Source organism: Agelaius phoeniceus, chromosome 10 (genome assembly GCF_051311805.1).
Source record: "Agelaius phoeniceus isolate bAgePho1 chromosome 10, bAgePho1.hap1, whole genome shotgun sequence".
Lineage (NCBI taxonomy): Eukaryota > Metazoa > Chordata > Aves > Passeriformes > Icteridae > Agelaius > Agelaius phoeniceus.
The window spans coordinates 14,126,007-14,247,902 of NC_135274.1; the positions used below are offsets into that span (position 1 = coordinate 14,126,007).

A 121,896-nucleotide genomic window follows, 5' to 3' on the forward strand; every position below is an offset into this window, starting at 1 on the left:
GTACTTTGTAGTCTGCATCGTCCATCTTTAATTCAGAGACGCATCTATACTCCTGGGAGCGCCGCCTTTGATCTCTTTGATTTTTACACCAGATCTGTTATGGACTAAAATTCCTAGGTTTTCCATAGAAACATCTCCATTCCTTCGGGATATTGATGTTTTCTTCTTCCTAGGGGTTATGATATGGTAAATCAGATTCAGAAAAGCATGGACAATGCCAGCATTCATGGGTCGGGGGGCGGGGGTGGGGGGGCGGGAGCCTCTCTCTTCTCCCAATGAATCAAAATATTGTTTATTCTGTTGCTCTTTAAGCCCAGTCACTTCAGCTGCCTTTCAGTGCCTTCAACTCTGGAAGAGGGGCAGCAGCAGCAGCAGCAGCAGGTTGCGTTGCCATGGGGACCCTACTGTATGGCAGCAGCGCCAGCCCCAAAGACAATGCCTCGCAAAGGGGCTTGAAAAGTGAGGTTTCTCCCTTTGCCACGCAGCCACTTCCGATGGAGCAAGCATTCTCCTTTCGGGACCCTCGTCTTGTCACTAGAACAATGTCTATCTTCGCCTGCCAATTTTTTTTCTCTATCCTGCCTTTGATCTATAAAAAATCAAAAGAACAAAGTCAGGGGAGAATAGGGGGCTTTTTTTTTGTTGTTGTTGTTGTTGCTGATGCACAGAACAGGCTTTTATAATTTGGGGCTACTTTTGTGCCTGAGAATTTGAGGGGCAGGGAAGGAGGGTCGTTCATTGGTGTGTTGGGCTCTCTCCAGTCCTGACGACCCTGGGCATGGCGTGTGCCAAGGGCCCCCCTCCCTGTCCCCTCCTCCTCCTCCCCAAAGCAGCCAGGAGCAAGCACGGGTGCTGCCCAACCTGAGTTGGGCCTGAGACTCTCCTGCAGGCTGGGGCCTTCCCACCTGCTGGGCCCAGGACACCACTGGGTGACAATGACCCTTGCGTAGGGCCCAGAGAAGGTCACCCAGGTCTACTAATTAATGCTGATGGTAATAACAGATGTGTACAGTGAAAAGCATGCCCATCACACTGTAGCTCAACAAATGATGCAAAATGATGCTGTTTCCCAAGTAATGGTTTTGTGTTAATGTTAAAGGCATGAATTGTGAGACTAACACCCTTCTCTAAAAAAATCAGACAATTCTGGGCTGTGTGAGGCCATGAGATGCTGAAATGTTGAAAAAAACCAGGAGTGTCCATGCAAATACACCAGTGTGCATTTGACTTCTTTGTAAGCAACAGCAGTCATTGTCACATGTGTAGGACAGGCTATAAATAATCCTAGATGAAAAACTGGGGCTACTTTTGGTTCTTTCCAGGAGAACAAGTGTCTCAGTTCACATGTGACTCCATGCATGTAACCCTCCTGGAATTAACCCTCATGATTTGAACTCCTTGCCTTGCTCCAAACAGCGGGAAGTGTTGGTTTCTCCAAAAGGATTGCATTACAGCTACTTCCTTTTCATTAAAATGCCAGCAGAGGAAATAACAGAAGTGACTGGTCTGTGCTGTATCGGTTTCACTGGCTTTGGTGCCCTGGCTGAAACGTGTTCCTGCACGATTCGCTGATTAACTCCGCCACAGGCTGGTTTCCTACTCTGAATGAATCAGTTTCTGGGCAAGAGGATATGGGAGATTGGGAAGAGAGAGGGAGTTAGAGGAAGGTTTATTGTGAAACTCAGACGTCCTTGGTCAGAGCTTGTTCTCTCTCTGGCTACCTTTCCTTAGCTATTTTTGAAAGTAAATCCCCACCTTCCAAATGCCTAGTTGAAGTCAATTAATTTAGAGAAGGGCATCAGGCCCCTTGTCTGGGTTTATGCTGCTGGGAAGCATTTGCTGTGGACTGCAAATGGAGGCAGATACACCCCTCACTGGAGGGCTGAAAGCAGGGACTGGGACTTGGATGGCTTCCCAGGGCTCAGGGGCCTCACTTCAGCATTTTTGTCAGACAGACATGAAACAGGGTGACACAGCCTTTTTCCAGCAGGGCAGAGTCATGGGTGGGCTCATGGGTGTTAGAGCATTGGATGTCCCAGCAATCTGCTGTGGCAATTTCAAGTCTGGCTGTAGATCACAGCTGGAATGTTCTGGGTGCATCATCCAATACATGGAGAGCCAAGTCTCCACTGCTGCATCTCCCTGGCATCACCTAACCTTTACCAGCTATTGCCTACAGCCTGCGTTGGACATTTGAACCCAGATCCCACACCAAAGTGCTCCTCTCAGTGCCCAAGAGTTGCCCCTTTACCATCTGGAGCATCCCCATTCCTCCAAGTCTGTGCTCAGAAACCACAGAAGTGAGTCTGTCCTAAAAATGATCCCTGAGCTGGTGGGTTTGGGTGGCCCTGGGGGGATTGGGGACACACTCAGACCCTCCACTTGCAGGCAGTACCTGAGTCTTACAGAGAAGGGATGGGAGAGGGCTGGGTTTCACCCCTCTAGAAGATAACCACTGGAAGAAGATGTGATAGGCCTGGGGCTCAAGATCAATTCCCCTTCCCTCCTCCTCCTGTCCCACACACCCACCCCAGGGAATCGACTTCCCACCCTATCTGGTCACATTCTCTTCCCAAGATTAATTGTTGGGTCAGGGTGGATTCACCATTGTGTCAGCCTGCAAGTGCCTTTCTCCTTTATCTTCTTTTTTTTTTTTTTTTTTTTTTTTTATGAGTGCTTTAGTCAAACTTCAGGCCCCCCTCTTTTCTCTCCTCCCCCATCTTTTAGGGCAGGGGGCTGCTACCCTGATCCGACCTTGTGAGCTGAGATGCATCAGCCATGCCTTTTAACCATACAATTATGCACACTCCCTAAATGTTGCTTTAATAACAGATTTTTTTTAAAAAGCCGCAGCGGGTCGGCATTTAGGAAAGCAGCGAGATGCCTGGAGCAGCTCCCTCTCCCCCTCAAACTCACAGACACGTTTGGGACGGTTTGCGGTGGGTGGTGAAGGCGCACCCACCCCGAGTTGGGTGACACCATCTCCGCGGGAAGCCCCGGCTCCCTCCGGGCTGCAGCGGCCCTGGAAGGCGCGGGAGGGAGGGATACAAGGGGGTGGCTTGAGAAAACAGCAGCCGGACCGTGGGATTGGGATCCACCGAGAGCCACGCACGGTCCCGAGGAGACTCGAGGGCGCGGGGAGGCGGCGTCTCCGCGCTGACTTCAGCGCTGTGGACGGGAGCGGGGCGCTCGGCTGGGGCCGAAGGCATCGCCCTCCGCGGCCGGCAGAGCCGCAGAGCCCGGCGGGGAGCGGGGCAGCGCTGCCGTGCCAGCCCCAGCCCCAGCCCCAGCCCCAGCCCCGCACCGGCCCCTCCGCCCCGCCACCGGCACACGCGCGGCGGGGACACCGCGGGGACACCGCGGCCGGGCGGGGAGAGCCCCCCGGAGCCCCCGGCCCCGCCGCCCTTGGGGCGCTCCCCGGCCCCGCCGCTCCCGTCCCGCGGGAAATCCCCATCCTGCTCTCGCTACCGTGTGAAACTGCAGAGCCTGCCACTCATTTTCCTTCCAGAGCCGCCCTGTAAGGGGTGCTGGGAAGGAGACCCAGACACCTTCATATCTCAATTTTTCTTCTTTGGACAGGAAATGTGTGTGGAGGGGGAGGTCGAGATCGTAAATTTCATTGATTACTTGCAGACTGTACAGAGTATATTCAAGCTTTCATGACAGCTTCTGGAGACATAACGACTGGACAATATTGCCCGAGCACTACAAACTCTCTTTAACAATCACAAAGAAATCAGCAGGTAATTATAGGCTCGATTGTATACATAATAGGCATCGGAAATCGGAGAATAACTGTAGGCAGCGATTCTGAACCAGAAGAAGAACAGTCGCGCTTCAAACTCTCATACAATAGCTACTCATTGTGCTGGGTGTCTTATTCTAATTACAGATACCTGCGCAGCATAGCAAATATAGAAGAGAGGCACTTCCTTGATCTTCCTGCCAGCAAAACTCATCCTTTAGAAATTAAAGATATAAAGGCAAAGCAAGCCATGTGGGCATTCCTGAAACAGGCGATGATGCTGAGCTGTGCCCTTTGCTCTGGAAGAGCGCATTACTGTGCAAAAGGAGCAGAATTTCTGACCGGAATCGGACTGCTGGCAAAAAAAAAAAAAAAAAACCAACAACACAAAAAATAAAAAGCCCTCAAACTTTTCTAGAGGTGCCTAGAGAATTACCTTTTCCACAGAAAAAGCTAATAAATATAAAAAGCACACGACCAAAATTAGCTGAAAACAACAATCAGTTCGGGAACACATCAAGCCCTTATTTAAAATGGAGGTTATAACATTCGAAAATATTTTTTCTTGACACTAGGAATAAATTAGACACGTTTGCTTTTCTATACCTAAAAGAATAAAAATATTTAATTCTGATTTATAATGATTGTTCCCTTTTTCAAAGGTGGTTTTGTTTTGAAGTCATTATTGACAGTGCCTGCGCAGAATAATCTGTCTCTCCTTTAACCGATGATTTCTCCTTCCTAAGGACTCTAAATCCCAGCAAAATCAAGGAGAGCACCCCTAAACCCTCTGTAAACCCTGCCGGTGTCGATGGCCATTTCACTGGAGTGTTTCCCCATGCCCGTTTCTCTCAGGTGAAGTTTCCCAACGAGTTCCCTGGCTGCGAGCCGAGGCGGTGCCCGGCGTGCGCGGCCGCGCGTGGGTGAAGCCGCGCCCCGCCCGTCCCCGCGGCTCTGATCCCGGCTCTGCCTGGCACAAACGAGCCCCGGCGCTCTCCGCACAACTTCGCTTTGAATATCATCTGGCCTGAAAGTTCACTTCGGTTGTTTTGCCTCTAGGGGTACGTGCTATGTTATTCTAGGTCACTCGTGACTTACAAGCTTAAGGAAACATGTGTCCACATCAAAACCCAGCCACACAGAGGCAAACCATCCGAGGTATCATTTCAGCCCGTGGGGAAGGCTGTTTCCAGCGGGTCAGGCTCGGCTCTGTCAGGAGGCAGAGCGGAGCGATGCGAGGGTGCCGAGGGCGCTGCGCACCCCGGGGCGGCGGGGGGGCTCGGCGGGCTCTGACCTTTGCCGTCCGCCTGAGTGCGGCGGAGCGCGGGGGCGCAGGGCTGGGCACGCCCCCCACGCGTGTCCGTGGGACGGGAAACGCGCTCATCGGGGAGCAACCAGCCTCCAATGAAATTAGATTTGGATTCCTTTCAATTGCAAATATCTTATTTGTGAAGTCCGATTGCTATTTTTTCTAAACGTCATTTCCCGCATAGTTGTAAACGAGATAATATAATTGTCGATTTAAAAATTTCCAACGATTTATAGAAATAAATTCTCTGTCTAACTGGCAACGAGTAATAGCTAAATTTCTCACTCGGTGTCATTCAATCCCGCTTCTGCAACAACTGTTTTGGCTGAGCTAGCTTGCTGGTTTCAGCCTATCTGCTTGGCTTTAAAGCCAAGTTAACGTTAGATCTGAAGAAAGATGTTCGTATAAACATGAATCAATTTTTCAAAAATGCTCCTGACTTAATAGTGACGTGAAAATAAAACACAGAGAGAGAGAAGGGGAGGAAGTGCTGTTTCCCAAAATTGATAGACAGTAAAGAATTGGTCATCAAAAAAAAAAAAAGTCTCCAGATGAAGACAGTAAAGGTAAATCAAAGCAGAGCAACTGTTTGCAATATCATTTTTACTTTTCCTGTTGGGCTGCACAATATTTTACTGACTGGAAGTACTATCAAGATGTGCAGGTATCCGCTTACATCAGAAACTGCATTTGGTATAAATATTCTCTTCCAGAGAACCGCTTTATCACGTTTCCAAATAATAAAGTATCCTTTGAAACAAAAGCCGCACATCAGGTGTCATTCTATTCATGAATGATGCGCTGCCTCATAAATACGACGGGTGACTGTATTTATGAAAGGTGACTGTATTTATGAAAGGTGACTGTTTTCTGCTCCGTGCCCCTCTCCGCCTCCCGTCCCGTCCCGTTCTCTGCCGCCTCTGTGGCGGAGCGCGGAGCCCCGGCCGCCGCCCTGCCCGTCCGGCTCCTGCCCGGCTCCCGGCTCCGCCGAGCCTTCCTGCAGGCTTCGGGGCGATGCCTTGCACTCAGCGATCAAATTCACGCACCAAACACCTCCGCCAAGGGACAACTTTTGTTTGTTCCCCTAAAGTTTTGTCATGTTTGCCCAATTTCAGCAAGAGAGGCTTGTGAGAAGAGGGATAGATCAGATTTACACCAGGCTAACCTGCCTGCCTCCATCCTGTGTCACCTGGGAATTTCTCAGGTGCGCGGTTGCACCTCTGCCCTCACATGTGCCATCAGCGGTGTCGGGACAGTGCCTGGGCTCAGGGGATGTGTGCCATGGTACGTTTGCCATAGCCGGTCCCAAACCCCAGCTGCTAGGGCAGCTCGACAAAGCCACGCTGTGAATTGGGCAGATTAAGAATCTGTTGATCGCCTTGGCCACAAGTTCTCTTTTCTGACCTTATATCCCTGTACAGCCGATCCTTTGGTTTGGTCTGGTTTGGGCTTTTTTAAGCCGACTCTTATTTTACGTGCTAAATAGTCGGCTCTTTAACCAGCAACTAGCAATCATCAGGCATTAATTTATACGGCTTTTACAAATACCTAAGCTATTTAAAATGCTGAACTGGGTTGTGTGTGGCAGGGAACATCTATCTATTGAATAGGCAGTGTCACACGGTAGCATGCTCTCTTGTCAAGGGTGATTGTGTTTTAGGCAAACATTTGAGCAAACATAAAGGCAAAGGTCAAGTACTGTTCAGTTGCAGTGTGTGCTAATTCACCTAGCTAACCAATGGGGCAAAAGTTGCATTTTCTGCGAGCACCGCAGACCAAACCTCTGCGAAGGGCATTATTAGCTGTGAGCCGGCTGTGATCGTTTCCAGACAGCTCCCGGGTGGAAGGGCTGGAAGCTCGGAGGGTGCCCGGGGTGCAGCTACTGCACCATCACCTCCCGTTGCTAACAAGTGCCTTCCAATAAGCTGGTGGTTTTTGTACTGTTCTGACCTCATCCTTTTTTTTTTTTCCCTTCCTTTTTTTCTTTCCTCTTTCCCTTGCTATTTATTTCTTTCCTGGTATTTGCTTCCTCTCCCTCCCCATCCCCCGGACAAACGAAGACGGGCTGTCCATCGCCAGCCGGCTCGGGGCACCGAGCAGCTCCGGAGGAATTGGGCGAGCAGAGACCGGTGGCAGGGAAGTGCAGTTTGGCTCCTCATTGAAAGTGCGTGGGGAGGAGGGGGAGGAGGCACCGAGTTATTTTATTATCCTCATTCCTCCCCACGTCGTCGCAATTTTAAAAAAGCCATGTTTTGAATAGGAAAGGCTGGAATTTGTTTCTGAGGGTGATCTACCTGCCGATTTTTCCAAGCAAACCTTATTATTTCTCATAGGAATTTTTTTTCCTGCTATCTATCAAAAAAAAAAAAAATCAAAGGACTGGGTCGTGTTTGTCACACTCACAAGCTTAGAAGTGTCTCTCTCTCCCTCTGTCTCTCTCTCTCTTTTAAGGAAAAAAAAAAAAAGAAAAAAGAAAAAAAAATGATGACCCATTCCTTCCTTCTCGGTTCAGCCTGGAGGGCTCGCACTTTGAATCAATAGTCATTTTATTTGAACCAATGGCTGTGCTTCCACCCAGGCTGTACGTACAGTACTTTTCATAATAAACAGGGAGTTCACAGTTGTGGTCTTAAGGCACTCAGGTCTGGGGGATGCACGTGCAAAATAAATAAATAAATACATAAATAAATAAATAACATGGCAGTGGGATGAAAAATAAATCAACCAAAAAAAGAAAACCCTAACAAACTGCCAAATAAAAATTATTATTTGGAACCCAGGCGAACGCTCATGAAATTGTTACTTGTTGCCTTGTGGCACAGAGGCACTCGCCTCCCAGTCCCGCACCGTGGGGTCTGGCTCTGCCTTGCTCTGCTGCTGGGAGAAGCAGGAGGATTTTTTTTCTTTTTTGACAAAACTCCAGGAAGAACATCAACAACATTAGAGACGTGATTCTGAGCGCAAAACTGGTTTATGGCTAAAATGACATTAAAATCACGAGGGCATATTTTCTTTGCGACGCAAACTTTAAACACAAGCATACACTCATGAGAAAACGTCAAAAATAATAATAAACTTACCCCCGCCTGCCAAACCATCACAATTTGTGGGACTCTTCTTTAGTGCTGCAGACAACTTGACCCTTCAAGCCCTGCATTAAACACGGTGGATACAGTGAAACAGGAATCAAATTGAGAAAAAAAATTGTTTTGTCATGTAATTCTAAATAGTTTAATCTTCAACTGTCTCGGATTTCTTTACAACTCACTGGCTACGGTCCTATAAACACCACCTGGGCAGTTTCACAAGCTTTAAAGTTTTGTGCGAGTGTGTGTGCGTGTGTGTGTGTGTGTGTGTGTGTGCGCGCGTGTGTGCAGTAACTTGTTTAAAAGGCATCGTTACCATTCAGAGGTATAAAAGTATTGCCCTGATCTTTGGCGTGATGGGATTTGGGTTTTGGATTTGGAAGGGGTTTTTTTACATGCACCTCTCATTTTACTTAACTTTTTAAAGATGGGAAAAGCTGGAAGCTTTAGTTTTCGAGAGACTTTTCTCGTTATTCATCTGTTTGGTCGCCTTAGCTGCACAAAAGCGTATCAGCTGCGTTATGAAAAATGGCCTAAGCCCAGAGAATGTCACAGTGGTCGACTTATTATTTTAGCCCTTCTTAAAAAAAAAAAAAAAAAAAAAAAAAACCTCAGGGAAAGTTTGCTTTTGATGAATTCAATAAAAGCGGCACTGCAACGGAAGAGATTTTAAGCTAAAATCATACAGCATGGGGGCAAAAGCTTAAATCAGCCAGATGGCCAAAGGTAGACAGAGTCTGCCCGCTTTAAACCAATCCACCGAAGTTACAGTCCTCCAGACTTTTAGCTTCTTATTGTGTTTATCGTGCTTTGTCCCACTTCCCCCGCCCCCCTTAAAAGTGTCTCAACAAATAAATAAACAAAACTAAACTTTTGCAATTCATATGTCACGAACAGTTTTTCTTTCTTCCTCAACTCAGGATTTTTCTCTCTCTCTTTTTTTCTTTAACTTTTTAAAATTTTTCTTAGTTTAAAAAAAGACGCGGCATTCATAGCCCCTGGGCAAGGTGTTACTTTTTAATTTAGCAGCACCTCATGTCTCGTCTCCAGGGAGGGCTTCCCGGCTGTAGCCAGAAAGGACAAGTCTAAGGGACTGCAGGGATTGCAGCTGAAGGCTGTGCTGTGAATCAGCTCCTGTCCCTCTTCTGAGTAATAAATAGATCTAAATAATACCTGCTATTAATAATTATAACAAAAATAAATACCACAAGCTAGAGACTATGTGGGGCAGGGGGTTGAATTCGGTGTGGACTTTGTTTATTGTTAGGAAACACTCATAAACAGCCCTGAAACCACTAGCAAACTCCAATGTCCTCTGTCGTAAGAAGCTTTGCAATTCCTGTGGTCCCCATGGCACTCGAGACTGCCATTGACTTCCAGAAGTTGTCCTGGCTTCAAGCGAGGGCAGAGATGTGGCACCTCATCCTGAGTCCGAGGCTGTGCCCGCCTGCTTTAGTGACAGCACAGAGTTTCTGCTGCCGCTGGACCGAAGGAGATATTCTGGCTGTGCAGAGGTGCCAATAATCTGCAGGGGCAGTGCGGACTGAAAGCTCCCTGCCAGCCCTGCCCGTCCTGCCCGGGCTCCTCTCGCCTCTCGCCCCTTCCTCCACAATTCTCCCATGCAGCAGAACAAGTGGGAGGGGAGGCTGCGGCCGCCCGCGAGTGCCCAGCGCCGAGCTGTGTCCCTGTCCCACCTCTGTGCCTGGCAGCGGCACCGGGGCCCGGCCGGGCAGGCGGCGGGCGGAGAGGCCGGGCCGGCGCATCCCGGTGCCCGCAGCGCCCGTGCCCCGGGCAGCCGCCGCCCCTCGCGCAGGCAGCGCGGCCACCGGAGCGCGGGGCCCCAGGGCGGCGGCTGCCCCCGAGGCGAGGGAGCGGCCGAGCCCACGCGTGGAGGCGGCCGGTGCTGCCAGCCACCAAAGGGGACAGAAGGTCCTGCCTGCGGCAGGTGCTGCCAGCCACCAAAGGGGACAGAAGGTCCTGCCTGTGGTCCAGTCTGCGGGCAGTGCCCGGGAGCCGAGGGATGTCCCCGAGAGCCGTCTGTTTCCCCAGGACAGTGGTGATTTGAGCTCTTGATATTTGGCTTAATTTGGAAACGATTAAACGAAATAGGAGGAGAATAACCGTGCGCTCAGCTAAAAGCCAGCTACGGAGTGCAGGAAAGAGCGTGGTTTTTCTGTGTCTGAGTGGGCGAGTAGCGCACCGGACCCTGTCCCCTTTCAAAGAGCGAATTTACTGCGGAGTTTCCCAACCACCTGCGGGAATGGCTCCCTGACAGGCGCTGCCGGGGTGAAGGCGGCACCAGTCACGACAGCAGAAACCAGTTTGCAGTCGTTTCCCCGCTGGCGCAGCGGTTTACGAGAAGCGCTGAGATGCTGGCAGGAAAAACTTGGGGAGAAGCAGCTCCCCCACTCGTGTGTGGGCAGCTGAGGAGCCCTGGGCACCGCGGTGTGGGCGGACACCTCTGTCCCGCTTGGCAAGCCCTGGCCTTCGGCAGCCCCCGCCGCTGCCCTGCCCGGGGGTCTGACTCGTGTTCTGCCTCCACCTGCGGCTGCGCTTAGCGGGTCACCTCGACGTGGGCAAAAGAGACGTCTGGGGGAATCCTGATGATTTTCTAGACGGCTTTTTCCCGAAACGCTTGAGAAATCCGTTAAATCAAAGACCTCGAGAGGCTGGAAATCGCCCCTTGCATCCCCAAAGAACGCAAGCTGGGGAAATTTGAAGAGGCTTCATCCCAGTGGGAATGACAGCGCACCATAGAAGGGTGTTTAGAAAATTTGGAGGAAGTAGTTAAATCGGTGGACCAAAGAAGTTTTGGTTTTGATTTAGGAATATTTGGTTGTCCGTAAAATAATATCGATTCTGAGCGGTTTTACAGGAAAGGGGATAAATCAGAGGATAAATGGGTGCCACCCAGTATCACGCTGCCAGAAGCGTACCTGCCCCTGCTTACACAAATGATCTGGACAAAGAAAACCGCTGCCCCTCAGAGCTGCCCCCTTGGCCCTTCCTCCCCAGCTCTTCCCTCCGCGTGGGACAGGTCCCACCGCCTCCCCCAGCTGTGAAGCCTGTGCAGGGCGCTTGTTTATCCCGGGGATAGGTGATGCTGAGAGCGCTACCGGCGCTGCCTTCACCCGCCGGCTGCCTCGAGGGCCGATGCGGGGGATCCCCGCAGTTTGGAGCGGGTGAGGGGGCAGGCTGTCCTGGGGCGGGGGCCTGAGCACTGCCGGCTGGGCTGGCCGTCCCCACTCTGGCCACTGCCTGACTGGACACTGCCGACACGTTGTGACCCAACGGGCTCCATCGGGATCCGGGCCCGCCGGGTCGGCTCTGCCGCGCTCCGGGCACGGTGGGCCGGGAGCCAGCCCAGGGTCGCCTCCTCGGACGCAGCCTCGCCGCTTCCCTGTAGGAATACGGACATGTGGTCATGTTTACGGTGTGCAGGATATTGGACGGGCTGGTGTGTCCTCCCGGCTGTAGGCTGCCCGTGAAACGCGGGTGTTCAATCCCCGCCCCGCTGCGTTACAGCTCCTCTGCTCTGCGAGGAAACTCGCTCTGGCTCTGAGGCCCCTTGCTCTGGTCTTCACACCTTCTGAGGACCGATCCTGGAGCTCCCAACCAACCCAACCTTCCCTGAAGTAAAGAAGAATAAGGGGGTTTTCGGTTTTGGTCCTCCGAGCGCTTTCTCAAGTCAGGAATCAGCCAAGGAACGGAGAACGCGGAAGTCGTTCCCTCCGGCTGCCCACCGCCTGCTAAGGACGGGCTTGGGGACAGAGGCGTCCCCGGCAGCCCTCGCAGCTCTCGAAGGCTGTGCCTTGTTTCAATGTTTACTTGCCGTACTGCAAATGTCACCAGAATGCAACTTTAGTGCTTTGTGGTTAATATTTTTCGCCCGAGGTCTATCACTGGCATTAATTGTCCCAATAAATTGAGATATAGTGTGCATAATGCAATGTAACAATATGGTTATATTCCACGTGTATGACTTAATTAAGCTATTTGCAGCCTGATGCTGCAAGTCAACGGGTGTGCAAGTGGATTAACAATGTACTGTTCTCGTATCCTCAGGATGGTGCATAATTACTTTACTGGTGGTACATATCAATTTTTGATGATTGCAGAACACATGCTCACTTTACCAACAAGCGCTTTAATAACTCTCCGTTGTGTTTTTCAAAAGCGTTGTTTGGAAATATTTGGAAGCCTCGACAAATAATGTTCGAGGTTCGTGGCGCGAGGTTCAGACCCGACCTCTGATGGAGCTCAGGGGTTGTGAGGCAGTGCCCAGCCTCTCTGGTCCCGGGGCCGGGAGCAGCGCGGGGCCGGGGCCGGGGCCGGGGCCGGGCCGGCCGTCGAGGCGCTCGCCAGGTCCCCGGGGACGGGGGCGTGCGGAGAGGCGGGGGCAGCGTGCCCCAACACATGCTCCTGACATTTGCCAGCGGAGTAATGAAATTAGGAAACTCGATTACAGGGCGGCGGCGAGGCTGGGTAGCCCCGGGTCTTTGTTCCCGTGAAGATGGCGCCAGGCTCTGGCCGGCGGGATTTGGCGTGTGCCTCTCCACGCAAAGGTGGAGGAGGATGAGTGCCGACCTTTCTGGGCGCAATTTAATTTCTGCAGCCTAACCGGGCTGGGGGGGCAGGTACCACCCATGAGAGCGAGGTCCCTGCACCACGCCGAGCCGGGCCAGGCTGCCCGCCCGGCCGGCCCAGCGCTCCGCGGCGCCAGGCGCTGCCCTCGGGAGCACAGGGAGAGAACAAACCCCGCGCTGGGAGCCGCCGCACGGCGCTGGCACGCTCGGGAGCCCGACAGGGCTGGGTGGCCTCGAGGGGCCGGGCTGGGTGCGCCTGTCTGCGGGCTGGGCTCGGGCTCCGGCGTAACCAAAGGCAGATGGGTTCCTTGGCTTGGGAGGGCGTTCAGCAGCTCCCGGCCGCCGGGGCTGGCCGCAGAGCGGGCTGCCAGCCCGGCCGGGGTGGCGAGCGGCCCGAGGTGCCGGGCGAGGACAGCAGCGAGCGGCCTGTGCCAGCCCCGGGCCCTGCTCCGCGCCCCGCTCCGCGCCCAGGCGCGGTGTCGCTGCTGCTCCAGAGGAAGAAGACGATTTGTTCTTGTACCTGAAGCAGGTGATGTTTATGCAGAGACATCTGAATGACAGCAGGAGTGAAGGACAAATCTAATAAAGCCTAATAAACCGTGAGAGTCTAAATGTCATTAAACTTACAAAGATGAGAATCCAAATCACCAAAAAGGTAAATGTCTTCATTAGCCTGATCTCTGAAGACTGTCGAACATTTCATTAATTTATAATTTATGATTGTTTGACAAATATTGAAAAGTATGTAAATATGAGGGGGATAATGTCTTTTCTGCGGGAGATAAGGAAATGACCCAAACTGTACGTGCCTGCTAGATTACACACGAGGTTCCATCTATCTGTTATCAAACTGTGCTTTCCCTTTATACAACATATTGTGCAACTGACAAGTGAAATAGTGCAGATAAACCAATGGTTTAAAACGTAATAAAGACAACAGCCATTTGCATTTTTTACATTTTATTACAAAGGTAATTTACTATGACACATTTCTGAATGTAATTTATGAAAACATTTTAAGGCAATTATATAATGTATACAGCACTCGGAGACACAGAAAGTCAGATAAATAATAATCTTATGGATCTTCAGAGACTTTCTATAACGCTGAAAATATAGACTTCTGCAGGAACAGCAGTAAAACATAAAATCATAGAAATAAAATGCAGAATGATGTAATAAAGAGGAAATGGGTGTACTTCGAACTGGAATTGCAGCATTAGATATTCAAGGAAACAATTTCATCTATTCCAAAGAACTAGATCATCTCAGACTATTATTTTTTTTCCTTCCTCTGCATTGTGAGATGGGTTTCTAAGAGAAAAGAGGATTTCTGAGCGAAACGTGTTGCCCCCCAGTCCTCTTTGGCGGACCAAAAAATGGACGTTCCAGTGGGGACCCCGGGGAGGCAGGGAACGGCCTCCCTTTGCTCTCCTGTGACAAAGGCGAATTGCGAGTTTATTACCACTCGTCTTCTCGGAGAGAGAGAGGGAGAGAGAGGGCAGCAGGCGCAGTTCGGCGTGGGCAGAGGAGGCTGCACGGGGCCGGGGGTGCGGGCAGGCCCGGGCAGTGCCGGCCGCTGCCCGCCCCCTCCGCATCCCACCGGCTGCACCCAGGGAAGGTTTCCACGGTCCTCCCGCTTCTCTGCACAGCGCACACTTTTCTCATGCCCCACTGAAGTCCACGGCGAGGTGGCCACTGTTTTGGTGGGCGAGGGGCACAGGGTGGCCGCCCGAAGGGGGTCCTGAGCCGCCCGCGCCCCCGGCTCTCCGCGGCTGGCACAGGAGCGCTTCGGTGCTCACCGAGAGGGCAGGGAGATGCCCAGAAGATGAGAGGACAGCATCCCCCCATAAATGTCTCCATGTACCTCCAAGGTATTTGCACTCGGAGGGTCAGCAGCCCATCGCGTGCAAGCGCCTTGATTTGGGTTTTGTGTTTGAGCGTTTTTTTTCCCAAAACCGCCCAGTAGAAAATAAGCCACGGGGCAGAGTTTTCTAAAAGCCCCGCATTTCCCAGAATGGGCTCTGTGTCTTTGTCTTTACATAAAACAGTGCCCGTTGGCCAAATGTGCCTGTAACGAGCTTGTAAAACAAACCAGAAATCTCAGCTCGTCCTCGAGACTAAAACCAAGTCGCTTTATTCCCAAATCTTGCAAATATGCTAGGAGTCTTAGAAGTGGGACTAAAAAGCCTCCTGGCAGAGCTGGTTACCTGCTGTGAGCCTCACTGCCACAGACCCTTTCACCAGATATATTAAATCTCTTACCCTAAGAAAACAGGCACTTGTCACAATTGAAACCCGACGTATCGGGGCAGCAGGATGTAAGAGTTTAGGGAACTCTGTGTTTTCCCTGGAGGCCCTCCCCAGAGGATGTCCTACCACACCTCTGCTAGAGGCCTGCAGGGTCTGCCCGACATTTCCAAGGGCCACGTCCAGAGAGTGTTCCAGAGAAATGGCCCTCGACGTCCTCCCCGTGCACAGCCAGCACCTCGCCCCTGGGCTGGTGCTTAGCTGTGTATGGAGTGAAAGAGGTTTCGAGGAGATGGCAGGTGACTTCTCCCCCAGAACCTCGTTGGTCAGGCTCCCCCTCTCCATCGGTCCCGGCTGTCTCCCCCGATGGCAGGTGCCAGTGCCTGCCCCAAGCTGGGCCGCGCTGCCCGGCCCTGGGAGTCGCTCCCACGGCCCAGCAGCAGCCAGGGCAGGGGGGCCGCCAGCTCTGCTCTCCCCGCCCTTCGGCAGCACGCTGCCATTCTTTCCCATCTCTGAAGTATGTGTTTTATTACAAATTGTTTCATTTGATGAACAACATTCCCACCGCCCTGAGCAGAGTCTAAGTGGAAAAAGGTTTGCTTGGCATTGCGAAAGAGTTTCAATGATAATCGTTTAAAAAAATAAAGAGTCAACTACGCACACACACGAATATCTAGATATCGCCCGACGTGCTCAGCTGGCTTCTACGGACCTGGGCTGCAAGGTTTTTCCACCCAAACTAGCCCTCCTCTCTTTTTTTTTCTGATGGAGACAAGGAGCAAGAGGTCTCCTGTCCCACCATCTCACGTCTAGGGCAGGTCCTCCCTGTCCAGTCCTCACACGGCTCTTTCTGACCATCTTGGATAAAGACTGGCAATTGTTCAAAACTGGCAAAATATCTCGTGTAGTTTAAGTTCAATACGTGCCAGGCGACGGAAAGACACTGGCAACCGGTTTTTGTTTGGTTTTGGCTCTTTTTTTTTCTTGCTTTTTTTTTTTTTTTTTTTAAGGGCGTAAATGATTTCTTACAACACTCGCAGGCTTGTAACTTACAACGAAAGGAGGTGAAAAGGCAGAGACGGCCGGAGGCTGGGCTGGGAGAAGCCCACCGATCCCTGAGTCATAAAAGAGTACAATGAAAGGGCTTTATTGTCTCTCGTTAAGCAGTTCATAAGTGACCCCGTTTATTTCTGAATAGCCATGTTTTGATGACTTATAGTATATGCAAAAACAAACTTTCCCGCGGTGTTTTTTTTCTCCGTCATGCTTTTCTTTTCAAACAGCCAGATGATTTTAAAAAGAAAAACACCCAGAAATGATAAATCGCGTCGCATAGCTAATGGCTGGAGGGCGCGTTTACCAATTCATAATCATTTATTCTTGGTGATGTATGACCCTTACTCTTAAATCTCAAAAGCTTCTATTTGAAGGTGTAAATAGCTTTTTCCCCCCTTGCAGTAAACCTTACTGCATTAGCAGTGATTGATCTCCTGTACAATTCGTCCCAGAGTGCTATTTTAGAGGGGGAACACTGGCTTTTGGAGATTAACTGGGGAGTCTGTTACATATTAATGAACCTAGGAGATATACTAACGTTTTGGTAATTTAGTTATTTGTGTCTATAGCTTTCGCCGTTATTTTCTCTTAGACCCCCGCGGTTGTTATACATCGAATTAAAAAGTGGTCCTTCAGCATCATTTTTTCAGTGGCAACTAAATGCCATTTAATGTGAAAAACAAATGTTGACTTGTCTCTTGAAGGAAGTGTGTTTCTTGGCAAGACATCAAAGTGTTTTAAACTGTATTAGAAGGGTTTGTTAGTTTTCTTAGCCGGAGCCTACGGTAATGTAAGGAAAGAGCCTCTCGGTGGAAGCACCCGTCGGAGGGGGGAGCGGGCGCTGCGCAGCGCTGCGCATAGGTGCACGCTCGAGAGGCGGCTTTAGCTGCAGCAGGAATGCACAGGCACCTCTTCGCCGGGATTACAGCCTTGATTAACGTGCTAATGAATAGGGATGTTAAAGAGTCGTCCGGAAACCCGTCTGTGAGAAGGAGGAGTGAGAAACTCCTAGGCTGGGCTTAGCCTGCAGAGAGAGCAACTTCACTAAAATGCCATTAACCTACTGCTCCTTAGCAGACACTCGGGCAAAACACCTTGGAGATGTCTGAGAAAGGGCTGAGGTGGAAGCAGGGGGTGGAATCCCTGCTGGGCTCTCGCCCCTGCCCCCGCAGCTGATGCGGGGCTGCGGAGCGGCCAGGGCAGCCTGGAGCCACCGGGCCGGGCACGGCGCGCTGGGCGCCGGGGCAGCCGCTGCCCCACTCCTCGGTGGAAAAATAGTGCCGGGGAGATGGCAGGGTGGGGGAAAAAGGAGCCCAGCAGTTTTTTTTCAGCGGTTCCGCTCCCTATTAACTTTGACATCTTTCTCGGATTTATAAATTAGAGTTCATTATCCTCGAAGGTCGTCAAAGTAGGCATCTCAGCTAAGAATTAATGCGTGCAAACCCGCTCGCTACAGCTGGCTTCGCCTTGAGCTGTCTGGTGGGCTCAGGAAGTTGGCGGAGGCTTCAGTCACTCCAGTGGTCAGAGATAGCGGTCCCTTCTGCCCTCTTGCTTGCCATTTATCGCCGGTAGAAGGTTGAAACGCAGCTGCCCACCATCCTGGAGCGAGCAGCAAGCAGATCGCCAAGGCAAATGGACCTGCCCTTGTTTTTGAAGGAAACAAACATGTTTCTCCCCCCGCGTCCTGTCCCAAAGTTAAACGTTTGTTTAGGACAAACTCGAGAAGCAACAGTCTTTGCGAGAACTTTGTTTTCCCCTTCTCGTTGTGAATAACAAAGTGGTCATAGGCTACTCGGCCAGTTGGCGAGGAGAGAACTTTTGTTTTCTGGGGCGATTTATGTTCTTTATAAATATGTGGTTTGGAAAATAAAAAGAGACTTGAAAACGTTGTTACAATGAAAAAGGACAAATTAGAAGACATTTTCTGTGATCAAAGGAGGAAGAGAAAGCGAGTAGGGGTATTCAAAAAGCTTGACTTATTCACACAACTCCTTTGGAGCCCAGGGGCAACAAGCGTGTCTTACATTGAAAAGGCGGCTCTATTCAGAGTGCAGGTGCGAAGTGGTGTGGCACATTCTGCCACATTATGTAAAGGTTGTTGGAGATTAGTGTTCAGACTTAATAACTAAAGCGCTTGATTTACATTGGAAAAAAGCCCCCTCATCCGTGAAAGCAAAATAATTTAACGCGTGATCATTTCGAGTGCTGCTGATATCCTAATACTTGCATTGTTCTCGGCCAAGTACTAGAGGAGCGCGGATTGATGCTTTTGGGAACCTATCATTTACAGCCACTGAACTCTGCTCAGAACTGGAGGTCTCGAGGGGAGATAAAAGAGGGGCACAAGAGAAAAGTTTCGCATTAGGGAAAAAAAGGGGGGGGGGAGGAAAAAAAAAAAAAAAAAAGAGAGAGAACAATATAAACGTGACAGTTCTCCTCCTCCCTGCAGAGGACTCCGTGCCTCCTGTCCAGTGCCAGGGCGAAACAGCGTCCAGGTCTACGGAGGCAAAAATTGGGCTCAGGTCTCAGGCTCTTCCCTACTCCGCCTTCCCCCGTCGGAGCAGAATTACTTACCTTACTAATTATTCATATTTATGTAAATGTCATTAGTTAATGTAACTTTCTATAAAAAGATAATCAGGCGAGATCGGAGCATAGGTATTACCTTAAGTGCATTGGCTCTGGTTGTTTCATTCATATGTTAATACACGTGATGCAGTCGTGCCAGGCGTAGGGAGGGTGGAGAGGAGGGGAGAGGAGGAAGGCAAGGGAAAGAAATTAAATAATAATAACAAAGCCCCACAAAGGCTTTAAGTTTGCATCGCGGGACCAGGGAACACGATGCCTTCTGATGCGCTGAACAAAGGGGGACCCCGCGCCGTTCCAACCGCGGCGGCTGTCCGGGCATTCCGGCAACTTTGGGTGGCTTTTTTGTTTGTTTGTGTCCCCTCCTCTCCTGAAGGAGAATTTTATGCTTCAAACCGTTTCGATCTACCCAAATCCTCGTGCCAAGCCGAATGCCTCGATTCCCGAACGACCCGAATTAAAGTATCTTTGTACGGGACACGCACCAATTAAAATTGCAATACCTTTTTGCATCTCTCTCTTTAGTGTAAGCATTTTAGGGCCATTTCCATAAATTCTCTGCGAGAATAAAGGCTATAATGGGAACAAGGTGAGAAAGCTGTTAACCATTGTTTCAGCAAGAAAAGGTCGTAAGTCAGGCAATTGGTGTCTGACCTGTCAGGATAAGGTATAAAGGCTTTATTCATGCAGTCGCTCACGATTTTCTCAGCTCTCACAAAAGTGTTTTTATGATTCTGTTTTCTTACCTCGTTCCTTAATTAAAAAGCTGAATGATTAGAATAGCACCTGCATAATGTCTGAACGACGCCTGCATACTAATTCGCGAGTCTTTACATCTAGTAATTATAACATAAAATCAGAGATTGAATAAAACAGAAGGATTTTGCCCCTAAAGCCCTGCTAATCCTCTTTTAAAAGAGTCTGCTGAAATAATTCAGAACAGTTTCCGGAAGTTGGATTACCGACTCTTTTTTGACTATTTACAATGAAATGATATTTCACACTTAAAGGACTCTCTGTATTTCTACAACAGGTTTTTTAAGGTGGCCTGTTTTCTAGACAATAACAATCCAGTGATTCCTTTCTTTTCCTACCCGTTTTTTCCCCCTCTTCCTCCCAGCAAGATCTTCATCTTTATCAAGTATATGCGAGGATTAATCTGTCCTCAGGTAGGGATAACAAAACCTCCCCCCTTGAAACCTCCCTTTGACTCCCCACTCCGGGACTCCCCGTGACGATGGAAGAGGGAGGGCAGCCCGCTTGTGCCCAAGTTCAGACCTGATTCCCTGATTCCCGGCCGCTCGCGGCAGCAGGGGATGGAGCAGGGAGCTCGCATTGCTTCACCGATGCCCCCACCCAGGGCAGAGGATAATTTAAGCCAGCAGACACTAGTCAAAAGTTGAAGACTAATTTTTGTGTGTGTGTGTGTGTGTGTCTTCCCGAAACAGCTGGGGGGATGAGGGGGAGTGGTGGTGTCCGCGCTTTTGTCTGATGTGCAGGGCGTGCTGTAGCAGGTACCCTCGGGCCAGCAGCGAGGCAGGGGAGGCAGGAGGGAGCTGCTGGCGGCGGGCAGCGCCGTCCCGGGGCCGCCCCCAGCCCGGGCGGGCGGCGCAGCCCCGCAGGGCTCAGCCCGGCTCCCGCTGCCGGGGGCTCAGCCCGGACCCCCGGGGTGGCTTCCCCGGCCCAGGCAACCCGCAATGACCCGGAGAAGGGTTTTGCGGCGGTAATAGAGCCGATCCTCTGGGTAACATTGACTAGGGGGTAAGAAAAAAAATCTGCCGATCTGTTAGAGCGTCCTATTTATTTTAGGAAAAAGGTTTCCTTGTAGACTGGGGAGCTCCAGCCCGGCCATGAGGTTGGCTGCCTCATGACGAAGAAAACGAAGTTGGTGCACGGATTTTGAAACGCAGGAGCTGCCGCCCGCACCCTTTGCAGCTCCCCGGGGTCTCGGCGCCTGATCCAAAGGAGCCAGAGTGGTCCTGGCGTCGGAGCGGGGTGGATCCAAGTGAAGAAGTTGAGACTGAAGTCAGCCTCACGGGAAGTTGCAGAGGTTTCTCTGAGACGTTACCGTCATTAAGAGCACCTTAGTCTGTTGTGCCATTTCTTTTTAACTGTTAAAGAGTTGCTTTTGCGGTGACTTTTGTTCTTCCCCCTCCTTCTCCTGAATAGTGTAATCCTGCAAAAAACTAAATCATCTATCAGAAAATGGAGTCAACGTGACATTCAGCATTAAAAATCTAGGGGCTTTAACTAAAAGCTTCAATTGCTATCCTGGCCCCATTATAACCGAGGGAACGACATACTCTGTTGGAAACTCAGAGATGTTACATATCGCTTTAGCGGGCGCTGCCCTTGTTTGTTTATTGTAGCTTACTTTCATTTACATCCCAGGAATATTATTTCACCAGGCGACACACGAAAAGACAAAGGGTGTAAATAAACTAACATATGGCCCAGAGGTTTTAGAGGAGCTGGAGCCGCTTAGTAAGTCATGTGGGTGATACTGGGAATCCGTCTTCTGTCCTTCCCCCGCTCCCTCATAACCTCCTTCTCCCTGCGTATTCCTTCTACCTTCTCACGATAAGTCACGTTTGTGTCACAACCGGCTTTGGGGCTCCAGATGGTTTTTCCTTTGGACTGCAAAAATATGGGCAGCGCAGGGACAGGGAGGGATGGATGCAGGTCCTGTGCCCGTGCCTCTACATGCGGCCGGAGCAAACCCGTTGACATAACAAATGTGTGAGGGGATGTGTGTACACACGCACACAGCCCCGGACACGGTCGGTCCCGGCCGGGGGGGCCCGGGCCCGGGAAGGGGCGGCGGACAGAGCCGGGCCGTGCCGGGCTGCGCGGCCCCTTGGAGCAGGCGGCTGGCGAGGCACCGAGCAGGGTCGAGCAAACTGGCGCCCATGGAGACACTTGACAACCTTTTTCTGTTGTTGTTGTTGTTTCCAATTGTAACCGGTTTCAGGATTTCTCTCCCAAAAAGCGTAACCGGAGCGGAGCCCCGCTCCGTCCGGGTGGTGCAGGGTGTTTAACCGCACGCTGCCACCTCCTTCCCCTCCGCTTCTCCCGGTAAGGTGGCGGAAACGGGTCTCGGTTACTGATTCATATTTCTAATCTTCCTTTCCTGAACATACAATGTCCTATTGTTAAATGAATGGTCTTTAATTAATGCACTTGCACAATGCAGGGCCTTGCATGGGGATCGATGATAGGAAGCAACAGGGGATGGTTCCCTCCAAAATGGTTTGTCAGCATTGAGAAAGAAAAGGCAATGTCTATAAAAGGGCCACTAATAATGCCCACACGTCTCTCACCATGTTGTCTGAGGGGACATTCCTTCCCTTGTTGACAGTCAAGTGTAATAAGTACATGTCTTCGCTCAATCATTATAGACCATAGAATTGTATTCTTTAATTAGCATGTACTGTTAGCCCTCCTTTCCTTTATGGGCCAGTTTTTGTCTTTTACAGACCAGCAAAAATGTTTTCCTTCATTTCTTTTTCTTGAATTCTATTATTTCTTAAATTATTTTCTTTCTTTCTCTCTCTCCCTTCATGTAGTCAAATGTATTCTCTATTGACAATATTCCTGGCAGCTAGAGCCAACTTTTTGTCATCTCTGTGTGTTAGGCAACTTCTTTCAAGTTTTCCTTTTCTAAAAGCAACCAAGGCAGCGCATGCGCAAGGCGCCGGCCGGTTCGGGCCGCGGTGTGTCCGAGGCTGCTGCGTCCCTGCAAACAGCAAAGCCGGCGTTTGTCCTGCCAAGGGAGCTCCGAGCAGGTTCGGGAGCTGCGGAACCCCGGAACGTGTTAACATCCATCAGGGGAATGCGCAAGGCAAAGAAGGCTTACTTTACTTTCAGATTACTGTAGCTGTCGAAAGAATTCCCTCTCTTGAAAAAGAAATAAAATGCACTAAATCCGCCTAGGAACCTTATAAAAGGGTTTTATTTCGCTGTGACTGGGACCCATTCTGGAGGGGGTGTGTGGAAATTCTTCAAAAGAACAGTTGCATCCTGCGAAACAACAGCCCTTCGGGCAGGAGGAAGCAGCAGCCTCTCGGAGTGGCCCCCGCTGAAAACTCACGCCAATCCCCCGAGTGCTGGTGCCCAAGATCCCCGTGTTAGTGTCCCCAGTGTCGCACAGTGCCCGTGAGGAGCCAGAGTGCCACTGCGGAGGTAACCGGGACACGCACCCACCCCCCAGAGGGACAGGGCTGCACCTGGGTGCCACCGGCTCTGTTCCCGCACCCTGCACCTTGGCCAATGCTTAAAGTACAATTGGTTTGAAGTCTGCGATCTGAAAAATGTTGTCGCAGAAATGAAGCCAAAGAAGGGGTTTGTTTTGTTCTGTTCTTTTAATGGAAATGCCAACCTAAAACGATTAACATTAAAAAAGGTTAAAGACCAACAAAAAACCACTCATTAATACTTGATTGTACACCACATTAATAGTACACAGGTTTGGGCAATTTTTTTCAAGTAATATAAAAACCAACAGAAAGAGAAGGTTGATTACACCGTGTTTTAGGAATGGCTCGGTATCATCAGTACAAACACATAATTTAAAAGTGCACATTTGCAAAAATAACCATAGAAATGAAATGCTTATAAATATTTATTGTAAAAAAAATCCAAGTATTAAAAATAAATAGTATGTTCAAGCACACAACAAAACATTCCTTCATTGCCAAACATGTGATAAAGAAAAATAAGGAATATAAGAAGTCTGGAAAAAGATACAGTATACCAACATTGTAAATGTTTTTCTGCAAGCTACATTTTTCAGAGGCTTCTTCTCTGTACAGTTCACAAAGAATGTGCTAGATTTTCTCATAAATATGACAAGACCAAAAAATAATAACAAGAATAATAGTAATACCCTCTCCACTCTAATTTGAATCTGTCTTTACTCAGAAAAGGTCCCATTAAATTAATGATTTGGCTTAGAATGGCAGGATTTGGCTCAGATAATTCTTTAACAACTAAAACAGAAGTACACTGATGAGTTACGGCTTCAAGGAATTCATATTCCGAACAGGGCACTGCATGATATCCAATGAGAAACTACTAAATAAAACCTGATCAGGGAATCATTTCAGTACAACACCATTATGTTTATAAAATGAAGATACAAAAGGGATGCAGTTTGACTATCCTTACACGTACAGACAATAAAACATGAGAGCATATGGAAGCCATCACTTTGAATGCGTTAACAACTTCGATACATTGCAGTATATACATGCGTGATAGGTATTCGGACTGTTAAATGATCAAAGAATTTACTCTGTGTCTACGCTCTTGCTCTCAGTCTACTGGAGAGAAAACATTTGTTGGTCACAAAGTGGTGTTAATGAAACCCAACGTTTCTGCCTTCGCCCAAGAATCGCATTCCGTGCAGAGTGTATGTAGGAATAATTTATTAGAAGGAAAAGTTTGGAGGATGAAATGCAAAAACAATGGACATAATTTCAACTTTCGAACTGTAAGGTCATACAGACATCCATGGACATCTGTACACAGTCAGAGTTTCACACAGACACAGCCACATATATCCAGATGTATGTCTATACACAGGATTCGATAGTTTGGTATTTTCTGCACCCTCTGGGCCCCTAAAGTTATCTTTAAAAGTTTGATTTTATCTCTTTAGAAACGGTTTAAAGCTAACGGGCAGGGTGAGTTTGACAGAGAGGAGAACAAATCGCTGACAAAGAACCTTTTACGTTTCATCAGCGTTGTTAGGACGACGAGCAGGAATTTCTCAGATAATAACTCCCACTTCAAAGATTTCTCAGCTCAATAGAAATTGGACCATCCTTTTTATTCAACCACAAGGGCTGGCACTAAAGACGACTCAACTGTTTGAATTTTTTTTCCCCGTGTTTATTTTTCCCCTATTCACTAGGGTACTTGGATAAAATAAACAACAAGACAATTACTGGAACATGGACTTCTAACTTTCCCGGGCCCATGGCCCAGCGCCCATGGCCCCGGCCATGCGGGTGTCAAGTTCCCCCGCACCACGGAGCCTCCTCTCGCTGCCACGCAGCCACAGCAGGACCGGGAGAGTGAGAAGGGGGTACGGCCGTCTCCCCCCGGAGCTCACCCCGCTTTCCAGCTCCTGGGGGACTTGCATCGGGACACCTATTCCCTGAGACAGAGGCAGCCCAAGGAGGGGGATCTTCCAGTCCCCATCCTATCTTCCTCTGCCACGTTTGGTGGGGAGGAAGGGAAGCAATCCTCAGGCTTTGTGGCCAGTTTTTGCTGCTAGAAGCTGGTCAGAAAGGCTGGGGACAGCGGGCAGGAGCTCCCACCGGGCTTGGGGGGCTGGCAGTCCCTTACTTTGGGGAGAAGGAGACCGGGGCTACGGCGTCGGAACGGAGCTCGCCTCGAGGGGAGGGCGAAGCCCAGCAAAACCCAGCTCCGCCGAAGTGCATTAGGTGGAGGAAGTCTATCTCTAGCGGGGAGCAGATTGAGTGTATTAAGCTAGCATGAAACCAAAGGTCAGTGCAAATGTATCTTAATAGACTGTCTCAAATGGAGTGTGCCTCCTTTGAAGGCCGCTTGCTATTGCTCTCCTCATTACCATAGCGATCCTAACGTGGCATGCTGATGCACCATAAAACTCACACTTTCAACCCCAAAATCAGGCCCTTTGAACAACCCGAGCTTGATTAGACCTTTCTCCTTTTCTTTCCCCCCTTAAAAACCATTTCCTTGCCTTTAGAAACTCGCCCTCAAATCCCAAATGCATTCTCTGATCCTGGCAGAAAGCAGAAACAAAAGTGAGCTGAGGCGACGGTTCAAGCGGGCCTTTTCTTCCTGACAGTCTTATCCATTTTTATTATGGTCTGGAACAAGTGCCCTGTTCGCGTGGGTTTTGTTTACCGGAAATTAAATGAAAATGATTTAGTTCGCGTCAAACAAAAATATATACTTGTATACACAAGAAAAAGGGCCTGTTAGACGTAAATATTATGTCCTTAATGAAAAGACTGGACGGGCTCCAGACTTCGCCTTTCACTATTTAAGTATGACTTGCCTATTGCCATAGAAATCCTAACTTACCATGAAGATTCACCGTTGTGAAGAAATACTTCTTTGTGCGAGCTTGCTTTGATGTCTAAGGCATAAGATTCAGGCTTTCAGCTGCTTCTGTCTAGATTACCTTGAGAGCAACGGGGTAGACATCTGTAACAAGCAAATGAAAAATTAAAGGTGATTAGCCTGCACATCCAAATACTTCTGTAAATAGAGAAATAAAGAAATAAACAGATCTCAGGACATGATGGAAACATCCTCCCTACCCGCATTTGGCTTCTGCACTTCTCGATTTCCATGACACAAGTTTTGGGGGCTGGAGAGGGGCACAACTCTCCCCTGTTTAGATTCCTCTTTCACACACTGCTCTCACCTAGCTGATTCCCTAAGTGTATTCCCGTTAGCGACATGCTGTTGTCACTATCCATGATGTTTAAACACAAAAGTTGTGGAGTTTGGGCGAATGAAGAAAGGAACGCCGACTTGGTGCCTTGGGGGAAAAATACGGGTGTATAAGTAAGGAAAGCCCTGGCATTGGGGCGTTTTTAGTCACTGGCCAGTTATTTATTTTCCTGTCGTTTTTATATTTCTCGGTATCAACATGCACGTGTATATGTGCGTGTGTGTACAGTTGTACACTCGCAGTAACCCCAGTCACCTGGGTGCGGAGGTGATCTGTCAAACACCAGAGCATGCGGTTACAGCAGCCTTCTGTCTGCTCTCCGCAAGCCATAGAAACCCTTTCCAGCAGCCTATGCTATTTATTTGCCTATACTATCTGGTATTCTTAAACATAATTAAAGTAATTAAAACGGCACCATTCGGTAGTTTCAAGCTACCCCAGCGGAGAGGTTTGTTTATTTATTTTGGGGGTTGTTTATTTTTTTACCCCCCCCTCCCTTCTTTCTCTGAACCGGTGCAATGAACCCTGTAGGTTTGAGACTCTGGGGCAGCATGGAGATGCTGGAGGCGCGTTGTGGGAGCGGTTCACGTCTCCTCGGGGCTGTTGGCAGGGCAGGGCCGCGGAGCAGCGGCCCCCGGTCCCCGCGCTGCCGGGGGCTGCCCGGCCCCCGCCCTGGCAGTGACGTCAGAGAACGGGCTCCCCCCAGCCCCCCCAGAACCGCCCCCCCGGGAGCTCCAGCGCCCACGGTTCAACAGGAGCCGCGCTCTGGGTGGGGACGGGCATGTTTAGGTATTAGAAGTCATTACCAGTGGGAGCTAAAATGGACAGTCAATCATCGCACCCCCCTGGGCCTTCCTTTATTAGCGACTACTGGGTGGGGGGAGGAAATATATATATATGTATTTAGATACAGAAAGAGGGAAAAGTAAGGAGATTCTTTACAGAAACGTCAATCGAACGGGTTAATTAATCAAAAAATTTAATGGATCCATTTTGTACAAATTGGTAACAAATAATAGTTTATATATATATATATATATATTTCTTAAAAAACCACACTCTCACAGAAAATCGTGGGCGAACAGAACAGTGCAGCACACAATACTGTTGACAAGAGAAAATCTGTACAGAGAAAATCTGTATGAAACCACTGAAGGGAAGGGGAAAGGAAAACGGGAAGAGGAAGGGGAAGGGAAAGGGAAAGGAAGGAAAGGGGAAAGGACAGGGATAAGGAAAGGGAATGCAAATCAGTTGGCATGTAAACAGACGGGAGCAAGGCGGTCAGAGTGGGGGTGTGTGGCACGGCGGGAGGAGGCGGCAGCGCCGCGGCCGAGGCGAGCGCAGCCCTCCCGTGTGCGCGGTGCCGGGGGCGCGGGCAGGGCCCACCCGCACGCTCCGCAGCCTCTCTCCCTCCGCCAAGCGCCTCTCGCTGCCGCTCCCGCTCGCCTTCCCCGCGCCCGGCGCGGCGCTCCCCGTGCCGGCCGGGCCGTACCGGGGCCGTACCGGGGCCGTACCGGGCCGGGCCGCCCGCCGCCGCTCCCGGCGCGCCCTAGCAGCGGGGCCGGGGCTCGGCGGGCAGGCGCGGCGGCGGGGAGGCCCCGGGGGGCCCGGGGGGGCCGCGGGGCCCCGCGCCTTGACACACGTACCATTCGCTCAGGTTGGCGGCGGGCTGCGCGGGCGCGGAGGGCTCAGCGTGGGAGCAGGAGGCGGGGGGCTCCCGGCCGGAGTCCGAGGAGGGGGACACCAAGGAGGGCGTGGAGGACTCGTAGCCGGAGCTGGGAGGAGGGGATTTGCAGTGCACTTTCATGTGTTTTCTCAGGGAGCTGGGGTGGGTGTAGGACTTGTCGCAGCCTCTCACTTTGCAGTTGTAGGGCTTGTCGCTGGTGTGGACATGCGAGTGCTTCTTCCTGTCGCTGCTGTTGGCGAAGCGCCTGTCACAGCCCTCGAATTCACATTTGAACGGCTTCTCCCCTGCAGGAGGCAATGGGCGAGCACAGCCATTAGCGGCGGCGGCGGGGCCGGGAGCAGCGCATCCCTCACCCCCACAGCCTCCCCGGACCCCTCTCTCCGGCCCTGCCACGGCTCCTCTCCCCGCGGAATCTCCTCTCACTAGCTCTGCCCTTCCCCGCGGGCCCCGCCGAGCATCCCCCGGCGCCGCGCTCCGTGCCCACCCGGATGCGTGGCCGGCTCCGCAGGCGGAGCGCCCTGCCCAGCCAGTTTCTCCTCTTTCCCCTGGCCTGTGTGTGTATCATCCTAAGGGTTTGTGCACAAGACAAAGCTCCGAAATAAGGAAAACTTAGAGGAGAACTGCTCGTTCCGAGCAAACTTGTGCTGTCCCCGCAGACTCCGAAGTCCTGCAGAAAGAGCGGTCAGTGATTTATCCCTTCGAAGGCTTTAACGTTAAATACATTTCTCACAGTCCCCCAGGCACGTGGAAATATTTTCCATAACCTGGCTAGATCATATTTCATCCACTTCATACTTGCACTGATTACAATGCCATGGAAGATCCACATCCCCTTCCTTTCCCCGCTCCCCAGTTTGCTGATAACATGTGCTAAAGTACGAAATATTTCAGAAAGACATTGATTGTGCGGGAAAAATGATAAAGTTTCAGCAGAAGGATGACTAGGCCAGCGCACGGCACTGTCAGGAGTGTAAGGATTCCCTTTCCATTTCAACCTACACAGCCACTGAAGGAATTGCAACCGGGATTAAATTGTCTGATCATATAATAACTGGTGTTATGCATAATAGAAATACAATCGTATTGCTGGAGTCGTGTGAAAATGTAACCTCGAATCATGTGGACTTGCCATGGTAGACGATATACAGGAGGTTTTCAAGGAAACACGCCACAGCCAGATGCAGGATGAAATGCTGGCGGCATTATTGTTCCTGACAATAGCAAACTGCAAAAATCCTGCTTGCCAAGGGGTACCCAGGTCCTGTACCGACCGATTATGAAAATATCTTCCTCATCCGTCAAAAGTCAAAAAGTATCAGGGCGGAGAGGACTCCACAAAAATACACGGCCTAACCTTAACGTGAAGCGCAAACAAAGCAACTGTGTTCACCATCATGGCGTATGTAGCTGAAAGGACTTCCAATATTTGGTTTTGTGTGTTTGCTTTGGTTTGGTTTTTTAAATTTCTTGGGTTGTACGTTCGTGGTTGTCGTTTTTATTTTTTTCCCTCCCAATTCGTCATGATTAAATTTAGGAGAGACTCAGTCTACATCGGGCTCGGCTGCGAGCAGAGGAAAATAAAGGAAGGCATTCCAAATATTTCACATGAATGCACTTTATGCAAGGTGGGTGGGAAAGGCTCATGGCTCCGCGTTTAAAGTATGCCCTTTCCGCACTGTAATGGTCAATGAGGAGCACTGACATCCTGCACCGCTAGCATTTGCACGGAGGATGGGTAAATATCTGGTGTTGGAGGGAAGGGAGGGAAGAGGTTAAAAATAAGGTCTCTCACAAAACGATGCGGATTCTGTAACCAAATACTGTCGACATACAGCGGTGCATATGCATAGACACACGCCCGCCTATAATCTAATTAGAGTTCCACGTAAGGAAATAATTTGACCTTCAGCATCTAAGTTGAGACAACAAATCAAGGATATTAGTGTAGTACAAGCAAGCAGTAAGTTAGGAGACCCCAGGGAAAGCCATCCTCATAAGCACTCTGCTTGTGCAAAGTGAGTTCCATTCAGGTAAAAGCGGGCTGCGCCGCACTGCGCTTTGCCGAGTTGAAAAATGTTCAACTTCGCTTAACCCCCTGAAAGAGCCACTGAAAGGTCCGTCCGTGCAGCCGGGTTTCAAGTGGGAAGAGGGCAGCATTTTCTCAGCTGCCCGGGTTGCATTCCCTGAACGCCTCAATAAAGAGGAGCCATCCGAGCCATTTGCAAGTATTCCTTTCGCGAGAGCAGGTTTTCTTTCGCGGAAATCCCGGCCCGGCAGGGAGAGGACACTGCACAGGTCCCGGCTGCCGCAGCCCGGGCACGGAGCCGCAGCCACGCACAAAGTTCCGCGGGCGATGGAGACTCTACCGCCATTTTACCCCCACACTTGTAGCTGGGCAAAAGTGTTCAGTGAAACTCAGCCTGGAATTTGTGGCATAATCCCCCGTCTCCGGGAGTGGATTAAGGTATTTACCAACTTCTCCGGGTGAGTGGTGGCGGGGGGAAGCCGGAGCTGGCGGCTCCCGGGCAGCGGGCGAGGCGCGGGGGCGGCGGGGGCCGCAGGGAGGGAGCGGGGCTCCGTCCCACGCCTCGCACTATTGTTCCTGGCCCTCAGGGAAGGCGGTGAAGTGATCCCAGCCCGTCCTGCTCGTCCCGTTGCCGCCGCCTTAACGGCCTTATCCTCCAACCTGGAAAACTCGTACATCGCCAGATATCCCTCTGCCTGCTCCCCAGCCTCGGAGAAATCAGAAGTCATTAATATTTAAGGAGGCAATAATTTTCCTGTTGAATCTAGAACTGTCTTCATGAATAATTCGTAGTGAGTTCTATTAGGGTTTCAGAAACATTGCGTTTTTGACAACTTCTGGGTGTTTAATAGAAACGGTGGAACCATAAAGGCCCTGCAGGAGTTTGCACAATACAGCAATTAATCACCGAGAAAGTTAAAGCCAAAAGTACAGACGCGCCGAATGGTGTTTAATAAACGCAAATCTCCGCTCTCGGGTTTGCCCTGAACCTGCATCTCCGATGTAGGTCAGTTTTCCCAAGAATTTAACCATTTTCTGCTTCAGAGACTTCAAACAGTGAGGCCGTTAAAGAGCAGTAAAAGTTTGTTTACTTAAGAAAAACACTGTCATTAAGAGATGAGCTCTCCCGGTTAATGGCTGTACCTGTGCTGATCCAACAAGGAACTGGCTGGGATACAAGTTCCGTGACCCGGGGATACCCCTTTTTCGAGGAAAAAGGGGGCCAAGAAGGCAGCCGAGGAACACAGCTACGCTGTCGTCCACCTCCTCCCCCCCACCCCCCCGCCCCGCACACAGACTTACTCCTCATAGAGCGATGGAAAAATAATGAGGTGACGAGTGACGGTCGCTGTAAAATCTCAGTGCTATGTTTAGATGATAGCGATACGAAATTAGTGTATGTTCTGCATATTATATCACGTCGCGCTCTATCATAAAAAATGCAACTCCTGGAAGGTCAAGCCCTGCACCGAGCATGGGGGAAGGGGAGTTTTATGAACTGGAAGGCGAAAAAAATCGTTTGGCTGTAAGCAGATCTTACAATAGGATTATGTAGTTTCCCTCGCAGTGCATAAGGCTGTACAGAAGGGGGTGGGAGGTGGAAAACCCTACACTGGAAGAGATTAAATTTTCCAAAAAGGGCTTATTTCTTATCTTCTTCTTTAGAGAAGGAAAAAAAAAAAAAAAAAAGACAAGCCAGCGCTATGGACTACAAACACCGGCTGCTAAACTAATTAATACAACTTCACAAGCTGCTCCTGGAAGTGTGAAAACTTTCTACGTGCAATTTCATTAATTATAAATGCTTTCCTGGCCGGAAGAGTTCAAACGTAGTTCTGCAAGATCGTCCATCGTGTTACTTTATTTTCTGTTAACTAGAACTAACAGATGTTTCTGACACATGTCCCAATTTCACTTAACAGATCTGTAAATGACATTTCAGAATGTACAGGCCGAAACAACACAAGGGTTTCTTTTCTTTCTTTTCTTTCTTTTTTTTTTTTCCCTCACGAGAATCAGAAATCGCAGCTCCCCATATTTGCGAATGCAGAAAGTCGTTGGAAGGCAATGCTCATTAAAAATGTCAGTGTTATTCAGATCAAACATTTGAAACTCCCTCTGCCCAAAACAGAACTGTTGAACGAAAAGGTCGCAGCTGTGTTATTCTCACAATGTTCGAGCAGCAGCATCTCAGCGACATCAGTCAAAACTGACTAGACAAGTTGTAACTTCCATTGTTCACTTTTAATTTGTGAGCTTGCACAATGATTTCATTTTTTCCCCCCGACTACTTTAAATCGAAAAAAAAATCCTCGCCTGTGTGAATTAGCAGAAACAGTAGCTATATCGTTCGATACTTACACAGATCTACCCATATAAACATTACAGCAACCTCTCCGCACAACCAGAAAAAAATATGGACGAGAATTCTGAGATTTGCTTTCGCTCTCCCCTTCCCCCCCTTTCCTCCCCCTTCTCCAAACGGTAAAGAAACAAACAAATCTGAGAATTTATTTTCCGGAAGTACTTGGCGTGCATTCAATAACAACTCAAAGGATACATTAAAAAAAAAAAAAAAAAAAGGAAAAAAAGCAAATCAGTACGCGGAATAACAGAGAGAAATAGAGTAAAGAGAGCTTTACATACTGACCTGTATGAGTTCTTTTGTGTATTTTGAGATTCTCTGATCTGGCAAACACTTTGCCACAGCCTGGGAAAGGGCAGGGGAAAGGTTTTTCACCTGTGTGGACTCTGATGTGATTTACAAGTTTATATTTGGCCTTGAAAGGTTTCCCTTCTCTCGGACACTCTTCCCAGAAACATATGTGATTGGACTGCTCGGGTCCTCCAACGTGCTCCACCGTGACATGAGTCACCAGCTCGTGCATCGTGCTGAAAGTTTTCGAGCATAATTTTTTGGGAGTCTGGTCCAACTCAATCCACTTACAGATGAGTTCCTGTTTGATGGGCTGCCTCATGTAACGAAAGAAGGCACCCGGGCCGTGGTGTGGAGCCAGGTTCACGTTCAGATTCATACCACCGTAGTTATGAAGCGAAGAAGCAGCAAAATGATCTGTCCTGGAGGCTGGTACTTGAGTGAAATGTTCAGACCTGGCGTACATTTCTCCAGGTAACCCCAGTCTGAGCTGTCCGTTTAGATGGCCACCTGGAGCTGCATGGGGAGGCTGCTCATGGAGTCCAGTGAACAGAGAGGGATTCCCAGCTTCTGAGTGGTGGTGCTGGTGACCATGGTGTCCGGGGTAGCTACCTGTTGTTGAGACAAACAGTCCGTGGTGAGAACTTGCAGCGGGGTGCTGCTCGGTCAGCCCTGGCATGAGTGGGGCCGGCAGGTCTCTGCGGATGAAGAAGTCCCTACCTGCTGCCAGAGCCTGGGCTGGGTGAGACACGGGGTAAGGGGCTGCTGGTGACTGCGCCGGGCCAAACGCTGCCGTGTGACTAGAGACCACCTCGGCTTGGCCTGCCATATGATGATGATGATGATGATGATGGTGGTGGAGGAGCTGGTGGTGGGGATGAGGGGCAGGGCTGATCTTAAGGGCCGCGGGGTGATGCTGAGGAGGAGGATGAGGAGGAGGATGGTGGCGGTGCCCCATGTGTTCTGGCCGGAGCTGCTGCGGCCCGAGGCGGGACTCGGCGGCGTGTTCCCCCGGCGGCGTGGGCGCCGTGGTGTGGGGGTGCCCGGCGACGCCCGGGAAGCCTGTCATGCTCTGAGGGGGGTGCTGGTGGTGGCGAGGAGCCCCCGCCAAGTCTACTAATCTCAGCGCCGTGTTCCGCCTGGAGAGAGCAGCAGGGTCCATCACCGGGATCCCCAGAGCATCCACGCTCATTAGCTTCTAACGCTAAAAAGTCACCTGACAGCGGGAGGAGAGATACACAGGGCAGCGGGGGGGAAGGGGGGGAGCGGGGGAAACAACTTTCTAGTTTTTTTCTTTTTTTTTTTTTTTTCTCCTTTCTCCCAAAATTAAAAAGTTTCCCGGTCCCGCCGCCCTGCCGCGGGACGCACGGGCGGCTGTGCCAGCGGGTGGGCTCGGGGGGCCGGCGGGAGGCTTTGGCGGCGGCCGGGGAGGTCCCGCGGCACGGCCCGTCCTGCCCGGGGCCGGGGCGGCCCTCACGGCGCGGCGGGACCGGGGCCGGGCCGCGCTCCGGCCGTGCCGCTGCCCCGCCGGCCACACAATCGCCGCGCCCGCCCATTGGCTGCCGCCGCGGTGACGTCACCGTGACAGGTCCCGCCGCCGCCGGAGAGGGAGATCGCCGGTGCCGCGGGGGGCGCGCGCGGGGACGGGCTGCGCATGCGCCGCCGCGCCAGCCCTTCCCCCGGCGCCCCCGTCCGCGGCCCGGCCCGGCCCGGCCCGGCCCGGCCCGGGGTCTCTGCCCGGGGTCTTGCCCGGGGCCGGGCATTGCCGGGCTTCCGCCTGCGGCCGGGGAAAAAAGCCTCCCCGGGAGTGGAGGGCATCGCCCCGGCCTCCCCCTCGCCTCTGTCCGTTTCCGCTGCCCTGCCCTGAGACAAGGGGCGGCCGCGGGGTTCGCCCCCGGCAGAGCACGGGCAGCCCCGCCGGTCCCCGGCCAGGGCAGCGGCAGCCGGAGCGATCCCGGTGCCCGTCCTGCCGGCGGGTCCTCGGCACTTGTTGCCAGCGCGGGGAGAGCGTCCTTGCCCGGCAGAAGCTGCGGCCGGAGCCGCCCCGGCCGCTCGCGGGCCAGGCGGGCTCGGCCCGGGACTCGGTCTACCGGCCCGGGACTCGGGCCATCGGCCCGGTGCCTGAGCCCGGAGAAAGGATCCCTGAGAGATCCCATCCCCTTCCCCCTCCTCTGACAAGTTTTAGCAGCTATCTGATTACTGGCCGCCGGGGCAATGCGAGAAATCGTGATGTTCAGGCTGAATCTGAATGTTTAACCCAGAAGAGGGAGTCTCTCCCTTTCCCTCTCTCACTTTCTCTCACGCACACTTACAGGGCAGTTCCACGTAAAATCCCCGTCCTTGGCTTGAAGGAAAAGCATTGCCAAACATTCATAGTGGACTCGGTTCTGATGATTCTCACCTGAAGGAAATAACATGGTCTGCAGGGTTTGCGTGCTAGTAGTGGAAGTGTAGGTATGGGTTTTAGCTGGACACACTGAGGCCTTACAGGTTTAGAAAAGCTTAGGGCTTCAGCACAGGAGGAAGCATCTGCTTAAGTTTTTAAGAAGGGGATTGTGAACTTAAAAAAAGTTAATGAAACGTGGAAAGAGATTCTTCTGCTCCAAGAAAGAAAAACACATCTTCAAATATCTACCCACTGTATTACCACAGTACTTGGATCCTGACACAAAAACGGCTCCACCATGACCTCACAGTCTTATGAAATATAGCAATGATTAATTCTCTACCCATCCCTTCAAACTCTCATCATTTTAATACATTGACTCGCTGTTAACTTGCCAGTGGGTTCTTTACCAGATGCATGCCAGGTAAAGCTCCCAGCACAGAATTTTGCATTTCCCTAAGAATTTAAGTGTTGGCAATCAATAGGCTTTATGTGAAGTAGTAAAACAAGAAACTACTTGGCAACGTCAACCCAACTACTTTCATAACTGAAGCTGCAAGGCAAAGACTGGAAACCATAAGACTAAAGTTTAGGACATACATAACCACATAGGAGACATCTTTGACACAGCTTCACACATTCTGGGTAGGCTGCAATTGTATTTTGTCTCTGCTTGCATTTACCATACTTGCACTGTAAAACTAGGCTGATATTCAGGTAGCTAGCTATAGATACATCCTTGCACACATCTTTCTGAGTGGAGATGATGAAAAGTGACAAATGATGCAATTAGCTCCCCAACCTTACATAACATGTTTACGCAGGCATTTTAAACCACACACCATCCTCACAATATCTCAACTTTCAAGTCTACTTGCTCTACGAAATGGATTTGACAGTCCTATTCATGACCATCTCAATAGGAGTGCACAGAAGAGACAAACGTTAGGAAGTATGAATCTGTTACTTACAAATGTACTGAGACTGTGAATCCCAAATAAAGCTGCTTTCCTCATACCTCCTTAAAACACTGCATCTCTACATACTTGTTATCCATCAATTCTGACACTTCTCAGTCAAGGGAGAAAACATCTGGAAGGGTTTGCCAATTAAAAAAAAAGTCATAACAATTTTGCCCTAAGTTCATTTCAAATGTTGTGATGATTTCTTGCCAGACACTCATGGCTCTCAGTTGCCCCCCACTCAGGGCTGTCTCTCACACCCTTTTCCAGGCAGCGTATGAGAACCTGGCCCTCGGTGTCCCTCACTGTTAGGTGAGGCTGATGTGAGCCCCGGTTGTGTGCGGGGGAGGGCGGGCGGGGGCCGCCACATGACTGCGCGGAGGCGGAGAAACGGGGAAGAGGAGGGAAGAGGGCCCAGACCCGGACTGGCTCCGCTCATCTCCCACAATGTTTTGAAAACTTGAACGCTTGTCTGTGCAGCCCTTTGGCAGCTCGAGCTCAAACCGCTGCTACTCGAGAGCTGACCGAGGTCTCCTGCTTCTTGGCAGCGGCCTGAGCCCGCTTGACCCGACACGCCGGCCTCTCGGCAAACTCTCAAATGTGTCAACACCAGCTTCTGCAGGGCCAGCAAACTGGCCGCCCGATCCTGAGTACGAATTTTCCTCCGGGTGGCTTCTGTGTGTCCGCCACCCCGTCCTCAGCCCCTGGCCCCAAGGCTGGCCCGAGCTGGAGGGTTGTTCTAAAGAGGTGACACGTTGTAAAGACGAGTCACCAGCACTTCTCTGGGCCCGATCTGGCTCTTGTGGCAGAAAGTCGGGGCTGTGGCCTGGGTGAGGGGCTGAGCTGTCCCCCTGCTTTCCGCTCCGCCTGCCACGGCCCGGGCCGGGCGGCCCGCGGGGCAGCCCCGACCCTCCGGCACTGCCCGCACCCCCGCCCCGCCGGGCCGCCGAGGCCTGCGGCGTGGAACCGGCTGCACATCCCTTTGCGGGGTGGGAGCGGCCCCAGCTGCTCAGCGGCTTTACCTTAGCCTGGTTGTTTCGGTAGTAATCTACCTAAACATCGAGATGCTTGTCGCTATCTCTAGCATTGTTTCGAAGACACAGCCCCCTTTATAACCGTGCTCAGCTCAAGGCACAGCTCCTGCCCTCGGGAAGCACAAGAAAGCCAAATTTGATCTTCATCCACTCAGTGTTCTCCCACTTCCACCTCTGTGGAAACTTCCCGACCAGCCAGCTACAAAATATCCGGCCGGTGCCCGAGGCCTGGGCCGGGCCGGGATGCCCTGAACACTTCAGACAGGCTTCGGGGGGTTACGGTTTTGGGCTTCAAACCCCAAACGAGAGCAGGGGAACGGATCAGTCTGAAACTCCCTTATCTTTACTGTGAGAAAGAGAAAAAAGCGAGGAGTAGAAACAGTGAGGACCAAGAAAGTCACCCTGCGCGATTCCTTATCCCTTAAACTCGCTTTGGCAGAGAGGGATGCGGGAAGCAGACTCAGGACCTGAGCCTGAGCCCCTGCCTGCCCCGGCAGAAGGCACTGCTGGTTAGGAAGAGGTGGTTCAAGAAAGCCTTTCAGCAATCCCAGTTTCACCTCGGGGAGGAGAGGGTACCGAGTAGCTCGAGAGCACACTCTGCCTTTGTTTTTATTCCCTCGCCCCATATCCACTTATGGGGACTTTTTTATTTCAGGGTTCCCGAACAATGGGAAGTCAGCCACCAGGCAAGCAACGGTTTGTGCCTAGGTTTGCCTCTCACATTTTGTGACCTAGAGCTACCCTAGGACAAGCAAATCATATGCTTATTTTAAATAGAATATTTCATTCAGGACCTCAAGATTAAGGTATTCCTGTCAGATAAGCTGTCAGTCACTGACTACTTAGACACCACATTGTGGAAGCCTGGTATCCCTGGTAAAGATGATACATATCATGTAAACCCCATCAACAAGATCAAAGTCTTCTTCTTTAATAGGATCCAATACATGTCAAACCTCATTCCAATCAAATCGTCCGTAAATGAATTCAAGATGAATATGTCATAGAATAATGTGACAGTGCAATCACATGGGGTCAGGGGTTGTTGTTTCAATGAGAGAGTCGTCAAATATTAATTCTAGAACCTCCAAATGAATAGGCATTGAGCAGGATTAGGCAGCTGCTGGTGGGGTGTTCTGTCGCTGATTTGTGTTTATGCAAGTACGTTAAACACTAAGCTGAAAAAAATACAGTCTCCTTTGAACTGTAAAAAGGACATATTTTAACTTACTTGACTTTTCCAGGATGTTTCTGTAAAGTCGTTTTCTTTTCCTCATTACAAGGGGAGTCTTGTGCCTCATTTCCTGACTTTGTTCCTGTTTGGGGAGAGAGGTAGAAAGTTAAGAGCAAAACCATTTGTGCGTGAAGTGGAATGAGTAAGGCACCCTATAAGTGTGGCATCATGGATTCAAAAAGAAAAGGAAAAAACCCCAAAAAACTCAAAAAACCCAAAATCCAACTTATAAAACCAGACCAAAAACACAAGTTAGGCAATGAGAGGGGAAGAGAAGCTTTCTCCGAGGGGAAACTGGAGGCTGTCTCCCCAGCAAAGCAGCACATGTTTTATGGAGTCATGAAGTTTCCATGGCTGATTTAGGGGAAAAAAAAAATATGAAAGGACATCTTTTCAGTTCTCCTTTGATCTGACATTCACCTTCTGGCAGGCTATTGTAAGGCAAGTTTTTACCCACTCGGCTATATTGTTTACAGATCCTTCCGTCCCGAAATTAAATTCCGGACTCTCTGCGAGCCTCCAACACAAGTTGTTGTCTCAGCAAGGATTAGTATAGTACCACCCTGGCACTTCTCCCTGCCTATAATTTTCAGCTTGCTCTTTGCTCTCTGCAAGGCAGAGCACTGCCACTGCTACAGGCAGAACTTTGCACAGCTTGCTTTGAGCGGCAGCAATAGCTTTGAGAGCAGATCTGGGGCTGGATGCAGTGTCTGAGTCTGAATGTTTGCAGATATCTTTGAAATGCTCAGGATTTTGTTTGTTTGGGTTTTAATACAGAAAAGCACACTAGAATCTGGAATCAGTTGCTTAAAATGACGTTATTATTATTATTATTATTATTATTATTATTATTATTATTATTATTATTATTATTATTATTATTTCTACTATTATTATTATTTCTGTCTCTATATTATTATTACTCTCACTACTATTATTATAGGCACTCCAGAGCTAGTAAACAAAAATCTGTGCTAAGACAAACACTTGATGATATTAATTACGAAACTTCATCGTCGTATCACAGTCATAATCTTTCATAAATAATTTGATGTCCTCCATATTTTCACTGCTGTGATGAAAATTACTGCCAAAACTTTAGCAATCCCTTAGGATTTTAAATTCCTAGTCAACTTCCATTCATTCTCTCACTTTTCCCAAGTCAGAGTGGCCAACATTGCCCCGCTAACGAGAGGTTTGCAGGAGTTGTGCTTTATGGTTAGGGTGGGAGGTTGGAGGAGTGCTCAGTTCCCAAGTGTTCGCCAAAACTTGTTGAAACTGGACAAAAAAAAAAAAAAATCAAATCGCTGCATTTAATATTTCAAATGGTTACCAGATGACAAAAAGGAAGGCAAAACAGTTCTGCGTTTCAGAGTAAATATTGGCTAAAACTCTGGCTCGACCTCGCACGCTTTTCTCATCTGCCCTGTGCCGTCGGCGGAGCAGGAGGGTGAGGATGTCCCCTTGCCCAAAGTGTTGGGATGTCGGGCGCTCGTGTGGGGTACCGGTTCCCCCGCGGTGGCGCTGGGGCTGCGATGGGACCCTCCCCGCCCGCCCCCCTTGCCCGAGCGCTCGCTCCCGCCCCGGGCCGAAGGTGCGGCCGAGCGGGGCCGGAGCCGCCGCCGCGCGGGTCCCGGGCGGGGTTGCGAGCCAGAGCGAGTGGGCGGCAGCAGCCACGGCGTGTGCCCCGCCGCCAGCCGCTTGGCACGCAACCTGTGCTTTCCGCGGCCGCGCAGGGCGGAGGGAGCGGTCCCCGGGAAGGGCTCGGTGCAGAAATAAAGTTTCTCGTCTCCGGGTGGAGAGAGCCCCGAGAGAAGCCCGGCCAACGGGCTGGACTCCCTGGGGCTGAGGGATCGTGCGTGACAAAGGAGTGGGAGGAAAGGGGTCGGCGAGAAGCCCACGCCAGTCCCCATCGGTCGGCGCTGTGCCGGTGCCCGGGGCTGGCACGCTGCGTTGGGCTCGGGTCAGAGGTCACCTTCGGGTGTATCGCCCTGGGCAGGGATTTGGGAGCTTTCCCCCAGCCCCAGCCGGTTTCAGACGCGGGAGGGTCCCTCGGGGCCGGGAGCAGGGTCGCAGTCCCTGCCCGGGCTGTGCCGAAGCAGGCGGCAGCACCCAGCTCCCCGGGCAGCCCCCCCGGCCCTGCCTGCGGGGGGGCGGGGAGAGGCCGGAGGGGGCCGGCCGAGCTCCGGGCTCCGTCCCTCCCGCACCCGCCTATAAAGCCGGGCTTGAGGTGCGGGGCGCCGGCTCCCCCGGCGGGCCCCCGCGGCACCGGGCGCGGCGGTGGGCGAGGTCTGGGCGGGGAGCGCGTCCCCCGGGACGCCTCCCCACGGGGCTCGCCATTGTCAGCGCTCGTCCCCCTCTGCACGCCGCCCCGGGCTCCCGGCCCTGCCTGGCGGCCGCAGGACCCTCCCGGCCCCGGTGCTTGCCCGTCCGAAGCGAGCCCGGCCGCGGTCGGGGCGGGCAGCGCCCCAGCCCCGCTCTGCGCACCCCGCTGCCCTGTTCCGCGGGGCTCCGCCGCTGGGCACTGCGCGGACCGCCAGGCCGAGCCACCCTTTGCTTTTAGGGGGGCGAGCGCGGCTCCCGGCGTCCGACAGAAGGTGTCGGACCCCCCTTCGGTGCTTCCCGGGCTCTCGGCCCTCCGCCCGTCCCCGCCCGCCGCGCTGCCGCCGGGACCCTGCCCCACGTGGGCGAGGGGCAGCCGAGGCGCTGCCCCCCCCGCACCGCAAGGTTCCAGCCCTTCCTCCCGGGGTGGCCAAGCCTCCTCCCGACCACCCCCCCCGACGACAGGGAGCTCTCGTCCAGCCCTTGGGGCAGGCGGTGGGGGCTAGCCAGCAGCCCAGGCTGCACAGGCACCCCCTACACCCAGGCACTTACCCCTGCGACCTGTTGAAGGTTTCCCCTCATTTCTGAACTGGCGAAAATAAAAGTGGGGGTGGAGGGGAACGGGAAAAGAAAGAAAGAATGAAAGAAGAAAACAATAACCCCCCCCTAAGAACCCACCACCTCTTTGGCGCTTGCATCGAGGCGGTCATCCTTCATTTCTTCTTTTCTTGCTTTCTGGAAGCAGTTAGGGAATGTATGATGAAGCAGAAATGAGCCGTCAGGATGATATTTTAATGGCTTATATGTCACGTTGGTGCATGTGGCTTTGAACTGGAGCAGCTTTCGTTTCCTGCAGAGAGCGCACCGCAAATCCCACTTGATAACTTCTACAACCCACAACATTTTTTTTTTTTTTACATTCACTCTTACACTGTATATTTAGATACGCTTCCTAAAAATACCTTCTCGTCTGCCTTCTCGTACATTTTGCACCGACCTGGAATGATCACTGGTTTCCCCTTGCACTGGGAGGCAGGCTAGCACTGAACTACCCAACTTTGTAGCTCTCCGAATGCCATCGCCCAGCACACTTCACAATAAGGCTGGCAACTCTGTCCTTCGCTTAATTTTAGCACCAAATACAGAAAGTAGAGCAACACCCGCCTTAAGACTGTGTCCACACCCAGGCGCTCCCTAGAGCGGGTATACCTGTTGCTCTGAGCTATTGCAATTCCATCAAATAGATTCCGTAGAATAAATGCAAACGTGTAGATTCAGCTCACCATTATTCTAAAAAAAAAAACCAAAAAAAACCCCAAACCCACCAAACCCTGTAAAGCCTCCCGAGATCCAAGGAAAATTACATAATAGATCTGCTTTGAAAGCTATCTCCTGCACCGAGCACAGGCACACTGCGTCTGCAGATAAACTGCAGCGAAACATTCCGTCAGGGCGTATCAAAGTTTATTTATTGTCGTTGATGTTTGTTTGTTTGTTTTCTCGCCGCAATGGCCATTTTATACCTCTCAAAATGAGGCAGTTCTCGCCCGAGAAGGGTTCTCGCAGCAGCGCTGCCCGTCCGACTCCCCAGTACCTGCGCTGCGGATTGCTTACCAGCGGCTATAATTAGAGAGGATGAGTTTAAAGTTTCTTTGTTTGGAACTAGGAATTGGAGGGGCTCGGATTGAGCTGCGAAGGAGGCAAGTGAAGGGCTGAACAAAGGCGAAATGTATGGAGTCTGACTCTTAGCGAGCTTTTGGTGTTTTCGTTACTAGAAAATAATTAGAGCTAATGAATATGCAGGCGAGCGAGTAAATAAATAATTTGCCAGTTTTATATCTGTACGCACATGGGCACATACCTAAGTGTATCAATACATACACACACAAAGACGTCTATATTTTAAAGTTTCTTGAGATATTTTTTTAAGAGCCGAAGCATCGTTTAAAATATTGTACAAATGTTGCTTAGCTTAATTGATTAAGCCACTAAGGTTTTCTGCTTTTAAATACCATACTTATACATTTCAACAATCATTTTAATATATAGTCAATGGCTCTTTGTAGCGGGAACAAAAAAGAACTATCCACAGTTTTTCAATAGACTTTGAGCTGGGGAAAGACAGGTTAATCGAGGGTTGCATCTAGAAAACAACCAAGTGTTGTATGTTTGCACTGAATCCAAATGTCTGCATTTTTCTAACTAAATCAAAGGGAGTGTTATTTCTTTTTCTGCTCACTCATCTGAAGGTAAGTAAATTTTCTCTGGCGATCAAAAGCCTGGTCAGCAACAAAGACACCGCCTGCTTTTTCCACCGTCCTGGTGTGGCAAGTTGAGGAATTTCAATAACTGTGACAAGGGTGACTGATTTGTGAACTAGAAAAGGTTTGAATGTCAGAAAATTTACATTGCTCCTATCGAGGACTTAAAATAAATTTCCTTCCCCCCCCCACCAAAAAAAAAAAAAAAAAAAGAAAGAGAGAGAGAGAAAAGTAACCGTGAGTTACATGCAGTAGGAGGAGAAATAATGTAGGTTTGGAAAATTTACAGTTTTACCTGAATGAGAGAGACTCCGTAAAAGAGAGAGCAAGCGACAGCGAGAGAAAATGGAGCGAGAGAGAAAAGAGAAGGAAAATAACAAAAAAAAGGAGGCGAAACAACAACAACAAAATTAGAAAGTTAAGAGTGCTCACCCACCTGCGTTTTGATGGGTGCAGAAAACAAGATTTATTTCAGAAACCTGATGGAGGGATAGAGTCAGCTACACAGAGAAATCACGCCTGGTGTTTAAAAATTAGATCAAGAGCACCCAGCACCTACTCTCGGAGAGCTTCAGTTTTAAATAAGAAGAAAGCACCTTCAAAAGACGCGAATCCCTATAGGGCTTCTCTTTCCAAAGCCTAAAAAGTTGCTCAGTGATCTTAAAAATTCAGGATCACCACGAAATCATCATAACCATCATTATCAGAGTGCTGGAGACAGAGGGACAGAGAGAGGGAGAGCGGGGGACAAAATAACCCTAATAATAGATATTTTTTTTTTCCTTAGCGTACACATACACACAAAAAGATGCGCTGGAAATATTTTCGTGGGGGCAAAAAAAAAAAAAAAAAAAAAAAGGCAAAAGCAAGAAAAAAAAAAAAAAGAGCCTCATATATATATTTAAAAAAAAAAAAAAAAAAAAAAGTTGGGGCTGCCGCAGCCCCGTTTGTCAGAGCGGTGTCAGGGCGCCACAATACCTGCGATGGATGAGGCGGCGCGGCCAATCAGCGGCCGCAGCCGGCGGGGCCGGGGGCAGCGACGCGGGGAAGGGGGAGCCGGCGCCGGCCAATGCGCGCCCACGTCCGCCCGCACGGCGCTCCGCCCCCGGCTCCCATTCATCAAGGGGGGGGACGGTGTCGTCTTTTCAATTCATTTATCTGCAGGAATGATTGCCGCTATCAGTCTCGCGTTCACCGCCCGGCTGAGGAGGTGAAAGTTTCTCCCCAGGAAGATAAACCGCAAAAGACAATATTGTGCATGATTTGCGCCTTTTTTTTGCGGAGCGAAAAAAAAAAAAAAAAAAGGCCCCCCGAAAAAAAAAAATCGGGTGAGTGTGGGGAAGCTCGAAGAGGAGAGAGAAACAATCTCTCGGCCACTTTGCAACATTCCTATAGCCAAAAAAATCACTGAAGGAAGTTTCTTTTTTGTTTTGGTTTTTTTTTAATTTTTTTTTTTTTTTGCTGCCTGTGTTGAACTCTCGCCGTTATTGTTATTTGCAGCCAGTTTATTTTTGAGCTCACCCAACCCCCCCCTCCCCACTTAAACCTCCCTGAAAAGTCAAAGCAGAGAGACAGTGAATATTTTTGGAGCACGTTTTTATTATTATTATTATTTGCAACTGCGAAGATCTCTTCCCCCCTTCCGCACCAGCCTTTTTTTTTTTTTTTCCTTTTTTTTTTTCCTTCCCCCTGCGCTGATGCCGAAGGGGGTGTTTTTGATGTGGTTGCTTTGGTGGTGATCGTCGCTGACTTTCCAAAGAGGGTGTTTTCGCCGCCGCTGCTGCTGCTGCTGCTTCTCTCCGCGTTGTGTGTGTGCGCGCGTGCTTTTTTTTTGGTTGCTGCATCGACGCTGGGAAGATGCTTCTGGATGCTGGACCGCAGTATCCCGCCATAGGAGTCACTACCTTCGGATCCTCTCGCCACCACTCCACGGCCGATGTCACGGACAGAGAAGTGGGGCTGGGGATCAACCCCTTCGCCGACGGCATGGGCGCCTTCAAAATCAACCCCAGCACCCACGAGCTGGCCTCGGCCGGCCAGACCGCCTTCACCTCGCAGGCGCCCGGCTACGCGGCGGCGGCCCTGGGGCACCACCACCACCCGACCCATGTCAGCTCCTATTCCAGCGCCGCCTTCAACTCCACCCGGGACTTTCTGTTCCGCAACCGCGGCTTCGGGGAGGCGGCGGCCGCCAGCGCCCAGCACAGCCTCTTCGCCTCCGCTGCCGGCAGCTTCGCCGGACCCCACGGACACACAGATGCCGCGGGACATATACTTTTCCCGGGGCTGCACGAACAAGCCACCAGCCACGCTTCGCCCAACGTGGTGAACGGGCAGATGCGCCTGGGCTTCTCCGGAGACATGTACGGCAGACCCGACCAGTACGGCCAGGTCACCAGCCCCCGCTCCGAGCACTACGCCTCGACCCAGCTGCACGGCTACGGCCACATGAACATGAACATGGCAGCCCACCACGGGGCAGGGGCCTTCTTTCGTTACATGAGGCAGCCCATCAAACAGGAACTCATCTGTAAGTGGATTGAGCCCGAGCAATTGTCAAACCCCAAAAAGTCCTGCAACAAAACTTTCAGCACGATGCACGAGCTGGTGACTCATGTCACGGTGGAGCACGTTGGAGGACCCGAGCAGTCCAATCACATATGTTTCTGGGAAGAGTGTCCGAGAGAAGGGAAACCTTTCAAGGCCAAATATAAACTTGTAAATCACATCAGAGTCCACACAGGTGAAAAACCTTTCCCCTGCCCTTTCCCAGGCTGTGGCAAAGTGTTTGCCAGATCAGAGAATCTCAAAATACACAAAAGAACTCATACAGGTACGGTAACCTTCTCTGTCGCTTTTCTCTGTGCGAGTGGAAGCGCCGAGCGCCGGGGCCGGAGCGGGACGCGGGGCCGTGCCGGAGGGGTTGGGGGCCGGCTCGGCCGAGGCTCGCACGGGAGGAGGGGGTTTGGTCCAGGGACCAGTGCTTTTTTTCCGGGAGAGGCCGGCTCGGAGCTCCGCTGCAAAAAGAGCTCGGTCACAGCCACGCCAGCAGCAGCAACAAAAAGAAAATGATCCCTGCCGAGGCAGAGGGGGAGGACGGCAGGGTTTGCTGCTGGGATTGTTAGGGCGGAGGGGGTGGGGTGGGGGATCGCAGCAACCTGTCCTGTTTAAATTTATAGGTTTTAATTAATTATTGTTCGGCAGTTTTGGCTGTGGCACGATGAGAAATTGTGCTAAATGTTGTAGGCAGCTCATTCGTCTCCTCTCTGCAATTCAGGGCTTGGTAAATATTTAATTCCGTTGAGCGATATTAAACAAACCGAGCCCGGCGCGTTACTGTGTTATTGTTGTGCGGAGGGGAGGCGCCGGTATTCCTGAGAACTTTTTCCTTCGTGGGAGGTGGGAATGCAGCAGCCTCTGGCCGGGAGAGCGATCTCCCCTTGCTCCCACCCCAGAACGCTGAAAGCCAGAGCCGCTTTCCCCAGCGCTTTTGCCGAGGGTTTGTGGAGCTGCCCTCTCGCTGATTTCCCGGACAGGATAATTTTAAATATTGCAAGAAAATATGGGGGAGGGGGCTGGGGGGGATGAGAGAGTAAAATATTACGAGAACGAGCTATAAAATCGGAAACCAGACGCTGAGGATCGTGTGTAATATCCCACCACGCCTGCTCTCTCGCTCGGAGCGTTGTGAAGAGGGAGAGGTGCCCGGGACTGGGGTTGAAAGGAAACTCGCCCCTCCAAAAGAAAGGGGCGAAAAAAAAAAGTTATTTGGCTCCCCTGCTCTCCGAAACGGGCGCTTTGCGGGAGTCGGAGGTCCGGAAAGGATAGAGACTAGAAGCAAGGTTTTGGGATTCGAGCCGCGCTGAAGTTAGAAAGTTGCGAGTGTTTGAAATGGAGCCCTGGGCTCCGTCCGGCGGTGCGGTGACAATGAGCGATCCAGCCGGCCCTGCTTAATCAGATCCCTTTCCCCCCCCCTCCCCCTTCCCTCTGCAATAGGTGAAAAACCATTTAAGTGTGAGTTCGAGGGCTGTGACAGGCGCTTTGCAAACAGCAGCGACCGCAAAAAGCACATGCATGTGCACACTTCCGACAAGCCCTATCTCTGCAAAATGTGCGACAAGTCCTACACGCACCCCAGCTCCCTCCGAAAGCACATGAAGGTAAATGGAGGGCGCCTGGCCTGCCCGGGCGGAGGGCGGCGGGGCCGGCGCGGCCGTGCCTGCGGGCGGAGCGCGGCCCGGGGCCGGCCGGCAGCGGGGCCCCGGCTCCGGGCCCGCCGGGCCGCGCTCAGCCCGGGCCCGGCCCCGCCGCGGGGCCTTCGGTCGGTGCGGCTGGGCCGGGAGGGGCAGGGAGGCGGCGGCAGGAGGCGGCCGGGGGCCTCGCCCGGCGGGCAGGGGCCGGGGCTGGAGCCGGGGAGCCCCGCAGGAGAGCCCGAGCCCGGGGCCCGCTGCTGGTCCCCGGGGCTGGCGCATCCCCAGGCCGAGGCCTCCGTCCGCCGCCGCTTCTATCTCTGCCCGGGTTTTCTCTTGCAGGTCCATGAATCATCCTCGCAGGGGTCCCAGCCTTCTCCCGCCGCCAGCTCAGGCTACGAGTCCTCCACCCCTCCAACCATCGTGTCTCCATCCACAGAAAACCAGACTGCCAGCTCCTTATCCCCTTCCTCCTCCGCAGTCCATCACACGTCCAGCCACAGCACGCTTACATCAAATTTTAACGAATGGTACGTCTAAAACGCTAAAACAAAACAACAACAACAACAAAACACAAACCGAAACAAAAAAAAAAAAAAGCCCCAAGCGAGCAAACAAATACCCTATTTAAAGACTCCAAAATAATGGACACTCTGAAATCAAAATTTAAATGAGCAAACAAAAATAAAATGCTGCCAGTAGACCCAGGACTGAGTAAAATGAAGACTTAATTTTTAAAAATATTTTTCTTTTTTTTTTGTCCTCCATTATTTCTCTCTCTCTCTTTTTTTTTTTTTTTATTTTTCCTTAATTTTTTTTCTTTTATTTTTTTTTTCCTGACTGTTCTGCTCTGTTCCAAGGCTTGGTAGGCGAAGGGGTTAGTAGAATGCATAAGAAGACAAGGTTACCAGGGCAAATGCCAACTGTGTAGTAGGGCTTCACTGGAAACCACTGATTAGAGATCGCCAACTGCATGTCTGCTCGGGCAGCGGCCTTCCCCCCCATCCCCTCTTGTAAATACAGAATTATTAGCATCAAAAACAAAACGACAAAAAAAGTGTACTGTTTGATTTTGTAAATAGTTATATCGCAAGTTGAATAAGGGGATATGTGGATTTGTGGTCTTTGCATATATGTGGGGGGAGGGGCGGGCGGGCGGGAGCGGCGGCGGGGGGGCGGAGGTGGTGGGGGGGCAGAGGGAAGAGGTAGAAATTCAACTATTTGTACTGAATGGCAAGAATGTTCTAGTAAATGTGTATCAAAATGTGAATTACTTTGTATTATTACAGTCTAAACGTCGATCTAACAGAATATTATTGGTATTAATGTGCTTTTTTGTATAAAGTGCAACATTTCGTCCCAAAGTCCAGTCTAAGTAGTGCAGTAAAATGTTGTTACACGTCCTGTCAAGAAATTCGTATAGTGAAAGCCTGGATCTGCGTGTCAAACTGTTACATTTGTTTATGTAAAGTGATATTAAAAAAAAAAAAGATATAAACTATATCTGTCCGTTGCTTTTGGCAAATACAAGAACATAATGTATATAAATCCTAATTTCCATATTTATCCGCATGTAAAGGTCCGGTTATACCTGTTACAAGATATTCAATATTTATGGCTAGAAGAATTGGTATGTAAAATTTAGTTTACAGAACTGTTTGGTAACATTTCGTACCTTATTAAAGATTCTTAAATCCCAAGAATTGTGGTAGGAATTCTTATTCACTAAGTCAACCTGCTGCAACTCCTACTAGCTTTAGGATATTAGAATAAAACTGTCCCAGTTTTTCACTGCTTTCCATTATGTCATCACTAAAGCAGCGAAGGTGATATAAATGTGATAAATGAAAGGATCCCTGCTGGCATTACTATAGTGTGTAATTAGTATTTATATCAAAATTTATGAAACAAATTTTCGGCCGCAGTATAATTTAAATGACCTTTGCAGACATAGAATAACAACCATAAAAATAACAGAAATAGATTGCATATGCTACATAAATATTAATGTGGGGAATTGTTACACGAGAAGTGCTGCATTCCAGTCCAACACTGTCCATGAATCTGCATAGACTGGGTCCCTAAATTAAATTAATTCGGATAACATATATTAGGAGATTTAAAACAGAGGAGATTTCGGTTGCTATTTTAATTTAAGGCATTTATGACCATAACTAATTCTTAGGCAGTGGATTCATGACTTTCCTTGGGCCTTTTACTCCAAGAAGTACAGCACTGTTTCACGAAGGCCGTTGTTGTTGTTGTGTGTATTTCTATTTGATTTTTTTCTTCTTTTTTTTTTCTTTGCTGATATTCCTTAAAACGTGATGTTAATTTAAATCAATTACTTCTTATGCTATGTTATTATTATTACTATAATTTTGCTAGTGTTAATAGCTTTCTAAAAAAATAAATGTAGGGCATAAGAATTATTTTATGTAATTTGATTATCTTTCTATCTCTTTTATTTATTTCTCATTTACTTAAGAAATTCGTTCCATTGGCTGGCGTTGATACAGTAAATTTGTAAATGAGAAGACAATATAAAAAATCTAAATTACTTGTGCTTAATGACTGTAGCAGAACGCCTTTTCTCTAAATCAGATTGTCTTCCTTGCAGTTTAGTTTGATAGATTTGCAAGCTGTACTGCTTCCACTAACTTAGCTACGGTTGTTGGAACTGTTGGGCTTTGTTCCTGGTTGTAGCTTGCATGATCGCCCCATTAAGCAGACAACATATCAACAGACAACACAAATCATGAGGTTGGCTAAAGCTGCGAGGGCTTGTGATATGTCATAGAGTGAATTGCACAAACTGACCTTCCAGTAGACCAAGATGACACTTTAACAGCTTCTTTAAAGAAATATTATGTGTACAGCGAGTCAATAGCCATATTAACCGCTCGGGGGGCGGGGGTGCGGGGGAAGCCGCTCTCCCCTCAGTCAGTGCGGGCACTCCGCAGCCCCGGCGCTAACCCGCCCCGAGCACAGCCCTGCCTCTCAGCAGCCCTCCGCAAGGATGTCCCTTTGTCCGTAACATTTGGGGATCTCCCTCGGAGAGACTTTCCACTGCCCGAGAGCATACGCCTCACCCCCCCCCCACCCCTCCAGAAAAAAAAAAAAAAAAAGAAAAGAAAAAAAAAAAGAGAGTTTGTCTTGCTCATCCCAATCCCTACTCTTGTCAGTTCGGCATCGCCGCCTGCTCCCTGCAGCACCCGTGGGAAGGCTTCGCTTTAACTTTACTTTCTACAAAATGTTATTATTGTAAGGCTAATACCAGTTTTCAATGAAAAGAGCGCCACCTTGCAGGGTTTGGCGAGATAGGAAAAGTTGGAGCCCGGTGGGACCGGGGCAGAAAGTGTTGGGACTTGAGGAAATGTAGCCCACCGGGCAAAAGAGCCGGGGGGGAAAGTGTTTCATGCGCCGAAAATGTTGCTTTGTTGCGACTCTTTCAGGGTAACTGTCTCGGCGATTTTACCGGGCATCGTTTATAAAAATTGTAACCTGGGCGTATCTAAGAAAAAAGGAATCGTTGAGCTCGTCTGAGCCATCCATCTGTAAAGTAAACCCGGAGAAACGTGGTGAGGGTGAGATATTTTAAAGATGCGTATTGCAACTTTCTTTGAACTCGTGTAAAGTCCCTAGTGGTCGCTTAACACAGATCTGTTACTTGTGTGTATTGGAACACTTGGCTAATGAGTATTCTTTTAAACTTTCAGTCTGAGGTTTGTTTGAGCGTCCTACAGCAGAAAGGATGATTCTAATGTTGTTGCTGCTGCTGCTGTAGGTTTTTTATCTGGGCTGAGGGGGAACTGTGCGATACTGGTTGATCTCCATCCCGTGTATGTTCTGAATTAACGACGATCACTGGGGCTGGAATTGTTAATGCTGAATTCAAGTCCACGCCATGCTGGTGCTTGTGCTGTTCGCTTGGCTCTGGAGAGGGGAGCAGTGCTTTGAAATCCCCGGCAGAGAGAGAGATGTTTTTCAGGCAGAGAGGTTGTGAGGTTTCTCTCGGGGGGTTCTGCGCTGTTTTAGTCCCTAAAGTCAACTTTCCTCTAGCAAGGCTCCCTTTGCGGATTTATTCACGAAGGCTTGCGAGGAGAAGCACCGATCCCAGCTCTCCAGCCTCAACGGGGGCCATCACTTTCTTTCCGATGTCTGGCTCTGGAGATGGTGTCGCGGTACTTTTCCTGCGTGGGAAAAGTCGATTTCGCAGCCCAGGGCAGGCCGTGCCGACAGCCCCGCGCCGCTCCGCGCTGCCTGCTCCGGGCTAGACAAAACGCTTAGGTCCGATGTCTGCCGTCCGCAGTCTCCCGCGCCCGCGGAGGCTCCCGCTGCCGCGGGGGAGTGTTTGAAGATACCCAAAGCAGGACGGCAGTGCCGACGGGGAGAGTGCAGGAGGCTGTTCGGCTGGGTGTGTGGAGGACTGTGTGTGCTGGCCCCTCTCGGGTGGCAACCCCCGGCCGTGCTTGTGCCGTTTGCGCGCAGAAAGTTAAATGCAAAACAATAATCAGGCGCTTCCACTTCCCCCGCGAAAGACTCGCCTTTCAGGTCGCTTTAATGGTTTGTGAGTGATCGCTTGAATTTATTAAGAGGCAAGTCCGGCATTCATAAGGCAAAGTTAGCTTCTTTAGTCCAGACACTGTTTGAAATGGGGACACCCGCTCCGCGCTGGCCTCGTCTGGTTATCGCCCTTCTTTTAGCGGTGAGGAAGCAGCAGTCCCCGGGCTGATGCACGGAGCATCGTCGCTTTTATTTACCGCTTTTCTGGCCAAGCTAGTAAACGGCTCTGACTTTATAAGTTTTCCTGTGTCCAGAACCCTCGCTCCTCTCGCAGCAACTTTCAAAGGGAGCGAGCAGCGAGCCGGGCCGCGGGCCGGGCCGGAGCGCGCAGGAGCCCCGCTGCACGCCCGGGGCCGCAGGAGCTCCGGCGCGGCCGGCGCGGAGCCAGAGCCCCGCTGCAAAGCCCGCTTCCAGCAGGCAGGACGGGCAAGGAGAGCCCCTCTGGAAAGGGCAGAGTATGTCAAGTGACCTGTCGCTAAAAGAACCCGCGTGCGTTTTGCCGCTGGAGCTCAGAGGGAGAGGAATTCGTGAGCGATACGCCCACGAAGGAGGCTGTGCAGGTACCAGGCACACTGTGTACGACCATCACAAAGTTTCCATCTGCGTTTGCACACGCACGCACCCCGTTCGCACCCGCAGCACGCCCGCCAAGCCGCCCTGGCTGTGCCCGCCCGTGGCTGTGCCCGTCCATGGCTGTGCCCATCCATGGCTGTGCTCACTCTGGCTGTGCCTGCCCGTGGCTGTGCCTGCTCTGGCTGTGCCCGCCCGTGGCTGTGCCCGTCCATGTCTGTGCCCGCCCGTGGCTGTGCCCGCCCGTGGCTGTGCTCATTCTGGCTGTGCCCGCTCTGGCTGTGCCCACTCTGGCTGTGCCCGTCCATGGCTGTGCCCGCTCTGGCTGTGCCCACTTTGGCTGTGCCCGCCCGTGGCTGTGTCCGCCTGTGGCTGTGCCCGTCCGTGGCTGTGCCCGCCCGTGGCTGTGCCCGCCGTGGCTGTGCCCGCCCGGGGCCGCCCCACGCACACGTGCGCGCCGGGCACCTCGAGAGGAGGGCTCGATCCCGCGGTCAGCGCGGCGTTCCTGCGGGAATCAGCACATTTTCCTCAAAAGGTGCCCGGCGATTCCCTGCTGAGCGGGGCTTTGCTGCCGGGGAGAGGCCGGGGAAGGCGGAGAGGCCCGGCCGGGGCCCAGCGCGGCCGCGCAGCCCGGCCTGCGGAGCGGCTCCGCGGGCGCGGAGGGTCCCGTGGCGGGCACGGACACCGCCTGTGCTGTGGCTACAGCTCACGGGACACGCGGTCACTGCCGCAGATGCACACAAGCTCACCGAAATCACCGTTCGCGTTGCTGATTGTATTACAAATATGTCCGTATCTGTACATTACCTCTCCCTCTATCTACATTTGTACGTAAAGGAAGAGCGGTGTTTGTAGGAGGACACACATTCATGTGTTTACACGGAAGTACATTTTCGAAGGCTCACAGAACCTCAATGCAAGTGTTCTGTACGGTGGGTGGCATTTGTAACAGAATGGGTGTAATTTCCAAATTCACCCGGAGAGATTAATAATTGAGATTTCTATTTTGAATGAGGGGCAGGTTTGATTTCCTGAACCTGCTGAACGTATGAAGGTGGATTCCATTTCCCCGCAAAGGTACTGCGTTTTAGGGAGCACTGTTTATTAAAAATGGCCAAGGTTTTTATTTTGCATCATTTTTTTCCCCTGCTGCGGACGTCTATGGGTCAGATTTGGTTCATCTTCGATAACATGAAACACGATCCTGTGAAGAGAAGGGGCTATTTTTATCATGCAGCTGCAAGCTGTCATCAATTCGTAACATTTATTTCTGCTTTAGAACGATAGTATAAAATAGCATGAAGTTTCCAGATGACGGCCGTACTGCAGACAGGATTTTTCAAGTATAATAAATCAAATTAATTACCTTTTAGATATATACGATCATACTACCTCTCTATGAAACTGCTATTAAAAAAATGCTCGATGTGTGCATCTGTGATTGTGCATGTGTTTACATCTGGGGACCCAAACACAGAATTAGCTGTCTGGGGTAGCTGCAGCGAGGGTGCAGGATCAATGGGGCACACTCAAGTCCGAGTCCTCACATGCTGCTTGTCGAGACCTGGGCACGGCTTTGCTTAGCAAAAAAAATGAAAGTTGTGTTTTGGCACGGGGCAGAACTGTAAGATCCTTTAGTACCCTTTTCACTTCAAAAATCCCGTGAGGAAATATGACCAAAGAGTGAAGATACGACAAGCCCGGGAAAATACCCCCACATCAGCAAGCTTCCCCCCACCGGGCCATGTGTTTTGTGCTTGATGTTGCCTCTTTCGGGGGCCGGGGGGCAGGCGGGACGTTCAGGACTGACCACCTGGGGACGGTTCCTGGAAACCGCGGCTGTGCGTGGGGGCGGTGCGTGTCAGTGGGGTGTGTGTGTGTGTTTGTGTGAGCGCTCTGTGAGTGAGAGCTCTGTGAATGTGAGTGCTCTGTGCGTGTCAGTGGGGTGTGTGTGTGTGTGTGTGTGTGTGAGCGCTCTGTGAGTGAGTGCTCTGTGAATGTGAGTGCTCTGTGCGTGTCAGTGGGGTGTGTGTGTGTGTGTGAGCGCTCTGTGTCTGAGTGTTCTGTGAGTGTGAGTGCTCTGTGCGTGTCAGTGGGGTGTGTGTGTGTGTGTGAGCGCTCTGTGTGTGAGCGCTCTGTGAGTGAGTGTGAGCGCTCTGTGCGTGTCAGTGGGGTGAGTGTGTCACTGGGGTGTGTATGTCAGTGGGCTGCGTGTGCCACTGGGGTGTGTGTGTGTTTGTGTGAGCACTCTCCGTGTGAGTGCCATGTGTGTGAGCGCTCTGTGAGTGAGTGTGAGTGCTCTGTGCGTGTCAGTGGGGTGTGTGTGTTTGTGCGAGTACTCTCTGTGTGTGTGAGCTCTGTGTGAGCGATGTGGATGCGTGTGTGCGTCTGCACGCGTGTGATGCGCGTGTGAGTGCTGCGTGAGCGTGTGAGTGCTCCGTACGAGTCCCGTGTGTGCGATGTGAGTGTCTGGCTGTGTCTGTCTGTCTGTTTGTCTGTCTGTCTGTGTGTGTGTGTGTGTGTGTGTGTGCGTGTGTGTGAGCGCCCGCCGAGCGCCCCGGCGGCAGCCCCGGCGGCGCATGCGCGCCCGCGGCGCGGCTGCACGTGCTGTTGAATATTTATGACGCGGCCCCGCCGCCCGCGGAAGGTGCCCGCGCCCGCCCCGCGCCCGCCCCGCGCCCGCGCACGGCAGCGCCGCCGCCGCACGTGCTGCCCGCCCGGCCCGCACCGCCCCGCACCGCCCCGCACCGCCCGGCCCGGCCCGGCCCGGCCCGGCTGCCCCCGCCGTGCCGAACCCCTGCCCCGCGGCCCGGGCGCTCTCAGCCTCCCCTGCACGCTGGGCAAACGCGACCTCCCTCCTTTACCGGGCTCTTCAGCCACCCCCGGCCCCCTCCCTACAGCCGTTCTCAGCGCCGGGGGTCGCCGGCCGAGAGGCTTTTCGTGGGCTGATATGTCAAAACGCGACGGGTACAGTCACCAGAAGAGAACCGTCTCTGGGGAAGGGAGAAAGGTTCTTGTAATGGATTCCTTTCTGTCTCGCTCCTCTTAAGAAAACCTCATCATACTGTATGGCCCATCATATTTTATTGCTGATATATCGACATTGCGTGATAGATCCGAGGAAGAAACACAGGCTCTAGGCATTTATTCCTTTGTAGGCTGTAGGTTTTTAATTTTTAATTTTTTTTTTAAACAAATAGTAGCAATTCCCAGTATTCATTGTTCAGCGGCACAAAGTGATTTTAAAGCCTTTTGTAGGGTGGCAAAATGATATCCCATAGTATCAGAAATGTGCTTCTGTATCTTGGTAATGACGTGGATTTTTCTTTCCCCTGAGCCCGGTGGGAGCGGGCAGGATGGAGGCAGGAGCCCTCGGAACCCGCGCGGGCTGCCGGGCACACCTGGGCACTTGCCCCGGCCCGGGCACGGCCGCATCCGCGCGGCCCGGCCCAGCACCCACGAAGAAGTTCCCAGAAAGGCCCTTCCGGGTGGAGCCAGGCGGACTGGAAATCGCCCAGCGACAATTCCCTCTCCGTATCCTCTCTCCCTCTTCCCCCTCCGCCATAGCCCACCTCTCTCCATCGCCCCCTCTCCCCTCCCTGCCCGGCGCTGCGCACGAACGCGCCCATAGGTGTGTGCTCCTGGGCTGGGTTGTGGAAGCCTCTCCGGCCAACACCTGAGTGCCTGTGTCCCCCTCCCCGCAAGGCTGAGGTTCCCTGCACGCCCCAGCCGACTACAAGGGGCAACAATGAAGCCGATGTCCATCGTGTCGCCTTTCCATTTTAGAAAGGGCAGATCCTGACCTCCGTTCCCCAAGTGGAAGCTTGTCTTGGGCACTCACTGTTGTCACCATTTGCTCCAACATTTAAACAGATGCGTATTCATACATATTTCCCCCCTGTTTTCCATCCAGGCTTTTTTCTTTCTTCCATTTTCCTCCTCAGCCGAAGGGGAACCTCCCCGGTAATTGCAGGGGCAGAGAGCGGCGTTCAGGGGGACAGTGGCACCCCGGCACCCATCTGAGCCACATGCCCACGCCTTCCCGTGGGGATCCGCTCCCACCATTTAGCTCCCAAGAAAACTGTTGATCTCTAAGTGTGAGCCTGAACCTTTGCATTTAGTGCTCAGGGCTGCTTCGTTTCCTCCCTCCCCCCAGCCCTTTCCCCCCGGCTTCGTCCCTCTGTTGTGCTTCCAGGGATATCCAGGTCCCCCCGGTGGGCTGGGGCAGGCGCGGGGCGCGGGCGGCTGCGCCAGGACGGGACCGCGCAGCGCTCGCCGCGGGGGCAGAGGAGGGGGACGTGCCCTCGCTTCTCAGCCAACTGGACAAGAATGGGCTCTATTATTATTGTTGTTGTTGCTTTTTCTGTCAGTAATATTATTGTTATTGTTATTGTTGTTGTTACTATTATATTAATTTAAAAATTATCCCTTTGCAACTTGCAAAGCGTCTGTAAATTTACCTTAAACCTGCTTTTTTTCCTAGCCAATGGTGTCAGGGGCCGGCTAGCCTGTCCCTCCGGAGCATTAACCCTTGTCGCTAGCTGGAGTGAGTGAGAAGCTGAGGTTTGGCCCTGAGGAGCCGTGTGTGTAGATCTGGCACAGCTTTGCTCCCTTAACTCCTGGATCTTTGTTTTGGTGGCGACCAGGGAGAGCAGGGAGCGCTGTGCTCGCATTTCCCTCTGGCTTTTACACACGCACACACACACACACACACACACACACAAATCCCCTTTTCCAACTTTCTGCTTTTTGCGCTTCCCTTCCAGTTTTTTCACTTCTCAGACCTACTGGCAGCATTTGCCGAGATCTAGATCCCCGTCGTGGTAAGTGATGCTTTTCTCCATTGCAAAACTCGCTCAGCTCTCAGCTAGCTGTCCCAGGGATGGGTGTAGAAGTTGTATTTGTTTGGAGCAGAATTGCCCAACCCCAGTGGTTTCACGTCAAGCCGCACAGAGTAAAACTATTGTCGTGTATTAACTCTGAATGGGAGCAAACAGACCAAATAATCACTGCTGGCTCCGACAGTAGCACGGCACTAATGTAATTCTTTTTAAGTTTGAAAAGCAACTTTTCTTTTTCTTTTTCTTTTTTTTTTGGTTGTTATGGGGAAAACGAGCCTGTGTTTTCGGTCGGAACTTATATATTTACATTACACACCAGATCATAACAAACTATACAAAGAATGCAGCTGCCATATGTGCTTTGTGAACATACAATTATGATTGGGGGTTCAAACATTCAACTTAAGTATTGCAGGCACACTGATACCACTCTGCAAGGTTCGTGCAGTACCTGAAAACTCACTCCATCTTTTGGAGAAGGGCTAGACAGACGTTGCATTTTTAAAACCTCTCTCTTTATTATTATTTTTTTTTTAATAAATCAACTTCAGTAAATGCCTCCTGGACGTTTATTTTTAATGTACAGTCTGCAGCTCTGACTGGATCAAATTCACGATTATTCAGATGAGGTTGGATTTGAATAACTTGCTGGTTTGTCTCCCCCGCCCTCCCCCATCACACACCCCCCTCCTCTTTTTTCTCTCTCTCTCTTTTTTTTTTTTTTTGTTTGTTTGTTTGTTTTAAAATTAAGAAAACGAAGAGAACCGCAGAGTCCAGCTGACCTTTTGCTGACATAATGTAGCAGGAGACCGGTCGCAAATGAGGCCTGGATAAATTAGACGCTCTAATTCTCCGGGTAAAGCGATACTCAGCGCCCGGCTCGGGGCGCAAGGAGCCGGGCTAGGGCTGCCCCGGGCTCGGGAGTCCCGGGCCGGCGGCAGGAGCCCGGTGCCAGCGGAGAGGCGCGGGGAGCCGCGGGCACCGCCAAGTTCAGGGCTCGTCCCCTGCGCGCCGCGGAGCCAGGAGCCCGGTGCCGCCGCTGATGGCTCCCTACGCGGCTCCGCCATCCGCAGCCGCGCAGAGGCCGCGGGTGCGCTCTAGTGTGGAAGGGTGGCGGCCGGGCCCGCTCGCTCGGCGCTGCCGCCGCCCCGCTCCGCGCCCGCGGGCTCCGCCCGGCCCCGCCGCTGCCCTGCGAGGCCCGGGGCGCGCAGCGGCCGCTCCGCCGGCGCGGGCAGCGATCCGCGGGGGCCGGGCGCGCAGGCGGCCGCGGTGCCAGCCCCCGCCCGCGCTGATGAGCTCGTCAGGGTTTATCTCCTTGAGTTGTGCAGGACGGTACTGACGTGACAAGGCACGGGCAAACTCTGGAGAGGGATTAATCTCCAGAAGTTGCTGTCACAAAAAGGAAAAAAAAAAAAAAGGCTGAAAGAAGAGAAGGAATCAGGGTTTCGTATTTTAGGCGATCATTTGTTGAGCATCTGCCGGCTCTGCTGCTCTGCTCAGGCTGGCTGGCCAGGGGATCCCTGTTTTAGAGGCAGCGGAGCGTTCTTGTGGCGCAGACCGATGTCCTTTCCCCGCGGGAAGAGGTGAGCGCCGCTGCCGCGCTGCAGCGGGCGGCAGGGGCAGGGGCACGGCAAGGGGCCGGTCCTGAGCTCCTCGGGCAAAACTTCCAGCTCAAGCGGGACCGAGCTCTTCCCTCCTCTCTAATGAGTCGCCTCTGCTAATAAATGGTGACTCTACTCAGGCTCCTCAGCGGGTTGCAGCTGAGTCCGATACAATTTTATCCTATATTCCAAGAGGTGTTTTAATAAAACTATTATAACGTTGGCATTTTATTAGGAGCCTATTGTTTCCAAATTAATCCTTGATCTATGAAAATGTCTATCCTACCAAACTGGATTCACCTCTGTGCACCCCTTTCTTCATCTACATGCATTTTACTACTAAGAACCTAGCTCTACATTTCCCTGAATCATCAGACCATTAATTTGCTAGGGAGCTAGCTGTTTCACACAGATGGATATGATTCGGAATAAACTCAGAAGAAATGCAAAAACATGTACTTTTCTGTCATATTACTCCTCCCCCCCTCCTTTTTTTTTTTTCCCTTTCCTCTTTAGTCGGTTTGTTTTGAGCAACGCCTTCAGAAACTTCATTATCTAAAAGGCAGACCTAGAGGGCAGGGACTTTGGGAATAGTTCCCTTTTATTCTGAAACTGTCCAAACTCAGAGCAGGGTTGAACATGTCCTCAAATCTGCACCTTCCAGGAAGAAATGAATGATGTGCCAGACACTTCACTTCTAGTCAAAAAAAATATAAACCAAATGCTCTGAGGTTCAGAATTCTTTCTCAGGCCTATTTTCTGTGTGTATTTTACAGTCTGAATGTAAAATGGTCCCCTCAGAAGTTGATAAAAAACTCATGTAGATGTTATAGTATATCTTTTGCTCTGTTTTATTTCAAGTAGATTTTACTAACAATTCATATGAAAAGAAAATGGACAGCCAACCTGAGAGGATACCTTTGCAGGGTGCAGGCCAAGCAAGCTCAAACAACTCACATTAGACACTAAGTTGGACTAGGTGTAATATTTCTGAAAAAAAATCCCCCTTCCTCCTTCTTCCCTTCCTTTCTTCCCCCCTGCTACCCCCCATGCAAATAGATATATTTTTACACTTAAAATATCACCCTCCTTTGACTTTCTTGAATGGTGAAAGTTTACACCCAGGGCAGCATGAAGCACTCTAACAGACAGTGGTTTGCATGGAATTTTAGGTTTCAAGGTATTGCACATAAAAAAAAAAATCCCAACAGAGCAAGTGTAGTTTGTGCCTGACATCTAAAAGAGTTATAATCTAGGAAACACCCTGAAAATGTTCATCTGCTAGGTAACACATGTGCTGAATAGAAATGTATTTCCACTAGCTTTGCACTACAAATCAAGAAACATCGTTAATATGTATGATTGAAAAATCAAGAATTTGTAAATACAATGCCAGCATACAGCACTTGAGGTATTTTTTTCCTATTTATAAAAAGTAAGTGTTTAATTATTCAGGTTCAGATTTTCCTTATTGTATCTTTATGCTTTATTGGCATGTTAGGTTTAGGAAGTGGGGTTATAATACAGGCAGTTACAAATCTAATGTGAGTATCTATGTTTGAACCAAAATAATTATCTTTTACATAGGTGAGTGAAGCAGGTTATACATGCTTACAGCAATTTTTGTGTCAGCCACATTTTTTGATCCATTTAGATTTTGTTATTTATTTTTATTTACCATTTCTGCTTGATGCAGGACTTTCACTGAGATGAATATCCCTCATATGTGCATTTATAATTGTCTTGTTAGTTTGTTTGAAATACTCAGGATATTTTTTTAAAACTGAAATGAAAATACTTTTAACGCTCTATTAGTTTTCTCTTGTGATATTTGTTGGAGTTGTCTCGCCTTTGGGTGTGTTTGGTCAATATAAAATGTGGTTCATACTTCCACAGACATTTTTAAGCAGACAGCAAATTGTTGAATGTTCCTATAAGGAGCAATGGACAAAGGCTACCAGGAAGGGTGACTATGTTAAACTGGCAAAACATGAGGGCTGAAATAAGGGACTGAACCAAACCACACTGAATCAATGGGAGACTCCGTTGAGGTGGAGCAGGCTCGGTGTAATTCACTGTACAGGTACGGCACCTCTCATCTGTTTCCAGCTATGGTTTGGTTCAGAGTGTGTTGTTTACAGGTAACATTCTAGATTAAAATTATTTACAGGTAACGCTCTGGATTAAAATTTATTGATTTATGTCTGGCATAAAAAAGTCTGTGTTTGGATGCAAGTGCAGATAAGAAACCTGGACTGGTATCGCAGAGCTGATGGAAATGACATGCAAATCACCTTATCCAAGCAAAGGTTGATTTTAGGATATTTCTTAAAATATTGTTCTTTTAGACAAACGTGTTTTTGTAGGAATGCAGTAACTATAGAAAAGATTTGGCCAGGTCCTTTCTAGTACTTTTTTTTCCAGCCACATGACTAAAAGTTGAAAATTGCCCAGATTACCATAGCTATATTCTTCTTTGCCAACGAGGGACCCCTCCTCTCTCCCACTGCTCTCTCAGCCTTAGCATGGTCCTGCAAATATAACATAATAATTAATTCACTGCTAATATTGGAACTTGACTGTGAAAAAGCTGTTTTCTGCTAGGAGAATTCAATGCAGTAAACACTGCTACAGCAAATGGAGTGTTTCTGTTGGGACATGCTATAAATGGTGTTCAGTCGGTTCCCACTGGAGCCATAAGTTTAGGATCAGATCCTGCTTAATATCATATTTCTCCTTCTCATGATACTTATTGACTGTAGCAAAAAGCACAGCTATTTAAAAAACCCTGCCCCTTAAAAAATATATGGACTTTCTTATCTAGAAAATCTCGGTAATCTTGGTATCAAGGAATTTTTAATTTTCTGCACACATTTCCAAAGGACTTAGAGACCCCTTTAGAAACTTGGCCTCATACTTAGATACTCTCTCCTTTTTAGTTCTATTGTGTACTGAAGAATAGCTCATTTAATTAAAAAATCCTAACAGCATGAAATTGTGGAGTGTTGTCAGTAGTTGCAGAGAAAGGGCCAAATTCTTGTTTTCTTATTCTGGCAAAATTTGTGCTATGTTCTTTATGAAGCTTGGATATATACTTCAAGACCCCACCAGTAATAAAGAAAATTGTTTTACTCTTGCTTAAGCATTTTCCTGTTGGTTGATGGTTGTAATCAGAAAACTGCATGCTCCTAGTTTTTTTTGTCATAAACGAGGAAGTGTTAAAATGAAATCCTAAATGTTTCAAAAAGCTGTAAACAACTCACTTCTGATATGAATCTGTGCAGGAACAATCTGTCCATCCTCTTCCAAGAAGGACTTTGAGTTAAATTATAAGATAAGTTCTGCAGCCTTTTAACTTTTGCCCAGCCAAAGCTGTCATTAGTTAAAATATTATTTCTACCTGTAAAAGTAAAATGAAAGGGCTTTACAATCTAGATCTGTTTATACTCTGTAGGTTGAGAAAAAACCCAAAGTTTCCCCTCTGCCATGCCCAAATAAACAATGACCCTATTTTCAAGTTCTGCTCAATAAGTGTGTTAAATGCAGAAAGTATTTTGAGTAAATGTCATGCAGCTGTTTGGTCACTTGCAATTCCTGTGGTGTCGTGTCTGCCTGTGTTCTGTGTACTGTTATGGATACTGAAAGTGGACCCTGCTATTTCTGATACATCTTGTCAGATTTTCTATACGTCTACAAGTTTTGCTCCAAGTAGATGAAAATAACGAAACATTATAAATATTAGATGGTCTTGCTCCAGCCTGTGATGCTGCAAATCTCTGGAGATTTACAAAGAGACAGTGACAACACGAATGCAATTACACACGATACCACTTTATGAGCTAATTCTATAAAGCAGCATCTCAGCTGTGCACTGACAATAATTTTTCACGGCGACTTTTGGAATGTCCCATGGAACCTTTTAATAGATTAATTATATGCTCATCCCAAAATAAATTTGCACGTGGCTACAATTAAACAAAAGGCCTGCCACTGCTTCAGGAGTTTTTCCTGAGAAGGAGCTCAGGACAGAACCAGTTGTTTCAGGGCTCAAACGGGAAAGCTGCAATGCTGTGATAATCTGCCAGGACGCTCTGCTCTGGCCGTGCACCACCACCGTAGGTGCCCCTGGGAAGCCTTTGCACCATCCACTGCTCTCTAAAGATTCTAGGCTGTTGAAAGAGCAATATTTCTTCTCTTTTGCTTCAACAGGTGACTTTGAAATGACCTATGAATTCTTCCACTTTTGTCAAGCTGAGATCAATAGCTAGCATCGTTCTAGGAAAATACATGTAGGTATTTTCTCAAGGCATGCTAATTTAAAAAATAAGATCTGGAAAAACACTTGTAGTGTTAGAGGATTCAAAGACTAGTCAGAAAAAAACAACTTTGGAATTGTTATAGCAGCTGCTATAATCTATTATGTAAATCATCTGGGAATTAAACCAAAATATTTTGCGAGATGGTTTTTGTCGAATAATAAATATGCTATCATTTAGACTTAATGTTTTCCTAGAGGTGTTATTGTTATGTGATGAAAGTGAAACCTCAGAGTACTCCTTATTTTGACTGATGAGGATTTAATATTTATTTATAGCCGTGCCAATGATAACACCCATATATCTGTTCAGGAGAACATATGTTTCTCAAAATTGGGTGTTGGAATTAACACTGTTGATCCATACCAAGTTATATTTGTCTTCTAGGTGTCACCTACATATTCTCATCAAATTTAATCAGAGACAATAAAAGATAAAATATGTGAAAAGAAACCCCAAAAGGCATAAGTGCCTTTGGCCACATTATTACTTATTTTAATGTTCATTTATACCACTGTAAGCCTCTCTGTAGAAACTCGATGGTTACTTTTCATTGCCTGGGTGTTGTAAACTGGCTTTTATAAGAACAAGAATCAGAGCCTTTAATTCATTTTACCCTTCTGTAGAGGGGTGCTGTTGGGACATGTCAGATCATCAGCCTGTTGACTAAAGTACAGTATGATTTCACTAATGACTTGGATGCATACTGCAGATTACCACATTTTGCAAATTAGTGAGTAATCAAACACCATAAAAATCAAGGATACTGCATAATGAAATATACTTTATTCATTTACTTTTACAACCATATATTAGTTTTAATTATTTGTGTTAGAATTCACTGGATGCTGGAACATGGAGCTGTAGAATGTGTTTCCTCTAAAAACTGTATTTGAATATCCAAAGCCCCTGTTGTAGCACTCTGATATACAATATTTTGTGAGAAGATGGGTGAGCACCTCTTCCTTGAGTGGGGAACCTTGTTTCAGGGATAATCCCTAAGAAGGCCCTGAGTTCTCAGGGCCAGCCTGATCCATCCTGGTGAAGATGCTGGGAAGGACTGGCTGTCACCTTGGGAAGGTCACTGCAGCTGGGCTTGTTGCTGTCCTCTTCTGGCTTTCAAAGAGCTGAGGAAGAGAGAGAAACTCATGTTGGGCAGGCTAGAGCAGAAGCCTGACTTGGAGTGTCTTTGGCCACTCACTGGAAGAAACCTCTCTCTTCTGCTCCTTTATTCCACTCCTTCCTCTTCCTTTCCTGCTCCACACATCAGGCCCAGACCATGAAGAACCCCAAATTGTATGTTTCAATTTGGTGTATGTTTCAATTTATGGTGTAATATCTAGTGATGGATCAGGGAGTGGAAACTTCTCAATTAGGAGCCTGTAGCCTTCAAGGAGGATTTTTTCCTGGGCTCCCCCTCGAGATCTTCACCTCCAGCACCAGCAGCTGCCTGCTGCCCACCTGGGCGGAAACCATTCCTTTCATATCTGTAGGATGAACTTCTGTTTCTCCTGAGCTACTTTGGGCCTCTGGCATGGAGAAAAACATCCCCTCAGGGTCCTAATTTATTGCCATTCCTTTAAGAAAAGTACTGATTTTTAAAAGTGTCAAAGTAAATATTTTGTGCATGTATAAAACCTATCTGCAACGTGCGTCGCTGGTTTTGTTTTTTTCTCTGTACATTTAATTTTCTCTTCCATATACTAGCTTGTCATCTGGCAGTTCCATAAACTCTCTGTTGTTAAAACAATTTCTCTTTTTTCCTTATATTTTAAGTTTGATCCATGAATGGCCTGTCAAGAGTTTTGTATTATTGTAAGCTGAAGTTTGGATGGTAGCAGCGACAGGCCACTAACCATAATTGTGTTGTTGTTACCACTGTAACAAATTTGTGTCATTTAGCTATTTTGAAGCTTGGGAAGTACATAAAGACAAATGTAGTACTGATGAATATTTATTATACTGCTGTGGGATCTTAGGTTTAACCATGTTTCCCTCAATTCTGCAAAAATTCAGCGGAGTGGATTATATCAGAAAATGGGGGAGAAGTGTGAAAAACCTTGATGCAAAAATTATTTATGACTGTGGAAAATACTTAATTATATACTTTTAGTAAGAACGGTGTTAGGGATAGTCTTCTTGCAAAGACTGGGGTAGGAGACATGCACTTGGCCTGACCTGAAGTGAGTACAGCAGTGTTGGACAGGCACTGTGTGAAGTACACAGATTTTTCTCATTTGACAGTATTCAACTGAATGCAGCTTTATGCCCCAAATATCTGTGTTTCTTGGTGACCTTATTAGAGAAAGGAAAGTTTTAGCCCCCTCATAGTCTCAGCAGGAGCAAGCCTTTTCCTGTATCACAGTCAGGGCAAAGGAAGGTTGTGTTCTCCACTGCTTCTGAGGTGGTGGGGTATTATTAACCTACTTGAGGCATGATTTTAATGTGTATAAAACATGCTAAAAATTTCAACTTATTGGCAGGACATTGAATTTTTTCTTTTTTCTTTTTTTTCAGATGAAAAATGAATATAGGCAATAGAAAATTGATAGGCATGAGTCATAATATTTCCCCTCTTTACTTCAAGGAATAACCTTTTTGAAATAGTCACGATCTAGAAATAATTTTTTTTACTCCTGTTGATAATATAGTGTGCATTGGAGACTTGACATAATGAATTATATTTTAGCTAATTATAGTCTTCTTAGAAGCATAGCAGCCACTATTTATCACATATGGAGGACCTCTGTGAGAATGGATCTCGATTTTTTTATTTTCAGTTTAGTGAGAACTGCAGTTATCTAACAACCAGTGAGTCACTGCTAATGGCTGAATAAGAACCTTAAAGAAATTGTAAAGCATTGCAACACAAAGGGCACTCTTTCCATGTGCTGAGTCTGACTGTCCATCAGTGTAGCTGGGACAAACCACACTGGTCAGCATCAACGCCCTCAAGTCAAGAATGACTAAAGCTGAACAATTTTTGAGGTTTAAGTAGAGGCTAAACAGACCCTAGATGATCTTATGACTCCTGCAAACAGACACCTGAATTTCATCCATTCCAACCTAGCTCATGGTTTTGTGCTCTTTCCCTTGGCCAGTGAGTGTGTGTGAAATATGACCATCTCTGAATAAGAAAACCTCAGACATTTACATGAGAACATCTCTCAAGGTCATAAACTATGTGTGCTAAAGACAAAAGGATATTAATTTGACCATAATTTGTGTGAGGGCTTTCAACAAGGCACTGGAGTGCATATTTTTAAGACTTTTTTTCTCTAGTAATTTAATTTCTCAGGAAATGCTGCCATTAATATTTTATTTTGAGCACTGGGGCGCTAATGGTATTATCCATGTTTCTCTTTACTCCTGACAGTACACTCAACACCAAACACTTGTTCCAGTAACATATTTATCCTCTGGTACACATAAAGTCTTCTTTTTCTTTCTATCTCTTTTTTTTCTCCCCAGTGACCATCACTTATAAACAGCACCAATGTTTAGAAAGGCTGGAAAAATAACGAGATGGGGTTCGTATGAAAAACTGTGATTTTTCCAAGTGAAATTAGAAACAGGGTCTCTTTAACATGGAAATTTGATTTCTGTACAATTTGAGGACTCATTTCTGTGACTGTCACATATGTAAAATTTCCAGTGAAGTCAAAGAGGCCTTTGAATACAAAGAAACAGCACAATCAAGCTCTGAATATATATATGTATTCCATATGCTTTTCTCTCTCCCCCAGTGATGTACATGTTATAATAATTTCATCCAGATAAAACTGTCATCATTTTAATTTTTACAGTCTTTAAGCTGTTTAAAAAATAAAATTAATAAAAACAATTTCTGAGAAGAAGAACTCCTCTTTGTGAGAGCATTTAATTAGCATCTCTATTTTTTATTTTAATTTGAAAGGGGAAATATTGCATTGTCAGGACATCCTTGAATGATATCCTAGATATTTTGTTTGTTTGGAATGGCTTGAAATCACACAACTTTACTGAATTATAACCAGATAAATATATCTATGCCTGAGGGCAGGAAGTCCTGGCAGTTGAGATGTGGGGAACACGCAGTTTGTCCATACCAGATTCTTCTGTTCCCTTTTACCAATAAATCTAGTAGAAAGCTTTGTTTTCACTCTCTGCATGATAAATAAAGTCCCTGGCTATGGTGCCATATTAGTGTTTGGTACTTATGCTTGTAATTCCACTTATTCTCATGGAGAGATGAGACCTCTGTGAACCAAACCTCATCAGGTCAGGTTTTGTTTGGGTTACTGCCTATTCTGAAGCAGGGAAAATATCACATATTGCAAATCTTCTGGGATTGATGAATCACACCTTGGCTTCGCAAGGTCATCTGCAACAGTTATTCGAGCTGCCAGACCACCCACCTCAATTTTTGATTTTCCACAGTGTCCACTTTTATCTTCTTTTACCCATTTTTAAATTCCCCTCCCCCTCCCTGATCTCACTTGTAAAAATCAGTTGAGAGAAGACTGTAAAAAGTCCTTTGCATGTTCATACAACTCTGTTTGGTCGAACCCTTTTGTAAACAATTTTTCTTGCATGACAGAGCATGTGCTGTGTGGCAGACATTTTTATGAGGTAGCCCAGGACAGGGCTAATCACATCACCCTGTCTCAGGTTTTGACCTTATCACTGTTGTGCACTGAGCCTAAAAATTGGACACTGGCAACCACATTGGGGGAAAATAAATGGGAAATGACATTTTAGTTAAAAAGAATAAGTAGATTTTATTTTATTGAAACAAAAGGTCATAGGACTTTTATTTATTGTTCTTGCGTGAGTGTAATTAAATAGCTGCCATGTTGCCACGTCTAATGATTAAAAAAAAAAAAGGGACAATTTCACTTACCAGGACCCAATTCATGGTTCTGCAGCTGTTTTACATTCAGGCCTTTAATGAAGCCAGTGGAAACTCTACCTGGAAAGCAATAAGAGAATAATATTCTTATGTGAAACATCATTTATAACATCTGTAATAAAGCAGGCTAAATCATACCTCTGCCATTTGAAATCATAAATAGTATGTTAGCTTTTAAAAGCAGCCTTTGTCCTTTTGAAATCTTTTGATGTCAGGCTGCTTTAAGAAAAGCCTAAGTAGATCTCTTCTGTACAGTGGTTTGATTAAGAAAAAAATCATTACAGTGCCTTCAGTACATCTCTAATGAAAAGTAGTATATAAATGTGAGCCTGGTAATTCATTATCAGAATCAGAAACAGAAGAATTTGTTGTTACAACCATTATTGTTTCCACAAGAAACAATAAAATAAGCTATTCTAAATTGATTACTGGCATATTTTTTAATATACGGATATGTATGTGCATGCATGCAGATTGGTGACATAATCTTTAATAACCTGTGTTTAAGAATGTAATTTTTCACTGACGCACTAAACCTCTTATTCACAGATATATTGGCACCTTTTACAGTGATAGCCTGACTGCACAAAATCAGAGACAAACTCTGGCAGTACTATCAAGAATATTTCTTAAAACAAAGTAGAAATAGGTCCTTCAAATTCAGAAAAAACAGTGTGCATTTCTGCAAATTGGAAAATAACAGTTACTTGCAAAATGCCAGGCTGCAGAGAGGGATGTGGTTTGGAGGGCAAATTTGCTGCAGCTTCCAGTATAAAACCATCTAAGCAATGCCAGAAAGCCAGACCTGAGCCACATGTGTGTGACCTGCACTGCCTGGGCAACCTGCACACCATGGCCAGTGCTCGGGCAGCTCTTCTGAGGGGCTGAGGAAAGAAACTCAGGGTCAGAAGAAATGGTGCTTCAGAAACGGTGTTTCCCGAGTAAACTGACTCCAGTGAAAAATTCTCAGCCTTTTCACTCCTGAGTTTTTTTCATAGCTCTCATCTCTGGCACAGAGCTCGGGCACAGAGCTCCCCACAGCCAGCTCGCCCCGAGCCCTTCCTGTGTCCCCAGGGTCACCCCCGTGTCTCCTGCCCACCCCTGCTCCTGCAGAAGCCCAGAGACCCTGCTGGGCGGGGGCTGCTCTGGGGAGCTCTGGATGAAGGCAGAGGCTGCTCCTGGTGGGGAGAAAGGAGCAGACAAAGCTCGTCCCAGCAGCTGCCAATCAATCAAACTGAGCTCCGAGCAGCGGCCGGCCCCGGAACCCTCGACCATCACTTACACTAACAGAGTTATCTCTCCCTGATGTTGCCTCAGAGAAGCAGGTCCCAGATGTTACCTGCTTAATAATTTTCCCATTTCCCAAGGACAAAGCTCCCTGCAGCTCCTGCACTGAGGGCCGGGTGGACACCTGTGGTGGGTCCTCAGAGCTTCGCTTGGCCCCGACAGCTGACAGAGCACATTGAGGTGGCTCCTCCAAGAAGGACAATTGCATTAAGGCTTGATCTTATTTTTATTTTTTCAATTCTTTATTAGGTGAAATAAAATAGAAGAAGCACAGTGCTCTAAAGCAAATATAAATGTAATTTTGCTGCCCTTCTTTTTGTAGATGCCAGTTGCCAAAAGGCAGAGATAAATCATTTGGTTGGAATTTGTATCCCATGAGACATGAAGATTTCAGAAGTTTGAGACAGAGTCTGCTCTTGTCTGCTGTGTGCATGTACCATGCACAGGGCAGTGATATCAGGATGCACGTCCCCCACAACTTTGGGACAATGCTAATGTTTTCTCTTTGCCTTCAGTTTACTGTGCCCAAGGAACTGATGACCTCTAGAGCCTAATTTTCATATCATACTTTTGGCACGGATATTAAACACACTGTAATTGACCTCTTCTGATTTATAACAGAGTAAGTGGACTCAGATTCATTCTGAAGTGGACAAGCTTATCCACAACTTCCAGATGTTGACAATGCAATTAGTCCCTATGTGGAAAGAAAGAGAGCTGTTTCTCCAAGCCAATATTCAATTTCCACTCTCCAATCCTTCCTTGTTTTAACTTGGCCCACATGCTGGTATGTAATGGTGATAGCTGGATATTTTGTTTTTTGAGTCATATGGAGAATCTGCACCCAGCTCACTGATACATAGATGGATAAGGTGCTGGAAAAAGAGGGTAAATACCTCCATTAAAAGCAGTGCAAATAATTGGTCTTAAACAAGAATATATGGAGAAAACAAAAATACTGCTATTAAATACTTTTGCTGTCTGCAGTAGAACATAAAACAAATTTGCAACATTAATTATTTCCACCAGCTTTGAGCCTGAAATAAAAATATGTCAGGTATTTAAATACTAATTTACTTAAAAGAAATCTCTACTTTATTAAAACATCATTATGCATATTGGAAAGTTAAAAGTCAAAGCTATGTAGCTGCTGAGGTAAAATTCACATTTATTGTCCACTGAATGTGATGGAAATTGAATTTGTCAGGAGGCTGATTGATATCTAGAAGTGTTTTGTTTTCAGTGACTGGCACTGCCGAGTTACAACCATCTATCATCTAACAGGTAATTAGTCAGATTTCTCATCATGAGCCTTCAATCCTGCTGTTTTATTATTGAAATACCACAAACCAGTAGGCATCTGAATGCAGATAAAGTTCTCTGTCATGGTCTTAAGGACAAAGACTACATTTTGCAACTCAGCTGTAGTAAGTTTGAATAAAAGTCACTGAAATGTGAGGCACGATATTAATATACATGGGAAAATGAGATTCTGGAAAACATCATCAGTGTTGACTTATTTTTTTTTTTCTGCAAAAGAATATTTAAGATTAAAAGCTTCAGTGTTGTAATGTAGAAAAATATGTTCCTGTACAGAAGGAGGTTGGCTGAGATGGAAAACTTTTTGGAGCTTGGGAGGGAGGATAAAGTGGAAATCAGGGCCTGTCCCTCTGAAGCACCATGTCCCTGTCTCTCCCCCCAGTGCAGACATCAGCTCCTTCCATGCAGGACCCCCAGGTCCTTCCTGGGCTATCCCAGAGAAGCCAGTCCTGCTCCTGCAGTAGCTCTCAGTTATCTCCAGGGAAAGCAAAGCACAACTCTCTGAGCTTGGCCCCATTCCACAGTGGGCAAGAATGGAGTTTGGGACTCAGGTCCCAGTTCTCATAAACCCCAAAAGTTGATGTCATACAAAACCAGCTTTTTTGGGAGGTGCTTATAAACACTTCACTTGCGGTTGAGTGCATGTTTGAACCATTTGCAAGCTCCAATATAAAAGGATAAAATAAATAATATTTGATAACAGTTGTTATCTACATGACTGTGATATAACTGCTTTTTTCTATGCACTCCTTTTCTTCTCCCCTCATCTCTTTGAGTTGTTCACTGTAGATGATATAACAGCAGTTGAAAAAACGTTATTAGATAAGGATATAAAACAGCAAAAATAAACTGTTACTAGAGCTTCAGGAACATAAGAACAATGAACTGATTACACTACTAAATGTATTGCACTCCGGGTTCTGACTGTCTTTATGTCTACAAGGAAATTGAAAATGTGTTGCTGTTCATCCTTAAAATATTGCTTTTGTAACAGAATGCAATTGTATGAACTAATATTAGTAAAAGCTTAATTAATGTTCAGTTTTGGAACTAATTGATTTAATCCAGCTGCACAATTCACTCATAGCACTGCCTTGCTGGCAACCTTGGTGGCTTCAGCCAAATTGAAATTTTTTAAAGCTTAATTCTAATGTTTTTTTTTTTTTTTGTGGAATCTGTGTTCATAATATCCCAGCCCTTCATAATGTCAATACACAACACCTTTAAGTTCTTAATGAATCATAAATGTTCTTATTTTCTAGAGAAATTCTACCGAATTGTTGAATATGCAAATTTTATATAATTCTGTAATTCTGAGTTAGAAAGAATAATTCAGCCATAGCTGATAAAGTGTTCTTAGTTTATGCTATGCACAAGAAAACAATTGCTAAGAAAGTTAGCTAATCATACTAAAAAATGTTTTGATCCAAAATGTCAAAACATGTCTAGAACGACTAAAATGCCCAATGAGTATCACTTGTTTAATGACTCAAAGAATTTGACAGTAGTAGAATTTAAACCACAGTGTACATTATCGGATAACATATATGTGAATATTGTATTACAGTATTTATTTGCAGTTTTCTTAAGATTGTCTTGTGCTGCAGAGCCAAGTAATTTTGAATTATGAGTTCATTGCACATGCTTGAGCTGACATTGTCATGTGAGCAAGGGGCTGAGACAAGATCAACAGTGAAAGAGCAGAGTGTGTGTTAAAGAGACAGCTGAAGTGTGGAGGGAGGTAGCTCTCGTTCCACCGAGTCTGGCACAGAGGAGGACCAAACTTGGATGTTCTGAATAGCACCAGACTTTTAGGGAGAGTGAAATGGAATTCACACTTTGTGGCTGAGACCCATCTTTCAAGTAAATGCTCCCTGCAGAGGGGATCAAATAACCCCTTGATGGAAAATGCAAATATAAACCTGATCATGAGCCACAGCTTTTCTTTACTCTCCTTCAGTACAAGAGGTCTCTTTTGCGTGGAATTTGGATCGCTTGTGTGTTTGGGTAAACTAACCCTGTCAAGCTGTTTGTAAACAAATCCCTTATTTCTTGTGCAGTTATTTTACAGTCCAGCCCTTACAATCCATCTGGAAAAGAAGGACAAGTTCCTGTCTGGAGACGATGAAGTGAGAAGTATTTGTAGATAAAGGTCAGATGCATACATGAAATCAGGGTAACTGACAAAAAACCCCAAACTGGCAGAGCATAAGGTGACTGTCAAAGCATGGTGGAACATATTAGCAGTAATAAATAACCCAGAAATCTCACTTCATGGAAACACACCAATGCAAACACTGAAGACAGCCAATGCTAAACACTAATTAGATATAACTGCATTTTCAAAATGATTTAATGGGTCAGAGAGCCATTCCCTGGCACTGCCCTACTGGACACCTGGGCAGAGGCAGTCAGCTCCCCCTTCAAGGTCCCCAGGCTTTGCAAAATGCCAGTGGGGAGCCAGGGGCCAGATGAGGGGAACAAGAAGAAACAAAACATCTTATGCATGGCAGACCTTGGAGAGTCTGGGCCATGGAGCAATGCAGAAGTTGGGATTTCTCTAGGTTATTACAGATGAACAAGGTTTTTGCAGGAACACTTCTAAGCAACAGGTCACAGGCTATGTTAGGTTTGCTGAATATTTGCCAATATGAGTTATTATCCTTGTCAATGCACTGAGCTAATCATGTGGGATGGGAGCCTTGTGCTTCAAGCTGCACTTTGAAGCAGCTTGTATGAGTGGCTGATGTGATTGCTGACTCGGGCATTGTATGGTACAATTTAAAATAATTGATACTGGTTCTGGCTCTGCCTTTCCTTTCATGAGCAGTTAGCAGTTTAAATTTTAAGAGCTCCAGTGTACCAGTATTTTGTTTCTTGCTTTACTTTTCTGCCTCCCATCAAGCAAGTACTTAGCTGAGGGCAGGAGGCCAGGGATGGCCTCTAGTGAAATGTCAAGATGTCTTATTCCTAGGCAATCACCGTTGCACAGTTGTCACATGAACACATGGTCTCTCCTAAATGGCTTTTCACCATCATTTTCACCAACAGCAGCTTCACTGGTCTCTAAATGGAGTAGCCTTGGGCAGCACAGATCCTCTGCTCTGTCCTCCCATCTCCTCTATGACTGTGGTCTGTCTCCAGGCACTCACAGTGTTCATTATTCCACAGGGCCTTCTTCTGCCTGGCACTTGACCACCAAGAGGTCTGCGAGCTCAGAGGACTTTGGCCAGGTCACTGCCCAGTGTCCTACACAGGCAGCCTGGTGTCATTGGCACAGCATGGACCACAGGGAAATATAAAAAGGGGCTACCCTGACTTCCTGCCCTCTCTTCATATTTTGCTGCCAGCTCCTGCCACCACAGTGACCTCACAACCACCCCCTGTACAGCCACAATCTGACAGAACAGCCTGTGATAGCCCATACCCTTCAGCCCTCTCAGCTTTGGTGCTTCGTGGCTTGTCTCTCTCTGTATGGATGAGTAACACACTTAGAGCCTTATTTGGACAAAAGTACAGAATAAATGGCAGTGATCAAATGGGCATCTGGCAGAGGTCTGGTGGAACAAAAGTGACGGTGGTGGAGGGTCACAGGAAAGGGATCTTCTTGTCTCTGGGTTTTACATTCATTTTGATAGAGGCGAGATCGATTTTGAAATGAAGGTTCAAAGCACCAAGCCTTTAGAAGGACTGCTCGGAACAGATTATTTTCCTTTTGATGTTAGTAGATTAATTAAGCTGCTGAAATCTAAAGTGAAGGGTAAAGTCAAGCCTACCCTCAGCAGTAAGCATGGGCTGGCAAGTATGTAATGGGTACTTTTCTCTCACCTTTCAGTTGCTATTTGGGTTTCCTGTTCATAGTGAGGATGAGCAGGCTGTTCTTTCAGGAGACCCAGCAGGCACGTGCTGGTGCCCAAGCAGGGCACATCTCCCAGTGCTTTGCAGGTAAAAGCCTGTGGGTTCACCCTGCACCATCAGAGGTGTGTGGGCATGGCATCACCAGCTGGTGCAGCTCTCACTCTCCTCCCATGGAGGAAAGTGGAGGAACAACCCATGGTGGAGGGACACAGGGGACATGAGGGGATGAGAAGTGCTGGTTTTCTCTCCTGTGGGTTCAAAAAGCCCCGACTTCCACCCACACATCCTCCCACCTCCAGGCACCTGAAGCAAATCCTGTAAGAATGGCAAGGTTGCAAGGGGCTGAATACGTGGGGCTTAGCTAAAACCCTCAGGGATAATGATAACTGACGCATTCACAGAGAGAAATTCTTTAAAGTTCGGTGGTTGTAAAAATGGATAATATATTAATGTTTTGGTATGTTTATTAAATACTTAACAATGTAATTTTTTTGAAGACTATCCTAGCATTGCTATCTTTTTGCATGTGCTTAGTTACCATTTTAAACAACTACAAAACAGTGACATGTGGTAGTGAAGATTTCCTAAGCATCCCAAAGCAATATATGTGTGTGATATATGACATCCTTCCATAAATCCTAAATTTACACAGTATGCTAATGCTTGATTCCATAATTTCTTTTAAAAATGATTATACCCTGCTGCTAAGAGCAAAGGCATACTAAAATCAGTTTTCTATGCTTTTCCAACAATGAAATGCAAGCCAGCACACCACATAACCAATACTTACCATATGTTAGAAGATAATCCAGTAGGCTTCAGACACTGACATGATTTGCTTAAATAAAAATCCCGTTTTTTAAGGCAGTAACAACAGCCTACCATTTTTATTATTCCTTTAGTGACCTACTACAGAAACACTAATATTGAATATAAATATTTTTGTTGTAAATCAGCCTAGTCTATTTTCATTGCCTTTAATGTGGGATGGCACGGGCTTAGATGCTAGGCTAGAGGAAAAAGAACTGCCATTAAATCATTGGATTGTTCGAAGAAATTCTCAAAACCAGAAAATATTAATCAGATCAAAAGAAGCCTAAAGAGCAGCTTCAAGATTTCTCTGGTATATTGGAGATGAGATGAAACAGTTCAATTTGGTATTAAAATAATCAAATATAGTCTAGAAAAACAGCTATAAAATATTTTTGTAGAGCACTGGTGCCTCTTAAGTGCAGTTCATTGCTTTCCTGTTCTGTACCAATTGAGACTTAATATTAAGCACATGCTTAAGTGTTTGCAAATTTGGGGTCTAAGGAAAGAAAATGTGAAATGCAATTTTTATAGTGAAAGGAATGAATGCATCTGACAGGTTAAGATTAAGGCTCTATGCACTAATGTGGCATCTTTCATTGTTACAGAATGATAAGAAAATAGAAAAATTGCATGTAGAAAGTGGAAGGTAGCAAATACATTCCCTTTCTTTCAGACTCACCAGGGAAAACATACTTGATCTCAAGTATTGCTTAAAGGTAGAAAATAAAAATTTTTTAAAGCTGAGATACTTCCAATTTCTGCCAAATCATTAGGACATCAGAGCTGAACTCTTGGCCCCACTGAAGTCAGTGATAGAAGAAAATACAGATCTAAAAGAAATTTATAACTATTATCACTAGACCATTTCTCTCACATCATACTTTTAAATACTATTATAATTTCAAGTTATGTAATGACATGATCTTCAGTAAAGAATTTTTCTTTACACTAGTAAAATGTATTTGCACCTGTGAGGCAGTGCTTTTTATTTCTTTTTAATGAAAATATTATGTAACAAATCTCAGCTTGCTGGATCTATTAACAGCCCAGTTTCTCCAGCTAGATGAGTTTGAATTTCTGGTGCCCTTTTTCTCAGACCAGACTATTCCAGCTGGAGCAGTGGCTAGTTTTATTGAGTAATGGACTGAGCAAAACCAGTAGTTATGGGGATACAAGGAGTATTCCCAATGGGAGCATTTGGCAGTATGTAGAAATATTTGTAATAGGAGGATCTGGCATGTTTCCAGCATCTGCAAAAAATGTAGACTCCTCCTTTACTCCCCAAATATGCAAAGGGTTTACAGCCGAGAACAGAGAAATGTGGGAACTCCACAACTTGACACATTGATCCTCTCCCAAATTGCCCACAACTGTGTACGTGCTTTGGAACACCCTCTGCAAACCCAGCATTTGGAGTAAGTGTTCGTTAGCTCTTGTTCTAATTAATAGCAGAGTGAATTATTTTGTGCATTATGTAGTTAGCTATTTATTGGGCCAGATCCTCAGCTGGGGTTAATCAGCATAACTATTGATCTTGACAGAACTTCCCCAATTATATCAGTTATAGTTCTGGATATTTGACTTTATGTCATTTTGAAATAATACAGTAGAAATTGAAAATGAAAGTATATGTTTGAATATTTATAGGTGAATTGAATTCAGAATTTTGATAAGTTCAATAAATTATGCACAGAATTTAATTTTGGACAAAGGTTTTGTTGGGACAAAATAGGATTCATTCTTTTAGCTGCCAGGATCATTTTGTGAAAACATATTCAAAATTACTGAGGGGATTCTATTGTGGCATAATCCCATTGAAATTAATAGCTCCACTATACAACACTTACTAGCCAACAATTTTTTTTTGACATTTGGAAAATATCACAGGTTATCTCAACCTTCTGTTCAGTCAAAGCTCACATGTTCATTTTGTTGTAACCTACTTTAGAGACAAATCAAGCATATCCTTTTCCTTAGCATTGAAAATTAGATTGTACTAATTGTTTATAACCTTGGGTTGTAAATGTACACCCTGGGAAAAAGGGCCAACAGAGGACACAGAAAATGATATGACTGTCCAATGGCAGGAATATTACTTTTGAGAAAATATAAAGGTACGGTAATCTTAACAAAACTTATGGCATGAAAACCTGGATGCCACTTTCAGAACATTCAAACATGTAATCCCTGTTGCAGTAAATCCCAAATCCTGCCCTGTAGAAATGCAGGCTGTGAGCACATTTCAAATTAATGAATGAGGCCACACATGGTGATGTACTAGAATATAAGGAGGATTTTAAAGCATAGTTGGATTCCTAACTCACTTATTAAATCAAATAATCTAAATACCTTTAAAATATGGTCATTTGCACTATTTAGTGAAGGACTCAGGCTAAACCTCACTTAGTAATGTAAAGATGCATGTTCTTGGGAAAGTTTTAGGGAATTTTGGCTTGAATAATATCTTACAATAATTGCCATATTTTTGTAATTGCCAATAATTAAAATAATTCTCTGAGTGTAGGAAGAGCCTTGGCATGGTCAGGGTTATCTATGAGGAGAGAGAGCTACCTCCACACACACTGAGCAGAATAGTATGGCTGCTTGGAGGCATCTGAAGTTGCATCATTTCATACCAATGTGACAGTGTCACTTTCCAAAAAGGTTTAATGAAAAGGATTAATGAAGGATTAGTGAAAATGTGTCCCCCATAGTTACCTGTATTGTGCTGTCCCAGATGAGACTGATTAGTCACAAAGACTCAGAGGCACATTGCTAGCAAACTCCTATCCCTGAATTTTAGTCACATGAGGACTTACTGTCCCAGCTGCTTTTAATGAGAGTTGTATGGCTAAAGCCTTGTCTGCTCTTGAAGATCTTTGTGCAGAACCAAGGATTATTCAAGAGAATTGGCTCAGAATGTTGCAAATTAGAGTTGGTTAGATAAATATTGTGTCCTTCCCAGCCCATAAGCAAGATGCAGCATAAAAATATTTATATGGAAGCTATAAAATTGATTTTAAAGTATGTTGTAGAGCCAGTGGTCAAGAATGCATAACTATACCAATAAGATAAACTCAAATTGTAGGAGGTTTGAATAATCTTGCAACATGATGTATATCAAATGTATCATATAACACTTGCCTCTTATCTTCCTGTCTGTACCATGATATTTATGCCTGTTTCACAAACAGGTAAACTGAATCACCCAGTAGTAGCTATAAAATACATTGTATAAATACAGATTTCTCCTGGTATTTGTGGGCTGTGGTTCTGCAGTTCATTGCATGGTCAATTGCTGGAAAAGTTGTTCCTGGAGAATTTCAGTGGGCCTTTCTCTGTACAAAAATGGCAGCTTCTGAGGCTTACCAGACACGTGGAATAGACTGTGCTTTGTACTAACCCAGGTATATGGTACTTTATTATCAATAGGGAAACACCTTGCAATCACCTATGTATATGAGACTTTTCTGCTTCTTGAGTCTTGACTGTTCTATAGAAAAGTTGAAATACATTCACTCAGAAGATCTTTGGCCATCAGTCCAACTGCAGACTTCACTTATACTCACTTTAATCCCTGGGAGAGAAGTTGTACCTAGAGCAACTCCTGAGAGCAACAGCAGTATCTACAAGCAGAATAAACTCCTCTTTGCAAAGACAGAAATTTCTTGAGAGTTAGCTCAAGGAAATTGTCTATCTGTACAGTGTTTTGTTGGCAGACCTTCTTCAAGTAGATTTGTTGTATATTGGCAAAAGTCTATTTTGTCAGCACATCTTCTGCTGGCTCCCCAAGCAGGAAAACTATGCTGACAAAAGGACATTAATTGACAAAAGGATTGTTTGACCTTGTAATCTCACCAAAATTACAACTCCTGTCTGACAGAGATGCAGCAACTAAAAAGTCAAATTTGAGCTTCTACCGGAAGTAACAAACATCAAAACTTATCTTCCCTCCCAAGAACAAAGCACATCTCCTGTGCAGACTTTGCTGGCATTTGCACTTGACACTGCATATTTGCCATTTTAGACCCAGAGAAAAGTGAAGCCTGCAACCCCAAAGCCCACCCTGCAGAGAGCTCTTTCCTTGTGAAGGAAATTCACGGGGCTGCCATGAATCATCTTCCAGCCTACACCATGCAAAGCTCCATGAATGGTGCAAGATGGGTTGCAGCAAGATTTGTACAGAGGTCCTAAGATAATGCCACAGACACCCTGAAAAATAATAACTTTTCTCTTTGAGGTATCTGTGGTGAAACTGATACAGATCTGTGCACACCTTAAGCACAAAGGAATTTAATTTTTCCAACTCATATTGTGTTAATACATCCATGAAAAGGTGTCTGACCCTTCTAGGCTGGGGCTGATACATGGCAACCCTGGATCAGCTTAGTTTAACCAGTCCTTGTTCAACAACAAACTTTCTCATAGAAGCAAACAGCTTGCTCTCTTTCCTCCAGAAAACCTTGTCCTCTCACGTTTCTTTGCCTACCTGTCACTACATGAAAGATCCATCCTCTCTGTAAGCTCTGACACAGCTTTCTCATTAAGCACCACAGACACTGTGCAGCCACAGAAAGGCTCTGTGCTGTGTTTCATACTTCTGTCACATGAGAAACTAAACTGCTAAGTATGGTAGCCACACTTCAGTTGGCATGCTTTGAACATGTGATTGCCATCACTTCACATAAAGCCAGGCAATCAGCAGGAGTTCTAATCATTACTAGATAGTTTATTTTCACACTATTTTTCATATAGTACATTATTTTGGAATTCATATCGCTGAATGGGTTAGTAAAGATTAAATTAGGCAATGTAATGATAATCAGGACATTGTGCTGACTGTAGAAGTAATTTGATTCTCTGAGAATTTGACAAGGGGGAGGGAACAAGAAATTGAAGCTTTAAGTATGTCCAAAATTTGAGGAGGATGGCATTAAACAGTAAAAGAGGACTTCACAAGATGTAACTAGCTGTGATGTAATTATTGAAAAATAAAAAAAAAGGTTTGAAAATTAAAATTGAAAACAGTGATACTGTTTTTTTAATTAAAAAAGTAAATGTTACATTAGACACTTTTAATTACATATGAAAACAGAGACAGTCTAGGCTGATTTAAAAGTTTGCATAGAGGACAAAACTGAAAGTAGCAAAAAGTAAAAAAAAAAAAAAAAAACCCAAACAAATAGAATTAATAAAATAGAAGGGGAAAAAGCCCTAGAGAAGGAATTAATACACCTCTGTTTCAGCATTAGCACTTTCAAGGAAGCTCTGGCTGCCTGTCAGAGCCCCACTGGAATCAATGGGTTACTGTATGGGTGTGGATATCAACCAGTTCTGTGCAGTTTGCAGGCTCCTGGCTAAGATGTGAAGCTATCATCACCTTAACCACTGTGCTTGTATGCTATATCACATTTCCCCATCTGGATTCTGTTTTTTTGTCTCTTAAACTAGCAGCCTCCTTGGAGCAGGGACTGTCTCTTCTGAATATTTAGCACTTAGCACAATGAAATCTTGATCCCAACTGCAATTTAGAAGAGTAACAATTATTTTTAATGATATAGAGTGTAAAGATTTTCAAAACAAAGCTGAATTTGATCACCAAAATTGCTGGAGTGGCCTAATAAAATTTGGGAATTATTTTAGTAATTCTGTCTTGATATTTACAGGTTCAGTAAATGTCTGTAAGACTTATGTCACATCTAAAAGTTTCAAAAATGGTTTTGGTGGTGTTTGAAAATATATATGAAAATACATATGAAAATTTTAATATAATTACTCACAATGATCAACTGATCATAGTGGAGATCAACCAATCTCCTCTCCTTCAGGAAGGTTTTAGTCAGTCATTTGTGGGGTAGAGATGCTGCTGTTGGAATTAGATCTCTCCTCACAGAAAACTGAAGGTGCAGGTGACCACTGCAAATCCTCCATGTGGGCTCCACATCCCTCACACCCCACCTCCTATCGCTGCTGCTTATGGTGCCAGGAGTGAATGTTTCAAAAAGCCAGAGATGACTTGCAACCATGCCACTTCTCCCAAAACTACAAAGAGGGGTTAGTTTTGGGATCTTGATGATCTGAGGTGACCAAGTTAATATTGATTGAGTGAATTTAGGAACAGGCACCTTTTGAGGCCTCTCTGTTGGTACAAAACCACTCATAAGCATTACTCATTTTTGAAAATTTTGGCCTAAGCTTACCACAGATACTGACAGAATAGGACATACAGACAGCTCATTGTAGGAAATTAGATACCTCTGCAGAAATATTGTGTTGGCAATAGTGACATTTACAGCACTTTTAGACCCTGGACAATGCCACTCTTCTTTGACACTGAACATTCCCCATCAGTGTGTATCAGAGAACTGAGGTCCTTTTGGAAGCTATGGAGATATTTAGTTCAGAGCCAGAATGGGTGAAAAAGAGAGCACCCCTGTGACTTTTAAATATGGAGCAGTGAGCTTACACGAGTCCTGAAAGTCACATTAATTTCACATTTATGACTACATATTATTCATTTGGAAGTCAACAAGAAATGGTCAACTGAATTAACAGGAAAAAAATTCTTATCACAAAACTATCTCTGCTGCTTTTATGGTTTTACTGAAGCCATAAATTTAAGTTTAAGAACCAGCAGTTCCAGGCATGGAAAGTCCATTCTGAATGATTTGAGACCCAATGTTCTCAGAGTGACTAGGCAGTAGCTCTGTCTAGGAGGTACAATTGTGACTTTCTCTGCCCAGCAGCATTGCTGTTTTGACATACAGCTCTACTAATACTGCCATCACCCTTCAGATCCCTGCAGCTGGAGAAAGGCACAAGCTAGATCTGCTTTGATTTAATACATAAATATCAGTTTTTAAGGTGCTTCATTCACATGGGCACAATACATAATGACTCAACAATGTAAAAATTATGAGATTATGATTTGTGTCATTCAAGACACAGCACACAGGTAATCCTAGAAAGCTGGAGACTGACAAAAAACATATGGGCAACTCTAAAAACTGTTCACTATTAACAAGAGAAACATGGTAAGCCACTGGGGAAACTTGGCTAAATTTACATTTTTGTAGAGCTGTTAAAGATGTGTATCTGGGCACATTGAAGCAAAATCTTACACATACAGCTAGTGTATTCACATACATTGGCTAAAATTTTCAAATACCTAGGATTAAAATTTAGTCCTAAACTGATATTAAGTTTCCTAATTATGCATGGCTGTGGACCCTGTACTCATAATTCTCTGCTGAAGTCAGAGCTTCCAGTTGGGCACTGCCTGTGAATAATCAAGCAATTTTATTTAGAAGCCTAAATTTGGATGTCATAGTTTAATGCTGTAGATAACTATCATGATGTTTGTTTTATTTACATGTTTCTCTGTTAGAAATGTTAAGTATTCTAATTTATGCTGTGCTAATATGGCTTTTACTTTAAAATTTTGTTTTATTCGGAGAGATCAGTGGAAACAGTGGGTATAAAAAAGGTGATCTAAATGCTCTGACCAAGCTGGGGTTTACTTATAGGGAGCTGTATTTTTTTTCCTGACTCAAATAATAAGTGAAGTAGTACAAATGGTGATCTACAGTACACTCTGTGCTTCAATTAGTCAAAGGCTGATTTTGTCTAATGGTGAAAAACAGGAGCAAAATCTTAATGAGTCTACCTACAATTTTGCACATTGACTTCACAAGGGATTTTCATGGTTAAGGCTCAGGAGCCATGGGCCACAGAGATCAAACCATATCTTGCTGCATATGGGAATCCAAAGCTTCTCTCTTTTTTGTTTTGCTGGAGTTGATTCAAATTCACTGTGGTCCACATATGAGGAGCAGGACTTGCTAATAGCTGAGCTGTGACAGGAGACACAGTGAGCTCTGTGAGTGCCAACAGGCACGAGGCAGTGGGGCAGGCCAGTGCATCTGTGCCACCAGCTCCAGGAGAAGGCTGCCCCTGCTGAAAGTGCTGCCTGCACAGCCACCAGACCACTGTCATCATTGCTGAGGCATCCTTCTGTGGGCAGGAGAATGGAAAATGAAGCTGTTTATATGTTGAAAAAATAAATTCTTGAGCCCAGGTTTACAGAAGGATGTATTATTGCTCTATGAGACCAAATGAGAGTCAGGAAAAATGTGGATGGTTCAGTCCTCCTGTAACAACTGCAGAAACCTTGTGTGCCTGGGGTTGGACTGCCTTAATCAGCTGCTGTGTTGGGATGACAGAAAGGTAATTTTTGTCCCTGTTCTTTCTTGTTAATACTCTTTTGCCCCCATGCAAACCCAGAGTGCTGCTGTGGGCACTGTGGAGCAGCCAGGGTGGGTCAGAGCCACGTGGGTGGCAGGGAGAAGGGCGCCCACAGCTCCTGTGGCCGTTCGCATTTCTGGAGTCAGGGACACCAGTCTCTGCCCAGAACAAGCTCTGCTTTCTCTGAGGTTTACAGAGATGCACAGGGATTTAAAAGGGTGCAAAGCAGGCACCCTTGGTGATGATCTGCTACCCATAGTGTCAGCTGGGTGATCGCTCCAAGTTGACACTATGGGTAGCAGATCTGACCTGTGCATCACAGAGGCATAAGCCAAGGTTTGTCCAAATGTTGGAGAAGCCCTGTGCTCCCAGCAGCCCATCATGCTCCCTCCTTTGAGGTGTTTCAGCCAGGGTGAATATCTTTTCGACTACCAAGGACACTAAGGTGAGTATTTTTTGTGTGAGAGAGCTGATGGGACTGTCTTATTTCTGAAATTTCTGAATTCATGATGATAAACTAAAATCCTCCATTTCTTGCAAAACCAAATCGAGCTCATATACTTTTTCACATTGGATACTGGTGAAATTTTGTGAAGTTTAGTTCTCCATTTAATTGTTTAAGTCTCCATATTAAGACATCTTTTTTCCTATTATGCGAACATTCAGGTAGATTTATATTAGGTGCATTATAAAAAGTGGGGATAGGTAGTAAAGATTATATTGATGTACATAAGACAGAAGACAACAACACATGGAGAAAAAAGATATATGACTGGCTGGAAGCATTGCAAGCTAACACTTTGCTAACTTGCCACATGTGTACATCACATAAGCAGCTGAAAATATTTAATAGTGAAGGCTCACACATCTACAGTGCATTGGGTTTGGGGGAAGCGTGTGCAGCTGTTACAGATTTCAGTAGTGTTTTCTTTTCCCCTTGGTGACACTGAAGCAAAAAAGCACCTATAACTGAAAGATTATATGTTAAAGACAGGCTATAATGAAGCATGACGTGGAAGTAAAAATAAGTATTGGGAAGAGGAAAGCTACTGCATTCTCTGAAAGGGCAGACATGGACTTTAAATACAGATAAGCCTCTCCTTTCTCTCTTTCTGGGACCTCCTTTGTTTAAGGACTTGCTTTGAATCACTTTCCAAAATGGGCTACTAGCACAAAATTTAATTTACATTATTGTGAGGACACAAATGATATTTTATGTACCAAAACTTCCAAGTGTGCAATGTCTGTGCTATTTATTTTAAAAATAATGGTGGTTAAAGAACAAATGTTATTACTTATAATGCTTCCAGTATCCTCAGAGCTTGCTTACTATATTCATTTCCCATACAATCAGAATCTAGTTTAATTATATAAAAGCATCTTCCATAGAAAGTAGTGCAAAATGCTTTGCAGAGAGAGATAAAGAAAAGAAGGAATGTTTTACACAGATTGCCACAGTGAGTCTCAATGAGACGAAAAACAATCTCTGAGGATAGACTACCATGAACATAAGAAAATCAGAAATAAAGAAGAAATAGCAGCAGAATTAGTTTTGAAACCTAGATCAAGTTTAGGAGCCACAGAAGAAAGAAAAAGGGAAGGGAAAAGAATGGAAAGGAAATGAGTTGTGTAACAACAAAAAAAAGGAAAGGAAATTGGAAGGTTTCAGATGAGATTTGAGAACAAAGACATTTCCGGGAGAGGGAGATAAGGCAGCAGCACAAAGAAGGGGAAGAACATCCATGCAGTGTAGGAAATCACAAAAGAAAGAAGAGTGGCTTAGCTTCGAGTCAACCAAGCAAGGATTTGGAAAACCTGGATACTGCTGTCTGGGTGCCTTTTGTCTCTCTGGACTTTCCTACCTATAAAATGGAGAACAGGTTAGGTGATGAGGCATGAGAGTCTCAGAGACTTCTGAGAGAAAAGCCTTGAAGGGGCTATGGAGAAGTGGCATAAAAGTAAGGTATGGCCTGTTGATCCTCCCTGGTGAGACACAAATGTTCAAGTGTTCTTTATCGTTGATAGGCAAATTATTTTGTAGCAATTTACAAGGAGTAGGAAGGGGCTGTGACTAAGCCAACACAGAACAGAGTGGAGAACAAGCAGAGCTGTGATATTCAGAGTAGATAAAGTGATGAAAAAGATAGAATTAAGAATAAGAAGGCCTAGGGGGAGAATAGGGAACAATTGATTTTAATGAAGATGAAAACCTTCTCCAAGGGAGCTGGATAGATAACTTTTGTTGTAACTGGAGGAAAAGCATAGCAGAAACACTGAGCCAAATATAGCCTTGTGTTATGCCAGCTTTTACCATCTTTCTCCACAATATGTATTCCAAACAGAAATGAAATCCTCCCACAGAGAAGCTTTGAGAATGAGGTGCCCTGCAGGCTGGCCAGCGTTGGCTGAACCCAGGAGGGTGAAGATGGGAAGGAACCCATCTGAGACAGGCAGAGGTTTTGTTCCTCCTGTCATGAGGAGCAAATGAGGAGCAAATGTGGAGCAATGATTTGCTCCTTTGCAATTTCCCCAGAGGTTACTTTCTCCCCCTCCTCCTCTCTGGAGTGCTCAGGAAGGCTTTCCTGCCCCACCTGCCAGTGCTGCCTTGGCTCTATTGACATGTGATTTATGTTTGTGATGCACTAAATAGTGATGCAACCTGTGCCATGTATTTAGTAAGAGGAACCAAAGGAAATGGCTTTCTGCCACAAGATCCTAGAATGTGCTGAGGAGATACTGAAACTTCCAAGCAGAGCAGCTAGAGCAGAAGAGCTAAAGCAGGGCTGTTTGACTCAAGAAATAAACATCACCAAGCATTCACAGAAGTGAAGACTCTCTTAAAGCCACTCTTTAAGCTATACTTCTACTGTACCCATTGGGAGTAAATTTTAGTTTGCTGCCCAAAAGCTACCATAAAACCTGCAGTACTCAGATAACACAGATAACACAATTCACAAGTGTGGTGGATCCTTCTGGGGACTTTCCAAACTAGCTACTCTGTACTTTGTGAACTTTTACACACACCTTACTTCTCTTAAAATGATTCTTTTATCTTCTACTTTACATCTTACTCTACCTATAAACTTGAAGGGGACCACATTTCATAGTGGAGTCCATCAAATGTGGAGATGAGAGAAGGAGAAATGGGGCAGTTATCTCTGTGCCAGTGCTCCACCCACACTCTTTGAATAAGTCTGCACAATGACACTTGAATGAAAGCCTAAGTAAATTCTGGTTGATAACTGCATGGAACAAATGTGGAACAAAGAAGCTATGCTCTACTCTTTATATGTTGGAAGAATGAACTTGTTGCTGCTTGGTCAGTTCCTTGTCCTTCACTAGTACTTGAGTTCCTCTTTTTGCTGAGAGAGCATGCAACTTTGCAGTGCAGGGTTGTGTTATATTTCCTGACCTTTGACACTTTTCCCCCCCCAGAGATTTAAAGGAGTTAATATGGGAAGCAGGTTTTGTCTCACTTTGGCTTTTGAATAGCAGAGTCTATTTATTTCTCATTCAGCAAGCCTCAATTATTTGTTTGTAAAAAATAATTTGGTAACGGGTTTAATTAGTCCTTCATGTAACTACACTGGAAAACAATAACGTTACACAAGAGATGAATTTAACAAATATATAACTCTTGTAGGGACAAAAAGAATTATTTCTAGGGCTATGTGAAAGGTTTATTATACATGCCTGATTTAGTGTATTTCTACAAATCTGAATGTTAAAGACCATTTGTCTTTCTTCAAAAGAAGAAAGAAGTCATGTCCAAATGTTAAACCATCGCTTTTTTTAAGAAAAAGTGATTTGATTGTGCTTGTGCTGAAGTTGTATAATGCTTGCTTGCTCCTGGTAAGTGCTCCATTCAGTATTAGCAATGTAACACAAAGATGGGCAAATCCACACAGCAAGAGTAGAACTCATATCAAGCTGCCTAACTCCAGGTTCCCAAGGGCCGGGTGAAGTGGTGGTGCTGGTGGGGAGATGGAGACCAGGCAGGGCTGTGTGGCCTCTGTGCCTGTTCTGATATGATGCTCTTTACCATAGTGTCTGCCAAGACAATCCATTGATGTGTTAAACAATGTCAATCACACGTCTAGCAGGCTGTTCTTTCTCTCCTCTTCCACAGGGCTGGAGCACACAGAGGCAAACACCTTACTTTTGGAAAAGCTTCTGATTTTTCAACTGCATGCACCCACAGCCCCCTATGATGCTATGTACAGTGTAGTGTCTCCCTAAATTCATGTTGTGTCTGTAACCAAGCTTTGCAGTGACTGTGGTGTGTTTGATTTGTGTTCTGAGGAGGTAATGCCACGCCCTGGAGAGAGCAATAAACCATGACTCAGGACCCAGGATTCCTCATGCTGGCTGTGCTGCCAACCTGCTGCATGGACCTGGGCAAATCACTTGACCCAGATTCCCAAAGACAGATAAGCACCTAAGATCTTTAAATAGTGACGTCCAGGACAGATTTATCTGGAGTGCTGGATGCAACTTGTAAGCACTCCTACAATGGGGCTGCAACTGGGTGACCGGGCAGCTTTCTCTCCTACTTTTAAAGCTCTGTCTGTTCATCTACATTCACTATTTCAGCTCCGTCCAGATGCTGAAATGATGCATTTTACAAGGAGCACAAACATTCTACTGTGCATATGGAAAACTATGGAAAAAACTCATCTATGGTTGGTGGCCTGTAAGCCCTGCAGTGAGAGTTTTAAATTAGGTGCCCCACTGCCATAAGAACCTGGGGTTTGAAGGTGTGCCTGTATTCAGAGTGTGTGTAAGACAGAGATTTAGGGAACATGGAGGCAGAGAAGTGGGAGTTATCTGGCTCATTTGGTAGTTAGAAAACCAGCCTGGGGTGGTGGATATGCAAGTTCAAGTCTCTAATCCAAGCCAGGTATGCTAGGGATGATTTGGCCACAAATCCCAAAAAGCGTCTGAAGCAGTAAACTACCAGAAACTCTGTGAAATACCTTTTTATTTTTTTGGGAAATGCAGGGTAGAAGGGAAATCAAGCATGGTAACTGAGTCATGGAGGAGGTTTTTTTGCCTAGATTCCAAGGAGGCACCAGGACAGAGTGAACATAACCAAACCCCATCCTTTAGCCTGGGCATTCCAGGCTGGTGTTCCAGCAGGAACAATAAAGGAGAAGTAAGGAGAAGAAAGGCAGCATACAGTTAAAAGCTGTGATGTCTCTGAAGAACTACCTGTGTGTCCTTCTAGGTTTTTTTTTTTTTTTTTTTTTGTCTCACAAAGGCAAGGGACACTCTCCAGGGCATTATTTGCAGGTGTGGAGGTGACCCTGCACACAGCAGAGCACGACCTTGAACCTTACTGCCACAACAGCAGGCAACACTTCTACCATTTGTATGGGAAGCTTCAGGAGAGGCAGGGCCATGAGGATGGCCAGCTCCTTGGAAAACCACAGTAAGAAAGATGCACAAAATAAGCATTCATGCCCTTCAGCTCTGGCCATGTTCTGAGCAATGTGCCAGAATTGTGAGGGGCCTCTGCCTCTCATGATCAAAGGGGTGAAAATCAGAACTGCTTGATGGCCTGGAGAAGCCTGGTACTGTGCAAGATGGAGTCCAGGTTAAAAAAACCAATGTGTTTTATTTTTTATGATAGATCTGGAAGCAAGAAAGCTGAGTGCCTCTTTCAGCCAGGCTTTTATACGTGGTCGTAGGGTATCTGGGAATCCATGAATCCACGCTGACATCTGCACGCTGAGAATCATGATGCTGCAGGCCCTAAGTATATATTTAGACTGCATCTACAAACCTTGCAGAAAAACATTAAATCAGCAAAATGAAAAAAAAAAAACAAACCTCAAACAAAAATGAGACATAAAAATGAGCTGGCTACTCTAAAACACAGATACAGTAATTATTTCAGTCTTTTGCTTAGGGGTGTACCAACTGTTTACAATTTACTGTTTGGCAAGCTGGGTGTTCTCATTTCCCTCATGGTTCAGGAGTCAAAAACATATGCTACCTTTAGTAATGAACTCTTCCAAGATTTGAAACTATCCATATTCATGTCACAAGAAATGTTTACACAAGAGCAAAATGCTCCAACATCAAAATAAATCAGTAACATCTCAGAGTTTATATTTCCATATGCTTCTTTGGCATAATAAAGCAGGCTAAGGGCTGCTGTTGTAAAATGGAGTTTAATTAAAAACAAAAGAAAAAAAAACTTTATCAGAAATCATGGGCATCCAAAAATTGTGCAGAATAATGCATAGATTGAACATATTCTAAAGATTTATCATCTATCAATAGAAACAACAAAATGCAATATAATCATATCCTCTACACACCTTGCATATTTTCCATATTATGTGCATAAATTATACATTCATTTTCATAATTATGGTAACATTCTAGTTTTCACATAAACTGCTATTACTCCTGGGTACCAGTAAGTTTACATCTACCAAGGCTACACGCTAATTACATTTTCTTTTTATAATGTTATCTATTTATCAAGTTTAGTTTCTTAATGGAAATTAATAGACTAGGTCTCTGCAGAAAAAAAAAAATAATCAGAGGTAACACAGTGTTTTGGGTATTTTTCAGCTTTCATGTTATTCAAGCTTAGAGGGCTTTGAGTGCTTGATTGGTGATTATGGTGTATGAAATAAGTTATAAATCCAATGTCCAGAACATGGTTGGGAAGGAGTTAATGATTTCCCTTTTGCTAGAGGAGGTCCACAGCTGCCTGAACTGAGTGCAGGGATTTTCAGGGTAGCCAGCTGTGGGGATTTAATTGATTCACCCACCAGCCTGTAAAGGGGGGTACCACAGGGTGACTCTAAATCCTGCTGTGATTAAGGGAGGAGGAGGTAATTTAGGGTGGGTATTGTAGCCATGAGAAGACCTAAGCAGGAATGACTAGATGGGTAAATACTTACTGTTATTTTCTTCTGAATGTTAAAGGAAGAAATGAGGATTTTTTTGTTTGCTTGGTTGTTTATTATTTTTTTACATGTGCTTGAGAAAAAGAGCGCTCTTTCCATTTTTCTAACTTTTAATGGAGCTCTGTAATACTCTTGCTAGGATCTAAAGTTAGGGCAGCAAGAAAGCCTGAACTGCAGGGACATCAGTGGAGGGAAGATGAGCCTCAGCCAATTGCAGCAGATGAGGATGAGCGGATGGGTGTGGGCAGGAGTGAGGAATAATCCCACAGTGTGTGGGATGCTGGAGGAAATCTCCTTGTCTATATATACAGGAGGGTGAGATCTTAAGCAGCCTTGGCTTTCAGATCTGCACTCTACCTGTTTGCTGTTCAGCTGAGTGCACTAGAAGGACTGCTTCCTTTCCCTGGACACTTGACTGCTTTTAACAACAGGGTTTAGCAAGGCCTGGCTTATCCCCTGGGTGGGTCTCCCTGCTTTTTCTCTCTCTCTGAATCAGAGTATTGTCAGAAATCTACAACTTGTTCTACAGGGACAGCAGTGGTATTGTAATACTTTCTACAAGAAGCAGCTTTGCTCTATTTTGATTTGATCCTCAGCATGTTTTTTTCCTTCCTCACCTGTAGTGAGAGAAGTTTCTTTCCTCACCTCCATCTGCCTTGAGGTTTCCTAGGTTTAAGCATGGTAATTTGCCTGAGGAAATAGGATTTATTCAGAGTAAGAAATTCTACATAAATGTAGACATTAATACCTAGCAGCAACCTATTTTGAATGTTACTATATGTTTAGTTGTAACATATTCTATTTCTAACCTACTTTAGAAAGAGTTTATGTATTTCAAGCACTATTTACATCCATTTGCTCCTCCTTTTACAGTAACTCTGCTGTAGTTGAAATGTGAATCCAGAGAGAGGATACCACAGGCTTCGTTCAGCAACGTCTGTCTAAATAGCATGTTGTAGCTGAAGAATAAAAATTACCATTTATGTCTAGCACCTCATTCTAGCAATTATACACTACTTATATAGATAACAAGGGTCTCTGGGATGCTTTGCACAAGTCTAGAAAAGAGCCATGAGCCTCACATAAGGCATTTGGAGGTGGCTGCAATGTGCCACACTTCCATGGCTTCCAGTTAGCACATCCTTTAACATGGCAGGCGTGCTCCCAAATCTTACTGGAGTGAAAGCCTGGATGTGTGTGCATCTTCCCTGTGCAACACACACTCTCCAGGACTTTTCTAAGTATTGGTGTAGAAAAGTTGGCTTTCATTGGTGTTTTGAAACCTTTCACAAGGGATTTTTGTAGAGTCCTGCTTCTATAGACACAATGTGTTGACTCAGGATATTGTCATGGTTGAAGTGTTCTCAGACCATTTTCCCCCTAAGATTTGAAAAGCTCACTTATCTTTTGCCCTCATTAAGGTCAGCTACTGCCTATGAAATACCTTATGTATTCAGAATGCTCAGTGAAGTGTTAATCATTGACACAGGAGATGTTCCAAGTGTTGTGAGTGCTGTATGTTAGCCAAAGCCTCATCAGCCCATGAAATCTGCTCCAGATCCTCTGGCTATAATTTATTGCTGGATTATTGTTTATTAATCCCTGATAGGGTGCTCTGCTGTTGTATGCAGCAAGAAAGGAGATGGTACTTGTTCACTAAAGCTGCAAACAGAGCACTGAGAAGTGATGTGGCTGTTGATGGCAGCCTATGTTTTTTTTTATTGGGCAAGATTTTCAAAAGGTCACTGACAGTGCCTTATTGCACTGCAGCCTCCCAGGAATGTTTGAGGACAGAGGGTAAGCAGAGACTCAGAACCTCCCTCATAGCTCTTCATCTTTCCTCAAAGCCAAAGGATTGTTTGTTCACCTACATTCAGTGTGTTTCTGAATGATCCCAGGAATAACTTATTATAAAATTGAGTGAGCACCAGTCAGCCTTAAACTGTGTAAAACCCAAATTGGATCTAACATACAGGAATGGTTTAGATAAGCAGTCTTGTACATGTGAGATTATCTCTAAAAGGACTTGCATTCAGTTTGCCTCCTGCTATTAAAATCTCAATCACCCTTGGATCATAGCAGAGCCCAATGAAACATCACCCTCTTTCCTCTCTCCCTTTGTGCTAATGCTTTTTGAAGACATAGCTTTGCTCAGAAACATGAAGTGTGTCCTGACTATTTTTTTCATGATGTTCAGAAATAATTTCATAACAACTGCAGTAATTCAGACAAGGGCTTGTCTAACATTACTGTTTTTGTAGCAGTGGCCAAAATTGGTTGTCAAGGGAAGATTATACAGCATGCTTAAGGCAAATGTGTAAAATCTGTCCGCTGAGCATTTTTCTGGCTTCTAACTATTCTGGCTCAGGGACTTTTAGACCACTGTGGCTTGTCTGTTTACTAACCCTCTCCAGCTCTCTTTTCAAGTACTTATTAAGCCTGCCCTTGAACCCAGGAAAGTTTTGTTTCTGCCACATCATTTGGCAAGGATTTACATAATTTTGCTACATATGAATGAAGAACTGCTTGTTTGTTTTGAATTGGGATCAGCTGGCTTCCTTTGGGCACCATGTCCTGTGCTGAAAAAAGGAAAGAGCAATTCATCTCTATCTCATGGCTGTTGTGGACCTTCATAATTTTTCCCTTAAGCCATCTCTTTTCCAGGATGAAAAGTCTTAGCTGACTGAGTCATCCCTTGTATAGAACCCATTCACCTTTATTGCTCTTCTCTGCATATTTTCCAATTCTAAGACATTTTTCCAGGTGGAGGTCTTATAATTAACTCCATTTTACAAAATGTAGGAGAAGCATGGATTTGTACAATGAAAGACGAATTACTTTATTTTTGTTTTCTGTTCCTTATGTGTGAATGACCTTAGTGTTACCAAGTACCTGAGTGATATTTTCATGGTACTATCATAACCCCAATACTTCTTCTCTGAGTGGTGTCTACTACCTCAAAACCAATGCTTTTTAGACACAGAACAAGCACTGTTTCCCCCAACAAACATTATTTTACCTTAATCTGCATATTAGTAATGCAACACCCTCAGTTATTGGATTCTTTTTCCTGAAGTATTATCTTGATAATCATTCTCTTTCATTTTCAGCATATTTTGTGAGTTCTGTAGTTTCCATGATTGTCTTAAACTGTATATCAAACTCAGTTTTCACAAATAGCCAAAACCCCCAAATATCTTTCTGCAGTACACATTTAAACCTCTTTTATAAGTTTTGAAAAGAAGTATTGTATAGAAATAATTCAGTGGAAAAGACTAGTTGGTGCTCAGGAGCTGGAACAGATTTTTTGTGTAAAAGTGGCAGCATTTAAGAAAAATCATGAGAGAAGGTTATGAAGAAGCATTAGGAAGAGAGGTGTGAGAAGAGCACAGTCAGCAGGAGGTTTACTATAGGAAAGGAGAGCTGACACACAGGAAGGACTGGTAGAGTGTGGTGCCTTGATGTAAAGATGAAATACTAGAATATGATACAAAAGGTGAAAGGGAAGCCATTGAAGGAACTTGAAAGGGAATTTGTATGCTAAGAAATGGGGAAAGATGATGTAATACCTCTTGATTTCACCAGGAAGGAAACAGAGTCAGGATAATTTTTCAGGTATTTTCCTAGTGCTCCAAAGCACAGCCAAGAGTATAAAAGTGCAGCACACTAAAGTAGTGCCTCATTGTGTGGGGCCCTTAAGAGCTACTGTGACAATAACTGCTGCTGAAAGGTTTGATGCTTGGCTTTGGCTGTGGAAATCTGATGAGACCTGCAAAATGTCATCTGCTAGAAAACACAGAGATTTTAGAATGTCATTCCACTAAGCTGGCCACTATTGGAGAGGGCAGAAAACATCTGACTGTTTTTGAGGGAGTAGCAGTGAGCTGTCATCTGTACTCCTCATGCTGAGGGTAGATCAGAACCAGGACTCATCTTCATCACTCACAAAAAGAGCCCCATGAAGATGCTCTCTCTTCCTGTCTTTGCATTCCCCAGGACAGGCTTCCCTGACTTCAATCATCTCCTTTGTGATACTTGGCTCAAGTCCTGTATATGTGGACATTGTCTTAGCACTCATCCTCATTTGATGATTCCTACTTATGCTTTTAGTTAGGAAATTTAAAGAGTATTTGAGATTCTCAGCTAGTGTACATTGATGTGGACCTGTAAGCTTGTCATCTTTATCATATCCGCTCCTTGGCTCCTCTATTAGAGGAAGTGGGAATGATGAAACCACCTGTAAAATGCTTTGATGAAAAATGCTTGCAAGAAGTGAGTATTTTATTATTTTGACAACTTTTTCCAGCTGATAATATCCATGAGCATTTCAGTATGTTTCACTTCACCTATTCAAAATGGGGAGAGATCTGGGGTATAAGGAAGGAAGAAGCAATTTATAACTAAATCTGGTCATTCCTCCTTAATAGTGATACACAAAGGACTTTTTGACGAAGTATAACTGGAGAAAAGACATGTTTTCACCAGATGCATAGAACATAAACCAAGGTATTGCTGAGGTATTTGTCAAGAGATAATTTGGGATACTAAGTGTGCATTTAAGGTTTTGCTTTTTGTTTGAAGATTTTTTTTTTTCTCCCTGAGAGGAGAATAAAATACCTTTAGGGCCACCTAACTATTTTTAAAAGGTTATCAGACTATTAAGACTGTATTTGAATTATCAAGTTCATACTGCCCCAGGCCTAAATGTTATACCAGGTGGTGAGGCAGGAATCTCTAGGAATATAATGTTTTCTATTCACATTTTGATTAAATTTTGGAAGAAAAGAATTTTATTAGGGAATTGTTTTAATTGTTTTTGAAAAGTACAAAACCATTTTTTTTACAGACAGTGTGATGTTAGAGCTCTTATATCTGAAATAGATTTATTTTATTGGCTATTCAGTACTCTAAAAATCAAAACACTTAATTCTGATCTTCTGTAATCTTACTTCTAGGAATGGAACAGAGAAATTACTAGAGCTTTACATTTAAAATAAAACAACAGATAAAGTGCATGAATAATTGTGAGTGTGGCAAAAAGGGAATCAAGCTGAGGGTTGAGAATATTTCATAAAATATTGAAAGCCTGCAACTCATGCATGCTGCATAACAGTGTATGTAGTTAAGTTTCTGTACTGACTGGCACCTCAGACCAAAGTGTTTATATCTCTGGCTGCCTTTAGAAGGCATATGAGGCATTAGGTCTTAACCTTATCACAGTTATTTTAATGATGATGTTTTTTATGTTTAATTTAACTGTAAATCATGTTAGTGGAGTTTTGACTGCTATGTCAGAGAGCTTAAAAACTGAGCTCAAGTTATTTCAAAAGCTCTGAATTTGTCTAGCTGTGATGTTTAGTCAACGTGATCCACTCAAGTGTGGAGCTGTCAGAGAGGACACCAGAGGATGCTGCTTAATCTGCTCAATTTGGGAAGGAAGTCGGACTCTGAGCATGAAGTTAAGTTTTTGATCTATCTTGGTTACTGTTAAATAGCCAATTTATGGATTTTATAAGGGCATTAAGGGAGTCACAATGGCCTACAAAACACTGTGCCATGCCATAGTGCATTTTCTAGTCAGAAAGCCATGGAGTGTTTACTTTTGCTGTATGGGAAATGATTGTTTCAGTTTAGTTTATTCACTCTGGTGTCTCATACAGTGCTGGGTAAATACTCCAAAAACCACATTGGTAAATGTTGGCTCAGATGAATCCTGCACACCCATGTAAGCAATCATGAGGCTTTCTGTTTGCTTTCTTTTCCACAGGCATTCACACATTCAGTTTCTGTGTAGTCCAAGAAATATAAAATTAGAATGACTCTGTAGTTTTTGCTGGAGCATTCTTGCACATGCAAAGTCACCCTCTGCTTTCCTGTCTCTGCTAATGGGCTCTTGATCCCCTGCCTGTCCGATTCTCCACACAAATTAAAAATGAAAATCTTCCTGGGGAACCCTGAAGAGTTTATGGTCAAGGCAATGGCCAGACTGAGGTGATCCTCTGGTAATGTTGTTTTCTCTCAGCCTTTTCTCACCATGCAAATCACACACTTACAACTGGCAGATTTTTGGGGTTTTTTGCCTCATAGACCGTGAATATGCAAGTCTGTGCACCAGGTTAGGAAATAAGATCATGTGTAGGACATTGGTGGCATTGCTTGAGCAGGAAAAGCCTGTTTAAGTGATTGTTTGGGAATGTGTTTTATGTGGGAAAGGTTCAGATTTAAATCAGTTTTCCTGATGTGTTATTCATACAATTTTCCAGGAGAAACTGAAGCACAACCATCATGATATCTTCAAGGAAAACAAGAAAAATATGCTCCCTATATTTTTGTAAAAATTGTCTAAAAGGTCTTGCATTTGAGAATGAATGAGTCAAGAAATGTAATGAGTGTAGGTTTGGGTTTTTTTGCTTGATTGGTTGGTTTCCTTCCTTCACCCAACCTGCTCTGACTGAGCCTTTTGAAAACTGCCAGCTCTGAGCTCCAAGCTACGTGACAGCAAAACTCCACATAGCAGATTCAAATGGTGTTTTCATCAAATCTTAGTGCTTGTTGAAAGTTTGGTCTAGAAAATATTTTTTATGAGTTTGGGCAAACAGTATTTTCACCAGTGAAAGCCATTGGTTTATGGAGCCTAAAAGGACCTCTCCCTGCAGCAAACCATTTACAAAGGCAAACAAGGTTTATTAACCATCCAACCCACTATCGCCAGTTAGAGACAATATTATACATTATCTCTATTCAAAGGTGGTGGACTGTGCAGAAATACAGTGTCTGAAAAATTCTTGCCTCTACCACACTGACATAAAAGGGTTTTTACCTGAAAGTAAATGAAATATTTGTTTTCATTTTGATTCATAAAAGTAATTGCAAGATTTTAAAATGACACTTGAAATTGCTGGAAGTTGTCTTCTTTCCTGGCCCTGTAACAGTCTTTATTTTTCATTCTTATAAGTTACATGATATTGTCTAGGAAAAAATTACACTTGATCTTAATCTCCAGGCATGCTTTTTCCAGGGAGAAACCAGTAGAACATTTACAGTAATTAACATATTTCTGTCTTCTCATTTTGTTAATGATATCTCTTTGAAGGCTGTGCAGTAATTACTGCCCACAGAGGTATGTACTCTGAAATAAATTAATGACCAGTGACCAATAATGATTATAGATGTAATCATCCATTGTGGAATACAGGTTAAAATAGATACTAGGAACAGTGTTGTAAGCAAAAGTAAACTGCCCTGTTAAGCACCGCTAAAATTATTTTAGCAATTGGTCAGAAAAATTTAGAGTAATTTATTTTCTAATCATATGTTAATTTTACTATTTTTTTCAGTTTTTATTTCTAAAACATTTCCTCAACAGACTGATACAGTAATAAATAAAAAGCTAATTTTACACCAGCTATGTATTTTTGGTGAAACCTATTTTAGAGATATGAGTTTATTGTTAAATGTTCTTATTTGATGGATGAATTTTCAAACCAGGATTGGAACTTAAATGTCATATAAGCATGAGTTTGAAAATCTCAACCCCTAACTTCTTTTTTGGCAGTTTCACTTGTTAAAAAAATACTACAGATAAAAAAATCTCCTCTTTGCCCGTTCAATTTTGAACTGATATTTGCATACAGAATTTAAAGGTTTAAAGTGGAGAGTCTCCAAAGAAAGGCTGCCATTCAAAGAAAGCATAAAACGTACACTCGAAATTTCTTAAAAATTAAAATTTAATAAAGCAAGCTCTTGCCTTTTGTTCAAAGCACTAATTTATTTTTAAAATAGAGTTTTAAAAAATCCAGTGGCAATTCTTTAAAAACTTCATTGATTGAGAGCATGATTCTTTCTCAAACAGCATAGTTTAGAAGCCTTGTTGAAATCCAATAATTTGGTTGTTCACCAGTAGGAAATAGACATCTTAAACATCTTAAATATTTGACCCTTTGGCCTTGCAAAGCACATTTTCACATTAGCAAACTTTAATGTGCCCAGGGTGGTTTGGATTAACATCTGTAGTGTCCTTACCTGTCTTTAGGCATCTTGGGTTAAAGAAATACAGCTTTAGAAAATAAGCTCACCTGGAAGAGTTCTGTACTTTGTACCAGACAGCAACAGGCAGTGTAAAAATGGCCCTTTTCTTAAATCTTCAGTGTTCTCATCTTTGAAACCATGAATTTTGGAGGTATGTGTGAAAGAAGAGGTGAATACCCATTGCATTTTGACCCGAGACCTTTATGTTCTTAAATTTACCCAAATCAATAGATTTAGCTGCATTTGAGCACTACTTAGGATACACTATCTCACAGTAGATTAGATTCTGATTTTTCTTTCTAAGTTAATGCCAGCATAAATAGAAAACATGTACTGCAAGTGAACAATATGGGAGAGGGGGACTCTATAAAATCCAAATGTGCGTATGAGCAGCCACAAGTCCATTATCTGAAGTGGTTATGTCATCTTACACCGGCAGAAAACTCAGCCCCTCTACGTTTGATTCCTAAATCTCACCTTACATCAGATGTTCAAAGGTTCAGATGAATAAGATATGTCTCTGTACAGTGTGTTTTAAATTAAAAGCTAGTGAAAAGCATGTCTCTCGATTTCTGGATGACAGTCTTGGAAAATGTGTTTCAACTGGCAGCTGCCCTCTTCCTATTTGCCTCCTCCCTCACCTAGAAACCCGCATCCAGCAATGTCAGAGCTGATACACTCCACAAAACCAGTAACCTCTCTTTGCTGCTTCTTCCCTGGTTTGTTCTGGGTGCTGAGAGGTGGCTCTGAAAGGGCAGAAATATTTCTTGAGGGTATGGGAGGTTGTTCTCTCGTTTGAAGGAAACCAAGACTTCCAACTGATTTTAATTTTATTTTTAATGTTCATGGGAACCAGTCTTACATGCCTGACTGAATTCAGAGTTTGGATTTTTGGCAGGTTTTTATTTGAGCCCAGCTTGGCTGTTTTTCAAAATGTCCAGATTGCTCACATTAAATCTGAATAAGCACTACCCACTAGTTTAATCAGAGTCATCTGGTATACCTCTAATTAGCGTTAGTTAAAGTTGAAATTCTTAATAACACAAAATGCAGCATTCTTGGGATGCATTTTGTAAACTAAGTGTAAAAACTGTAGGAGAGAAAATATATTTTGCAGTATTATTCAAAAATTGGAATACATGAATAATGATGACAATAAAAAATGGTAACAAAATAAGGCTAAGTTCCCAAAAAATACCATCTTTATCCATTTAGGCATGCATACACATATACAGTACTTTTAATACAAATGCATTTATGGACTTCAGTTGTTGTTCCTGCTAATACAATAATTGACTGTAACTGTATATTGTGCACAAAACAGTAAAACATGTACACATCTGGGAGTATTTCAGCAATTAAATAAGCATGTGACACTGTGGGTTTAGATGTAAATTGTTTCCTGGTCTTAACCCATTGCAATAAATGATATGTAAACAAAGTGCTATAAAAGTATCTTTCTGTTTGAATTCAATCTATTTTTGCCTGAGCCAGGAACAGACCATTACTGTGTTACTGTAGGTTGTCAAAAATGAAGCTTGAAAATTATTGTACTTGTGCAGTTATTGGCTCCTAAAGGATCAAGACCCCCTACAAATCTAATTTTTTGTATTATGATCTATACCTATGTGGGGCTTGTTTATGCGGAATTCTTCCCTGAATTCTTGCCTTTGAAGATGTTTTAACTTTTGTTATGTCAAGATATAATAAAATTTAAATTAAAACAGCAAGCCCTGCAGTTTGATTGTTTTATTAAAGTGTTCCCCAAATCAGTAATGCTAGATTTGACTTTGACTTTTCAGGTGTCTCTTCTAAATCCTAAAGAACTGGTGAACCAAACTCTTATATTTTGTAGATGAGCTATTGTTTTTTACATTTGTAATGTAACAATAGTGCAAAAAGCATCTGTTTTCTCAGATTTATGTCTTCAGATGCTCTTGTTTCTCAATCATGCTTCAATTGATACTCTGGACATAGAAATATAATTTGTATTCCTTTTTTTTTTTTTTTTTGACACATTTCAGTTTCACTGTTCAAAGATTCAATGGATTGTGATTACAGAGGGTTTTTTTGTTTTTTGGTTTTTTTTTTTTTCCAAGGGCATCTGTTCTTAGCCACAGCTGAGGATGGGGCCCACTGAGCTGACTGGAAGGATCCACCTAGAATTTGTTGAATTAAGTCCTTGCACCTGGATATAATTGTCATGCTGCTGTGCTGGGGTTTTCTTAAGCTACTGGTAAAACAAATTAGCTCAATTTAAAGTGGCATCCAGTAGGGAAGCAACAACTCACCTCATATAATTTTTTTCAAATAATTATTTTTCTATTGCCAGTTTTGCTTCATGAGTATTTTCCTAAAGGCAGGATAAATTGTTAGATATTTTTTAAAAAAAAAAGTTAAATGCAAGGAGCAAAAAAAGCATTCTATTCTGTGTATCTGCTGAGTTACAACTACTAGAGTGCTATGTGATTATTGATTTTGTGTCACTGTCTCTTAGATAAATATGTGTATAAATAATATACAAATATACATTAAAAGGAAGGCAGCAGCAGATATAATGCATTTAAAAATGCTGTATCACAACACCACCTTTACCCTTCCAAAACCTCCAAAGCAGTCTCTGCACGCACACTTCATGCACTTTTTGCCAGATTTAGCACTATAATGGTCTAACTGCTTCTACATTTGGGAAAGATTCATGCAAGTTTGTTTTTTTGTTGAACAGTAGACAAAGGTAGCCGTTTATGTCTGACATGGGAATTTGTATAAATACCATGGGATCTCATTTCCTTATGTATTTTAGAGCTGTTTGAACTTGGCAACAAAATTCACAAGCTTCCTGGAAGGTCCACAAAGGTTCATCGCCTCGGTTGGACACGCAGTGGCAGGAGTTCACATGAATCCCTGGAATGTCTGCATCTGTGCGAGCTGCAGCTTTTCATAATATTCCCCAAATGTAGACTCTGGGGGAAAACAATGAAAAATCACCTCTGCAGCTGAGCATTTCAGGACGACTTCTGAAATGGAAGAAATTGTACTTTTACTGGTGCTCTAAATATTGCTGTTATTTTATTGGTAGGTGATGGATTGGAGAAGAGAGGGGTATGTTCACTATGCATGGAGGGTGCTTTTAGATGTGCCTCTGGAATAACCTCAGCTTCAGCTGTGCCCAAAGGTGCTGCTCTTTTGACTTGGTCATGTCACTGTGGATACCAACTTAAATTGCTGAGATGCTTCCCAGTTGGCTAAAAAATAACATGGACTAAAGCTACCTCTTGTTTTTCAAATTTTAAAGTAAATTTAAGAATATAAAAGGAATCACGGCCATCCTCTTGGATACTGTGGCAGAAATATAGATGTACACAGTATTATAAACCATCCTCTAAGCTACACTCTCTTTTAATATTGGGAAGACTCAAATGCACCAGGAATGTGAATTAGGAAAGCAGTTCTTTTCTAAAGAATGGCAAAATGTCCAGAGATCAAAAGTTAAATGTAGAAGCTGCTGCCAGTCCTTCAGCTGTGCTGTGAATCTCAAATTTTGGAGAGTGTACATATACAGTGGCAGGGAAGCAGGGACATTTCTGTGGCTCTCCAGAGCAGTTTAACTCGTGAAGCACCAGCTTAGGGTGATCTGTGTGTGATACCAGCTCTGTCACCTGCAGAGCTGCTGTGTGGCTCCGAGGCCAGTGGGAAAGTGCTGAATGCAGACTGTCCTGCATGAAGGCAACTTTCAAACAGCAGCTGATTCTGAACTCGAGACAGTTTAAGGATGTAGTTCAGTTGGCTGTTCTTAAATTGCCTCTTTTATTAAAAGATAATTTGTTTTTTAACTGCCGAGTCCGATTCTTGCTTGCAGTGCGGCGTGTTTTGTCCAACCCAGCAGTGTAACAGGCATGGATTTGCCATTGGTGCTCCAGCTGAAGGCTCTGCACAGACCTGGGGTGCAGAAAATTCACAGAGCACAAGGGGCCAGCACATAAAATAACACTGAGTTATTGCCCCTCTTCTGTGGAAGGGCAGGTCATGGGAGAGAGCTGCCATACCCTAACCCATTGTGCTGGTGCACACCCAGAGCAAAGTTTTTCTTCCAACAGACACAGCCCTGGATCAATGCATACGAGCAGGAAAGCAAGTTGCTTTCATATAATATTCCTTTTCATAAGTTCATTTTTCATGAGCTTCAGAGGAAAGAAAAAAACCTTCAGTCTTCCCTCAGAGAAGAGGCTGTAACAGCTGTGGCTGGTGTAAAGGTTGCCTCGAATTCTTTCTGTGCTCCCTCTCCTGTCCTGGCTTCCAGGGAGGAAAGAGTAAGAAAAAATCAGTAGCAAACTGAGTTTAGTATTTTTTTTCCTTATGTGATGATAATCCTAGGACTACACTTAGAGAGAAACTTCCAGTGGGAAATTAAGCTAAACTGAAAAGCATAACAAAACCCAAATGATCTAGACTGCAAGAATTCCTCCAGTGTTTTGTTCTTTAACGCTTATTAATAGAGACAATACCAAACCCTTTTTGTTATAGCATGGATTTTTGCCTAGCAAACTCCATGTCATATCTTCTAATTTAATTATTGAACTCACAATGTGGATAAATGCACAGACATGACTAATAGCATTCTCTTACAATTTCATTACAGGGTAATAAATGTGGTTTTTAAAAACTGATTTTTTTTCTTCTGTTACAGAATGTTTGTAATATAAATGAACTCTCACATCCTGTCTTCTTTTTCTCTTTACTCTCTTTTAATTTCTTTTTAGATTTGATTCATAGAAAAATGTGAGTGCTGGGTGCTACTGATTTGGGTCATCTGCATGCAATTCAAAAGAAAAAGGTGATTTTTTTTTTTTTTTTAATTGCCTGTCAAGTAACTGGGAGAGGTGTAGGAATAAGTGGATCTATGCATAAACCAGAAAACTTCAGGTGAAAGAATGGACCTTTTTTATCATCGTAGAAAGAATCCATCTTCAATAATTAACAGTCAGACTTTCCCCACACTGTTTCCTCATGACATCTGAGAACTGCTGCACTTCTTGAACCAATAGCTGCTATACAGCAACCAGCATCAATCCTGAATGAAAAAATTGTCCCAACTGCTGGTGAATGGCACTCAGTGGGTTTCCCATTGAACTGTGCTGCGAAACAATGATGCACATTGGTAAATCACTGTGTGTGCCTTTCAGTTCTTATGCATATCCCATACTGGACAGCTTCCATTCACTCTGGCACCCACTGCAAACAAATGTAAGTATGCATCAGAGATGAAAGTGAAAATGCATATGTTAAATCCCAAATGGAAGCAGAAGAGTGTAATATATACATAGTTGCTTAGCAACAAACATGTTTTGGCCACAGGAATGGTGACATCAGTCGGAGGAGCGAGAGGGAAGCTGCTCTGCCCTCCTTGTCTCTCTCCCTAGAAGCTTCAGAAAGGTCTTTTCTTATTTCTTTCAGAGCAGAAGGGCGAGGGCTATTGTAGCCATTTGTTGATGCTGTTAATGCCCCAGCCCCAGGACAATCAGGCTGGAGCAGGACACTGTGTTTCCCCTGGATGTCTGCAGCAATGGCACAGGCCCTCCTGAGCAGGCAGGTGCTTCCACCCTCCCTGCACGGCTCATGCACAGCCCCTGTCGACCAAACACTCCAAGAGGAGATCTGAAAATACAAACTGCTGCATATAAAATACGTTTTTGATGTTACTCACTCTGCCTTTGACCCTATCGTGTGTTCCATGCTCCCATCACGGGTCTCTATTGTGACCCTTTCAAGCTCCTAGGAGCTTTTATTTTACTGATATTTCACATTCATTGGGCTCTGTCAGGAAAGCAAGAAATGTTGATTTCAGTAAATCACACACTGTCTATGGCTAGTGGACAGGTATTAATTCCTCTCATTTCAGATGGTTTGAATATCTTTTGTCTCTTTTCCCCTTCCTCTACTGTCCTGCCCTCTGCAATGGGAGGCAAAGGAGGCAGCTGGTGTATCCTGGTTCCAGCAATGTGCACCCCTACATGAAAGTGGCTCCTACAGACACAAGTGTAGCTCACACACACTGTGCCTCATGTTTTCAGCAGCCTGGGTACTCCCCTGGCCCACCTTGCATGTATAGAGAAATTGCATCTCAGGGAACAAGTCCATCTGCCACTTTGGATTGCTGCAGACACATCCCTGTATACACTATTATTGAGTGCTTCCTCTTAATTTAAGGTAATTCATATGTTGGATGCCCAGTGGGGGAAAGAGCTTATCAGGCATGCACTTCTCTTTGAAAAGAAGGCTTTCTTGACCACATGAGAGATGTGTAGGAATGCAAGATATACTGAAGAAACTCAAGTGAAATTAAAATCATAGATGAAAGCAGGCTTAAAGGACAATTATGGTAAAACAACGTATTTATTTCCATTCATGGAGATAAAACTATCTATGTAGATAGTTTTGTTTGCTCTCATTTTCAGTGAATTCATAGAGCCCCTTTTTCACACACTAGCACATATCAAACTGACATGGTATAACCAATAATATACCACTTACTAGCAGATAAGTTTTGGGACAAATGTTCATCATTCTGAAAATATGGGAGAACTTGAGACAAGGTGTGGTGGTGCCTCTGACTAGAAAGGCAAATGAGGTCATTCTGGCAGGGTGGATCAAAACAGAAGGGAAAGACAAAAGACTGGAAAACAGGAAAAAGATTAATTCTGTCATTGATTCTTTCTGGAGAGCTAGAATATTTTCTTCTCTTGAAAAGCCAAGAAAAAGCACCAGGAAGTGTACAGTTGATGTCCTCAGCAAACAGTTGAGGTGAATTCTCGTCTTTATTTTCAGCCTGTGAGTTTAAGCAGTTCTCCTAGTATGGCTTTCAGCCTCAGTGGCAGTCCTGAGTGATCCTACAGCAATTAAGTTAATATATGGATCAGAAGTTCATGACTGGCTCCTCAGTTTAACCAAAGGTGAAACTGGACTCCCATATCTAAATTTTGTGAAGTTGGCAGCTTCAGCAATGAACTAAAATTGGTTGCCTTAAGTTCACCCCAATTCTCCTGCCATGCACTTTCCCCCTGTATGTAAACTCTTCTTTTTTAATTTGTGAAATAAATGACTATATAGCTGAAAGATAATTAAACTAGAAACCAAAATAGATGTTTTAGAGGCCTGTTAGATTGCTGGTACTTTAAATGTGAATAATAAAAAATCTTAATGGTAATTGTTGTCATTGAGTAACACAAGATTTTACAATTCACATTAAATACTGAACTCTAATTTATTTTCCAATGTGTACATTTTAGTTTATATCTCTGTGACCCTACTCTTTAAATGTAGGCTCAATCAGTTGTCAAGAATTGGCTTTCTTAGAACTATAATTTATGATTTTCCTAATGGAAAAATAGGACATTTTCCTGTTCCTATTTTCTTATAGTTAACCACATAGATGGGCAGGTAGTTTCCTTTTTAAAAAGATGCATCTCCTTATTAAGGAAAGATTATGACTCTATTCATGCTTTTAGTAGTTGTGTTGTGAAGCTCTAATCAAGTGTCTGTAAAACATTGAAAGTTCTTAACAAGTTCATATCTCTAAGAGTAAACTTTGAGGTTGAAGAGTAATAGTGAGAGAAAAGATGGGACGGAACCATGCAAGTTCAGAGTATGAGTCAGTTTTCATGAGTTAATGTCACTTTCATGTCACTTGGAGTCATGGGGACATCCTTAGCAGCTCTACTGGTCCAGTGACATGATTGGGGAACTTGGCTTTAAGCAAGACTTCTGAGACTGTTTCACTATGCACACAGGCTTCATCAAGAATTATTAAATATCGTATAGGAAAAATTGAAAATACCTCAAACCCCATTTAACCTCTCCCTCTCTTGACAACTCTTAACAAATTCATAAAAAAAGCTAAGAAAACACGGTTTTGATGAAACTTTCCAAAAGATGTGTATTTTCCCAATTGGAAAAATATATTTGGAGATCAGTTATCAACGAGGCACTGTTCAAATGGAAATCTGTACCAAGCAGGATCCTGTGCTGTGTGATCTGTGCTCACTGATTGGTGTCAATAGTGCCCTGGGTGCAAGAACCAATTGTAATCACTACAACCACAAGGAACAGCAGCCTGAGAAAACTGCAGGTATGTTGGATAGTGGAACTGGAAATCAGATTGGAGAAGTGATTAGAAAAATGTTATTCATCGTGGAGAGAAAATAAAAGGTACTTACTGTATATACAGAGGAAAAGTTGGCTGCAGACTGGAGGGTAAAGTAGTTGATTCTAAAGAAAACAATAGAGAAGTTTTGAAGGATTCAACCTACATTTAAGTCTTCAATGATACAATGTTGTGAAAAAGAAAAATGTACTACTGAGAATTTTAAAAAAATGAATGTAACCTGGAAATGTTACATTCCTTCATAAAAAGGTTACATTCCTTCATACACCTGTAACAGGTGTATAGTTCCTCTGCCTTCCTCAGCACAGGCAAGCTTTGGGTATTACTTTCCTAAAAGGGCATGAAGGAAAAGAGAGAATCCTGAGTCAAGTGGTCAGAACCAGAGAAATTGGAAAGATGGGGGCTGTTTCCAGCATACAGAAAGGAGCTTAAAAACCTTCAAATACCTAAAAAAGGTGTTGAAGAGAGGAAAGAAATGAATTGACATTTTTTCCTCCGAATTATAAACTTAGATTACTCGAAGAAAAATTTAGGTTAAGCTTTATAAAAGTGATAATTAAAGAACAGGTCAGATGACATTGGGAAAATATGTGTGCATTTCCACTGTTTAAGGTCTTTACAAAGTGGTTAAATAAACAGCTGTCAAAAATAGCACAGGTACAGTTGATTTTTGACCTCTTAAAATCTGTTTCTGCTCCGCGTTCTGTTATTTTCTCCAAGTGGATTCTGCCTCTTGGATGTTTGTTGGTAAAGCCAGCAATCAAAATAATAATGTAGAAGCAGAGGCCTGTAAACACAGAGGATCTGGTATGGTTTCCAGTCATGTCATTCAGCCTCTGGTGGGAAGTGCCAAGATATGTGCTTTGGAAGGCTCCTAGGGCACATAGCTGCACGTCAGCCCATTTCAATTAGTGTGTTGAAATGGCGGATTACACATCTCTATAAAAATTAAATTGGTCTCATCCCTGAAATTATAAAAAGCCTGAGGATCCAATGGAAGAATGAAATCTTGAGCACCTCGATTTCAGGGGCCACTGGAAGGAGTTGTGCCACTGTTTCTGTGGCACCCCACTGCTGTTGCTTGTCCTGTCTGATGTCCCCTCTCCCACAGCGTGGGTCACAGAGACAGGGAAGCAGGGGTGGAGAGCAGTCCCTGACAGATGGCTTTCTGCTGGGGGTGGCTTAGCTGCTGAGAGTCAGGGAGCCCTGGGAGCCTTAGTTCTGCAGCCTTCTGAAGACAGGCTTGCTCTCTCAAGTGCCTGTATTCAGACTATTTAAATGTGCTGTTTAGATGATTTTGAGTTTAATTGTACAACCGTCCTCTCTGCAATACTGAGCTTGTGGCACACTGTAAGTCACCATGCATTCACCATCATCCAGGGCCCCAGCTGAGAGCTCAGGTAAGGCTGCTGGTTTCCCTTGTGTACTCGGTCACTTCCCTCTTTTGAGTCTTCTCCTTCCACCCCACCTGTGTCTCACACCACCTGCCAACACATTTGCCTCCCCCAAGCTCTCAGGGGATCTGTCATGAGATCTATATACGACTGAAAAATTTCTAAAATTCTCTTCATGCCATTTTGGGAGCTGTCAGTGTCCTTGAAACTTTTGGTCACCACTGGTCCTTCTACCTGTGCTGTAGGTGGGTAGCAGCCCTGGGCAGAGACTCAGCCTTTTGTGCATCCATTCCCAAGGCAGCCAAGTCCTTCCTGGTGGCCTCTCTGTCCCTGCTGAGTCTGCAGTGGTGGGTGAATGGGTCATGGACAGGCTCTGAGAGCCACTGAACTCCCCACTGCTGTCCAGAGGGAGAATCACCTCTGACAGACCCTTCCACCCTGTGTTGGGTGGTGACTAATCCTGTGGGGAAAGCAAAGGCAGGGAAAAGATTGGGCAGAGGTCACACAACCTCCCTGGGGAAGGAGCTTAGCCTTCCATGTGTGGATCCATGCTCTGTACATGAATACAGTGACATTTCTATCTCTCTAATGTCTCCTCCTAAAACTGCTCCAGGATGTCTTGCTTGTCGGATGTGGGTGGATCTGGCATTGTATTTCTTGTGCACCAAGGCACAGAGTTCTTGGGAAATGGTCTCAGGAGTTGTTATTTCCATAACTCTCATTCTCCAGGGACTGGGGGAAGTGGGGACAGGAAGAATTGTGAGAGAAGCTATTATAAAATGAAAAAAAAAACAACCCCAAAAAAATTTCTCTGATCCTGCATGCTTCAGCTCTAAAAGTACTGTCTTCTAATCTCTGTAAAAGTAACTGAATTTGTCGGCTCAGCTTTTAATTCTTTTCATGGTGAGAAAGACGCTGAAAGGTGGGGAGACAACTCCAACAGCTCCCCCCAGCAGTCCCCATGCCAGGCTCACACAGGCCCCACAGCCAGCACGGGCACTGCCAAGGGGTTTTGCACAATGCCAGGGGGGCCAGGCAGGGCTCCCACACCCAGAGCTCTCAGATGCAGCTCTGGGGACAGGAGGGAAGCACAGAAGCTGCATGTGCGGGCTGGATTCTCTCTGCTTACCCCTCTGCTGGGTTTTGATTGAAAGAAGAAACAAAAAGCAAACATATTTTTGGAGGTGCGAGGGAAGTAGTGGCAGCAGACCTGAGTTCAGGGGTTTTTCTGGACTGCAGTTCGGTTTTCAAGAGAGAAGCAATGGTGGGATGGCAACAGATTGAATTGCCCCCCTGCTTGATATTTTTCTTTGCATTTATTTGCTTCTTTTTCACCAGGGAGAAACATTTGGTGTGGGTGCTTCTGAAAGGAAAGGCTTGGAGGCCCGTCTTCTGGCCTCCAACAAAATAATTTGTATTTTAAAAATTTCTGGATAAATGGAACTTCTGCATTACTAAAGACAACATCAATGTGCATGAAAAAATTAATTTTAAATGGAACTGTTTTTAAATTAAAATGTTCTTTTTAGTTCATTCAGAATAAAACGCTTTGAAACGTCTCTGCTTGGTTTGGTTTAGGAAGTGCAGTACAGCTGAAATGGACCTATTCCTCCTGGAGTTTTTTATTTTGAAAAAGCAGCTTTTTCTACCTGAAAAGCATTGCCCCCTTCCAGTTAGAAGCTTAACAGCGCTGGTGGTTTGTGGTGGGAATTTTCTGAGGTGCATAAATAACTTGGGTAGTTATGAACACTTTACCCAGAACCAGATTTATCATATTTAATGTCTTAAATATTGGTGGAACAACTCATATTAAATCCTATGTACTATAATTTTTTCCTGATCGATTCCATATTTATAGCATTAATCATTTCTCTGCAGTTAATTAAGAGAATTGATGGCTCTCAGGCTTCCTTAAGCTGATTCTTTAAATAAATATATCAAACAAGATCTCCATTACCCAAATCAGACTCTGTCACAATAGCTGTACAGGGGCCAAAGGGACAGGAGCACAGATCCAGAGAGCATCCACAGGGACTTGACAAACAAAAAAGTGATATTTCAAGCTTGTGTCTCAGTGGAGTGGGGAAATAATAGCAATATAATCAAGGGAGTGTTTGTGTAGCCCTTATGGTTTAAAAACCTTTTGCCTCAGCCGCGCTAATACTGTGAAACAAGGATGCTGATTATATGACCAATTGTTTGGCATGTGTTCCTAAACTGGTTTATAATTACCAAATTAATCTCTCTGAGGTATTAAAAGCCTATTTGCACAATCTTTGTAAAACTAAAAGGGAAGCGAAGCACTTTACCTGTGTTGATACAGAGCCCTGCAAACAGCAACTATTTGTTTTTGTAGCTGTTGTGGCTCTGGGAACAAGTAAATATAAACAGCAGGAAACACAAATACAGAGGCAGTGCAATTGGAGGCTGTCAGGAAGCAGTATGGTGGCTTCAGGAGCTGAATTCGGCTTGAAATAAGCTTTGTCTCAGTATGCGTAAGAGGCTTTGGCACTGTATCAGACCTCTGGGGAAGCCACTCAGCAGGGTGGGGATTACTATAGTTTGTGCTTCCCAATTCACAGCAAACTTGCTTCTCTGTCATAGCCGTGCATTAACTCTCTCTGTCCCACCTCGGCGCTTTTTGTGGGGGTTTCTTTGCTCTGGAGCCGGCATCTGCTCGGGGAGGGAGCGGCGCTCGGGGCCGGGCGGCTCGGAGCACGCCGAGAGGCAGGGAAGGAGGGAAGGAGGGAAGGAGGGAGGCACAAAGATGGCTAATTTTGCCAGGCTGGGTGGTTCTCCTCCGCCATGCATGTGCTCCAGTTGCTCTGACAATACCATCGAAAATGCAAATGAATTATGCCTGCGTGGAAGAGCTGGCGGTGAGGGCCGTGCAGACCTGCTGCTGGCATAAACTTCCTCCTGACGGGGGTTTTTTTCTTTCTCTGTGTGAACACATGGACTCCGCTCTCTCTTTTGAGGTTTCACAAGGGTTAATTCTCTCTTAGCTGTGGGAATATTTTTCGTTAGGAGCAACTCGATGGTTATTCCTAACACATGACTATCAAAGAGTCAGATTAGCTGAGGGGGAGGGGAAAGACTCCTGAGTTTGCACTTCCTGTCTCTTAATAAAGCTGAGATTCCAGAAGTATTTAATATCATTGTGGTTTACATAGGAAATTGTCTGAACACTCTTAGTAAGTAACTGAATATATGGCTGCTATACTGAACACCGTTTGTCCACGGTGCTTTTTCTGTCAGTTATGTTAGATATCTAGAAAATGTTGTAAAAGCAGGATCTTGTTACGGTGCACAGCTAAGTGAGGAACTATAAAATACAGTTTTAAAAATTTAAGTATTTAAAATGTATTGAGAAATGTGAGGTGCACCAGTACTAAAGAAACAACAGCAATTGTTTTATATGCACTGCTAAGGCAATAAAATGTGGATTCCTTATGTAGGTCCAAATGTAGCAGCTGGATTTGGCTTTATGAACCATGAAAAATAGTTCCCATCTGGAAGTTGATGTTGAATAAAGATGCAACAGTAAGGCTGCATCTTACATGTAACATTTATACGTTTCCAACTCAATACAGCACTAGTATTGGAGAGGAAAGAGTGAGGGAGAGGGAGATGGGAATATACAAATCAGAAGCCTCTGGCCAACATTTTAATGTGCATTCTCTAATTTAGGAGCATCAGGTTTTGGCTGCTGGGTTGGGTTTTTTTAAAATTTTTTTTCCCCCCCAGAATAACCCTACCAATAGTCAACAGTGTACAAGTAAAAAAGACTTGTGAATGTCTCACATTCTCTGCTTCAAAGATCATTGTCTCCATTTCTCTGTCAAATAAGTAAGAAAGTGATAATGTTACAATTCTCTGATATTCATCCCCCCAAGCATCCCTACAGCCTTCCCACCTATCAAATTGGCATTTAAAAGTACATTCATGGGGCCTGCAAATCAGGAATTCTGTTTCAAAGTGGCTGGCCCCTTGCTCTTTACCTGCACCCTGCCATGAGCCATGTTTGCAACATGCAAATCCCTCATTTTCATATCCCAAACCCCCAGTCATAAGATGCCCAGGAGATCCTGCTTCCTCTCACACAGAAATATAAAGGTTGAGTTTAGAGACCTTTTTACAAAATCTGACCCCAGACAAAACTCTATTAATTCTTAAAAGATTTGGTCAGTTTCTTTATGCCCCAAAGTTTTTAAAAATTCAAATTACATACAAGCATAGTCCATGCTAAAACCTTACACTGCAAATTAGGTTGTAAATTCTTATTAATAACATAAGGCAACAAAAAGTCAATAAAGGAATGAAGTTGGAACATTTTATTGGCTCTTTTTTGCTTCCTTGAGCAAGAATTATTTCTAATGCAAGATGAAGTGTTAGGAGACGTGATGATCCCCTTTTTGCCTAGAAGATGTTGTGAGGTTTCTTTAACTGCAAGACTTTCATGGTGGCCCCAGTGCTGCAGTGCATCTGGCTGAAAAGATTTCCTGTATTTTTCTAAAAGGGTGCTGTTATTGTTCCTGCTGCTCTGGTTGTTTCCATGAGCCTTTAAAATGAAACCAGGTCCAACACCAATTTCTGAGGCGGACATTTTAATTGTTGGGAAAACTTTAAAATCGAAGTTGGATTTTGCAGGTATTCATTGTCATCAGACCATGGGAATCTTGAAATACCTTTAATCCACATTTACCTTTCATTTGAAATAACAACACCCCCCCAGTGCTAGCAAATTGTATTCCTTTAACATAGGAAATAAGAACCACATATGTTTAATATACTGACATGTGCAACACTCACTTGGTACATGTGGCCCACTGATGTGATCATAGGCTTTGTTCAAGTTAGCTCTTCAAATCAGAAGGTAGTGTCACCCTTTCAGCTCTGGATATCCTGAGATCCCACACCTACACTACTCCCACCTATTCTGATCCCCTGCTCAGTGTAGCACTAGAGCACTGGTATTGGAGAGGAGAGAGGGAAAGAGGCTGGGGGTGATGGAAATCTTTCAGAAGCCCCATAGCAACACTTCTATGTGTATTCTCTAATTTTGGAGTCTTGGAATTTGATTGCTTGTTTTGTTTTTGTTTTAGTTTTTTCTTTTTGTAGGATAACCCTACTCCCAACAAGTAAAAGGCCTTTGAATGTCCTCCACCATGAACCTTCCTCCAAAGCCCATTGCCTTCCTCTCCTTGTCAGTTAAATGAGAAAGTCATGTCCCTGTTTTGTGATATTAAACCTCAAGCATTCCTACAGCCTCTCTCTCCACCCATGCTTGGGGAGGGCTCTGGAGGTTTGTCCCAGGAAGGTGTGTGGCTGTGCAGGCACAAGGGAGGCCACAGCCCCTTGACAGAAGTTTTGCCACAGCCTGAATGTCTGCCATAGCCTTTTTTGAAGAAGTTTCTGAAGCTGAACTGAATGATGTGCTTGTGTGCTAGTGTTTGACTCTAGCAGTCTATTTTCCATGCAGGGACCTTGGAGTTTCTGGCAGATATTCCTCAGGCTGGAATCCAGACAGCTTGTCTGAGCACAGAGAAAATACTCTCCTTCAGTCCTCAAAATATTAGGAAAAGACACTGTATTTGCTGCTCCTTGGATAAAAGCATCCCTAATGGTGAGTGTGGTCTGAAAATAGCATGATGGACCTGCCTCAAAGGAGATTCAACTTGTGGGTTTGCTGTATCCAGAGCAGCCCAGGCCCTGCAGGGCTGTGTCTGTCACCCACTGCAAGAGCATGAGGGTGGCGCTGGGCTGGGGCAGGTGGGCAGCAGGGGCAAAGGGCAGAGTGAAGGCAGATTTGGGACTGCAGAGTGGGAACAGGGAGGTCAGAGGAGGGAGGAGAGACCTTGCAGCCTCCCTCACTCCATTCCCTCCACCGTGGGGCTGTCCCAGCTCTGCACTGCAGCCCCTGCGTGTGCTCTGTGCACCTTGGGCTGGGAGGATGAGGGCAGCCAGGCTGTGGGATGGAGGGGACATTTCTGCTCTGTCTGCCCATCAGTGGGCTGCAAGTCTCCAGCTTCCCTTGGCCTGGCAGGCACAGGAAGAGCACAGGGCTGCATCCACATGAATGGGCTTGTCAGGGTCAAGGATCCAGTTCCACTCTCCTCTGCCCAAAGCAGAGCAGATTGTAACCATTACCTGCTTTGTCTATGCCTTGAGCATGCTCTGGATTCAGTACAAAGACCATAAATGCTCATTAACTTCCCTGTCCAGCCTCCATGAAAAGATTCCCAGCACCTGGAGTAAGCCTATAATGTTGGCTATGGCATACAAAGAGGTTGCTTTCTCTCCACTGTATATATACATTTATTGTTCAAGTTACTTTTTGTAATTAAAATGGCAATTAAGAAATTAAATATCTAGGCTTTCAAGCCATAGACCAATTTTTATCCTTAAACGTGCAGGAAAAAAAATTGAATGGAGGAGATTTCTATTCTCATTTGCAGTATCTCCAGCCTTTTCATTGTTTAATTCACGTGCATGCAAATGTAGGGATTATGCAAGCCTTGGCAGGGCATGCTCTGGAAGTTGCATCCACTCCTGAACAATTTAAGGAGCTTTCATGGAGTTTGGCAATCCCTTCCAAAAGTGCTGAATCTAGGCCAGGACTTAGGCTAGACTTGCACGGTGCTATTAGAAAGCATAGGTTGTGTGCAGTTAGCCTGGGAGCTGGAGAGCAGAGCTACAGTCCTGCTTCTGTCCAGTGGCCTTAATAAAGATTCCCATTTATATTCATTACTGCAACCAAGTCCTGCCTCTAATCTATCGCAGGGGACACTACAGATATATTATTTCTTTGTAGTCTCAAAATGCTCAGATGGTTTTTAACCTTATTAAATCTAAACCCCTTAAATGTGCTTCTGAAGCAAAAGTTTTAGCAATAAGCCTTTCAAAAAGTGCAAGATTTACAAAGCAGATTTATGGCTGTGCGGTGAGTTAAGTAACGTTTCTCTCAGCATATCATTTCCCAAAATTAGAGGAAATTCCCTACTTCAGCTGAACAGGGAGCATTGGGAATGTGTATTGTGCTGGTAGATCAGGCTGTTAGTGCTCTAAGAAGCAGGACAACAACATGTTAATCTACCTAGATGATGTTCTGATGGTTGTTGCATTTCAGGAAATAATAAAACTTTGTTTGAATTACGTAATGCTTCAAAGTCCTCAGGATTTCACATTTACTGTATGAGAATAAAATTGGTCATAACCTCCCAGAGTCTCTATCTTTGTTTTTTAATAGAACCAAGAAAACAATTATTTTAAAAGGTTAAACCACAATCACATGCACTGTGGCTCCATGCAACTATGGGATTGTTTCTAAGTGTGCAGGTACTATCTTGGTGTTTACAAGTAAAGGATCAGGCAGAGTCTTTCAGAGCCTCTGTGGTACATGATGCAGCATCATGGCAGTTTACTTCACACACACAAAAAAAAGGCACACAGGTGCAGAAGTTGTAGATATTGATGAATCTGAAACTAAAAGACAGATCCTCCTAGTTAGCTTAGGATTGTTTTTCTGGTCAGAAATGATGTAAATAATGGTTAGCTGAATGAGAACACTCAGTGGTACTAAAATAATATGCTATCAGGTTTTTGCTATATTGTGTAATAACTAAGCAGTCTTTTTGGCTACAGAAAGAGGAAACAGTGCATAGACTGCACTTTGATTTCAGCATTTGGTAAACAGTATGATAATGCAGATGTTTGTTCATTTTTCACCTACATTTTGGGGCCACATGTTTTCAGTCAAGATTTGGAGACTTATTTTCTGAGTTAACTGTTTTCTTCTAACTGTATTCTTTAAATTATGATTTTAGACAGAGCCAGCTGGAAACTGAGGGGGAACTGCCTAAGACCATCTCTACACTCACAGTAGTTAATTTTATTGTATCAGTAAAAGCAAAATTCTATGAGAGTATAGAATTAAAAGCCAATCAATGGAGGGGAAAAATTGCCTTAGAAACACCAGTGTCAGCATCTCAGAGGCAGAAATTCCCCATTTTATATTCTAGGCAAAAAGAGTTCGAGTGGAGTCTTCTCCCAGCACCTGGCCTGGGATAGGTCACGTATTCTGGCAATTTGGCTAAATAAGCAAGCTGAAAAATGAGCAAATCTACACTGTAAAAGCCTGTAGCCAGATGCAACAGGAAAGCAAATTTGTCTGTCTCTAGGCATATTGGTACAAAATGCAGTTGAGGGATATCTTTCCCCTAGACAGACAAAGCAAAATTTGGACGAAGGTTTATTCCATCTGCCTGTTTTGGACAATGGTGTTCAAGGTGACCAGGAAACACTTCAAAAAAACATACAAGTGTTCCTCTGGAGGAATTTCTGTATTTTTAAGTGCATTAAGTTCCTATATGGGTGGATGCTGATTTTATATTGAGGAATGTGTTTCCTAACAATGTGGTGCTACTGACAACAGGTCTCATCAGTATCTTCCGTACACCAGTCACTGACAATTCCAGGGAGAAGGAATTTCCTTGAGTAACAGTGATTTATAATATGAATCCATTCAAAGTACATCATTTTCTGTGGCTTTTATATTAAGTGGAAATGTGTTAAATGCAGTATGAACCAATTGTTCAAGTGAATTTATAATACGCATTTATATAAATGTGAAGTGTTCCCAAAAATTAATTAACTGAAAGTTTGAGGTTAGGTCTGTATTTATTTCAGGTTCTTTTGTGTATCTTTAAAGTACTAGGAGTTAAAATTTCCACTTCTGAAATTGAATTCTGGGCTATAAGAATACCTTGGAAGTAGATCTATCTGGAGTGAAATCTATATCACTTGAGGAGAATCTTGTTCTAAATATGTATTGCCTTCAAAGCAATAGATACCATCCTTTGTTTGTTTGTTGATAACTTCTCAAATTCTTTGAGGAAAGAAGTCTCGGGGTGCATTTGCAAACTTGGCACTTGGCAGAAGAAGAATTGTGAAGGCACAAAATACTGTAGTGTCATGTTCTTGATCTCTTTCAGGTGATATACACAATGCACGAGGTCTAAAACTGCAGACTGCCAGAGCGATTAATCAGTGGAAGCCAAGGACACAGATTCATGTGTGACTTGCAGAAAATCCATGGATGTATCCAGCTGCCTTCAAGCAGAAGTAACCCCTGGGGGGAAAGGCAGGGTGCATGTCTCCATTGGTCATCCCTAGAGGCAGCTTTAAGCTGGTCCCAGCTCCCCTGTGTTGGGGTCTGTGCTTCCCAGGAGAAGCCTGGTTGCACCTCAGGCAGGAAAACACCCAAAGGCACAGGCCTGGCTGTGGGGATTCCCTGCTGTGGGAGCCCTTCAGACACCAATATCTGTCTTCTTTCCTGTGTGGAAACTTAGGAAAGGGTTGAAATATATCTGAGGGAATTCTGCCAGATATTCATGTATCTACATTTTCTACTCACTCAAGGGGAGCAGTGGTAACCAATATACTAAAAGTCTTCAAATGCTGACAAATACAATTTAGCTTTGAAGGCTGCCAGCAATTCTATGGTAGTAAATCCCATTTGCAATCAAAGGGTGAGTCATTAGCCTTGACATTTGAGAAATGGAGATTACTATGAATTTATGAAAAAGGTTCCCTAAAATGTTTCCTTAGCAACTGCTGCTGAGGAGCCTGGGGCATCTCTCAGGTCCCCAGGCTCAGGAAAGCCTGCAGCAGTGGAGCAGATGGTTTCCTATCCACTTGCTGTATGTAGTGCTAAGGGATCACTATCCCTATCCACTCAAGTCTTGTCTAAGTGAGGAAAAAATGGTGTTTTCTTGTGTTGTTATCTTTACTGAGCTGACTTAATGCTGCTGGAACTGTTGCAATGGGAACAGCTTATTATACAACTCAGGGGTTTGAACAGTATCCTACACAGGGCTATGAGCAACTTGGTCAGTTCTGAACATGACCACAAGTGAAGTGATATGACAGCTTGTTGCCATCATAAAAAGCACACCATTTTATTTTAAAAGGGTTTTGTTAAAAAAAAAATTAGAGAAAGCTTATAGTTTTCCATTTGTCCTCTGTTTCTGAAATGCTCTTAAGTCCTCTACTCAATCTTTTACTTATAGACACAAGTTTTTCTTCTAGGTCAAGAAGACAGAGTAATGAAGACCTTCCATCTATAGGAAAACAACAGGATATTTCTTGACCTGTGGTAAAATCACAACCATCGACAATATTATGTATTTCGTAACTTAGCTGGTAAATTTAATCTCAACACATTTAGTTTGGTTAAGCAAGAGAAAAGTACTTTTCTCTTAGTTAAGCAGGATCCTTAGCTGGCTGCCACATCAACAAAAAAGGTGAGAGACCTCAAGGTGAGCAGTGGGAAGGTGGGAATGAGGGAGAAGGGGACACGGGCATGTGGAGAGACCTGGGTGCTCCTTGGAAAGGTAAAGGGGATGGAGGTAGGAGGCACTGGGGTTGTACAGAAGGAGGAATCTCTTGGATGTACTACAGCAACGTCTGTGCCTTGCCTCAGTCAGGTAGGCTGCGAAACCAGAGATAAGTCCCAAGAAAAGCTGGATGATTGCAAAGCCATGGAGGAATGTCCTTATGGCATCTGCATGGATCAGGGCAGAAAGTTCCTTCTGGACCTAGGGAACAGGTCTTAGTGAAGAAATATGCAGCAACTCACCAGCACATACTGTATTTTTTTTTCTGTTGTACTAAATTAATTCCTTTAGTAAATTAAATTCTAATTTTCTGTTTCCAGTAGTGAATATTCTATTTGCATGACTTCCTATGGTTGTAATATCTTATGAATTTCATGTATATGTGATTTTTTTTCCTTCAGGATTTTTCAGATCTAAGTGAGACCAATAAAAAACCTAACAGCTTCTAAGGAAAAGATACTACTGCTCGTGTAACCCACAATCCAAATATGAGCACAGTTCTTAGCAATTCTACTGCAGAATATTTTCAGGGGAATGGTTGCACTTCATGACATTCTTACAAAAATATGGAGAGTATTAATTTTTTCCAATGGAAAGAAATCCTTTCTTTTCTCTCTGTGAAACAAGACACTCCCCATGTTTCTATTGCTCCTGTGCTGTACATCCACTGAGAATGGCCTGTCATTCTGCAAACTCTCATGTATTTTACAGAGTCAACATTGCTATTCATCTCATGCGACTGCAGCCAATCTTGGCTGCCAGGTGAAACGCGATGTTGAAACAGAGAAACCGTCTCAAAGAAATACAAGCTCTCAAAGCGTGAATGGCTCTGTGGATCAAAGAAGGCATTTTGAATTACACCTGGAAATGAAGCAGAGAGCAGCCAAGTCCCCAGAGCACGGGTGCAGGGATGGGAAGGAGGAGCGGTGGCAGGGCCGGCGGTCCCACCCTCGCCTGCTGAGGCTCTCGCAGGTCGGCTCTGAGCACATCGGAGATGATTGGGAGCAGCTGCAAGCTGAGCCCAGTGCAGCGCTCCCAATACATTCCAGATGATGAATATGATGCAGGCTTACTGGAAGAAAAATATATTTCTGAAGAGAAAAACAATTACTTCTCAAAGCAAGACAATGAAGCTGAACCGACGCTACGTGGGCATAAAATAGAACAGAACTTTTGGGCAATGGCTTTAGCTTCTAACAAATCACCCACCTGGAGATACTTTTGCAGAGTGAGCTTGGATGTATCAGACCCCAAATATTTTCAGAAGTATACAAAGTTGAAAAATTAGGCATTTAAACCTTTATTTTTCTCCAAAGGGACTGATACTTTGTCTTGTCATAGCCTCCGATTTTCATGTTAGCAGAAAGGTGCCCTTGCCAGTCCAAACAACACGTGGGCTGTCTCATGGAAGTTATGAAAAAAGGCTTGGAAACACCACTTGATACAGTGGGTTTCACTGGCTGAATCTTCAGAGGGGACTTGAACGAAATTTGCAAAAACATGTCAAAAGTTAAGTGGCGAAAATCAGCTTAAATGCCTAATTTTAATTTTGTTTGTGCTCTTTGTTGTTTCATTGTGGAGGGAGGGAAGAAGCTGTCTTTTTTCTCCCTGTCCTTTCATTTTGTTTGGGAGAAAATGGACGTTGGTGAAAAGAAGAGAGCTCTGTCAGGGACTGGAAAGAGGTTGTTTATTCTGTTTTGTTTTCTTTAGAAAGGGGCAACTCTTCTAAAACTGGTGATGATCCAGTTAAAGGGGGACTCCGGGTGGGGAAGAGAAAAGAAAACTAATAATCAGCCTCTAAATGACAAGTTTTCTCTTGAACAAAAGAGCAACAGGAGGCAGTGCAGGCAGGGGGTCAGTGCCCAGGGGTAACGTGACCAAAACAATGGCTGGAGAATGTGTGTAGCTCTTGCCACTCCAGAAGCTGCTGCCCCAGTGCCTTCACTGAGGGACTGCAAGGATCAAACCTGATCCAATGCTGGGCAAGTGTGGTGCCACTTCTGGAGTCCTCCAAAGAGGAGGCAATGGCTGACTGTGGGTAATGCAAGGAGGAATTGAAGAATTGCGAGGGAATCGCCCCAGTTCTGAATGACAGAGTGATTGAACAGCCCCAGCCAATAAGGCAGAGCCCCTACCAGCAATGGGGCTAAAGGTGGGGTTTAAAGTGGCTTCAATTAAAGATGGAGACTGCTTGGCAACGTCTGTGCTTCTCTTGCACTTGGTTAATTGCCTGTTGGGGAAAGACAGTGGTGCTGGATAGACTGAAGTGAGATGATTTTAAACTATTATGAGCTTTCACGCAGAAGTTAATTCTGGTTTAGACTAAATTGGTTTTAATTTCAATTCATGAAACTTCTGTGTGGACGAGGCCTATGGCTTGCCATTTTGCAGCAATGGTGAATTTATAGCATATGTGCTGCAAATGGACTATCATGCAAATTCTCCTGGTATTTGCTCCAAGTCCAGTTCCAGCTGTCGGTGGAGATGGAGGAGCAGAATAGACCACTCACATGGCCTCCCATGTAATGCAGATTGGATCCATTGTCAGTCAGATGGACTGGTGGTGTGGGAGCAGTGTGAAGCCAGTTCGTTCACTACATGGTGTGTAAAGCAATGAGGCAGACAAAAGCTGGATTTAAATGAGGGAATATTTCTGCCAAATTTCGTTCTCTGAAGCAGAAAAATAAAACACTTAATGTGTCTGGCAATGTTTATTCTGTGCACAGGGTTTTAGCTGATCATAAAAGAAAAGCTACGTGTGAACATTATCTGGCAACTTCATCATATTCTGAGGAGATGAGAGAGTATGATTCCACCATGGTCTGAAAAAGTATTAGACTGAGAAAGTGGAAACAATTTGGCAGGAAAACAAGATGGCAAGAGAAAAAGAAAAAAAAAAAGGTTCTTTTTGATTAGGTAGGAATTACCAGTTATAATCACAGCAAAATTGTATCTGCCACAAAGGCTCCATTTTGAAAATCCTTGATGTCCTCAGTGTCCTGCTCAATGGCCAGAGGCTTCCCATTTTGCCTTCTTGCTGCTTATTCAAAGAAAGGCAAGATCTGAATGGTTGGAAAATATATGTGCTGCTCATGCAGTAACTTCATGTGCATGAAAATAAAAGAATTCCTTGCCTGTGCACCATGGGTATCTGTGCTGATAAGGAGGCAGTAACTCTCATTACATGCATATTTGAAGACTTGGCCCTGAATTCTACTGGTGAAGTATTTTCCATGACTTTTCCACTGTATCTTCTTAGAGGTTTGTGCTCCAATCATTCAATACCTTGACAGAAATAGAAGACAGTGTTAAAAATAATCCAAAGAAATAATACGAGACCACTTTTAATTCCAAATGATTGAAAGAGCAAGTATCAGCTAATGTGAATGAAAACATAGTTGTGTAATCCAAGTAAGAAGAATGTCAAGAATAACAACTTTGTAACTGGATTGGAAAAACAAACAATTCTTTCCTTTCTTTGCATAATAAATATGGTGTGGGTAGCAAAAAATAACATTTTATGAATACTGTAACGTGTTTTTATTTCTACTGGTTCAAAACAGCATTTGCTTCTTGAAATTAAATGGAATCTGATTGAGGTTTGTCCTTTCAGAGCCTTGTCTGGTACAAGGTAATGCATTGACTACCCTATTGATATTGTAATTTTTCTATTATACATAGAAATTCTCATATTGCAAGTTGCTGGGGCCCTTGATATTTCACAAATTTGGGATCATTAAGAATGTTTTCCATGTCAGAGCTATACTAATTGTGACTGTGTTGATGACATCCACCATTCTACTTAAATTGAAAATTGCTGCTTACTAAAGAAGTTGGACCCTGAGCTTAAGTCC

At 45.2% G+C, this 121,896-nt stretch overlaps 2 protein-coding genes and 1 long non-coding RNA gene across 13 annotated transcripts; 2 read left to right on the plus strand and 1 right to left on the minus strand.

Moving 5' to 3' along the window:
* Nucleotides 1-8,175: 8,175 nt before the first annotated feature.
* On the minus strand, nucleotides 8,176-43,465 carry ZIC4 (Zic family zinc finger 4). Of its 11 annotated transcripts, none has more exons than XM_077183944.1 (5): nucleotides 41,057-41,667; nucleotides 38,054-38,138; nucleotides 34,753-34,841; nucleotides 32,435-33,052; nucleotides 27,034-28,042 (listed from the first exon to the last, which is right to left on the minus strand). In XM_077183944.1, exons 3-5 carry the CDS (start codon nucleotides 34,808-34,810, stop codon nucleotides 27,621-27,623), a joined length of 1,098 nt encoding a protein of 365 aa, XP_077040059.1. In that variant the 5' UTR covers nucleotides 34,811-34,841; nucleotides 38,054-38,138; nucleotides 41,057-41,667; the 3' UTR covers nucleotides 27,034-27,620. The 11 variants fall into 11 exon arrangements, 10 of the variants coding, with proteins under 10 accessions (XP_077040054.1, XP_077040059.1, XP_077040060.1 ...); XM_077183945.1 differs by lacking the exon at nucleotides 41,057-41,667 and adding an exon at nucleotides 40,931-40,945; XR_013183626.1 differs by lacking the exons at nucleotides 34,753-34,841; nucleotides 38,054-38,138; nucleotides 41,057-41,667 and adding exons at nucleotides 8,176-8,205; nucleotides 25,696-25,818 and having other exon boundaries at nucleotides 27,718-28,042; nucleotides 32,435-33,724.
* A 320-nt stretch (nucleotides 43,466-43,785) lies between these two features.
* On the plus strand, nucleotides 43,786-47,963 carry ZIC1 (Zic family zinc finger 1). The gene is made up of 3 exons (XM_054639203.2): nucleotides 43,786-45,472; nucleotides 46,636-46,799; nucleotides 47,172-47,963. Exons 1-3 carry the CDS (start codon nucleotides 44,497-44,499, stop codon nucleotides 47,367-47,369), a joined length of 1,338 nt encoding a protein of 445 aa, XP_054495178.1. The 5' UTR covers nucleotides 43,786-44,496; the 3' UTR covers nucleotides 47,370-47,963.
* An 8,438-nt stretch (nucleotides 47,964-56,401) lies between these two features.
* Nucleotides 56,402-121,563, plus strand: LOC143694883 (uncharacterized). Its single transcript, XR_013183627.1, has 5 exons — nucleotides 56,402-56,788; nucleotides 113,128-113,271; nucleotides 116,639-116,768; nucleotides 117,735-117,949; nucleotides 118,444-121,563. It is a non-coding gene; the product is annotated as an uncharacterized LOC143694883 (long non-coding RNA).
* The last annotated feature ends 333 nt before the right edge of the window (nucleotides 121,564-121,896 follow it).

Excerpts from the sequence above, each read along its gene's own strand:
- ZIC4 (XM_054639238.2), bottom strand. The coding sequence starts at position 33,632 with ATGAGCGTGGATGCTCTGGGGATCCCGGTGATGGACCCTGCTGCTCTC. Across the intron at positions 28,043-32,434 it reads ACACAAAAGAACTCATACAG|GGGAGAAGCCGTTCAAATGT; the intron begins GTCAGTATGTAA and ends TGCCTCCTGCAG.
- ZIC1 (XM_054639203.2), top strand. The coding sequence starts at position 44,497 with ATGCTTCTGGATGCTGGACCGCAGTATCCCGCCATAGGAGTCACTACC. Across the intron at positions 45,473-46,635 it reads ACACAAAAGAACTCATACAG|GTGAAAAACCATTTAAGTGT; the intron begins GTACGGTAACCT and ends CCTCTGCAATAG. Across the intron at positions 46,800-47,171 it reads CCCTCCGAAAGCACATGAAG|GTCCATGAATCATCCTCGCA; the intron begins GTAAATGGAGGG and ends TTTCTCTTGCAG.